We start from the raw sequence: 144,179 nt of genomic DNA on the forward strand, positions 1-144,179 counted from the left end.
TCGGGTGGGGAGAAAAAGATGATGAACCGAAGTCAAGTCTCTGTCATGGGCAGAGCGAAGATCAAGATCTTCACTTCTTCAGTCTAGTTTAATTTTGAGACTTTAGATTGTGATATTTAAGTTAAATGACATTTAGACGCCTTAAGTTTATATTTTTGGGTAATTGTTTCAAGGCTGTTGATAACAATTAGGGGCCGGTAATGTAGGTGCCTAAATGCCTAGTCTGGTAATTAAGAGTAATTTCAGTTAATAGCAGTTAATAGAAAAGCATTTTTGCCTTGTATTTCATAGGATAAATAGATGGATATTATTATTATAGAAGTTAAAATGTTTTCTTTGTTGTTAGTTTGTTTCTTACAGGATATTTGGCTGATAGGCCGAGGGACTTTTAGTTTGACAGGATAACGGTGATGTCATTGATTACTGTCAGCTGCGGCAAGGTGACAGCTTTTGGTTTAGAAAGAAAACAACGCAGATTTTACCGGTGTTCAGGCCAAGTGATGAGAGAGTGGAGCCAGACAGTTTTTAGACCTCTCTCTGGATAAACTTTGTTAATCTCGCTGCTCTATATATAATTAGGAAACAAGAACGTGTAAACCCGAGTTGGACATTAAATAGTTGATACTACTTCGTGGTCGGTGCTTTTCTTGTGCGTGGATATGGAACGGGAGGATTCAAAGACTGAGAGCGTCTGAAGCTTACGGCATCAACAAGTTTCGGATACTACAGCGCCTGTTGGACTTTATCCAGTGACTTACTTCTTCAGCGGTCATCTTCTTGAACTGGTCACATTGTGACAACCAGTGTTCCTTCTCGCAGTACGAGCACTCCATCTTCCACTTCTCTTTCGTCGAGGGGGTACTGTGGTTCTTGCTGCTCGGTACTGATTCTGATTGGTGCATGACAGTCACCGATCTTCGGCCATCGTTTACTCTCCTAGGTCCCTCTCTGGAGCTTGGCGTGCTCCGCACGAACGTATCCAGCCGTAGGCTGCTGACTTCTCTCGCCAGGAAGTCGGCTAAATCTAGGAGGGATGGCTCGGGACCGTTAGGATCACGGTGGTCTCTTTGCCGCCTGAAGCGCTCCTGTCGGGCGGGCGGCAGCTTCTCTAAAATCCTCTCGACGTTCGAGTTTGCGTATAGTTCGTGCATACCCTTTTCTCGTTGCGCCCCCAGCATCCCTACCAGGGATTGTACTTTTATAGACAAGTCGTCTAGTGAGCGATTGTCTGTTGCTGGGGGTAGGCGATCAATATGCCTTATCTCCTGTATTACGTAATCCCATATACGTCCATATCTCTGGTCCAGCGCTGCTAGAGCCGCGGTGTATGGGGTCGTAGAGGTGGCATAGGCCAGCGCTATGTTGTGCGCTCGGGGCACTTTCAGGTGCTTCAATAATATTGCATACTTGTGGCGTTCATCAGCGACATCCACCATCATTGTCTCTAAGCACATCCGGAGCTCCGTGTACTGTGCTCGATTCTCATGGGTGAAGTCTGGAAACGTCGGTGTGCCAATGTATGACGCCATGGATGGCTGGCACATCGGTGAGCGTTGGAAGAGAGGCCTCCTGGGCGAGTCTCTTCTTACGCCTCTCGGTGGGCTGGTACTGGCAGGGTACCATGGCCCGCTGGTCCAGGTGCTATTCCTCGGGACTGGTCGTGCGTCATGCTCACCCGTGAGTCGAGTCGGGGGTCTGTAGCGCAGAGCCGCGGGGGTATAGCCTGGGCTGTACTGGACCTCCTGGTCCTGTGGAGTAATGTGCTGCTGTCGGGCTTGACTCTCCTCTTCTCCCTCTTCTTCTTCTGCCAGGTCATCTAGATCTTGTAGTCGTTTATTTAGCCTCTCCGCCGTGTCCGCCGTTCCTTCCTTGTAGCTGGGTCTCACTTGGACCGGTCGGGGAAGGAGTTCGGAGGGGGGTGTAGACTCTCTCTGGTGGTCGAGTTCAAGGTCGCCTAATCGGTTAGGGGAGGGTGCCCTTGACGTGTGTCTTGACGAGGCTCTGGAACCCCTTGTGGAGGGAGGGGGTGTTGCCCTGGTGATCAGCTGCTCCATTAGCTGCGCTTGTAGTCTGTCGCGTTCGCCCTGTAGTCTGTCGCGCTCGGCTTCGCGCTGGATGAGAGCGATGTCGCGCTCTGCTTCTCTTTGGGCACCGTCAGCGGCACGCTGGGTGTCGGACCGGTCTCTTGCCATATTCTCTTCCGTCTGAAGGCGTCTCATCTCCAGGCGTATGTGCTCTTCTTCGCTCCGTTGCTGTGTTTGGAGTCGATCGCGTTCACCCTGAAGTCGATTGCGTTCACCCTGGAGTCGATCGCGTTCGGTAGAGGCTGTCAGGCTGACGAGGAACGCCTGTGACAGCATCCTCTCCGCCTCGCTGGGGGAAGACGCTTGTAGAGGTGAGCCGCTCCTGGCTGTACTCGTTGGGGAGTCCTGGAGCTCTATCTCCTTGGCGCTCTCCTCATCTTGTTCCGTGCAGAGTTCCACCTCTGGAGGGTTGTCTTCCTCCCGGAGCTCTGGGGGGACTACTTCTTCGGTATTGGCGGGGGGTAAAGTCGTGTCAGTTCCCTCCTGGTCCCCACCGTGAGCTTGGTCAGTTACATTAGAACCCACTAGGGCCTCTGTGGTCGGGGTATCCTGGTTGATAGGGTTGTTGGACATAATTTTACTTTCTACTTTTACTGCGTTTACTGTTTGTAGAAGGCTAGGTAGTTTACTGACAGCGTAATCCTCTAAGTACTGAGGTGGCTGTCGTCTACGTTGCGGGCGTTCTACTTTAGGAGGACCGTTTCGTGGAGTGTTCATCATAGGCCATTTCAATATTAATACCACTATATTAATATTACACTGATTACCCTCCGGCTCGAAGGACCAATTGTAACTGAGGGGTACAATTCCCTGACTGTATTGATAAGTATGGTATCATTAAACCACTACCGCTTTATGTACTTTAATTACTGGCCATACAGTACACTATATCTAAGTATGATGAACACTTTCCCACATATGAAATCAGGTCCACACAAAGGTAATAGTCAAATATTTAATATATAGCAAAAGGTACATATAATAATTACTTATTACATTTATGATTTGAATTGAATGCTCTTGTAAGGCAAATGAGTACTCGTATGTAAATCAACACTGAATGTCCAATCTCTGGTTACACAGGAAGCAAGTATACAACCTGGCTCTTAAGGGATTATAGCGATGGTCACTTAATGATTATAGCTGGATAATATACTGAAGGGGTCCCGCCGGTTATAAGCCAGTAGGGGGGGTAGGAGAGCCGTCGGCTGTATCCCGTCTGGTCAACGATTTCCAGGGAGAATTCAGGTACAGAAAACAGTGCCCGTGGAACCTTGATCCACAGATGAATACACTTGGGCTCTCTTGTAGACGATAGCTGTAGCTGTCGCTGTCGGTCCACAACGAAGAAGAAGCGAGGCGACCTCAGTCTGGTCTGAGCGCCGTCTCACCTTGGCTCCTCTCGGGGTAAATCCAACACTCACCGGTGTTGGCGATTATCCGCTCCACAAATCAAAGCACCAAAGCAAATAGATATTCCATGCCGTATAGGGCTCAGCAGTCGTCGGGGTAGGTAATCCAATGTGCAGGTCCACTCGTCCTCGCCCAGAACTCCTCGGATGAAAGCACCACGCGTGGTCTGCCCAGCCTGGTTAAGACTCTAGATAACGCGAGGAAACGATGGGGGTGCTACTCACTTTAGAACTCTAACCGAACGATGCACCATACATAATAGACTATTATTACTTAATAGAAATACGGTGCCAAACTCTGGCAATTCAGCTATTAATTCGCACGAGGTCTCACTGCTATTCTAAGGCCAAACAGGCCGTACTACACCGCACGCGGTATCGTGGGGTGAGGCTTCACGTCTTGTTACTTAGTTGGGTAGAAGGGTAAAGGACTAAGAGGAATTCTACATTTCTTGCGCCATATTTATATGCACAGTGGACAAGTAGTGCCGCTCTGCTTTCGGTAGCCGTATTCCTGCACGGAGCTGAGGCTAGTAAAGGCATGTCTCGTCGGTACCTTTGAACTTGAACGCCAGGGGCTTGTCCCTGGCGCCTGGTCCTTTTGTCCAATAAGAGAATGAACTATTATGGGCTGTAGTAGAATAAAGGGATATTCAGTGTATATGTACAAGGAATATACAAGGGATATCAAACGATATACAAATACTATTAAATATATATCCATAAATAAATATATATATTCGGTTTAATCTGATCCTTCACAACAGGTGAGGTGGGTTTTAGGAGTAAGGTCAAGCAGTAGTCTGACCAGTTTGTTTTGTGATGTTTGTAATCTTGTTTTTAGTGCTTTGGTACCATGAGGTGCAAGCATAGTCTAGTACCCTTGAATGAGTGCTCCTGTTAGAGTCTTCAGCTAGGGTATTCTTGTTTACCAGAGGAGATCCGGCATAAAAAGGTATGATCAGGGATCACCTATTATTAGCTATCCTGATGTCTTGCTTGATATATGGTAAAGTAAGCTATGGTTATTTCTAGGTTTGTTGTTCATGATGATTCAATTTATGTAGGCCTATAGCATGATGTATCACAGGTTAAACATGTGTGCACTGCAATATCATTCCAGCCAATATAGGGTCGATTTAGCTATCAAATATCTTGTAATAATTGAAATGGGAGTATTTAACCATAAACCATGATATTACATTTCTTTCAACTAGCCTATGACTTATCAAATCATGTAGGAAGCTAAAGGCAACGCCCATAGAGAAGTGCGTCTAGCGCGCTAGATGATAGTGCGTTCAGGCACTCCTAGTGAACTGGTAAATTAGTTTTTAATTTATGAGATTACCACCGACAATGCCTGACCAAGTGGTAAATAATATGTAATAAATGTGGGGTCGTTTGGGTTCATGAGTTGTGCCTGCGATTTCACATTTCTTTGTTTAAAAATAGCAAACAACCATATGATTTAGTGTGACATGCCATGAAACATCAACCATGTCGCCTAAAAATGGATCAAACCATATTGTGATTTTTTTTTATTGAATGTTCTACTGTTGATTTGTATTAGTCCTGGCATTCCCTAGTACTTACAGTACACAAGCTCTCTAGCAGGACTCCCCGTGTACAAAAACGGTCACATGACGACGGCTATATTTTCCAGTTCATGACGGGTCAATGAACGCATCTTGAATGGATGCACATTGCACACCTCTTCCCCGCTGACTACGCTGATTCGCCATTGTAACGAATCGCAATGTATCGATTGGCTGCTGTCTGTTCAATGTGGGGAAACGGGAAGCTTGGATTTACGACTATGCGTGCGCGATATCTCGAAACAAACAAGAGAGATGAAGATCATGTGATTTAATTGGCAAGTTGTTCCACTCTTAAGATTTGTGTTCGTCCAAGCTCCAATTTAAGAGTAAAGTGTTCCAACTAATAGGGAGAAAATGGGCTGCTTCTTCTCAAAGAAATCCAGAAGAAAATCACCTGAAAAAGAGGAGCCTACTCCGACAACAACGACTGTTGAAACGACTACGACGAGCAACACTGTCCCCCTTGGCAACAACAGCGACGAGGCACCCAAGCTATACAGTTGGGATAAGCGTGAAAAGGTACCGATTCATTAATAACAGCAGATACAATAATCAAATGGTCAAAGTGATCACAAGTGGAAGCTGGAGTCAGCTCGCCGGTTAGCGTGCCAACGTTGCACTGTTGCTATTATTGGCCTGCTAACGTTAGCCAATTTAGCTGGTAACGTTAGGTGTTAAACACCGCTAATAGGTGCGAGTGATGTTCACCTGCTTTTCTTTGCAACGTTACTCAAGTTTCAAGTTGTTTTATTTGTCACATATAAGGTAAGGTAACTTAGGTAAATGTACATTACAGTTAAATGCTTGGTTCTGTATGAGCCCCTGATAATGTGATTCATACAGCAAAGAGAATAAAGTCCAAACACTATACAAAATATACAAACTTTAACTACAAAATGCAAACAATGAGGTACAAAAGACAAACTTTTTAAAATGCAAAAATAAGGTGATACGGTTTCTAAAGTGAATGTTAAATGTGTGTGCGTTAACTAATGACCGTAACTAGTGTAATGTTCCATAACAGTAAGATAACCTTGCTAATTGACGTTGACGGTAACGTTAAACTATAGCATCATCAGCCGCGTCAACCACTTGAGCTATAAAGGGTCCGACCCTTTATCAGGTACTGGTTGACTGCGACTGATGATTCTATAGTTTACACTACAGTGCCGCTCTTTTGTGGATAACATTGTTTGTCAAACTGGGATGTACGTTAAAAAAAATCAAGAATTTTAGGGGGCAGTCTCACTCAGATTAGCAATGTTAACCACGCTCACACATTATTACATTCACTTGATTCGCATTTAACCACAGCGACTCCTGCCCTGTCGCTCAAGATAGTCATGGTGAATGAATGAAAACTTTATTTAACAGGTGGGTATACAGTACGGCTCAATACACACTTGTTAAGGGGATGCAGACCAGATAAAGACGTTTGTCTTGTTTACATCAGGGTCCCCCATTTTCAATTCATATTGACATTTATGACATACTCAACATGCATGCCATTTATGTTATGGCATAGGGACATACAGGTATTTAGTACTGTTACATTTGTGACATATACGATATTCAAATATACAGTACTGTTACCCATAGATCCTGACAGAGTATATACATATGATGGGGAGGGGACTGTACATTAGGAGGGGGTGGGTGGGTTGGAGAGAAATATACATACGGTGGGGAGGAGACTGTACATTTGGAGGGGGTGGGAGAGAAATATACATGCGGTGGGGAGGAGACTGTCTATTAGGAGGGGGTGGGGGTCATGGATATAGCTCACATTATCGGCTTAAGTCGCCACATAACAACACGTAGTGTTAACTAACCACTTGTTAGACTAAGCCTAGCTGGGGCATGTTTTAAACTGGTACATTTCTCAATTTGCCATAAGGAAGTTGAACCAACATACTCTGGTTGAATCCAAAAAGCCTAGTTCCCAAGTGGTGAACAAGCACACCTTGACCTGCAAACCTGTAAACAATGGTATTATTCTATACAACTTACTAGGCCAACCGCAAATCAGAATGCTCCTACCACAATTTCAAGATATGGTTGTTTCCATCAGATAATTCTTCATTTCACATCCAAAGGAATACATAGAGAGCCAAAAATAGAAAATAATGTACATAGAATGTTGGTGGTCATAGTTTTTTTTATTATTATTATTATTATTTTGTCCACAGGTTGATCCAAAGGATTACATGCTGTCGGGTCTCAAAGATGCTACAGTGGGCCGTTTGCCTGACAAACTGAATGGGCAGCAGTTTATCATCCAAGACTGTGAGAACTGCAACATTTACGTGTTTGACCATTCCGCCACCATAACCATTGATGACTGTGTCAATTGCCGCATTTTTTTGGGGCCCGTGAAGGGCAGTGTGTTCTTCCGAGACTGTAAGGACATCAAGTGTGTGGTGGCCTGCCAGCAGTTCCGCACACGGGACTGCAAGAAGATGGAGGTGTTCCTATGCTGTGCCACTCAGCCCATCATCGAGTCATCTACAGGCATGAAGTTTGGCTGCTTTCAGTACTTCTACCCGGAGCTGGCCTTCCACTTCAAGGACGCCGGGCTCAGCATATTCAACAACAACTGGAGCAACATCCACGACTTCACACCGGTCTCCGGGGAGACCAACTGGGGCTTGTTGCCGGAGGCAGCAGCGGTACTGGACCACGTTCCTGCCCCGGACCCCGAGTCCGACTTCAAGTCAGTGCGGGTATCCGCCGACGCCACGCGTAGCATCGTGCCTCTGACAAAAGGAGGGAGGCGTAAGGACAGCGAGGAGTCGTGTCTCTTTGTTTTCTTCGCCGGAGACTACACAACCGCAAACGCCCGCAAGCTGATTGACGAGGTGAGGAAAGGGAGGAAGAGGGATGACTACTGATTCAGATTTATATACTTTTACATCTTTCATACAGATGTTCACTCGTTGCAAATATTACAATTTCCAGCCCTTGGCTGGACTTCCAGAGAAGAGCTGACTGTGGTGAATAATATTTTCTTATTCCTACCAGAAACTTCATATTGATACTAGGGATATAAAATGTATTGCAGCGGCCAGTATTTGGAAAGAGAAATGTGTATCGGTGCTTTAAACTGTAGGCCTACTTTCAGAATTTTGGGGCCCTAGTCCTATTTTCTACTTACCAATGATTGTGTCGATCAGTAGAGTCCTTTCTCAGCACAATCCATGCTGTTGTTCATACTGGACACCCGCAGCTTTGGCTAGTTAGCCACAAAACTCATGTAAAATAATGGGGCCACTCTTCAGTCTGTACAAGCCCTGAAATAAAACGCTGAAACCTACTTTGGAAAAGTGCTTAAAGGGGACATGTCTTGCTATTCCTTTCACTATTTGGGCAACTTTACACAATTCCTGTGAGTCTATGGAACACATCTGTAAAGTTTTTTTTCAAAAAAATTCATTGTTTTGTATTTCTAATCAAGTACTCTAAAGCAGCATTTTTCCACTTCAAGATTTCAAGCTGTTTTGAGCTGGGCTCCGCCCATAAGCGATTTGAATGACCGTCACCCACAGTCTGCACTGGTAGACAGAGAGAGATATAGAGAGATTGAGGGGGATACTAATTAATTTAGCCGCGGGGGGGGGGGGGGGGGGGCATAATCCCACAGGGCAATGCATTGGTAACTTGTTCCAAATGACAATATATACCCCTGTGAATATTATTGCACGGATTGGAATACGGGCGCGCGCGTAATGATATTTTGACAGTCCTATGCGAGTGGAGAAGCTTCAGCTCCACGCGCGGTCGGGGAGGTTGTGTGTAAATGCGTGTGTTTCCCCGAGAGAAGCTCCTGTCCCTCTCTCTCGCTCATTCTCTGTTGTTGAGCGAATGGTTGCGCTACAACCATAGAGCGGACATTACTGCAGATCAGCTCCTTGCTAGCTAGCGAGTCAAATCAGAATAGCTTAGTTCACTGGGGGAGGATATTGTCTCAACTGAATTGGAGCACACAGACCCCATTGATACAAACCCCCATTGCTAGGAAACAATGCTAAACACAGGAAAAGGCCATTTATAAGACACAGGACCTTTAAAGGAACACGCCAACAATGCACTTACCATGTTCTCCAGAATCAAACAAGAAGATTGATACCAATTTCCTCTCTGTGTTCAGTAGAAAACAATTCAGCTGCCACAAACGATTGGAAATGGATACGGACCGCTAGCCTAGCTGTTGGCCAAAAACACCTTTCCCGGAGTTTTAAGCTAGGCTAGAGGTCCGTATCCGCTTATCAACCAAATAGTAAGATATGGGGGGGGGCTCCGGGGTTGTCACCAGCTTGGCTGGCCGTTCACACTAATACAATTGGCAGTATTAGAGGGTGGGAGAAGCTGGCGGGGTGGGTCCAGGTCGTTGTAAACAGCGACTCCTACAGTTTGGGGGGGGGGGGGGGGGGTATTTTGGACACAACTAGGAATACTTCATGAAGTGTATTTGTGTGCTGTATTATAACCGGCTGAGACAAACACCTAGTCAGTGGAACTCCAGAAACTCTACTTGACTTTTCTCTTTGTCTTATCTGAAAGGTATGCATGCAGTGTCAGTTGAGCCGGTTTTGTTTTCATTCCACAGTGTATCTGTCTCCTCCTCCTCTGTGGACTAGCTGTGTATTAAGTATTAGCTCACTCTTATTTTTCTTTTCTCTCTCTCTTCCCAGACAAAAAGAGATCTTTCAACAGGAGTTTAGAGTAGCCTGTGTGTAATGTATACAGCGACTTCAGCTCTCATTGAGTCTCAGAGATAACAATCTGGTTTGTCGAGGGGCTTGCCGCCTCTTTGAACAGATTCATCCATGGACCGCGGAACGCATTTTGAATGAGTAGGGCCAATTATGTGACGTTACTCCCTCCGCCCAAACCAAGCCACATGCTCATAACGCATTTGTTTATTGATTATAGCCTACATTTAGTTACAATCAAATAGTATCATAATATGTATTACTTAACAAGTATGATTAGAAAGCGTAAATAATGTGACACGGCGGTCAACCAATTGCATAATCAAATAGTATCATATTAATATGCAATGGATTACTTAACCAGCCAGTATGATTAGAAAGCGTAAGTAATGTGACACGGTGGTCGACCAGCCAGTTGCATAGGATTAAAATATGTCAACACTCACCCTGTCTTAATTCCCAAAGAAGTGCCTCCGTCTCTCGTTGTGCTGGATGAAGTCACTGGCAACGGCGAGAACATGTACCTTCTCCCTGTATCCGTTTTGTACCTGCGAGAACAGCGGGTCGTCTGGTTGGTTCGACTTTGATAGATCCCTGCAGCACTCACTGGAACAGTGGACGTCTGCGAGGCTCGCAACGGTAGCAGCAGCCGCGGCAGGTGCATTGACTTGGGGATGCTCTTTGTGGCTGGTCCCGCTGGGGTGAGGGCGAGGCTAACGTTGGCGGGAGCAGCACAGGGGCTAGCTTGAATTGGACATTCTGGAATTGGAAATTCTTCTACTGCTGGTGCTGGTTCCTCAGACTCAGAGAGCTCATAGTTGGTTGCCGCTGGAGTGACGGTGGTGGTTAACTTTGAGTTTGACCCGAAGAAATCTGATTTTTCGATGCTTCATCGTTCAATCAATGTTATCTCTCGTATACTATAGATAGAGGCTAGACTACTACTAGAGCGCTATTTGTAATGGATGCACCGCACGTTAGTATGAGTGAATACCTCTGTGTGCAGCGTGCTCACATGACACAATAGCCAATCAATCATTAGGAAACAGAATTTGTCGCTTGTGATAGGCTAGTTCAAGTTTTTTTTTACGTAGGCTTACAGATAGTGGAAATTAACCCGGGAAGCGTGCAGAAGTGCAATACATTAAGAACGTAAATGTATTTGCTGATATACATTTGACTGTTAATGTTATTAATGTTTGATACACCCCAAAGTTGGTAGGGCCATAGCCCTACTGGCCCTACCGGTTCCGCGGTCCATGGATTCATCCATATTGAACATATTCATATACAATATGTACAATAGGTACGGTAACAAAGAAAGTTGTTTCAGGACGATGCATATCTGTTTGGTGTTTTTTGGCCTGAAAGTTGGTACTATTATATAGTTATAGTCATTTTAGGAACTTGAGGAGAAAATCAGTATAGATTATTATCTGTAAAATGGCCACTAATGCAGAGTGCTGTAAAGAGTTAGTCGATAACGGTGCTAATGGCAATGCCCAATTGTCCATGTAACTCGTAATGTATGTTTTTCCAGAGGTACGACAAACTTGTAAATGTGTGAGTATCGATTTTAAGGTGTTGTTGTGGCACCAGTGAAGTTACCATGCGACGCAGCTGGATTGGCGAGATCACGCGTTCTGTGTAACAAACAATCTGGCCTGTTGGGTTACTAGCACGGTCCCCCTTTTCACTTGTCCAGTATAAATATTACAAATTCTTGCACAAGTCATAATACACAAGATGCTGAACCTCACTTGGTCATTTTTCAGGATTGCTGTAGCAACTCACAATTCATAAGCATACAATTACCTGGTCTTTCATAATTTACGCAAAATCATAGGCTAATTCCTCAAATTTAAGATGACATTTAGGATGATGGATTAGTTTACACTTGGCAAATATACAGCAAAATAAGCATTTTATTGCACAACAAACAGAATGATCTGATATTGGTTGTCTATAAATCAAAAGAGATGCATCACAAATGATTGAAGGTCAAATAAAATTTATTTGTAAGGCCCGACAACACACGTTAATGTCCCCATGGGCCGGACACATCTTCTTTAAACAAGTCAAGAAGAAACATCACAATAAATCAAGAACAAAACAAACACCATGGTCACTTGAAGTGAAGTAGACTTGTGTTACCGCACCCAAAAAGACTCATTCTGAAATGCAGAACTTACATTACACACTCCTACTCATAGCTGCCTCTATGCCTGTGTGTCACAGCCTGCTAGACATTTACATTTGGTAATTTAGCTGACGCTTTTATCCAAAGCGACTTACAAGTTCTGTACGACAAGTCAGTAGGAAGGGTACAACTCTGCCAAAGAGAGCCATAATCTGTACCAAATCCGGATATCTGTGACCAAATTAGTTTGAGAAAAGAAAATGCCACAATAACTTTTAATTGGGTGTATACAGAGTATCACAAATAAATAACCAAAAATGAAGCATGTTATGCAGTGATGTAGTTATCAGAAAAGTAAACAGACTATCTTTTCAGTGTAAGGAAGTTGTTTAGTTTCCATGGACACAGTGAATGAACAAGCCTGCACAGTGCACACAAATTAAAACTATTTAACTTTTTATTCTGTTCTTATTTTTAAAAGAGACAAAAAAAATAGGGGTACAACAATAATAAATAATTTTTTCAATATATTCAGGGAAAGTAATATACGTAGGTTTACTCCCTCTTTGGGCAGAGGTGTTTGACAGTGGAACGTCGTCCAACTCTCTGCGTAGGAGTGTGCTTAGATTAGTCTATTTCTGGTTCATCTGTGTAGCAACCCCCCCCCCCCCTTTTTTTTTTTGGCAAACACGTAGGATGCTGCATCCGTTGCTAAGCAGGCTGCTTGCACCATTGAAACATCCCAGTCATGTTTGGTTGCTGTAAAACTATGCATTTATCTCTTATCACATAAGAATTAAAACCAGGTAGTGGTGACTGACTACAGCAAGTCCTGTAATTCTTTCTATTTTGGACAAATGGCTATATCCCTGTTGTGCTTTTAAATTGAGATTTTTGATTTATGATATGTATTATGGCTAGACGGATATATCGATCAGCTGATATTAGCCTTTTACCGATATGTTGTTCTCTGCAAAAATGCTTTTGTTCTGATGGAACATGCCTTGATATGTTGATATCTGACATTGTTCTCATTTTAAGCACAAGGTTATTTATTTGTGTAAGACACAATTATTGTCTTATTTGTTGTTAAAGCAGTAAGTAGTAATAGTAGTAGTAAATTAATAAATTGGGAATATTTGTCAAGAAATGTCTATTTTCATACAAAGTTTTTAAAAGGTATCTCGGCAGATATCGGTTATCAAAAATCTTAAACTCTCAAATATCAGAATTGGTATCTGAGCCACATTTTTTATATCTGTGTAGCCTTAATCTGTATCCTTATCCTTAACCAATGTAGATTACTGCGAAAGGTTTCGTGTTGGTCCAGACCAAAGAAGTCTCCATGAAACCTGAAGATGTGAAGAGAGTGTTCCAGAACAACGCAGAAGAACTCGTAGAGTGGATTACCAAAGGTATAGACATTTTCAGTGGCTACTGATATACAAACTCTGCAACAGGAAATAAACTTGGGTCCATTTAGAATGTTTATGTTGTCAAGTTTTGTCTGTGTGTACTGTATGTGTCTGTGTCTAAATGTGGAAATTATGGAAATTAATGATTAAAGCATTGATATGCCTTAATCTGTTTGATTCTGACATGAATGTTGTGTTATTTACCAAAGGCCCAGTCATTGCCCTTGAGTTGAATGGGGATGGAGTGGTGGAAGCCTCTAAGAACATGGCCAGTGAGGTGTTCAGTGGGACCAAGGTAATTGTGACATCAATCTTTACTGTAACAAGATGGTTACATATTCCTACAAAGCTTAGCATGTTTTCTCTGTTTGTTTGTTTGTTTGTTGCAGGTTTTCGTCTCTGATAACAAAAATACATCTACTCGAGATGTGGACAACTTCTTCAACTTTGCTGACATGCAGATGGGCTTGTGAATCACTGAGTGTCGAAAACAAAAGGCTCATCAGATCTCGGATCAGATGTTATGAAGCACAACCTGCCGATTTGGGTTGAATCTGTATTTGACTCCTTGCGCTCCCTCCCCCCCCCCCCCCCCCCCTCCTCTGTTTAAAAATGTGTTGAAAGGGAAAATAATTCACCACCTAAGTGACTACATTACCGGTACTTTGGGTGTGATACTGAACATTGAACATTGGTATACAAAAAAACTATTCTCTTTTCTGAAAATGAATAGCATTAGCGGTTATCGATGATTGCGTTCTTTACCATTTGGAGAGATTTTGAGCTATTTGAGCATTTGGTTTATTTTAGTCATTTCTGTAAATCTAATAACTAAAATGTGAATGCCAAAAGAGCATTAGTGACTTTACATCGGTCACTAACATTAACTGCTGCCAACAGGAAATTAGGTCAAATCCAGTCATAAATGAAAGATTACTCTAGAGAAAATATGCCAAAGTTTGTCAAGGCTGATCCTCCACAAATCTCGGAGGGGGTGAAAGTTTGAAATCCCATTCTTATCCCGTTGATAATTCACATAGATGAGGCGATTTGGAGCTGGCACAAATGGACCTGTTCGCCGTATACGTCAGACTCGGTGTGCGCGTGCATCACCGGGGCAGAAAGGAACGTAATCCTAGTCAGAATAACGGGGCAGACTACAATATATTTGCATTGGTTAGCCATGCTAGCTAACAATCAATTCATGCCGAAGCTAGATATGTAAAAGGTGAAAGGCTCACACTCGCAGCCATGCTGATTTGGCTAAATGACATCCAGCCGTTTTCGTTTGAAACTACTTTTAGTCGGGGGAGTGCCATGGTTTCTCCATATAGCTCCGTCGTATTCTTTTAGCGCAGCAGCTCGCGCAGGTCCGGGGGAACTTAGTCACATGACTCAGTTGGTATTGCTGATTGGCTCGAACATGGTATGTTTGTAAACAGCGAACAGGTCTATAGGTCAGTTTAACACATTGAGTGCCAACAATGAGAAATCTCGTTATTTAATCATTATTGCTTTTATTAGCGATATCCATTCATTTTTCATCAATCCAGCCTCACGTTATCATTGGGATAGCTATGAGCTCGAAAAGGGCAAATACCGCCCCCTATCGTCTCCCGGATGGTATTGCACCCACTGGATTGGACTCAATGGAAATGCATGGGGGGGGGGGGGGGGGGGGGGAACCCGGATTCCACATTTTACTTCTCAGGCAATGTAACCCGAGACTACTGCATTCATTGGGGACCCTCAGAGCAGCGTGGAATATGTGTTTCGAGTACATAACGTTGGATCAATAAACTCGATCGATATTTGGAATGGCGATCAGGAATTGGAATAATATTTTTGCAGAACATCTGATCTGAGGTAAGGAATCTATTTTACCAGTCTTCGGGTAATCGGATGTTTTTTTTCACATATTTCACAAGGTGTCCCCTATATGTGTGTATATCACGTTAGCGCTGACCAGGTCATAGATAATTGATTTTTCAGCCCGCTTCTCTAGCGTGCATAAGTACACATATACTATCGATAATCTAGCGTTTATTTGAAAACGATTAATAAATCAGCCGGAAAATGACAACGTGTTGTGTGTATTCCACTAAAGGGCGATTCCTGCGGAATCTTTTTTTTTTCCTCTAGAGATTTCCAAAAACGTCAGTTTTTCAAAACGGTATAAAACGGAAATGTACAGATGAAAAAACAATCCGTTTAATACATGTTGACTGCAAGCAAGTCATTGATAAGTGACGGGCGTATTAGACACATAGCCATAATATAGAAATAGCTCCACGAAAATCATGAAATATTGGAAAATCGGTCCCAAAAGGCTGGCATTCAAGCGATAAATAGTGCGCCCCCTGCTGACACTCAATGTGTTGAAGGGCAATTGTGATGTAGTCATTTAGGTGGTCTGTCCGCCTTGTTCACCTCACCGCCATCTCTTTTTTTTGGTAGATCGCTATGATATGTACCATGTATATCAAACACAAACTATGGTGATGGAAAACCATCGAGTCAGGTAATCGTCAGCTTGTAATTCCAATAGTGTTATTCAGCCTGTTGTTTTAACTCATTTGGTTCTTGGAAGTGTGGTTTTTTTATAGCTAAGTTTTAATATGGAAGTGAACAGGCACTTCTGCACCTGTACCTCACATTGCATCAATCGTGACCAATATGGCGGCAAAGTGAATAAGGCGAATGGGGAGCTTCAAGCATTTCTTTTGATATGGGTGTTCTCATAAGGCATTGCTGAGTTAACCATTAGTTTAGTGGTTAGATCATGATGTATCTATTTTCTAAAGGCAAGGAAGAAGATACATTTTGCCGTAAACGCTGTAAAGAAATTTTTTATCATTAGTGCTGTGAATATTTATTTATATTTTCAATGAATGTATTCGATAATTCCACTGCTTATATCTATTTTGTTAATGTGACTTGCTGTAAATGTAGTTTTATTTGAGTGACAACGAGCACAACAAATGCTTTAGGGAAAGTATCACTATAATATATAAATCATGTCTTTATTTCTTCCAAGGATGTATTTGTGTTCTTGGTCGTAGATAACTGGATTTCCTTTTGTGTACTTAGTAAGTTGTATGTTTTCCAACCATGCTGTCTAGGTGATAGTTAAATATTTTGTCAATAGCTGGCTGGGATTTTAATTTAGGAAATTCAGATTTATTTTGTTTTATACTATAAAATGAAAGTTGTAGGACACGTGTCACAGTGCTTGCAAATAATGTTAAGCAAAAGTCTCTGTTGATGACTTGAGTTTTCAGGCTTGTCCCGCTGTTCCCTGGGCCCAGGAGTTCAAAACTTATAATCCCTATCTGATTGGATCAGATTTGTATTAATTAATTTCAACTCATTATTGGGACCCTGATGTAAACAAGACAAAAGTCTTTCTCTGGTCTGCATCCCCTTAACAATTGTGTGTATTGAGCTGTACTATACCCATTCTGCAATCTGTTAATAAAAATCAATCAATAGGGATTCAATGTTTTGAATTCCTGGGCCCTGAGTACCGCTTGTTGAATTTCAATCAGTCCATTTTTCTTAAAGCTTGGCTAGGTACACTTTACAGCCACTGTTTAAAGACCTGTTTAGCCAACAAGTTGGAACAACCGGTTTGTAGAATTGGACTTAACGGTTTGGGCATGTAAATACTCCAGATTGTCTGGTGCATAGACATGGTCTATTTGGCTCAGCGACCCGGACTTGGCAGCTCTGCCCTGAAGCGGAATTAGCCCAGACTTTGCAGGGTCGATAATGGGCCGTAATGTTTTTTCACATTGCAATACGGCCCCAGGGCTAACTAATGTCTTACAGCTAAAAGTGGGCTAACCCTGATTTTGGCCTCTGTGGCTATCTAGCCCTGCTTTAGGACAGGGTTAGCCTTGACGCAGCAGGGTTAACCATACAACTCCAGAGCTGCAGTATGAAGAAGCTCATCATAGCCTAGTGCAGCAGACTCTCAACCTTGACCTCCAGGTGAGTCCTCCTTGGTGAGATGGGGTCCAGAAAAAATCCTGAAATGACGGAAATAATGTTTCATATTTATTTTGAAAGGGAAAGAAACTTCAACCCAACACTCTTTGAAGGTACTGTCAAGTCGTTGACTATTAAGTTGTTTCTTTACCCCTGGGGAATAATAATGATGATGATCATTGTTATTATTATTCTCACTCTTGTTCAATAAACAAGATGTGACTAAGCAAAACATTTTTAGTTTTTTTTAAATGCTGATGATGACTTCAATAATATTATGTTGTCACACAAAAAAATGTAAAGATCCTGGGCAGAAACGTGCAGTGAAAAGTAGGAACAAAATGATAATAATGCGTTTCTCTAAAGAATGTATTGTAGTGGGAACTTTCCACTAGTTGTGACTACAATCTCCGCCTTCTAAGAAAATCTACACCTTACTATATAGATTGATTGTAATGTACTTTTGCATTTGTAAATGTTTTCTAATTGTACAGTAATTTTTTTTGTAGAATCAAATGTAAATGCCATCACCCAAATTTGTGAAAATTGTCATCGAGTAAAGCAGTGATTCGTAATTTTGTCTGTCTATTTTCTTCCCTTTTTTATTTGATTCCTGTCGCCCACTAGCTATCAGTTCAAGCTAACACCAGTATACAAATCGAACAACCCCAAAGTGTCCGAACAGGGTGGAGTTTAGGACCGTGAGGAACGAGCGGCACAATAGAGCTGTTGTGCCGTGGTAGTGGAGAGATTGCTTCCCTAGGAAATTCCTAGTGTGTGGTAGGAAAAAAACAATACTTCTGATTAACAGGGACACCTAGGGCCTTTATTTTATATTTATGTGTCGGAGATCGAGTTACGACGACATTTGGGTGGCTGCAAGCGGCACAATACTACGTGATTCCAAGGTAAGATCCTATGAATTCGAACAATATGCTCGTGTGTTCAGGGGGGCTGTCTGGTGCCAAGATTGGCCCTGGGTGGCTTATCCAGGCCATCGGGCCTACTTCCCCTAATGCTCTTTCCCGTGTGTTTGTCCATTTGTCCCATACAACGATAGCGGTCGCCAATGCATGTGATACACGGGTACGAATACGAATACAGCCAACCGCTTTACATCCATGGATCGAACCCTCGAACGTTAGCTAAACGCTTGAGGAAGTGACATCTTTGTATGGCGGCGGTGGCGCCCATGTTTGATTTCATCACAGCGTTTTCGTGTCCAGCTGCAGCCCGCCGCTAAAGGCCTGCGTTTGGCGCCAAGGCAGCAGAAGGAAGGCAGTCGGCATGTTAATTTACACCACAAAAGGTGTGTTGCTGTTAACGTTACTGACGATAATGAAAATACGCCAGATGGAATATGCGATCGGACTGTCTCTATACTGCGACTGCATTTCTACATGCACCTCTTCGCACACAACATGGCACTCACAATGTATTATCCTCCATCTAGAGATCTGAAGATGAGATGTAGAAGAGAGGAACACCACCAAAATTAAGAATTTAAATATGTCATGGGATAGGAAAAGTTGCTATGCTAAGCCATAAACCACAGCAGTTCCAATGGGGGACCCTGATGGAAACAAGACAAACGTCTTTCTCAGGTCTGCATCCCCTTAACAATTGTATGTATTGAGCCGTACTGTATTGTACCCATTCTGCAATCTGTTAAATAAAGTTTTCATTCATTCATTCATTCAATCAACCATGTATGTCATGTATAAACGCCTGGAGCTGCCTCATCATTGACCATGAATTTGAGTGGACCCACAGAATATGTTTGAGCTTTTATACCCAAAGAGCTTCGGTGTTCTCAGCCCTGAAACAATTTGTACCCGTATCACCATTTTCATTGAGAAAAAGGTGTTGCTGATCATGTGGTTTTGGCAGGGGTCTCTGTACCAAACAAAGTTTTCTTCAGTGTGTAGAATTCTATTTGTAGGCTAGGGCATCTCTGCAGCACCACCATGCTTAGGTTGGAAGGATCTCCATAAAAGTTTTGATTGAGCGTTGACTCCGTTGAGCCTCAAATCCAAAAACTAGAGAACTAAAAGTCAAACCATACATCATCAGGTATGACGTCTGGAGCTGCTCCATAGGTAGAAAGATGGTAAATATGACCCCAAGAGCACCCAGGGGGTTCCCCTGATGTCACAAGTTTGAGCTCCCTAGTATTTTGGATTCAAGGGAGTTGCTCATGTTCATTAACTCATTCAGGCCAACAGCGCCCTCTGCTGATGCCCTTCTGGGCCAACGCTGTATCCAATGGAGAATAGGACTTATTTGCGAGTACTTAAAACATATAAAATATAATAGCAATAGATCTAAATAACACAGTGGTCGTCAATAAGTTGCATCCAGTCAACATGCACGAAACGGATAATTTTTTCATACACACATTTCCATTTTATACCGTGATGAATATCAATATATTTCTAGAGCGTTCTGTCTTATCTCAATAAACCACAGCAAATCGAGCTTAAATGTATTTCCTTAGAAATCGTGCCATTTGTCTCTTGATTTATGAATCGTTTTCAAATAAACACTAGATTATCGCTATTATATGTGTACTTAATTATGCACGAAGAGCAGCAGGGTCTGAAAAATCGGTTGTCCGTACTTTGGTCGGCGCGACCTTACACACACACACACTCCGATGGCGGTGATAGGAACATCTGATTACCCCAAGACTCGTAACATAAAGGCCTTACCTCACATCTGATGTCATGCGAAAAGATTAATCCAATTCCTGATCACCATTCCAAATATTGATCGCGTTTATTGATCCAACGTTATATCCAAAAACACATAGATCCATTCGATGCAATAGTATCCAGCTGCATCCCCGAGAAGTAAAACCTGGACCGGACTAATTTTTTTGCTGCACAGTCCCAGCCAATCCAATCCAATGATGTGCAATACCATCCGGGAGATGATAGGCGGCAGTATTTGCCCTTTGCGAGCTCAGACCCATTCCCAATGATAACGTCAGGCTGGATGGATGAAAAATGAATGGATATTGCTAATAAAATAAATATGGATTAAAACCCGGGATTTCTCGGGTTTGGCGCCCAGAGAATGGCGAGTTTACCCGGACTATCTCGGGTTTGGCCTCCAGTGAGTTAATACATGTAGCCTATATATTTGTTTTCTGAACAGTTTTAGACCACGGCGTGCATGTTGGCATGTAAGAATTCTTTAATAGGTTCTTCTAGGTCTAACAAGTAACAACCATATTTATACTTCTGTCAGTTCCTTTGATACAAATGTACTGTTGGAACAGTTGTATGCCATTATGTGTTGCATTCGGGCTTGTAGCTACTAGCATATAACCTAAACCTACCCTGCATCAGATATATATGTCTGAGTGTAGTGGTTGTCTGCACTGTCGATAACAGCTGCATCCTGTTTTGAGTCGACAACAAAGTCAACCCTGTCACGCATTTTCTGGAGTGATGATATGCAGTGTACTATAGATTATTCCCAAAATACGCAGTGTTCCCAAAATTATGTAAATGGACTGCATTTATATAACGCTTTTATCCAAAGTGCTTTACATCTTATGCCTCACATTCACCCATTCACTCGCACATCCAACAGTGGAGGCGACCATACGAGGCGCCGCCAACCTTCTCATCGGAAGCAGTTAGGGGGTTAAGTGTCTTGCTCGAGAACACTTCGACATGCTCTTCCCTGGAGAAGCTGGAATCCAACCAGGAACCATTTACGATTACCAGAAGACCGCTCTACCTCCTGAACCACAACAGTACTGTGCACATGTCATTTAATTTTGAAGGAAACTCTTAATCTGCGGTCAAGACTAGATTTAGACTAGATTTGATCAAAATGGTGGATGTCTAATTAGGTTTTCAGAGAGGGAGCCTAATTCTTGAGGTGACACATTCACGCACTGCAGGGTGTTTTTATAGTTGGATTACATTTTTTAGACAATATGATTCCTTTAATAATGGAGACATTGCCTCTGGGCCTGTTGTACTATGAAACGTGTAATTGAGGATTGAAATGTATTCCCTCAGAGACCAGAACCACAAGTGTCGTTTTCATTTTGTAGGCAAGCCAAGTTAGATGGGGGTAGTAGTAGTAGTACTAGTAGGCGTTGGGCGATATTGAAATTCCCCTACTGACTAGGACTATATTGCTTTAAGAAACACAACAATAAATTATATTGTAAGAAAATATGCATATTTTGCAGCTTTTATTTTGAAAATGTTTGACCGGAAGTCTTATTGTTGTTGTCACTAGCTTGACGCAGGTCTTTGCTGCAAAGTTAACATTACAATCTCAAGGGAAGATTCAAGATTAAAGTGTGTTATGATGGACATATACAGCCCTGTAAATCAACATTTGACCACATGTCTGGTCAGCGCATGGAACTATCCTACATGTCTGTGGTCGGTGCACAGAACTATCCTACATGTCTGTTGTAAGCACAGAACTATCCTACATGTCTGTTGTAAGCACAGAACTATCCTACATGTGACATGTCTGTTGTAAGCACATGGAACTATCCTACATGTGACATGTCTGTTGTAAGCACATGGAACTATCCTACATGTCTGTGGTCAGCGCATAGAACTATCCCACATGTCTGGTAAGCACATAGAACTATCCTACATGTCTGTGGTCAGTGCATATAACTATCCTACATGTCTGGTCACAGTGGTCACTGGTCAGTAGGGCTGACCTTCGAATTTTTTTTGGAATTCGAAGCTTCGGGCCGAGATTCGATTTTAATTCGAAGCTTCGTCAGTGCTGTAAAGTTGAAACGAAACACTTTGCTTTCATGAAATATTGTAAGCCGTCATTTGAGGCTTTATAAAAGCAGCACAATGAACACATCTGTCAGTGCCGAGTCCGACCTCATCTTAAATAACAAACAGCATTGCTTGTTGTAGTTAACAAAGAGAGGCAGAGTTGATTTTGCAAAAAAAAAATCATATTTTTATTTCTTTAATAATCGAATTTTATTTTCATATTCGAATCCCATGCCCATCGAACGAAGCTTCGAAGTATTTAAGACAGCCCTACTGGTCAGTGCATAGAACTATCCTACATGTCTGTGGTCAGTGTATAGAACTATCCTACATGTCTGGTCAGCGCATAGAACTATCCTACATGTCTGTGGTCAGCGCATAGAACTATCCTACATGTCTGTGGTCAGCGCATAGAACTATCCTACATGTCTGTGGTCAGCGCATAGTACTATCCTACATGTCTGTGGTCAGCGCATAGAACTATCCTACATGTCTGTGGTCAGCGCATAGAACTATCCTACATGTCTGTGGTCAGTGTATAGAACTATCCTACATGTCTGTGGTCAGTGTATAGAACTATCCTACATGTCTGTGGTGGTCGGTGCATAGAACTATCTATCCTACATATCTGTGGTGGTCAGTGCATAGAACTATCCCCGACTTTTCACATAAGAAATGACATAACTGCGGACATATTGCGAATTCAATGTGTCGTGTTTGCTTAAAGTTAACTTTGACTAAACCTTCTCATTTTGTGATTGTTCTGAAGAATATAGACTCAGTTGTTTGTGCCTAATGGATTCCCGTATTTTACACAGAGTAGTTTGGAGAACTAGGGAGGCTAATTGAAGCGAGAGAGACTGACTATAACGCACGATTCACGACAGGCGCTGCATGGTTAAATATCGTCCTGTAATCGGGGATATCATCCTATCGCCCAGGTACTACAGCATTCCCAGCGTATTTGGTTTGTAGTGGATAGTCTTCAACTAACACACTGCAGTGCAGAGAGAGACTCTATGTTAAGAGTACTGTTACTGAGAACACACTCGGTACTATAGTCTATTTACTGTACTTACTATACTTACTCGCTTGGTGTGGTTTACCTGTGGTCATGATTTGTCCTTGGGCTTAATGTAGACAATGTACAGTCTAATAATTGTTCAGACTGCCTGGCCAAATAGTTTTATTTTTTCTGCATATCCAGATTGTATCCAGGTTGATTTTTAGAAAGTCTGGACGGCAACCAAAAAAAACATGAAATGCAATCTTTCTTTCTTTTTTTTTCTTGGATCCCAAACCACATTTGGAGGTGGTTTGAAATGCCATTCCAAATCAGATTTATACAGACGTATCTTTTGCATCATTCGCAACACGACACACAGCAGCGGTGTCAAATCCAGAGTGAGGGAAGCGCTTCAGAGCGGCTGGATAGCAGAGAGGTATGGACATGAGGGGACAATACACCGGTCTGTGTGGAGGGGTCTCCATTTCTCATGCTTCCACGTTTGGAAAAGCCACTGTCACCAGCGTACAGTAACCTAACCTACCATAACTAACCTACCATACGTAGTTAGTGTTACTGACGCCTAGGGATGGGTACCGAATTCGGTACTTTTGAGGTACCGAACCGAAACACGTCGGTACTAGGGCTGGGCGATAAAACGATAACGATAACTATCGCGATAAATTATTTCCTCGAAATAAACATGAAACGTGGTCGCAAAGTTTCGATATATCGATTTTCCAAGCTTGGATATGAGCACGCACTAACAACCAATCGGTGAAGGAGATGGCCGAGAGCGAAGGAGACCCGCGCTGCACCTCTGGGTAGAGAGGTAGGACTCACTCAACAACAAGGCTTGCTAGTAGGGGTGGGAATCACCAGTTTCATCATGATACGATACGATATCGATTCTTTGGACAACGATACGATATTTGCCGATATCACAAAGTCTCTCACGATACAATACGATACGATTAGATTCAGGTGCCTGCGATCGATATGAGATGATATCATATGCCCATTTAACACAATCAGTAACATTTAGATCAACAAAAAAAAGGTAATGAAAATATCATTTGACATTTGTATTTTTGAGCTCTTCCAGACATTTAAAGGAAAATCAATCTATTGTTTTTAATACAAATAGACCTCCTGTTCACTGTAAAGTGCCACGTTTTTATATATTGAGCTTTAAACTTTAAGCTAAATTTTTTGGAACTCAAAACTCACAACCTCCCTCTCCCAAACCGTTCCTACAACAATTTGTTGATGTTGCATGATCATGTATATCTACATTTATTATGTATTATATTGTTTATGTTTAAATAACATTTAAACATCAAACTCCTCTGACCTCATCTGGTCTTTCCAAAGACGCGCGCACACACACACACACACAGAAAGGGATAATGCTATGCTGTAACATCTACACACACGGAGCTACTGCTGTTGTTCTTGGGCGGATATGAGACTCGCCACAGGATTTTCAAAATAAGAGTATCGATATGAATCGATCTTATTACATCGATCCGATTCGATTGTTGATAATTACATCGATGTATCGATCTGGATCGATGTATCGTCCCACCCCTACTTGCTAGGCTAATTAGCTTGCACGGCAATGTTTTATATATTTACGTGCCGAGTATGTGTGTGGCGTGAATTCTGAGGCCACGTTTATAGTAGTGTGGGTATACAGTGGACGTCGTTTCAATATATTGTGGCGGAAGAGAGTATTTTAGTGTCATATTTAGCACATTGGTCATGGAATACACCGCTTAGAAGCAACAGGCTGGCTAGGTTAACTAGCTTGCACGGCGATGTTTTATATATTTACGTGCCGAGTATGTGTGTGGCGTGAATTCTGAGGCCACGTTTATAGTAGTGTGGGTATACAGTGGACGTCGTTGCAATGTATTGTGGCGGAAGAGAGTATTTTAGTGTCATATTTATTACATTGTCATGAGATATTCCGCTTGTCGGCTAACTGCTAACGTGCGCGGACTGATGACGACATCAACTCGACTCGAGACATTCGCAGCAGCATAAGAAGTTAATTAAACTTGACAGACATTATATCGACGATAATTATCGATATCGAATTATATGAAAATAATTTTATAATTTTATCGCGATAACGTTTTTAGTCATATCGCCCAGCCCTAGTCGGTACTACAGAGTATCGAATCAAGTGAGAAACCGATTTTTTTTTATTTTTTTTTTAAACTTTTTTCTTTTCATGTCAACGTTCACACGCACAATATATGCTTACCTAGGATTTGACTTGATTCAACAACAAAGCAGTCGGAGCAATGACAAGCCGAAAACTGTCGAAATTGTAGTTATTTGAAGTTTGGATATTTTCTTTTACGACTGAGGTAGGTAAATTAAATTTCTTGAGACTAAAGTACCGAAAAAAGGTACCGTTGGGTACCGGTATCGATTCACAGGTACCGGTATCTGTTCAAATGTGAAAGGTACCCTGTTAGTTACCACAGTCAGCAACCCATGCAGATAGGTTGTGGCGATGTCTGGGACACACAAATACGGTCTGATCACTAGCAAATAACAGTGTGGACACTGGACAGAGAAACAAATTAGATTTGAGAAACAAATTAGTCTGAACAAAGCCTTGGATAAATGCCTTCGCAACCTTTCCTGCTATGTGAATTTGTGTTTTTCATGAGCCAGCATACTAAGCATAGTATGAAATGTGTGTCAATGCCATGCTGCTTTTTTTTCTCCCTCCCTCCTCCCCTCATGGGGAATGTAAGGCACGTCCTGTCTGTTGAAACAGAGTAATGTATCTGGGTGTCTGGAGATTATGAAAGAGTGTTAATGGGGGCCTTACATTTTGCCCCTCCCCCCCACACTGTTTATGGTAGTCTGATCAATATATCCAATTCATATTGACATCACACAATGTCAATATGTCACCAACCATGTTTGCAATGTAGTCTAGACTTGTTTAATTATTATTATTAATGCATCCAAATGAATGCAAAAGATAGAGAATATCTAAGTACATTAGTCATCAGTGGGATGTTGAGCCTGGGAACAAGGAGTGCGTCTGAACATGCACAGTAAAAGGATGCTTTGACCTAATTGGTAAAATGACACAGAAATTCATCATATTATTGAAATATCTGGCATAAAAACCACAATATGATCAGTCACATATTTTGTCCATACTGTGCAGCTCTGCCACAAGTTCACCTGAAACCTTATTAAACCTCGGCAGCGACATGTCATTCTTACAACTATTAGCCGTCTCATATCGTTGGTGTTCTCATGAATTATAATGGTTTCCCGTGTAAAGGCCCGGACTTAACCTAGTGTGTTATCAAAGGGAGACCTGGCCGGCCACAGAGGCATAATAAATCATTGTGACACGTTTTCAAGCAGTGTTCTGCGGCCATAATGCTGTGATATCCAGCAGATGCCTGGTTTGAGAGCGTTAACGCATCCTGGACCACACAGTGAAGGCTGACTCCCTTCCATTTTCTATCACCCTGTATTTACAGGTACGAGAGGAGGTTGTCGGGGGTGGTGTTGATCAGAAGAATCCACTAGCATGCTCTTCGAGTTGAAATTTATGGTGAGTGCGGCTAATCTTCTGACCAGACAAAGGCCGGTCTGTTTCGTTTGACTGTGGTGGTCCTTGACTCAACCAAAATGGCCTCTTTCTCTCTCTCTCTCTCTGTCCAACAGGTCTTTTTGAAATAATTATTTGTATGGGGTTGGAAAACACTTGACATTCCTCCCTTTACTATTTTGCATCCTCATAATTGTTTTGTATGGTTGTTCCTCGACTGAAGACCTTCTTACTTAAATAATAGTTATAGGACTTATAACAAAAATAAATTGTCATTTTTCTCCCATCACTCATGTCGTCATGCCAGTTCTATCCCTGGTCATTGCGCTGCCCATCAGTAAACCGTTCGGACTAATTGATAATCCTAGTTGATTTTATCGTAACATTTGAAGTGTTTCCCCTCATGCAGAAATAATTATCTCTTTTTAATCTATTGCTTGTTAGAGAAACATTTTCAGGAAATTCAACATGGGGAAAAGGGGGGGGGGGGGGGGTGACCTATAGAGGTGCTAGTCGCACCTTAGAGGAAAGAACCTGATGAATTTACTTACAACGGCTTGGTGAATGGAGACCAAACCACTGGACTGAGAGAGTGCAGCCCTGTTTACCTGCTTGATTGGACTATTTACCTGCTTGATTGGACTGTTTACCTGCTTGATTGGACTGTTTACCTGCTTGATTGGACTGTTTACCTGCTTGATTGGTTGTCCCTGACTCTGCTTGTTGTCCCTCGCAGGATGCTACAGGATGAAACGTCTTCGGTCCTCAAGCAGCAGTGACAGTTCTGACAATGAGAGTGAGTGGCTTCTTCTCCCCAAGACTCCAAAGCTGCACAGATATCCAATTTTAACTTGTCACATTCGTTACTTTAACACCCTTTGTTGATATCTAGGTCCCTCTACCTCCTTCTGCTCATCTAACAAGTATGGAAGTAAGCCTGGAACCCCTGGAACCCCCGCCTCCGTGCCCAAGAAACCGGCAGAGGTACGTCTGGCTTACTGGGCCCCCGCTGCTAAAAAGCTGTCCTGCATTTTGTTTTTATTTTTTTAACCCTTTCACTGCCACACTACCAAATGGTTAACCCTTTCACTGCAACAATACAGAAGGTTAACCCTTCCACTGCCACACGACAAAGTGCTAACCCTTTCACTACCACACTACAGAAGGTTAACCTTTCACTACCACACTACAGAAGGTTAACCTTTCACTACCATACTACAGACGGTTGTGGTAGTGAAAGGTTAACCTTCTGTAGTGAAAGGGCTAATGGGGAATTGCACCGAAATGTACTTATTAATTAGCTAAACAAGTAATTTTCATGAAGGAGTTTCCTTATATTAAACATCTAAAGCTATGAAAACTAATTCTGGGATGTTTAAAAATATGGTATAGGAACATGGCTTTGTTTGTTATCATAGGATTGCATTTTCCTTATCTTAATTATATTGTTTACAATTATTTATTCATTTTATTTTGTTCTCATTCTTTATATTCAGATAAAATTGTATTGCTTATATTTACGTCTTTCTGCTATTACCCAACCAATACCGGTACCCCTCCCCATGCTGCTATGATGCCCAAATTTCCCCAAGGGGATCAATAAAGGAATATCTTATCTTATCTTGAAGGGGGTCATAAACCAAAGCCCACAGAACAACAAAAGAGTCCTATTTATTTGCAAGACCTTCTTCAAAGAATGACCAGGTAACAAGTGAAGGCAGCTGTGTATTTCTCCTTGTTGACCTAACGTATCTCAAACCCCGCCTCAATCTCAACTGATTGGAGGATCAAGAAAAGAGGGCTGAGATTGAGGCCATGGTTAGACTAGTGTATTTGTGGCGTTTTTTTATACGTTTTTGAATACGTTTCATGTCCCTATTACACAGAAATGCTTTTTTTTGGCGTTTTTTTGTGGATACGGCTGAAACGCAAAATTGTGTTTGCGTTTTGGAGAAACGCTAAAAAACGCGCAGACAACAGCGTGTAGTCTGCATGAGCCGTTGTTGCGAAAACGCCCATGCGCAGTAGATACCATCTGCGTGCCCTTCCGGTGACAGAGAGCTGTCCCAAACCAAATAGCTGCAGCTACTATGTGTTGTCAAGTTATTGTTATAAGGACCCCAGTCCAAGCTACAACAGTCTGCATTCCCTTAACAATTGTTTGTATTGAGCCGTATTGTATTGTACCCATATGCAATATGTTAAAGAAAGTTTACATCCATTCATTCTGCTAGCATTACCGATTGGCACTGCCACTGGATAACATGAGCTAGTGTTAGCTATCAAACCCTGTTAGCTCAAAGCTCCTCTTTCAACTTAACAAGCATTAAACAAAATGGCCCAGTCATCTATTCACCTTTGTTTAATACACACAGCGTTGTCTCTAATGTTATCTAACCACCGATAGCTCCCGATATCATCAGTTTGGTGCTGGCTAAGTAGCGTGAGCTAACGTTAGCTTCTAGCCACAATGCTATACTGTTATAATAGCAAATTCCATTGACGTTAGCATGCAGCTAACAATGCTACCGATCGTTTTTTAGACTAAACTATCCGCTCTTGGTGGTCACTTGTGTTAATGTTAGTTTTGTTTCATCAACAAATGACAGGCAGAACACACAGTGAATGTATTCGTTTTGTTTATTGCACTTTTATTAGGCTTTGCTGAAAAAGAATTGCTGCATTGAGTAAATAGGCAAGATGGTGGCGCGGCATAGGCGCCTGCCTTATTGACATTTTCTTTGCACATTCAAGTTCTGATTGGTTGAAATTGCCTTCATGTTTGCCACCTACTGCCACCTACTGCTTTGGCAGTGTACTACATCAGTGTGCTCGGGTGACAAAAACGAAAAAAAACGAAAGTGTGACTCGAGGCGCACGACGTCGCGGCGAAACGCATATGACAATGATACGAAAATGAAACGAAAGGTGTAACCGCACCCTGAGTCAATTGCAGAACCGACAACCAAAGAGTGCATTTCGGTGGAATTACCCCCTTATTTTATAAAAAAGAAAAAATCAAACGTTACATTTCAAGAGCCGCTTTTTGTTACTCAAATCAATTGAGCGTTATTTATATAACACATTTCATAGTACTATATAGCACTGCTTTATGAACATCAACAAGAAAGTATTTAATAGATAATGACTAGATCAGTGATGATGATACAGAACATAAAATGATATACAAGATATAAAATATACAAGATCAAAAAGAGTGATTAAGTTAAGCTGTTAAATTGTACCTTTATTAATCCCCTTGGGGAAATTCGTCCTTTGCATTTGACCCGTCCTAACTATTGAGGAGCAGTGGACAGCCACACACACAGGGAGAACATGCAAACTCCACACAGAAAGGTTAGACCCCAGGAACTTCTTGCTGTGAGGCAACAGTTACTGACCACCGTGCCCATCGCTAGACACCGTTTTACATTGTGTGTTGATGACCTCTCTCCCCTCAGGTGTTCAGAAAAGACCTGATCAGTGCTATGAAGGTACCGGACTCTCACCACGTCTCCCCAGAGGACTACTACCTGCTGGCCGACCCCTGGAAGCAGGAGTGGGAGAAGGGGGTTCAGGTGCCTGCAAGCCCAGACACCATCCCAGAGCCCTCCGTCAGGTAAAGCTGCTTAGGACACTTATGCTTTTTTCCCCCTTTCCATCAACACTGTTGTGCTATTTTGTTTCTATACTTACACAAATCATATTTATTTGTAAAGCCTGCAAACGCACGTTAATGTCCCCATGGGCTGGACAAGTCTTCTTTAACTCTTAAGCCTATGGGCCCCTCCTGTCACTCTTTAAGTATTTGCACTATCAAGAAAAGCTCAGCGCCGTCTGAAAGCCAAGGAGCTGAGCTTTCTTCACATATATGGCTTATTATGGTAATCCAAAAACTGCGGGTGTTATTGACTGGAAGTAAACGCAGGTAGAATTCTACCTGCTTCAAGATCAACCACCAAGGTAAAATTCCGCCTAGACAAAAGTGAGTAAAAAGGAGCCTAAGAAGAATAAATCTAAAAGGCCAGGGTTCACAAACTGTATTGCAGTTGCATAATAGTTCCAAGTTCAAAATGTACATGTGCGAAGTTCAAAATCCAATTTTTTGTTTTTCTTGTGTAAAACAGTTTGATACACACTCAAAACATCCAGTAAAGTTAAAACAATAACGGATATTTAAAGCTGAAGTAGTTCTGAAAAAAGGGTGAAAAGCACTTACTCACAGCACATTCTCTGACAATTACACAGCAATAACAACTACATATACCCAGGCGGACTGTTTCAGGCTTAGGTTTAAAAGACAGGTCAAGAAGAAACATCATAATAAATCAAAAACAAAAAAAAACATCATGAAATCCACAACAACACTCCCAGACATACCCCAGCGAAGGTAAGAAAAAAACTCACTAAAACCCTAGTAATAGGAAAAAGCACCACAGGCAATGTGGAGGAGAGAAACCTCAGAAGGTTCCTCACACAGCTGCAACTAATCTTCTTTTAGTTTTCTTTCTGTGATTCTGCATTCCTCCAGTGATAATTACAACCTCATTCGACAAGCCAAGGAGCTCCGTCCAGATGACTGTTTCTGACCGTCTTGTCGGTGTGTTTTCTTCTTCAGGATCATTGCCGAGCGGTCGAAGGAGGTGCTGTTCTCCAGGCAGAGGAAGTACATCCAGTGCTGGGGCCAGGACGCCACGGAGATGGGCTATGTCAACATCAAAGAGCTGGCAGAGGCCATGTGTCGCTACGACCTGGACGACATGGACATCTTCTGGCTGCACACGCTCAACACAGAGCTGGGACACATGGGTAAAGCATGAGGGTTTCTCTTAATTGTTGGGAATTAAAGTGAAGCTTTTTAATAATATATTTTATTTGTATGGCGCTTTATAGTTGTGGAGCAAATAATCAAAGCGCTACATTTTAAAATAACTAAATTTATTTTTTATAAAATAAGCAAGACTAAAACTAGTAAGGAGTAAAAAGAACACTAAAACTAGTAAAAGAGTAAAAAACATAAAATAAGAAGGGCTAAAACTGGTAAAAGAACATAAAATGTGTGGAGCTAAAACTAGATAAAAATCAACAAAAGGCTCTATTAAAAGATGAGTTTGAGGCCCTTTTTTAAAAGCATCCCCACAGTCTGGTGCTCTCAGGTGGTCAGGGAGAGCATTCCACAGACTGGGAGTGGATGAGCAGAAAGCCCGATCTCCCATGGTGCAGAGTTTGGTCCTTGGGCGCTGGAGGAGGTTTGCCTTTTGCTCACTGCTTTTGCCTTTTGTGAAAGAAATTTATCAAACAAAAAGGCACTCCACATTCCTGGATCCTTTTCAGGTGCCGGTTTTTCAGTTCTCAAAATTCAAATGCCAGATGTGAGATCATCGCACACCTTTGTAAATAATAATAATAATAATTCATTTATTTTATATAGCACTTCTCAATGACCCGAAGTCGCTGACAATAGGCAAAAGAAAAACAAAGAAACATAGAACCACAGGGAACAATATGAATACACAAGAACAGAGAGCCATGAGTATCGGACAACAAATACACCAGTCAGGAGGGCAGGCAGTCGGGAAGTAAGTAAGGGAAACCGAGGGGCAGGAGAGGAGAGAAGGGAGGGGCAGGAGAGGAGAGGGGAGGGGCAGGAGAGGAGAGAAGGGAGGGGAGGGGCAAGAGAGGGGAGGGGCAGGAGAGGAGAGAAGGGAGGGGAGGGGCAGGAGAGGAGAGAGGGGAGGGGCAGGAGAGGGCAGGGGCAGGAGAGAGGGGAGGGGAAAAGGGGGCGACAGGTTGGAGGAGGGTGGTTATGGGTAGGGAAGGTTAAATGCTAGGGAGAACAGGTAGGTTTTGAGACAGGATTTGAAAGTGGAGAGTGAGGGAGAGTCTCTGATGATCTGAGGGAGGGTGTTCCAGAGTCGGGGTGCAGCAAGTAAACGTTGCAGGCGAAGATGCTAAACGGGGTCTAGTCTCTGGAGTTGTTCTCATGGTGGGTTTGTTTTTGTCTCTTGTCCCGTCCTGAAGGGGAGGGGCCTCTGGATGAGCTAACGATGGAGCGAGTCATGGAGGCCCTCGAGAGGCAGTGCCACGACAACATGAACCACGCCATCGAGACGGTGGAAGGGCTGGGCATCGAGTACGACGAGGACGTCATCTGTGATGTCTGCCGCTCCCCCGACAGCGAGGAGGGGAACGACATGGTGTTCTGTGACAAATGCAACATCTGTGTGCACCAGGTAGGAGGAAGAGGCTCTGTTTTGCAAGATTGTGATGTTGTGAATTATAATACTAAAACGAAGAGTTTTCACTCTGCAATTATTTTGGTAGGGACAATTTGTGTTTCCGTGGCTTTGGTAGGGATATGTCCAGGGCTTGACATTAACACCCGCCCACCCGCGGGTAGAATTCGGCAGTGGTGTGTAACTCCGTCACTCTTACCAGCCACTTTGGCAGGTAGACCGTGCAGCGTCACCGTTTTAGAGTCGTAGTGAGAAGAGTCTTTCTCTCTCTCTCGGAACGCAGTGCATGCTTACTTGCGTCGCCCGTAATGAGAGTCTATCTCTCTCTGTCTCAAGTAGCCAAACTTTACACTATAAAAACAAACTGGATATTTTGTGTGTGTGTGTGTGTGTGTGTGTGTGTGTGTGTGTGTGTGTGTGTGTGTGTGTGTGTGTGTGTGTGTGTGTGTGTGTGTGTGTGTGTGTGTGTGTGTGTGTGTGTGTGTGTGTGTGTGTGTGTGTGTGTGTGTGTGTGTGTGTGTGTGTGTGTGTGTGTGTGTGTGTGTGTGTGTGTGTGTGTGTGTGTGTGTGTGTGTGAGTGTGAGATTTTTGGCTGGTGAAAATGCTGAGTGGCTAGTGACTTTGGAAAACCACTAGCCACAGTGGCTGGTGAGCCAAAAAGTGAATGTCAAGCCCTGGATATGTCCCTATATGAAACTACACCTATGTGTGCATCATTTACCAAATTCAAAGAAAACATTCATCACTGCTGGATGTGTACCTCACTATCAGCTTCAGGCATCGTCATGTGTTGGTAAAAACAAAACATCTGTTCATCTGGCCTCCGTGGCTGAAACGTGTTTCCTCTGATCCTTGTTTTTCACAAACAATGAGATATAGAAATTAGGATTTAGAATTTTTTTGCAACAGTAGAATGCTACATTTGCAGGAGGTATAGCAGTTGTCTGGTAATCCAGAGGTTCCCTGGTTCGATTCCCGGGCAGCATGTCGAAGTGTCCTTGAGCAAGACACTTAACCCCTAATTCAGCGGTTCTCAAACTACAGGTCGCGACCCAAAGTGGGGTCGCGGGTAGGTGACAGTGCGCATTGGCCAAAAAAAATTAAAAATATCAAGCGAAAATCCGACGAGCCCAACTCGGATAGAGTTTTCCACCTGGCAGCTGTGTGTATTTGCCATGTCTTGCCCCTTCATCAACGGAGGCCACACAGTATTCCAATACACATCTCACTACATCCTGCGCAGGTCTAATCGCGGAGCGGAAAGTGCAGCGACGTGTGTGAGGGCTGCCGAACGTTTAGGATTGCACATCTCACTACATCCTACGCAGGTATATAGTCGCAGAGGCCACAACAATACGTTGAATCTGGAACTACAAGGTTGGGACACAGACCTGTTTGGACTCAGCTAAAATGGAGAGTTGGATTAAAAAAACTCCGTTAGTGGCACTCCAGGCTCATCAGCAGATATTTTGGGGCGTTTACTCAGCTTGATGGCTTTTTGGAGGAACATAATGTAGCACAAAATGATTTGAAGCCCATTATCTGTAGCCACATAGAAGGGCTCATTGAACAATTTCTGAACTATTTCCCGAAAGAGCATGAGCAATTTGGACAAATGGATCCAAGATCCGTTCATTACGCATGACGCAATGGCTGAGCAGGAGGCGCAAATTGATCTTTCTTGTGACGAGCTACTGAAAGTCAAGTTCACTGGACAGGCCCTTGCAAAGTTCTGGATATCAGAATCCGGATTTCAGAGTAGATCTCCATCTCTTTCTCAGCACAACGCAGCCACATATCATGGAACTGTTCAAATGTACAAGCACACCCTTCCCATTAAGTCTCGTTTTAGTTTATTATTGAAAAGCGCATGTGTTAACTTCTGGAAACATATTTTGGCTAAATATGCCTCGTTTTATAAATGTGTATACAGAAACAAATTGTAAATCCTTTTGATAAAACTGTTATATAAATGCACCATTTACCATTCATGTCTAGAGTTGATGGTAACCGTGGTCTAACCCTGCCACTCGCTCCCCTCTCAGGCCTGCTACGGCATCGTCAAAGTGCCTGTTGGGAACTGGCTGTGCAGGACCTGTGTGCTCGGCATCGACCCGCAGTGCCTTCTGTGCCCGAAGAAGGGCGGCGCCATGAAAGCCACGCGGGCCGGGACCAAGTGGGCTCACGTGAGCTGCGCCCTGTGGATACCAGAAGTAAACAACCACCTCCAGAAACCTTCACTTGAATCTTTTTCACCTGCTGTGACCGATTTCTACCGTAAAGGACGTGTGGTGATTAAATGTTTGGCTCTTCCGTGTAGGTGAGCATCGCTTGTCCCGAGAGGATGGAGCCCATCACCAAAGTGTCCCACATCCCGCCCAGCCGCTGGTCTCTCATCTGCAGCCTCTGCAAACTGAAGACGGGTGCCTGCATCCAGGTGAGCGTCCGGCTGGAGCTACGGAGTGGTCGTATATCTGTCCGGCGATGCGGCTGCGTTAGAGCAGCTGCCAACTATTGATTTTTCTCCTCTCTCTCTTCCCACAGTGTTCTGTGAAGAACTGCACCATCCCATTCCACGTGACCTGTGCCTTCGAGCACAGCTTGGAGATGAAGACCATCCTGGACGAAGGCGACGAAGTCAAGTTCAAGTCCTACTGCCTGAAGCACAGCAAGTCCAAGGCCGGGGAGACCGGCCTGAGCCCGGCACGCGCCAAGCCCCCCTCCGAGACGGAGAAGGTGGGCCAGCGGGCCCAGAGACTCAAGGAGCTGGAAGAGGAGTTCTACACCTTGATCCAGCCTGGGGACCTGGCGCTGAACCTTGACCTCAGTCAGCAGCTGCTAGACTTCATCTTCCAGTATTGGAAGCTTAAGAGGAAAAGCAACTTCAACAGGCCTCTGCTGCCCCCTAAGGAGGAGGAGGAGAACCTGCTCCTGCAGCCCCGGGAGGACAGTATACACACGCGCATGCGCATGTTCATGCACCTGCGACAGGATCTGGAGAGGGTGGGTGCTTTAGTTGTCATAGAAAACGCAGTTCTCCCTTTTCTGTGCGTAGGTACCTATAGGGCTGGGCCGCGTGGAAAAGAAATATCACGATATTCAAGAAGCCCTCGATATCGATGTATCTGCTCTGCTCGGGTTTGGGAAATCACATAAGCCAATCAATTGAAACCGTCATTTTTTCACATGACATTTTAAAACATTTCAGAAATTATTTTGTGAGAAATGTTACTTATCATTTGCTTTTTAAGAATTGATTTAAACGGCAAAATTGTGTATCACAATTCTCAAGAATTTGATTTACATCTCGGGTACCAAAAAGTGTCTCTTTAACTGACCGCGTTTTAACTGTATTTGGTTGTCTTTATTTACAATGCAGGTAAGGAACTTGTGTTACATGGTGAGTCGGCGTGAGAAGCTGAAGCTGTCGCAGAGTAAAGCCCAGGAGCAGATGTTCAATCTACACGTGAAGCTGATCAACCACGAAATCTCAGCCGGTAAGCCGTCCAATTAACATTCAGCTTGCTGATCTTTTCCTCCCGTCACAGGATGCTACGGAGTGAGGAACGTTCCCGCATTGTGTTTGTCTTTCCCAACTTTGTGTCGGTTGCATTGTAGTCGAATCCTGAACGGTGCCGTCTTCTCCCTGCAGGTCTCCCCGTGTCGGTCCCCGTGGAGAACACGCTGTTCCGTCCTCCTCCGAGGATCACCCTCAAGCTGAAGATGCCCAAGGTCTCCCTGGGGAACGGCAAGACCGGTTCCAAGTCGGGGAACGGGCCCCTGTGTCCCGACAACAGCGGGAACGTTCACGAACACAGTAGGGGCGGGTTGGGTCAGGGCAAGCCTCAGCTCCACGGCCACGGCATGAGAGAGGCGCGCTCCAACGGCCTGCTGTCCTCCCCTGCCCTGCTGCCCTCTTCCGCCCTGCTATCCTCCTCCGCCCTGCTGTCTTCCTCGACCCATTCTCGCAGAGAGGGCGGTACAACCAACAGCCCCACGCTGCCCCTCAAGCCAACTGGCAAACCCTTAGCTCTACACGCTGCCCTCCACGGCCATTCATCCAACACTAATGGCAAACTGGACCAAGACAGGGCATGTGTTGCCAAACCCAATGGCCTCGTGGACAAGTTTGTGGCTCAAAAGGACAGCTCCTGCCAAACTCCCATTGAACAGGACCCCTCGAACGAGGGCTTGGGGAAAGGCAGCCGGTCAAGCAACTTCCGCAAGTCCACCATGGAGCACTTCAGCAGGTCGTTCAAAGAGGCCACCGTCAGCCTGGTACGGACCACGGAGGGCTTGCGGGTCTCCGACAAACTGTCCATCCGCAAGGGCTCGGGCAAGGACCGGCCGTGGGCAAAGCCGGCGTCCGAACAACCGGGCGGCACCCGGCCTTACCAGGAGAGCGACGGCTACTGCCCCGACCTGGAGCTCAGTGACTCCGAGCCGGAGGCTAAAGGGAAGCACCAGAGGCAGCTCAGGGTGCCGCAGCCGGGAGGCGACTACCGCAGGGGGGCCAGTCGAGGGAAGCAGTCCCAGGGTTCTAGAAACTCCGTACAGAGGTGACAGCCATCTCTGCGGCTCGCCCCACTGCCCCACGCAGCACCCCACGTCCCTCTCCGGCCGTCGTCATAAGTGCCAGGAGATCTCTCTGAACTCGTCTCATTTGTTTGTCCTACTCGCCGGGGCACACTTTAAGAGACCAGAGCCAAGCCAAGCCCCGCCTCCCTTCCCCCCACTGTGAGGTCTGCTGAATATGAGGGGAGGCTGAATATGCGACACGAGAAGAGAAGAACAGATGTATGACATCATCTCGAGGGGGACGTCATCTCGAGGGTGACTCGTGCAGATAATGCGTCCCCTGTGTTGTCATCTTTCTCCTGTGAGGTTTGACAGGGGGGACCCTGCGCCGTCATCTGAGATTAACATACTTGCCCGTCTTTTCTGGCTAGCATTACATATATACTCTGTCTGCACAGCTTTGAGTTTGTATTAAGCAACTCATTTCCCTCACACACACGTCAAACTTGCCTTCAACTAGTATTGTTGTACATAGTAATTATCTGGAAGGGGGGGGAATTATTGGAATGTAAATAATTGGCTTATGTGAATTCAGTGGCTAAATTCTATTGATTCTTATGAAAAGAAAACACAGGAATCAAATATAAATCAAAGCTGTGATGTGCAGGTTGTTGTGAAATCTAGCATCTTCTGTCCGCCTCCCCTCCTCTCTCTATCTCCCTCTATCTCTCTCTCTCTGTTACAATTAGCATGCTTTCCACAGAGGGGAAAAAGGTCTGACTGCTGAAGACCAGATTTCTTCTTTTTACAGGTCTAGCATTTGCCAAGTATGGGAGTCATTTTGTGTACAAAGTTAAAAAAAGAAAAAGAAAAAAAATACATAACATCTTTTTATATGTAGGAATACTAATTCACTGTATTAGTAACTTATCTGTTTTCCAGGCTATAGTCACCTGTTGCTTATCCAGAGAATAACTTTAATTGGAAAGGTCTTGTGTCACAGTGGATGAAAATGGCAAGTTTATATATGAAAGAAAAAGCATAAATACACTCCCTGATATCAGTTTTAGAGAAGTAACTACGGTAATCTGATTCTGTATGATGAAAGCGTAAAAATTTAAATACGGAATACTTACAATGTAGGATCTCTGGTCCGGTCATGTGATTATTATTAACATCATTATGACTTAAGAGAAAAGAGTCTCCATTAAGCAGATGATAGTTTGTTATTATGCACATGTAACTACTCGGGCTGTCCTCCACTGAAGACGTTGTCAGTCGACTAATCCATTAGTTGATTTGATTAGTTTCCAAACATACAATCCTGCAGAAGGGGAATCTCTAAATGTTCTGCTTACCAGAAGTGTGCTTATCGTTTTCCAGGATATAACTCATTCAAAATGGACAAAAGCATAAAACACACTACTAAATCGACTAACAAAAATCTTGGTCGACAAAGCGTTTGTATCCTGCCCGCGTCGTGGTGCCCGTTTTACCCTTCTCCGTCACCCAAGCAAGGTGGGAGGAGTTTCCACCGTTTACTTTAGGTGTAAAAGGAGAAGATTTACGAGCAAGCTGCCATGTTTTCTCCACTCCAAACACATTCTAGTGAAACCTTGAGGTGTAGTAATGGGCTAGTTAATGTTACTCTCTCTGGCAGGTGTCTGAACATGTTTTTTTTAATTACTATTTCCAATCAACGGCCTGCTGTATTGCATAGCAGCAACGGGTAGTAGTACCTCTGGTAACAGCGGTACCTAAAATCGGCACGGGTACTGCAGCCTGGCACGGTTGGTGGTGGCCCTTTTTGCGGGAGTGTGGATTCCCGCATGGGGTATCCACGTTTGCGGTAAGGTAGCGGGGGAAGCGCCAGGAGACCAAACCGACTGACTAATGGACTAAGAGGGGACAGCCCTACACCACCTGGATCTGAACCATATGTCTCCCACACGGGAAACCAAACCGCCTGAACCCCTGGCCAAGGGAGATATTGGGCTTACTAGGTCTCAGGCAGGGCTGTTACACAGAGACTGGATCTAACGGGAGATGGTTTAAATTTCAACTGTTCACATGGACACAATTGTATACGTATATTTACTGTTAGTTGCAGATACTAGTTAATAATAGAACAGCTGGGTATAAGAGTATGTATAATGAATGATGTTGATGCCTAAATATGACTCCTGTCAGGTTCGGTCAGCGTCAAGTGTCAGTCTTTTCTGGAACTTACAAGCTTTTAAAGTGGTATTTCACGTTGGTATAATATAAACCCCTTTTTTTCACCATTACTCACCTCGACATGACTCCATGAAGAGTCGGCCCCCAACATTAGCTGCTCTCTTGGGACGTTTGTTCACTTGTGGCATTGACTTGTTTATTTGACCCAATAAACTAAAATATTTAAAAAAAAAAGTTAAATAAACGACACAAAAAATTACTACCACCGCCATCACCTCAGTTTATTTGGTATGTGTGTGTGTGAGGTATTCAGACAGACAGACATCAAATTCGTTGTCCCGATAGCCAGGGCAGCCATTGATGGTGGCTGACCTCATGATGGGCATCCGACATGTGCCAAAAACGACAGATGTTACAGTTATACCAAGATGAACTGCCACTTTATTATACAAATCCAACCATTTTGCTAAACGATGGCCATTAGTGTAGTAGATCCTGAATGCTGATAAGGATTCATTGTTGTTCTTGTGACACCCCTTGTATTTCCTGCTCTCTGGCCTCAACGGAGCATTAAGTAGGGTATTTATTACACATGCAGTAGCTGTGCAACACATTCCTCTGTGCAGCATGAAGGAAATACTGTTTTGTATTCGTTTGTGTTCGATGGACCTCCAAAATTACCTTTTTTGTTTTGTTGTTGTTGTGTTGTACTGTTCTGCCAGCAACCAATGGAAAACACTGTAACGATGTAAACTGCAAAATAAGTGCATACTATTCTTTTAGACCAACCCCTTTAGGAAGCCAGGTTTTACACTAAAGTACAAAGACCTATGTATTTTCAATCTTGTCTTTTTTTTTCTTTGGAAAGTACATTTTTCAATAAACTTTGAAAATGCTGTATTTGTGTAATTCTTTTCGATGGTGAGTGACTAACTGACTGACTCCCCATTGTTGAAACACATGCGTGCCTAGTCTTGATCTAAGATATAATCGATGATATCCATAATGGGAAACACAAAATCCAACACAATGCAAACGCTTAGAAATACCATAGTAGTACTTTATATACCGGTATGCATGTTCTTTTTTTATATATACAAAATCCTGAAACTTTTTTTTTTATGGTGCCTATGTCGATATCACCAATCAACCACTAGATGGCAGCATTGCATAAACCATCACTTGAGTGACAAAGCCACAGCAGCCGCATAGTATTGTTGCACTTTAAATAGAAATTGGCCACACATACCTGTGCTGTATATTAGAACCGTTTGGGCCACATCTATTCTGTATATTAGAACCGTTTGGGCCACATACATTATTCAAGTTCAAGTTTGCTTATTTATCACAACAGAATACTTTATGATGAAATGCTTGTTTCTGTATGAGCCCCTGAGAGTACATACAGTATAAAAAAAAAAGTAATTAAGAAGTAAGTAAAGGCATGTTCAGTCAATATACATATATACAATAGAGTCAAATGAGTAACAGTGGGGTATAATGCAGAAATGAGATGAGGTACAAAACTTAGGGTAGGGTGCAAATTAGGTATGAATGTAGTGCAAATCTCTTTAATAATAGATCAATATAAAGTGAGTAGTAAGGTGAGTGTTTGTTTAAAGTGGGTGTGTACATGCTGATGTATGTGCAGTGAGTGTAGATGATGGGTTGTTACAGAGTCATTGAGCATCCTGATGGCCTTGGGATAGAAGCTCCTTCAGTCTCTGTGCTGGCCATGAGACTCCGGTAGCACTTGCCTGACCGCAGCAATTCAAAGAGGCAGTTGTATTGGGTGACTAGAGTCTTTGATTATTCTCTTAGCCTTGGCCCTGCAACACTTGTTATAAATGTCCTGGAGAGTGGGAAGCCCACCTCCAATTGTGTGTTCGGCTGAACAGGCCACTCTGAAGTCTGCTGCGGTCTTGTGCAGTGCTATTCCCAAACCAAGATAACTGTTTAGATTAGAACTGTTTGGGCCACATACCTATTCTTTTAGTTGACTTTTAATTAATGTTACTTATTCTGTCTTCCTACAGGATAGGACTCTGCGTTGTGTTGTTGGATGTCGAAGTAAAGTCACTAATGAAATCTCCCCTTGAGATAATATACGACACACAGGCTCCCGATATTCTCTTTATAACAGGTCTATTGGCAAAAACAGCTAAATTGTTACAATTAAGTTGCTGTCAGGTCCTCTCTGTGTGAGCTGAATACCGAAGAAGGTGAAGATCCTCTCTCCCTGGCATAATATGTCCCTTTGTTCTGCTTAAGGTCCAAGTGAACTTATAGAATTGTTTTAATGGTTTTATCTTCTAAGAAAACGCTACCCAAATCTTTCAATACTGTATATTAGAACTGTTAGGGCCACATACATTCTGTATATTAGAAATTGTTGGGCCTTACATACTGTATATTAGAACCTTAGATGTACTGTAAATGGATAGTTGCTTGTCTGGTTGGTTTCGACTAGAGTGACTAACGCTGTGTCAGGTTTTATTGACCTGCCTGGAGAAGGCTGAGCAAAGCCTCACTGATTCACTGTCCTACTAAAAGCAAGCTCAGTCTTCTCTCATGAAGGGAGATTCTTATACAAGCTAAAAAAAACTCCCAGGTAATACTTTAACACACATGACTTATAGACAGTGCTGGAAGAAGGTCACCATATCAAATACCCAGATAAAATAGTACTTTGGTAAAAGTAAAAGTCCTCTATTCAAAATTGTGAAAGTTGAGACGTATTTGATATTAAATGTACTTACGTATCAAAAGTATAAGCACGCATTCTACATGATGTTTGTGTATTCTAGTGCTTGCGTGTTAAACCCTCGAGCCATTGACCTTTAAAGGTTATGTTAAAGGTTATGTTAAAGTGGTACGTGGTCCAGTTATGCTGCTCTGATCCTTGAAGTTGTCAGGCTTCAAATTTGAAAGACCATTATCTTCATAAGTTCTTTGCAATTTTTTTTCTTCAAAGTAACTAGTAATTGATGGGCTCAGATAGATGTAGTGGATTAAAAGTAAATTCCCTAAAATGAAAATATTCAAGTACCTAAAAACTGTACTTACGTACAGTGCTTGGGTACAAATACTTTGTTACTTTCCACCGCTGCTTATAGACCATTCACAAAATTCATAGGTTGAATATCCATGTCAAATCTTTTTTTATTTTTTATTTTTTTTTATTTTTTAGCTGTGGGTACTGTAGCCTAGTCTCCCAGTAATAACTATGGCAACTGTCTGTAACCTATACAAATGGACGCATTTCTTGTCATTAAAATAAAATAAAATAAATAATTGTCTATATTTGTTTACACGGAAGGTCTGGTTGACATGGTAGGTGTAAAATATGAAACCAGGAAATATCATGACTGGGTCTTTAAGAGCTATATGCTTTATTTGCATCTGCTGATCAGTGCCAGCAGCACGCCATCCTACCGTAGTCCATGGGGGGAAGGCGTTCGTCCGCCCACCAATCCGTTACCGTCTCCGCCCTCACTGTCACCACTGAACAGGCACGCATCCCGGACTGCACTGTTCTACTAGAAGCACAAACCATTCAATTGCCTGGGACGTGTTGTACCACTAGAATGGATTGAACGAATATATCGCGCACAGATACGACTTGTTTCCCCTCTTCTTGGTATAGAGTGGAGTTTTTTTGTGCTAGTTTAATGGAAGATTGTGATAAACCCACGTTCAAGGGTGCAAGTGTAGGGATGCGCCGCTAAACGCCGCTTTTGGACGGGATCTGGAGGATAGGGCCGCCGGCAAGTGAAAGCCACTTGAAACACGGGCAGACTTTACCGCATAATTAAATAGTCACAGACTACATTTCTTCTTTTTCATTTTTTTTTTACACCAGCCATGGTATTGCGTGGAGTTTGGGGATGGACGACTTATCCTGGCACACCCTCATAGTTTCACTCATCCGGTTTCCCACTGAACCAGAGTGGCGACAAGAGGAGACAGACACTGCGTTATTATCTATCATGTAAGTGTAGGCTGGAACCTAATGTGACAAACTGGAGTACATTTCACATTTCACCTCGCCAATAACGGAGGGATCAGAACCCAATGTACATTCGGTTATACAAAAGCACGACAGGCTAAAGCTTTTCTTGCTAATACAGCAATGAATGTACCAAAACATTACTCATCCCAGTAGCCATGGCCAATGCCAGTAAAAGTATCATTCATTTGTCAACTGTAGACACTGGCCCCCACGATGTCATCAGTCGTGGTGTCTGACGATAATGGGGTGACCCTGAGAGGCTTGCCAATGGACGGCTGGATGTCTCACCTGCCATGTTCCCTATGGGACATACCTCTGTGCACCCTGGCCATCCCAGGTAGGCAACACTATACCTGCCGTAGATTACTGTGTTTAGTGTTTAGAATAGATTACTCTTGAATACTGGATAAATTACTCCGTTTAACATCTAGCTTGCCCTTGAATACATATATGAATCTACGTTTAGGCTAGAGTCAGTCTACTTTTGTGAAGATAAGATATTGAATAACTGCCAGACATTTTTATGAATCACATAGCCAGCTTCATCTGGACACAGAGCCCACTCAATACAATTTGAAATTGATAGCCTAAACTAAAGATGTGGCTTGTAGCTGCAAATATTCTACAACTAGGCTACTATTGCATACATCTCCTCCTTGGTTGTATCAACAACTACATGTCTTTTTAATACACTGCATATGTTTCCCTATTTAGGAAGCCACAACGCAATAACCTACTGTCTGGACATGAATGACAGGTCCCCTGTTGACCTGACTCAGCCAGACATGCTTCAAAAGTTGGACAAATACATGAAGCCCCTTATTCGTCCATTTGTTTACAAGTGGGCAATAACACAGGTAAAGACTGAGTGGGGAACTAATATTCAGCTAATAGTTATTTTTTTGTATTTTTTTTTTGTATTATTTTTTAAACATAACATAAAATTAGACACACAAGCACTAACAGTAAATATCCAAAGTAAATCACAGGACTACCGTATACATTCCATTTGAATCAATATAAATGTAGTTTACGAGATATCTACCTAATACTTGCTATCCAATACAATACATACATATGCTCTTGCTCGCTCTCCCCCCCAGGACCCCCACTTGGATAATCCATCCATTTTCATTAGTTTCTAACCAGGAACTACAGTTCATATGCTAGCCTTTATTCTCTCCACCACTTCTAACCAGATTGCAATGTTGGTTTCACTGACACCTAAAATTCTTGCTGTAGATATCTCTAGATAAATCACATCGAGATAGGTAAGAACCCATACCTTCCGGCACATTTTATCCGGTTGAATCCATCATTGATAATAAGTTGTGTATGTGGTCCTGTATAGCTCACAGTGGGTGACCGTGGCTCGGGAGGTAGAGCAGTCGTCTGGTAATCCGGAGGTTCCCGGTTTGATTCCCGCTCCTCCCGGACAGTGTGTCGAAGTGTCCTTGAGCAAGACACTTAACCCCAACCTAACTGCTCCCGATGAGCAGGTTGGCACCTTGCATGGTTGCCTCCGCCGTCAGTGTGTGAATGGGTAAAATGTGTGGAACAAATTGTAAAGTGCTTTGGATAAAAGCACTATATAAAATGCACCATTTACCATCAATGGGAGGTAGATCTTGGCATTAACACTTTCGCGGCCACTGGGATGAGTCTAATTAATCTCAAGAGGACCGAGAAATGTAAACAGACGTGGGGCTGTTTGTAGAGCTAAATCTATACTTTATAGTATTGCTATCTGTCCATTCTCATTGTGAATTGAGACCATAAACCGTCCCTTCAAAATGGCTTAAATAAAAAAAGAATTCATCAATTCGTTCTCATTTTATAGCACCGTGAATATAAGCGTTATACCGGATTTGGTCTAGTATATTTCCTGGAAGCCGAGATAATGGGCTAATAGCTAATAACGTTAAATCCAATGGCATTTCGGTTATAGATACGCTCCAGTTAAAACTCAAACTGCATATGATCGACACAATCCTCATGCATGTATGCATGAAAGGGGGGGGGGGGGGGGGGGCGTCGTTTCTGAGTATTGATTACCAATAACCGTGTTAGCCTCATAGGCCGAACGCCTGGATGGCTATCAAAACAAGGCCCGATCGGGATGTACTTTACGTGAAAAAGATCTTACCGTGGTCCGGTGGGATCCCCCTGAGCATTTCCCCGTTATCGATCACCATCTGGTAGATCGATATGTCCATTGGCTGATGATAAATCCCCTTATTGCATGGTGAAATCTGCTACAGGCTGCAGATCCAGAATCGAGCTAACATAAAACTCCATTGAAAGTAAAAAAAAAATAGTCCACCGTTCGGCCACAGGGAACACTGCATTATCGCGATAGCGCCCCTAAGAGGATCTGGCCGGTATTGCACTTTGTCGAATTCAAAGAGTACGGTAAATCTGCAGTGCCGGTCGGCGACCTTGAATAGGTTATTAAAATTGGAATAAAAGCAATAACAACTTGCCACGGATTTATCCATGCTTCTGTCCACAACGGGTGGAATCGAAACACGGAGATCTCCGTTGTTCGTCCCCATTGTGTTAACACTCCTCATGTTGGAGGTTTGATTCCTACTGGGGCCCACCCGTACTAAACATGTATGCACCCAAGGCCATTTGGGGGGGGTGGTGTGTACAGAGTTATAGCATTTAAGTATAGCTCTCTACAAAAGTTTGAGTGTCTCTTCATGTAATAAAAGGTAGCTGATTAATCTGGAATTTTGAGATAATTGCCATCGGCCGATTCCTGAGTTCAAAAGGCTGATAAACTAAATTAATGTCTGCAGATACATCTTGCTTGCTTTTCTCTCTCCCTGTGTGTGTGTGTGTGTGTGTGTGTGTGTGTGTGTGTGTGTGTGTGTGTGTGTGTGTGTGTGTGTGTGTGTGTGTGTGTGTGTGTGTGTGTGTGTGTGTGTGTGTGTGTGTGTGTGTGTGTGTGTGAGATTGTCTTTGCTTCAATACACCAAGCTAAATTGGCACAGTGACTGAGAGATAGTAGTGGATTCATGGGACAGAATCACATTGTTGTCACCTTTGATGTTAGTTAGCAGGCTGTGCGAGTGAACAATTTAAAATAAGTGCACCACGGTGACAGAGTGCAGATCTACATAAGCAAACGGAGACAATGCAGACAGACAATAACATTAGTGTTAAATAAATTAAGATCAGCAATTGTGTGCCTCATTTGTTATAATTATTAAATTGTTGTATTTTATCAGATGCAAAAAAAAACATATTGGCTATCGGCCGCCATCTCTAAATATCGACATCTGCGTCAGTCATAAAAAAATTAAAAAAAACATTGGACAACCACTGATAAGCTTCCCCATGTGAAACAGGAGTCTCCTGTGAAGCAGCAGCTAGACTGCGGGGTCAGGTACTGTGACCTGAGGATCGCACACAGACCCAACGATAGCTCTACGGACCTCTACTTCTACCACGGTGTCTACACCACCGTCACCGTGGAGGTACAGTACATCAAACGTTGAGGCCAGGGCTGCTCAAAGCATGGACCTATCTCAAACCCCGCCCTCTTCTCTTGATCCTCCAATCACAACTGTTGCTTCCCTCGGTCAAATGGAGGATCAAGTAGGCGGGGTTTGAGACGGGTCAATTTGGAAGTGAACCAAGTGGTTCCAGAGAGTGATGCGATAATGTAATTGATCTATTTTGATGCAGCTTAATTGTATTTTGATTTAGAAGGAACCAACACATTCAGATAATACCTAAGACACGGTTATTTACATGTTTTCTTTCTAATTTATCAATGTCTTTTGACGCTTTTCACATTCTTTGGCCCACGGCCAACCTCCCATCTCATGTTTTGTCCCTTTGGCCCTCCATGTCAAAAAGGTTTAGGCACGCGCCTGATTTAGCCACAAAGACGTTACATTGAGATTGTGAGATCTTTACATTATTGCAGATTGGTATTCGTCGGTCACTGTTCAACAATAGGATGAAAATAAATAATACAATTATTACAATTATTATTGTAATAATTATTAACATTTATTACAAAATAAATGTTGTAAAAGCACAGTGTGATGAATTGTGACCTCAAATGTGTCTTTCCAACAGACTGTTCTTAAGGAGATCAGAGAGTGGCTGGATGCTCATCCCAGAGAGGTGGTCATCCTCTCCTTCAGCCACTTCCTGGGCCTGAACCAAGAGCTACACATGCTGCTCATCACCACCATAAGGAATGTGTTCGCCTCTAAGCTGTGTCCCAAGATGGTAAGAGTCTTGGTTCTGTTTGAATGTCTTTGAAAAGTAGAGTTTTTTTTAGATAATAAAAAGAAAAGCTGCCAGAGCGCACACCCAGTGATGTGAAGGATACGTATATACGATAGTTTCTCAAGTATACACACACTATACGGAAACTGCTTTTTTTCTTCTTTTTTCTCAAAGATATAATTCATTTTGATTTAGTGAAAGTGCTTTATCGTCACTGTGTAAATGAATCACTTTGTGAGCTGAAAATATAGCTACGGTTATTGTCTTGGCAGCGTTGATAGTTGTGGCGGGAACACATTCAATTCATTCAATCACTTATTCATACCTATTTTAATAATTTTACAGCCTATTTATACTTATCTACGTAGTTATTGTTAGAAGCGGGGCTTTATTAATGTTCTTCACCATTGTTCTGTTGATTCAGGAAGCAATAACACTGAGGACCCTGTGGACTCTAGGTTACCAGGTGATAGTGACCTATGAACACCATATGACCAACTTTCATGGTGACCTGTGGCCACATATTCCCTACTGGTGGGCCAACAAATGCAAAGCAGAGGCTCTTATTGAGGAGTTTGAACACAGGAAACAACAGGGGCGACCAGGTAACTTACTGTTGACTTAAGTAGCTTACTTTGTCCTTTTTGTAGAATACTGTGATGTAGAAGAATGAGAATGTCCATGGCACTGACAGTTAAAAAGCTTATATTTTCCCATGGCTGGCAAAGATAAAGCAACTGTTTAGTAAGTAAGATGTTTAGTTCAAGGATGCATTGGTCTGCACAGTGTTTTTATCTTTGCCAATAAAGGCTTTTTTAATGTAAACACTTAGCTTTTTAACTAACAGTTGGTATTCTAGCCACTACCATTGATCATCCTCCATTCCAAAGAGCACCTGATTCTTGTTTGCAGGATGGACTTGATGAATTATTATGCTGTTGATACTTAAGTATTCTATGGACTACGGAGACCCCCTGGGGTCAGCTGAGAAATCTGTGAGCACGGTTTATATAAACTGCGCCCTGGGATTTGTAAGAGCACCTGATTCTTGTTTGCAGGATGGACTTGATGAATTATTATGCTGTTGATACTTAAGTATTCTACGGACTACGGAGACCCCCTGGGGTCAGCAGAGAAATCTGTGAGCACGGTTTATAAACTGCGCCCTGGGATTTGTAAACCATGCCCTTGGATTATGAATCCATGCCCACAGATTTGTAAACCGTGCGCCCTCGTCGGATCACAAATCCATGCCATTTGTAAACTGTGCCCTTGGATTTGCGCGGATGGATTCATAATCTCAAGGGCACGGTTTATAAACCGAGGGTACAGATTTGCACATGGATCTTTAGTAAGAGCTGTAGTAATCACTTGTAATTGCTTGAATGGGCCTATAAGAATACTTTTGGTGATATGCATGTTTATGTGTATATGCCGTTTGACAGGAGGTTTCTTTGTTACGGGCATCAATCTCACAGAGGACCTGAAATACATCTGCTCTCACCCAACGGAGTCCCTGAAGGACTTGGTCATGTCCACGTACCCGAAGCTGCTCGGCTGGGTCAGGGAACAGTCTCCTGGCTCCCACGTCGGCTCGCTCAACATCATAGCCGGGGACTTCATCAACGAGAGCCACTTTGTTCCAACCGTCATTGCACTGAATGAGAAATTACTCGACTGTTCATGATTGTTTGCAATAGAAACTTCTAAAAGGCATCACTCTGAAGAAATATGTGAATTACAGCATGAAATACATGTGTGCTTGTTTTATTGAGAGAAAGAGAGAGCGAGAGAGAGAAATATTCTAGTCAATTAATAATTTAAGCTATATATTTGCACTTATTCAGGACAGTGTAATGTTTATTTCTGTCTTAGAGCTGCTTGAAAACAAATCTTGATATCTTGAACTGCACTGATTCTTTTATATGTGTTTACCTTGACCTTTTGTTACATTCATTTGACTCTTTATGCAATGTACTGTATGTGTTTTCAAGACTTTGAAACGGTGGCCATAGTTTTGAAATGTTACTGTGACCTAAGCAATAATGACGCAGCTAATCTCGACTAAAACTTTGAAAGGCATGATGTTCAAGCACAAGAAACGTTACACGGTTCAAAGGAGCACACACAACAGCGCGGAACAAACTTTTATAAATGTTACGTATAGTTCAAAAGAGGAGAAATGCACGTAAACTGCATTTCCTGAATATATCCTGTTGGCACTTACGATGTTTGTCATGTTTTAGAACGTTATACTAACATAGGACGATACAAGACAAACGTTAAAAAAAAATGCATGGAAAAGCTCTCAGCATGAGCACAGCCTTGAGTTCTCCATATCTGAAATTTGATTTGCTAGAGCCAAGTTTGGGCATGCCTTCATTTCAAATAAACTTGCACCTCTGTGCCTGTGATGTTCAGCTTTTCCAATAAATATGAGCATTTTTAAACGATTTATATTCTTCTCGCATTCATTGAGCACTCTGTAGAACCGGTTAGAACCAGTGTTAACAATAGCACAACGATATCCATTGCCTTTTCTTAACCCTTTCACTACCAAATGGTTAACCCTTTCACTACCACACTACAGAAGGTTAACCCTTTCACTACCACACTACAGACGGTTAACACCCTGTAGTGGTAGTGAAAGGTTAACCTTCTGTAGTGTGGTAGTGAAAGGGTTAAAGGTAGGACCATATTCAAAGCATTCTCAGTTACTGACTTCGAGAAGCGATCCTGTTGCTACCTTCGATTGAAAAGTCAAGTCTTTCTGATGAATTATGTTATTCCTTTAGATATTTACAGCTGGTGTCTCATCTAAAGGAGGTTAGCTTCCTGGCCTGTTTTGACGGTTCTGAGTAAGTGACTTAAAGAAAAGGTGTATTCTTCATTAAAAGGGTAAGTTCAGATGGTCAGAGTCTTTTCTCAGTGTATTCTGGTTATAATCTAGCATAATAACAACATTGCACTGCTACATCAGCACAATCCATGGTGTTCTTCATACTGGATACTTGCAGCTCCGGTGAGTTAGCCATAAAACAAATGCAAAGTCAATGGGACCATACTCCAGTCTACAAGCCCTGAAATAAACACTGAAAGCTATTTTGCTTGCACTGTGGAGTAGGTTCTCCAGCATGAAGACAGCACAGTGACTGCTGAGAAAGAACTGCAGGATCGACAACATCATCGGTCAATAGGAAATAGGGCTAGGGGTCCAAAACGTACCCTTTAATGGAACTATTTGGTTTAAAACGTTTTCAGAAGTAGTTTTTTTGTTGTTGCCTTGGATCACCAATATAGTCGATTGCCATTATTACATACTGTATGCGACTATGCATGCATTTGTCCATAGCACTGAATGTAGGCAAACCGATTTTTGAGACGTTAAATAGTGTTTGGATCTCATACTTTCTGATTCTAGACTTCTGCATTCTACTCACCACAACTTTAAAAGGGGAAATCCACTACACACTTGAACGTGCTGTATCCAACCAACTTACTGCTTATCTCTTACAGAATGACCTCCTAGACCCTAATCAGTCAGGCTTCAGGACTGGTCACTCCACAGAGACAGCCCTCATTGCGGTCACAGAGGCACTTCACTTAGCAAAAGCGAAAGCCCTCTCCTCTGTCCTGATTCTCCTAGATCTATCTGCAGCCTTCGACACAGTCAACCACCAGATCCTCCTCGCGGCCCTCGCAGGAATGGGAGTGGCTGGCTCTGCGCTGACATGGTTGTCATCATACCTCAATGACCGCTCCTACCAAGTGTCATGGAGAGGGACCCTGTCGGCCACCCGCCCCCTGCGGACGGGTGTCCCCCAGGGCTCGGTTTTAGGACCCCTTCTCTTCTCCCTCTACACTAAATCACTGGGTAACATTATCACGTCTCATGGCTTCTCCTACCACTGTTATGCCGACGATACTCAAGAATACTCGAGAATGCAGCTGTGACCGCGTCCCCGACCGCCAAGAACCTTGGTGTTGTCCTCGACGACCAGTTGAACTTCTCTGCTCACATCGCAGCGACAACCAGAACCTGCCGATTCCTCCTGAGCAACGTCAGAAGGATACGCCCCTTCCTGACAAAAGAAGCCACCCAACTCCTCGTCCAATCAACAGTCATCTCCCGCCTCGACTACTGCAACGCACTGCTCGCTGGCCTCCCGGCCACTGCCACTAACCCTCTTCAACTCATTCAGAACGCAGCGGCCCGCCTGATCTCAAACCTACCGAAGTCGGCCCATGTCACCCCACTTCTTAGGGACCTGCACTGGCTCCCCATTGCTGCACGAATCCGCTTCAAGGCCCTTGACCTAGCATACCGTGCGGCAAAGGGAACTGCTCCCGCCTACCTCCGGTCAATGGTCTCTAACTACACACCCTCAAGACCCCTACGCTCTGCATCTTCTGGCCGCCTCAGACCTACTCCTATCCAAGCTCCGGGAGGGTCATCAAAGAGAAGTCGCCTATTCTCAGTCCTTGCCCCACAATGGTGGAATGAACTACCCACCCCAGTTAGGACAGCCGAAACACGTCCAATCTTTCGCCGTCGACTAAAGACTCACTTCTTCAACCATTATCTGAATTAAAAAAAAGAAAAAAAAAAAAAATCTAACCCTAACTAACCATACTGTCATGCACTTGTCCTAATAAACTAACCTACACTGTAGCACTCAACACTTTGATGAACATTGTTACTCAGCTGATAGAGTTGTGCTCTTCCTGATGGCTTGTCGTACAGAACTTGTAAGTCGCTTTGGATAAAAGCGTCAGCTAAATGACTAAATGTAAATGTAAATGTACTGCTAATGATCTTGGACAAGTCAGTCAATATCTATAAACATAGACATTTACAATACCGACACCCTGGAAATGAGAGTGTCAAGACTTGAATTTGTGATGTCATCTAGTGACACTTTTTGTGGTTGATCCATTGACGGTGAATTTTGCAACCGATTTTGTGGGCTCGTCAAATTTTAGTTTGAGCCATTATATTCAAATTTGTTTTATTTAGATGTAGGGCTTACAGCTCAGAATTAGAAAATGGACCCATATCACAATCAAATAGCCATAGTATCCTATAGAAGCAGCTCCAGGATTTCTCTTGATCATCACTAGTCTTGTCTCCCTGTTGTTCATATTCACAAATTGAAACTGGGCTGTATATTTCAGAAATAACATGTGAATTATATTTTATTGTGGATTTTTCCCTTTAAAGAATGTATTCATCTCATCTTTGGGAGCTATGTCTCCCAAATGGCACCATTCATACTCCAGTAAAAAGAATACTAAAGCTCAATCGTTAAGAATTGTATTCATGGCCGGTACCATGGTGAAACTGACATGATACTTTTTCGTAAGGGTGAGGCCATATGGTCAATTTATATCCAGCTGTCTGTCTTGACATTCTTTACAGTTACAGAAAGGGGATAACTGTTTGTGATATTAGGCAAAAATAAGCGAGGGAATGGGGTCTTTCCTAGAGATATAATCCTCTGCTACAAACGCAATATATTACAAACTGCCTCTGCATTTGTTAACCCTTGTTATGACCCCAAGGTCGTATGAACCATGTTTGTGTTGGGTGTGTGTGTTCTTTAATCCTCCTTATGCCGTTGTTTGTGGATGTCTCTCTCTCTCTACACACAGGTGAGCTTCACGTGGCTCCTGTGGGCTCTCCTCCTCACTTCCAACTAGCCTTCCAGCCAGCATGTTCAATTGTTTTGTGCAAAACCTTTTTGCTATATTGGCAGCCCAGGTTTGGTAAAGGTGGGTGGCATTATTCGCATTAGTTAAGCGTTAGGTTAAGCGTTAGGCTGCAACAAAATCAAGGTTATGTACATGCATGAATTCCACGACCACAACACCTAGAGAGGGAGTTCCACAAATCATGTTCAACCCAGATTTGGCTCAAATAAGAGACTAAACACGTGTCGCAATTATGCCACAACATTGTGGAACACCCTACCCACAGCCGTAAAATAATGTGAATCCCTACCCTCCTCCAAAACCGCTCTCAAAGAGCACCTACGGGTGGCTGCAATTAGAAACCCCCCCCCCCCCACCCAACCCCCTCCAATGTATAGTTTCTTCCCCTTCGAATGTATATATATATAATATATATATATATCTTTTTTTTATGATCTCTTTCTCTTAAACAGTACTGTATATTTGTCTAATGTGTCATAAATGTCTTGATGTAACAGTACTGTATATCTGTATGTCATAAATGTCTTGATGAATTGAAAATGGGGGACCCTGATGTAAACAAGACGAAAGTATTTTTCTGGTCTGCATCCTCTTAACAATTGTTGTATTGAGCCGTACTGTATTGTACCAATTCTGCAATCTGTTTAATAAAGTTTTCAATCAATCAATCAATACAAGTAAATAAAATAAAAGATTACAGTAGCAATAGTATACAAGGAAAATTACAATAAATAAGGGAGAGAGGGGGGAACAGAGAAAGGGAGAGTGAGAACCAGAGGGAGAGAGAGAGAAGAAAGGGGGAGACGGAGGGAGGTAGGTGAAGGGGCTTAGGGGGAGGAGAGAAGAGTCTGAGCGCTATGCGTGCGATTGTGAGGCAGTCAGCAGGTGCAACAGTCGGTTATGATCTGTTGCAGATTTAGTTTAAAAGCAGTGAGCGATGTGAGTTTAAGGGGGTTTTGTAAGGTGTTCCAGTCAGATGCAGCAGCAAATCGGCAGGCGTTGCGGCCAGAAACCGTGCAGGCTTTGGGGATGGTGAGTTTGATGAAGTTGCGGAGATGCGGGCGATCTGTGCTCTCAGATAGTTGGCTTAATTTCCAGGGAAAGGAGGATAGCTGACAATGGGGGCATCCAGTCTCCCGGTGAAGAATCTGGCGAGCCACGTTGATCTGTGCAGGTGTGACGGAGGGCAGTTTGACCCAGGGAAGGCCAGGCTCTTTGCACACATAGTAAACACACTTATTTACACCTGTGCCATTGGGCTCCTTTAGCACCACAGGTGGTGGCTTGTAGGTTGGTTGTGGGAGAGAAGGTTCTTTATTGAGACAGTAGGAGGGCTGAGAGGGGCGCGTGTGCGAGAGAGATGGATGGATAGAGAGACGGGGAGAATATTTCTTACAGTTTTAGATGTGTTTGGTGTGTGAGTTTTTTTGGTGTTTATGTAAATTAAAAATCTCAAGACTATTTGAATCATTATTTATTTTTTGTTATTACACTGTTTCTATGATAATATGATATGATAATAACACTGACAATAACTGACGGATATTGAAAGTTGAAGTGATCCTGGAAGGAGGTAAGAGCACTCACTCCTATAGGACATTATTTTGGGGATGGTGAGTTTGATGAAGTTGCTGGACCTTAGGTTGTACTCAGAAGTGGAGATGTGCAGAAGGGAGGAGAGGTAGAGAGGTGTTTTACTAAGTATGGTTTTATAGATGATTGAAGCCAGTGAAGAAGCCTTCTGGTGTGAAGAGATGTCCAGTCCACCAGGTTATAAAGGTCACAGTGGTGAGTGGTGAAGGGTGCACTAGTGGCAAAACGGATGGCGGAATGATGGAGTATGTCAAGTTTTCTGAGGGCACACTGGGATACCAAGATCATAGTCAAATATAGGGAGGATGGTCATCTTGACAAGAGTGTGTTTGGCCGAGAGGGTGAAAGAAGCTTTATTACGGTACTCGGATGAGCTTTGACTTTGGCCTGCAGGTGTTTTATGTGAGTAGAGAAGGAGAGGGATGGGTCTAGCCAGAGGCCAAGGTACATTTTATAATAAGTAACAAACTCCAGTTAAAAAAATCACATTGATAAATATATTTCAAGTATTTAAATTATTTAAATAAAAATTTAGCCTCCGATATCGTTTTATGGATATACAGTCATTAAGTAAAATATGATCTACTGGTGATTCTATGCATCGCTGGTAGATGCCTTAATGATTGATTGGTTGATTGAAAATTAACAGATTGCAGAATGGGTACAATACAGTACGGCTCAATACAAAACAACTGCTAAGAGGATGCAGACCAGAAAAATACTTTTCGTCTTGATCTGTTACTCAGTGAGGCACATTGAGGCATATACAGTCTGATGGCTGTTGGTATGAAGAAAGCATGTTACAACATTATACATGTAAGCAAAAGCTACTTCCAATAGAGTGGATCACGTTAAGAGATGGAGAAATTAATAATCTTTGTTTTGTGGTGTGTAAATTAAAAGCTGACCACGATCTTTACAGGAATTTAGTTATCGTTTGTACTCATAGAATAAGACATTTTATGAGTACAATACTCAGAAAAGATGTATGGAGGGAAACTAAAGGTATATTTCAGACTATTAAAAATAAATGTATGTGAAAAATTACCTAAGCAGAGCATGAACCAGCAGTCAGCTGGCCACAGTGGATTAAGAATTTCATCTGCCGGGCGGCTAAGTGGCGCAGTGGGCAAGGCGCTCGCCACTAACGCATGAGATGCTGGGTTCGAGCCCAGCTCTCTGCGTTGCTTCCAGCTTGGCTGGTCGTTCATACTAATACAATTGGCAGTATTAGGGGGTGGGAAAGCCGGTGGGTGGGGCTCGGACGTTGTGGACAGCGACTCCTACAGGTCGGTTTGTGCGCCTGTACAGCAGAATCAGGAAGTATCAGGGGCAGCGTGAGCCTCCCACACGTTACTCCTCGCCACAGAGATCGCGCTGTACAGGTGAAAAGATGCGACGGCTGCCTCCTCGTGTACCGGAGGGGACACGTGATGCAAGGCTTCGTCCACATTGCAGCCGACCAGTGGGAGGCATGGTCTAGCAACGTTCGAGACAGGGGAAGGAAGAATTGGATAATACGAAATTGGGATGGAAGAAAAATAGAAAAAATGGGGAGAAAAAGTAGATAAAAAAAATTATAATAATAATTTCATCTGCCAATTCAAAGAAGCCAAAGCAGGCTAGTTTTCACAACTGGTTCGTTTTTTAACACAGGCTGACTACTTGAAGCGGTATATTTAATTGATAGCCACAGATAAAAGTTCTGAGCATTTCAATTTGTTGGCGGAAAGTATTCATTTATAATCGATTAATTAAAACCCTGAAAAAGACTTTTGACATTTTTAGATGTTTTACGCAAATGTATTACTTACCCCAAAAATGTTAAGGACATTATATTATTTAACTTCCAGAAAAACACATTTTCCCACCTTGGGCATCACATCTCTATTATCATTGGTCATTCGTTTATGATATGATTATAAAATGTACTTGTAATGAAATCAACATGTTCCTATTAATCAGATGTCCCTCACACTAATTCAATAATTGCAAATGTAAAAATTACATAAAATCCCACTTTTGCTATATACTAAAGCCTGAAATTAGCAGCTTTTTGTGACCGCATTTTTTTTAATTTAACAGGGTTTAACTTCAGAATTTTTACTAAAATCTATATTCTTATGATTTATCTAAACATTTCAGACAGCGTTCAACAAACATTAAATTACTTTTACATAAACATAAAAAGATAATTAATAAAAATGTAGTTGTGACAGGGTTGAGACTAGGGTAACAAGGTTGAAGATGGTAACAGGGCTGAAGAGACAAATACAGTTTAACATATAAATAGTTGTTTTTTTACTCTCAAATTCACTAAGATTTTCTAGAAATATTGTATTTCATTATGTAACTATTCAGAAGGACAATAGATATACATTGCAGTTGAGTTTTATTAACCCAACTACAGGAAAAACAATGAGAACAGCAACAACAAATATTGTAAACTGACTGAATAGTTAATCAAAATAATAACGCATGCTTTTGGGATGTGTGCATGTGTGTGTGGCCTCTGGCCAAACTGTGACAGGAGCGGGGGCCGGAGAACTTTGTGTAGTGGTCATGGCTGTCATTTTAGAACTCTTGTGACAATTGTGAGGGAATTGAACCCCCATCAATGAGTGTAGAGACAGTCAGGTAGACTCAGTTGATAAGGTGTATTAGCTTACATGGAACCCAGGAGAATTGGCGTGGAGAGACCCGGCGAAACCCCTGGCCGGGGGGGTCCCAAAAACGGGTTCCCTGAGACAGGGGAAACAATGGTCATAGAGACGGGTGTGTCCAGGTGGGAGAGAGAATTGGATTGGATGGGGGGGGGGGGGGGGGGTTGAGTTAGGACTGGAGATGGAGAGGGGGGGGTTCTAGTTAGGAGAAGGAGAGGGGTCATCAAAGAGAAGTCGCCTATTCTCAGTCCTTGCCCCACAATGGTGGAATGAACTACCCACCCCAGTTAGGACAGCCGAAACCCGTCCAATCTTTCGCCGTCGACTAAAGACGCACTTCTTCAACCATTATCTGAATAAAAAAAATTAAAGATCTAACCCTAACTAACCTTACTGTCATGCACTTGTCCTAATAAACTAACCTACACTGTATGTGACGGATCATACTGGTCTGCGTTGTTTGATGTTAAATGTTAATGTCCCGAGGGGGAGTCGAACAGGGGGCTCCCGCGTCCGACGACACAGGCCGCTGCACTAAGAAATGAATTCACTCCTAACTACCGTACCTATGCGTCTGTTAACCCTGTTATGGGGAAGTGAGTTTAATTTACCAGCCCGCACTGCCAGTCACTCGTCAACACACCTGTTTCCGTGACTGTGGACATACCCACAGGCTTCCCCGTTACACTCACCTCCCTAAACTCACGCCCCTCAGGACATCCGGGTCACTGGGCACCACTGTGACGGATCATACTGGTCTGCGTTGTGTTTGATGTTAAATGTTAATGTCCCGATGGGGAGTCGAACAGGGGGCTCCCGCGTCCGCCGACACAGGCCGCTGCACTAAGAATTCACTCCTAACTACCGTACCTATGCGTCTGTTAACCCTGTTATGGGGAAGTGAGTTTAATTTACCAGCCCGCACTGCCAGTCACTCGTCAACACACCTGTTTCCGTGACTGTGGACATACCCACGGGCTTCCCCGTTACATGTAGCACTCAACACTTTGATGAACATTGTTACTCAGCTGAGTTGTGCCCTTCCTGATGACTTGTCGTACAGAACTTGTAAGTCGCTTTGGATAAAAGCGTCAGCTAAATGACTAAATGTAAATGTCTCGGTGAGGGGGGTTGACAAAAGGTGTGTGAATGGGGGGGGGGGGGGGGGCTAGACAGGACTAGCTGTCTGTGGGGGAGGGGGAATTACAATTGGGATGGTGGGAGAGATACTGTTAGTTATTCCACCACATTCCACACACTCAACAGTCATTATAGAACTCTTGTGTTGTGACACTCAACCTATAGTCATTTTCTAACTCTTGTAACACAAAATCTGGTAATTTTATAACTATTGTGACACTCAACATAGTAATTTTCTAACTCTTGTGACACTCAACATAGTAATTTTCGAACTCTTGTGACACTCAAACTAGTCATTTTTATAACTTGTAACACTCTTAACTGCTCATTGTGATAATGTCACATAAGGATCAGGCTCAGCTCATTATTTTTATGGGGGAGAATGATTTGTAACAGAGTTAAGGATTACTGAGGTACGGAACTAAATAATGTGATTTTATTGAAAAATCATGCATTTATTTACCAGCAAAAAAGCACAGAAGATAGATGTTTATGTGAATGGCAAAATGTATGGACTTTTTTCAAATTGTATATATCCCAAGTACACGAAGGCCATGAGGGACATGACAAAATAGGTGGTGTCAACTGAGAAAACAAGATAATTTCCCATATAAAATGTATGTAATGTTTTTAACATTTATTAAAGGGGACATTTGAAGTGATATTTAAAAAGCTTTTTTTTAAATAGATTTTGGTGACCCAATAGATAAAATACACTTTAAAATGTCAGAGGGACTCAAATCGTACCGGTTTCGTGGAATGTGGATGTGTGACAAATAAAACAAAACTTGAATGTGAAACTAGGGACAACGTAGTTTGAGTTCCTACCTGGCATTGTTTACGAAGGGACACCCCTTTAGCCTATTGCCTATGTGAAGAATACGTAACACACAAGACTTTCGAGGCCGTGAACTAGTCAACTGTTCCGGAGTCAGTTGATGGATGTATACGTTCTCGTGGAATCAGGAAATCAAGTCTACTTTTGCTGATGATGGCTTAGCCCTGCAATTTGGAATCGATCGATAACACGTGCTGTATTCGACGGAGCATAAATATATACCGGTACTGTAGTTATATATAACTTATATAACTGGCATTCATGGTAACTAACTTAAAAATAGTGAGTTAGCTATAGTTGTTCTTTCGTGCGCCTCCGCATTCCAGGCCGTTTGAAGAACGATTACCCAAATGGATGTTAATAACCAACATTTAGACGAATGGATGTCACGTTTACCCGAGGAGCTGTGGGACATTCCCATATCAAGTCTCGCTATACCCGGTAATGACTCGTTTTGTAATACCAGATCACCATAGCTAATACTACGTCTGGCTGTCTACATCTTTCCAGTGAAACGTTTAATTTGACCGAAACATAAACATGATTAATTCATTTCACGACATTGCTTTTTATTTGTATTAGGGAGCCACGATGCCATGAGCTACTGTCTGGATATAAACTCGCCCTTGCTCAGGTCTGAGTCGGACACTTTCAGACTCTTGGATGGATTATTCTACTGCTTCACGAGACCTGCGATTTTTAGATGGGCCACTACACAGGTGAGGGAGCGTGGGCAAAGTAGATTGATTGATTGAAAACTTTATTAACAGATTGCAGAATGGGTACAGTTAGTCTTGTTTACATCAGGGTCCCCCATTTTCAATTCATCAGGACATACAGATAGACAGTACTGTCTGCTACATCTATACATTTATGACATACCAGATTTGCAAAGTACTGTTTGTGATACAAAAATAGTCCAGAAAATATACATTTGACGTAAAAACTGTACATTTGGAGGAGGTTGGGTAGGTGGGGGGGCTGTACATTGGAGGTGGTTGGGTGGGTGTTGGGTAGGAGGGGTGGGTGGGGAACACTGTACAACTGTACAAGCAAGAAAGGTGAAAGGTGCATGAGTTTCAAGTTTAGTTTTATTTGTCACATACAGTATATGTACATTACAATGCTTGGTTCTGTATGAGCCCCCTGAGAATGTGCTTCACAGTAAAAAAGTAAAAAGAATAAAGTCCAAACACTATACAAAAATATACAATATAACAAACTAAAGTACAACCTAAAGTACAAAATGCAAACTTTTTAAATGCAAGAGTAGCCTGGCCACTTCTGTCAAGCTACTTTAGACAGTCTGGTGCAGTAACTTAGGTTTTTAGGGGTGTCCCTATACCACTTTCTTTCCCCAGCACTTACTTTTGAGTACTTGCTGATACAGAGTACCGATATGTGTAGGCTATAATAATACCATTAGTTTATCAGATGTTCCTTACTTTCTGAATAACAAATTAAATATACAACATGACGCTGTTGTGTCATGAAAAGTGTTTAAAAACATTTTAAAATAAACATTAAAAAATTCTATTTTGTGTTTCCCTGAACAAACATGGCACTGACTAGTAGTATCAGAGTCGTTTTACGGGTAGAGTACACAAGCACAGTATCGTACCCAATAGCGATATTGGGACATCCCTACCTGTTTTCATACTTGTGATGATCATGTGAGCCAGATATTTTTGGAACAAACATGGCGTATGAGAGTTAGTTATATAATATAATAACAATTGTTTCTCTCAATTCAGGATAAAAGCATTGTGGAGCAGCTTTCAATGGGAATTCGTTTCTTTGATCTCCGCATTGCACACAAACCTCACGACCCGTCCAACTACCTGTATTTTACTCATGTCATATACACACATTTGACAGTTGTGGTGAGTAGTCTATCTTGCTTTATTTTAATAATATGCTTAAATTTGGGGGTTGTTATTTACATAAATAAATCTAATGTCAGTCTTCATGACTATATTCTTTACAGGAGACATTGCTGTCTATTGCCAGATGGTTGGAAGATCACCCAAAGGAGTTTGTTATTCTTGCCTGCAGCCATTTTGAGGGACTGAGTGACAAACTGCATGAAACATTCATTCTCTCACTGATGAAACTATTTGGCTCCAAACTCTGTCCTCACAAGGTTAGCTTGATCCTGCGTGTCATCAGCCAAGTCTGTCTCACTTTTCAGGTTTAGCTACACAACCCAGGGATATGAAATGCCTTACGGAGTCTGCCTGTGTCCCCATATAGGAGTCAGTCCTGACCCTACGGAGACTGTGGGCATCTGGTCACCAGGTACTACTGTCCTATGATAGCCAGTGTGCTGCAAGACATAAGGAGCTCTGGCCAGCCATCCCTTATTTGTGGGCCAACCAGCGCACAGCGCAAGGAGTGAGCAATTACCTGGACTGGCAGAAAGAACTCGGGCGTCCAGGTGAGTTTCAGTTACAACAGTGGTTCCCAACATGTGGTCCAAGGGACACCCTGTTTCAAGTTCAAGTTTCAAGTTTTGTTTTATTGTGAAATGTTTGGTTCTGTATGAGCCCCCTGAGGTTGTGCTTCATACAGTAAAAAGTAAAAAGAATAAAGACCAAACACTATACAAAATATCCAATATACAAAATAAAGGACAAAATGCAACCAAAATGCAAAACCTAGGGAAATGCACTTTTGGTCTTCTCCAGAGTAAGACAAGATATATGCTAATTTCCTCTCTGTGCGTTCAGTAGAAAAGCTATCCGGCTGCAACCTAGCCTAGCACAAATTAATGGAAGTGGAATATGGATCAGCTAGCCTAGCTTAAAACTCCGGAAGAGGTGTTCTTGGCCAACAGCTAGGCTAGCTGATCCGTATCCGCTTCCATTTGTTTGTGCTAAACTAGGCCAGCTTGCAGCTGGATAGCTTTCTACTGAACGCACAGAGAGGACATTGGTTTCTATCTTCTTGTCTGACTCTGGAGAAGACGGCAAGCGCATTTCCTATAATGACGGTGTGTTCCTTTAAGGAGTCTATGGGGTCTCCAGCAAAATGAGAAATAGTATAATTTCTCTGTAGTACATATTTCCAGATCCTACAGACTGTCAATAGCTTCTGAGCCTAACCAAGCTTTGTCAGAAAGCTGTGGACTTTCAAAGTTTTGTATGGAGACTAGTCTTTACTTATACATTATCTCTCATATCCTTTATCTTTGTATTCATTATTTCATGTTTCTCTTTTATCTATGATTTCTTGCACAATCTGGGGGGAGGGGCTAGCAGAAGAAACATTTCACTGCCATTGTACTTAATGTCTAATGTGTATGTAACAAATGAAGAGTGACTCTTTGTGAGCGAGGATACCTACTGTAGGATGTTAACTTTTCCATGTTGTTTTATGTAGAGGGTTTCTTCGTCTCTGGCCTGAACCTGACAGCTGAAAAGAGTTTTGTTGCCCGCCATCCTAAGCAGTCCCTCAGGACTCTGACCATGAGCCAGTGGGAGAGTCTGAGAGAGTGGCTGGAGAAGCAGAGACCTGGGGACCACTCTGACAGCCTCAACATCATCGCCGGAGACTTTGTGGGACCATGTCCATTCTGTCCTCTGGTTATTGCCTTGAATAAAAAACTGCTACAGAAGAAGACCACTAATCAGATGCAACAAGAACGCAGTTATCTGCAGTAATGTGAATTCTATGCCTTATGGAAGCCGTTTAAAAATGGCCAGTACAAACATTTTGCACATTCTTTTACTACATTACAATGTATTTAAAGTGTATTCCATTTTCTATTGTCAATCTTATTATTATTTTTTTACTCAAAGAAATATGAAGTAATTGAAACTGGGTACTGTATTTTGTTCTTTTTTTTATCCACTCTCCCATTTTCTATATTTTCTCCCATCCCAATTTCGTATCATCCAATTCAACCCTCCCCTGTCACGAACGCTGTTTCTTGCCTCCCACAAGCCGGCTGCAATGTGGACTAAGTCATACATAGCACAAGTCCCCTCCGGTACTTGAGGTAACAGCAGTCGCATCTTTTCACCTGCGCAGCTTGATCTCTGTGGCGAGGAGTAACGCGTGGGAGGCTCACGCTGCCCCCGACACTTCCTGATTCTACTGCGCAGGCGCACCAACCGACCTGTAGGAGTCGCTGTCCACAACGCCCGATCCCCACCCATCAGTTTCCCACCCCCTAATACGGCCAATGTGTATTAGTATGAACGACCAGCTAAACTGAAAGCAATGTGGAGCGCTGGGCTCGAACAGGCAAGCCCAGCGTCTCCGTCATTCGTGGCGAGTGCCTTGCCCACTACGGCACGTAGCCGCCTGTGTATTTTGTTCTTCTTAATAATTTTTTTTTTTTTACTACTTGTGTTGTCTTGGCGAGGAGCCAAGAAACAAAAACGTCACTCCACTACATTGTAAAAGGATAGGGACGTGACATAATAAACTTGAAACAAGCCTTTATAACTTGTAGGAGCCATATAGGAGCCTTTTTTACTCCGTCTATTTTTATTACTGCCTATTTTAAAACTGAATCAAACTGTATACAGAGAGGCCTATAGACTACTGCTAATGTCAGCTGGTGTTACTCATTGTAAAAGTTATGTTGCAGCTACATGTAGGCTGTCAAAAAGAGCTGCAAGGGGCTAAACAGAGGAGTATAAACACTGACGTGCATCGTACAATATTGGGATGTTAGATCCTAATATGAAAAACTCACACAAACACACTACAGGTCACTTTAAACAAACGAAAAGGTCACATTAAAGGGGGGAAAAAACATAACTGTTCTGTATAGTATAGCTAGGATAGTTTAGTATACATAGTATGACTATTGTATAGTAGTGTACATAGGACCCATTACCTTTTAATTCGTAAGCTTAGCATTGTATTGTATTCATGTCTATTTTATTATCTATTCTATTTTATTCTATTGTATTTTGCACAATCGAAGGCGGGCATGGCCACCTTCATTTCACTATATGTCTTGTGTATGTATGTGGCGATTAAACCTCTTGAATCTTGATTTGCCTTACTTTGCTGCCATCTTTTTATGCTCGTTTTAGGGCTGTCCCCGACTAAGGATTTGGATGGTCGACTATGATTGGCCAAAATTTGCCGTTAGTCGACTATTGGTTGACTAAAATATATATATATATAATAGTTTAGTTTTTCTGCTGTAAAGCACTTTGAGCTGCAATTCTTGTATGAAAGGTGCTATACAAATAAAGTTATTATTATATATGCAAGTTTCAGTATTCTCTATGGTTTATGGTGTTGTTAGTTGTACTGTCACTAGGTGGTGGGTGTGTTCACTGGGGTTTTGGCGGCAATAGTAGTGTTCATAATGGGATTTCATTCACCTTTTCACTTGTGTTGACATTTACGGAGAGCTCAGGGATTGATTGATTGAAAATTTTATTAACAGATTGCAGAATGGGTACAATACAGTACAGCTCAATACACACAATTGTTAAGGGGATGCAGACCAGAGAAAGACTTTCGTCTTGTTTACATCAGGGTCCTTCATTCTCAATTCATCATAACATACAGATAGACAGTACTGCTCTTCTCTTAAACCCTTTTGCTCTTTGGGGAGCATAGGTCATTCATGAAATCTCTCCAGCTGGTTCGGTGTTGGGCGATTTTCTCTGCTTCCTTCCATGATGTTCTTTTTTCCTTGAGATCCGCCTCGACAGACCTTCTCCAGCTGTTTCTGGGTCTTCCTGGCTTTCTCTTCCCCTGTGGGTTCCAGGTTAAGGCCTGCCTGGTTGTGTTGGAGGATGGTTCTCTCAGGGTGTGTCCAATCCAGCCCCATTTCCTGCGTTTGATAGGGTTTCAAGTGGTTCTTGTTCGAGTGGTTTGCCAGAGCTGTTCGTTTGTGATGGTGTTTGGCCAGTAGATTCCCAGGATGTGTCGTAAACATCCGTTTATAAAGGTTTGCAGTTTGTTTGAGGTTGCTTTTGTGGTTCTCCATGTTTCTGCTCCATATAATAGAACTGATTTGACATTGGTGTTGAAGATGCGGAGTTTGGTCTTTGTGGAGATGTGGTTTGAATTCCATGTTTGCTTCAGTATTAAAAATGCTGTTCTTGCCTTCCCTATTCTTGCTTTGATGTCTTTGTCGCTGCCTCCGTCCTTCCCCACGATGCTTCCCAGGTATGTGAAGGTGTCCACCTTGTCCAGTGCTTCTCCGTCCAGTTGTACGGCCTCTTCTAAATTGTGTTTCATCTTCATCTCCTTTGTTTTTGCTTTATTGATGTGTAGTCCTGTGGTAGCTGCAATTGTGGCACGTTTTGTGAGTTTGGTCTGCATTTGCGTTTGTGTGTGTGAGAGGAGGACTATGTCGTCGGCAAAGTCCAAATTCTCTAATTGAGACCACATTGTCCACTGAATGCCCAGATTTTGTTCGGCTGTGGTTTGTTTCATGATCCAGTCGACTGCCAGAAGAAAGAGGAAAGGGGACAGTAGGCAGCCCTGTCTGACTCCTGTCTCTACTGTAAAGCTGTCTGTGAGCTGGCCGTTGTGTATTACTCTGCAGGATGATTTTAGGTACAGCTGTTGGATGATGGTTATGAACTTCGTTGGGATACCGTAATGTGCCATGAGTTTCCATATAGTGTCTCTGTCTAAACTGTCGAATGCTTTGTGGAAGTCGATGAATGTGAGGTGGAGAGATGTGTTCCATTCCAGGGTCTGTTCTATGATAATGCGGAGGGTGGCAATGTGATCTGTACATAATCTGTCCTGTCGGAAACCTGCTTGTTCTTCTCGGAATTCTTTGTCCACTTCTTTGGACAGTCTTTCCAGGATGATCCTGCTCAAAATCTTCCCTGGCACAGATGTGAACATGATGCCCCTGTAGTTGTTACAGTCCTTCAGGTTGCCTTTTTTGGGGAGCTTCACCAGGTATCCCTCTGCCCAGTCGCTTGGCACCTTTTCTTCATACCAGATCTGTCCAAAGAGTTTGTAGAGTAGTGTTGTTGCCATTTCTGGGTCTGCTTTTATGGCCTCTGGGGGTATTCCGTCAGGTCCTGGTGCTTTATTGTTTTTCAGTTTTTGAATGGCCTTTTTTTTTCTTGTTTATTGGGCTTGTTGGTATTGACCGGTAGGGAGTGTACCGCTGGATGGATGTTGGCTAGCGCTGTCGGTTTGGGTCTGTTCAGTATGTCTCTGAAATGTTCTGCCCATCTCTTCAGCTGAGCCTCTTGCTTTGTGAGTGTTTTCCCAAAGTCGGGGTCGCGACCCAAAGGTGGGCCGCGAGCAGCCACGGGAGGGCCGCGAGATGATTTCCAAAAAGACCAGTGGTTCCCAAAGTCGGGGTCGCGACCCAAAGGTGGGCCGCGAGCAGCCACGGGAGGGCCGCGAGATGATTTCCAAAAAGACCAGTGGTTCCCAAAGTCGGGGTCGCGACCCAAAGGTGGGCCGCGAGCAGCCACGGGAGGGCCGCGAGATGATTTCCAAAAAGACCAGTGGTTCCCAAAGTCGGGGTCGCGACCCAAAGGTGGGCCGCGAGCAGCCACGGGAGGGCCGCGAGATGATAAAAAATAAATAAAAATCCAAAAAAAAAAAAATTTTTTTGTCAGGCCACTGAACTTAGAAGCAGGCCAGGACAGTGTTTCTAGTTGTATTCTAAAATTCTATTCTAAAATGTGACTATATGGTTTTATATTAACTTAATAAATAAACAAAAAAGAAAAATCTACTTATTTCAACGAACATTTCAAACTAAATAACAGATTATGCACATAAAACGCTGAAAACAACCGAAGCAACAATAGTATTTTAATGAGGCTATTATTATTATCATTATTATTTTGCAACAAGTTAGCCCTCTCATAAATAGCACATATAAATGAATAACTAACTTGAACTAACTTAATAGGATTGAAGTGATATTTGGCTTAAAAAATCGGTCGCCTGGCAAAAAAAAAAAGAAAAAAAGCCTGACTATGTGCATTGGGCCGCGGCTCTCTGACGCCTTATTTTCTGGGTCCCGGCCTGAAAAGTTTGGGAACCCCTGGCTTAGACTGACCTGGGATCAGTGATATGTAGAGGCGGGGCCAGCTGGCTCCCTGAGCTGGCAAGCCGTATGCTCAACATGGAAGTGATCGCGGGACGATAATCAGCCTGGAATATATATTCACAGTAGCCAATCGATAGTAGACAGTCAGGGTATCTGCAGGTTTAGCCCAGTCAGATTTAATGCTTTTTAAGACTTTTTAATGCCACTCAGAATTAAATTTAATACCAATTTCACAATAACAAAAATCATGCAACAACGCCAATTAGTTTAAGTTTAGGGACACATTGGTCCAAAGATGTTTATTAAAACTTATTACATGGCGTTTTCACATTCGCCGAAATGCTTGCTTGTGATTGGTCAACAGCCCCCCGACTGCGGTCATTATTTTTCAATAATGACCGCAGATTTTTCAATAATGACCGCAGAGCGCAGCTGTTCGCAATCAAGCCCACTGACACACTGTTTCAGTGCAATTAGACACTGCCGTGCCGGCGATGACAGGGGGCGGAGCGACGAGCGGACCCAGAACACAGCGGAGCCAGAACACAGAGGTTCTAATAATAATCACTTTATTTGGGCTGACAGAGCCACAGAACAAGTGCGATTTGTCAAATGAATTAGGTATATTGTTAGTAAGTTAGCCATGTAATAAGCGGGATAATGTATAGCGCTGCACTGACAGCGGAGCCAGAGGCTGCCCGCGATAATAATAATCACTTTATTTGGGCTGACAGAGCCACAGAACAACTGCGATTTGTCAAATGAATTAGGTATATTGTTAGTAAGTTAGCCATGTAATAAGCGGGATAATGTATAGCCTACTCGGTCATTGTCGCAAAATAATTGACCTTCACTACGTTTAAAACACCTCGGCGCGGCGCCTCGGTATTTTAAACTCCGTGTCGGTCAATTATTTTGCGACAATGACCTCGTAGGCATACATTATCCCTTACATAACTTGGAAACTTAAAAATCTTGAACTTAAAGGAGTAATTGGATTGGATGAATTTCAACAAAGGGGTGACCAAACATAAATAGCAAATATAGCTATACAAAATATACCAGGGGCCAAGCAGCAAGTGCAACAGCCACTGTCAGAACACATAACTATTACCACTCTCCCCAGGGTATCAAAAAAGTCAACCAACAAACAAGATTCTTGTACCGGATCTCCTCTCTGGTAAACAAGAATACCCTGAAGACTCTGGCAGGAGCACTCATTCAAGGGTACTATGACTATGCTTGCACCTCATGGTACCAAAGCACCTCAAAGGCACTAAAAACAAGATTACAAACATCACAAAACAAACTGGTCAGACTACTGCTTAACCTCACTCCTAAAACCCACTTTACCCCTGCCCACAATCAAAACCGCTCTTAAAGAGCACCTACGGGAGGCTGCAATTAGAAACTGGGCACTGTAAATGTCCAACCTCTCCTAATGTACAGTCTCCTCCCCATCATATGTATATATTTTCTGTTAGGATCTCTGGGTAACAGTACTGTATATTTGCATATCGTATATGTCACAATTGTAACACTACAGTACTATATAGTATACCTGTATGTCATGTATGTCCCTATGCCATAAATGTCATGATGTCATGTATGTTGAGTAGGTCATAAATGTCATGTCACTATAATTGAAAATGGGGGACCCTGATGTAAACAAGACACACGTCTTTCTCTGGTCTGCATCCCCTTAACAATTGTGTGTATTGAGCCGTACTGTATTATTGTACCCATTCTGCAATCTGTTAAATAAAGTTTTCATTCATTCATCCAGTTGTTTTGTTTTTGTGGTTTTGGTTGAATGAATGAATACTTTGTTTAACAGATTGCAGAATGGGTACAATACAGTACGGCTCAATACACACAATTGTTAAGGGGATGCAGACCAGAGAAAGACGTTTGTCTTGTTTACATCAGGGTCCCCCATTTTCAATTCATAGTGACATTTATGACATACTCAACATACATGACATTTATGCCGGGCATAGGGACATACAGGTATATAGTACTGTACAGTTACATTTGTGACATATACGATATGCAAATATACAGTACTGTTACCCATAGATCCTAACATACATGGGAGGATACTGTACATTAGGAGGGGTGGGTGGGAGGAAGAAATACATAGTGGGTTCCCCCTTGGTTCCCCGGCCAACACATTACACAAGGAGTTGTGTTGGTTCCGCCCCATTCCGGTCTGCGTGATTCTACAACACGGTCAATGAAAAGTCAAACCTTATCTCCCGTTAACCGTTTTCCCCCAGATTTCATAATAAAACATAAGATGACATGGCATTTTATCTTTCCTTTCTATGACATTTTTAAGACCTCTGAAAATGGATTTAAGACATTTTAAGACAAACTAAGGCCTTAATTATTGATAAACAAATTTAAGACCTTTTAAGACTTTTTAAGGATCCGCGGACACCCTGACAGTAGTGATCGATTTTTGGAATGGCGATCAGGAATTGGAATGATCTTTTTGGAGAACATCTGATCTGAGGTAAGGAATCTATTTTACCAGTCTTGGGATAATCAGAGTTGTATTCGCTGAGATCTTAGCGTTTGCCCTGTGTGTGTGTGTGCGCGATCGCTTTGAGGAAAATAATCTAGCGTTTATTTAAAAACTATTCATAAATAGGCAGAAAAATGACAACGTTTTTGTGTATTCTAGAATATTCCAGTAAACGTCTTTTATCATGGAACATTTATATTTTCCTTGAAAACGATGGCTTTTCAAAATGCTATAAAACGAAAATGAACCGATAAAAAAACAATCCGCTTCGACAATGTTGACGAGTAATTGATAAGCGACGGGCAGATTAGACACATAGCCATAATTTAAAACATAGATTAGGCGTTATTAACGCTAACATTGAAGTGGATGGTGGGCATTCAACTGGGTCGCCAGATGATAAAAAAAAAAAAAAATCAATTTTTTTTTTTGCAGTCAGTCCACTGAACTTAGAAGCAGGCCAGGACAGTGTTTCTAGTTGCAGCAGCGCAATAGTTAGATAACCTAGGTGGGGAACAACCAGGAGATCACTGCAACTCACACAAGTTGGAGAACTATCTCTCTCTCTCTCTCACACACACACACAAAAGGAGCCGCATGTGATTGGTGTAGGGGGGACCCTTACAAAAAACTGTTGTTGCTAATCATTGACACATGCTAGCCTGTAATAATCCCCCCCAGAAAAATCTACTTTGCATTTGATATATTGCAAATATATGCCATCACACACACTGGCATTTAAAGGGTTAGAATTAGGGATGCCCCGATCGATCGGCCACCGATCGTTATCGGCCGATAATCAGTATAAATATGCGATCGGTGATAATGCTTTATTTTCGCCGATCGTCAAAACAGATCTCACTCGCTGAGTTCTGTCTCAGACACCGGGAGCTGCACACAGTGCTGCGCGTCTGCTCCTCCTCCAGCTCCTCCCGCACGCATGTAAACACGGGTCTAGTCTAGTCTAGTGGGACGGGACCTCCATGAGCTAACGTTAGCTACCGTTACAAAATGACCCAGTCAACTATTCACTTTTAGTTTAATACATGATGAGGCATTGTCTAACTGAACGGTATCTAGCCGGCTAGCTACTGATAGCTCCTGATATCAACAAATGCTCCAGCAATAGTCTAGTTATCTAGTACTAGTGTATGATACCTCTGTTAGCTCACGTTAGCTTAGCTCACGTTAGCTTAGCTCACTGTTCAAAGCGAAATGTCCCATTCAACTAAATAGTTCACTGAGGCGTTGTCTTAACGTTATATTTCCGGCTAGCAGTAGCTACAGACAGCTCCTGATATCAATGTCTTATAACACTCATTCGATGCATATTCGAAGCCCGGCTTGCGTCGCAGTCACTAACGGGGATAGCTGAGGGAGTAGGGTATATCTGCAGAGCCTAGGGTAAATCTGCAGAGCCGAATGTGATTTGATCAAAGCAGAGTATACACAGACAGTGGAGATAGCGAGCATTTTGACTTGTTGCGTGGTGGCGTTGTCTCGCAGATAATACAACTACAAGTACAAGTCTAATTATATAATATATATATTTTATAAAAAAAAAAAAAAAAATTATATATATATATTTTTTTTATTAATCAAAAACGATCGGTATCGGATATATGCTAGCCTGTTTTTTTAACAATAATTTGTGATGCCATCACAAACACTGGCATTTAAAGGGTACAAATAAAAAAAAAATGTCTGCACCAGAATGCAGTAAATGAAGTCTTTGTAACAAGAAATGTCCTGGTGGGGGACCCCCAGACCCCCTGCTTAAAAAGTGCCTCCAATGCTTATTAGTGTGTGTGCGTTTGAACGTGTGCATGTTTCAACCATACATTTCCATTTATATAAAAAAAAAATATATATATATATATATATATATATATATATATTTATTTACATTTTTTATTCTTTTTTATTTTTTACCTCCTATAATAGTGGGGGTCGCGGCTCTCTGACCCCGTTATTTTTGGGTCGCGGTCTGAAAAGTTTGGGAATCCCTGTTCTAGACAGGGTTGTCCTCTGAGCCCCGGACTATTCGCGCTTTACCTCGAACCATTAGCCCAATTTATTAGGCAAACAGAAGAAATATAATAATAATCAATGATACACCACACAAAATTGCTCTTTATGCGGATGATTTACACATTTTTATGAAAGACCCCTCCCATTCAGCCACAAAGTTACTGAATATAATTGATGATTTCGGTAAATTATCAGGCTTCAAAATTAACTGGCCCAAATCGGCTTGTTTACCAAAGCGGTGCAACTACCGACTGACATCCCCATAGTTGTATACTTTAAGTACTTGGGCATAGAGATTTCTCCCACACTAAATCAGACAACTAAATATAACTTCACAGGTACATATAATAAAATACACCAAGATCTGAATAGATGGTCGAGCCTTCCTAACTCATTACAGGCCCATAATCCATAATCAAAATGAACATACTACCTAGGATAAATTCTGTTAGCTCAATGCTCCCCCTGCCTCCTCCAATAGACCACTGGCGCAAGACAAACTATGATATCTAAATTAATTTGGAATAACAAATGCCCAAGAATCAAAAGAACTACCACTCAACGTAGGAAACAGGATGGGCGCTTGGCAATCCATGATTTTAAGTTGTACTTCTGGTCCTTTTCGCCGAGACCTCTGATAAGCTGGTTTGACCCTGAAATTGCTGTATCTTGGTGCTCCGTAGAAGCAGCAGCGGTCTCACCACAAAGACTACAGGATGTCGTATACTCCAATATCCCATATCAAAATGCTAATTACGATATGGACCGATCATTTCCCACGTAATTCAAACATGGTGTAACGTTCAGAGGTCTTGTGCTGTCAAATATCCATGGCACCTCGACTCTCCAATTTTTCATAACCAGCAAATACTTGTTGGGCACAAACCTGTTAATATTCCTCAATGGGAGAGGAGGGGAGTTCATACTCTGGAGGATATATAAGATAAAAATGGCCTTTGAGCGTTTCAGGACTTAAGAGACGCTCAAGGCTCATGGCGTGCACCCACACCATTTTGGGTTCGTCTCAGATTTGTATACACTCTTAATCAAATCCACATATAAATGTATCATTAGATACAATCTGGCGAGGGGACATTCCAGAATTAGACTGAGTTTGACTGGGATGATGTTTGGACAAATGTTACATTAGCCTCCCGCAACCCTAATCACCAGCAAATACATTTTAATTATATTCATAGGACGTATCTCACACCTAGGAAGCTGTTTGCGACTGGTGACCGACTCTCAGTTCACTTTGTGCTCTCTGAGGGCCACTGGCACTTATATGCACATGTTTTGGGATTGCCCACCAGTAGCAACATTTTGGAAATCCATAACGACTAAACTTTCAAACATATGTAACCTAACTAGAGTTGTTCCGATACCGATACTAGTATCGGAAATGCCGCCGATACTGCCTAAAATGCTGGTATCGGTATCGGCGAGTACACGTAAATTCTAGCCTCCGATCCCATGATGTAATTTATCTCCTGCCGAGTCCTGCGGAGAGTGAGGATTATAAAATGAACATGTTTTAAAGTGTGATGCTGTGTCATTTTAACAGCAGATACACTTTCTTAAATTCCATTGTCCCCGACAGTGCGGTGTGAAGGGGAGCTCGGACGGGATGTGTTTTGCTGGTGTTATGATAGCATTAGCTGGAAAGATAGCTAGTTGGAACAACATCCACTTTAACGTTACATCAAATCAGATGATCGCCTGTCCTTTCTCCAGGACCTAACACTGTCCGTGACCGTCTATCAACAATAATGCACCCACGGTGAATTGTATTTAAGTTAAGTAGCTACTGACTAGCGTTAGCTGACTATTACTAACGTTATCAAAATGTCAATGCGGGAAGACGAGCTAGGTCAGTTAGCTTAGCTTGATAACGTTACAGTGTCTAAAGTTGGTGCTATTTATAATCCAGCAATAATGGCTGCAGACCTGCAAGCAAAGTACAGCAAGTGCCAAAGGATAAGAGTCTGAGGCGGAGTTTCAAAAGAGAATGTTGAATATTTATTTTGCATCAAAAATCACAACATGAACGTTCTATCTGCCATTAGCTTACAGACTGAATAGGGTATATCTGCAGAGCCACGGAGTAGCGAGTGCAACACCGTTTAATGTCCGTGTGGATCATTGGAGTAGGGTATATCTGCAGTGCTGCAGCCCATACTCATTGATTAATGATACTAATACAAATCTATACAATCACCTGTTGTTGAATAAATACCATTACTTTCCAGCTATTACTAAAAACAGTATAACAGTATCTGTAAAAAAAAAAAAAAAAAGTATTTATATAATTTTTTATTTTATTTTTGTATGCACTGGTATCGGATAAATATCGGTATCGGCCGATACCCAAAGCTTAGGTATCGGAATCGGATCGGAAAGGAAAAAATGGTATCGGAACATCTCTAAACCTAACAATCCCACTTATGGCAGCAACACTACTTCTGAATGATATATCATTACTACCAGCATCCATACAACAGAAAATAATCATTCTGGCTGGCGTTACTGCAACCAAGAAGCTGATAGCCACGATGTGGAAAGAACCTGAGAAACTCACAATGATTAATTGGTCTCCGACACTACTGGATGTTATTTATATGGAAATCACTGCTTGTATAATTGGAGTGGGACAGGCGAGCATTGAGCTGTGGGTCGCAGCGGCCGAGGAGATCAAGACCACCATATAGCGGCGGTGTGGGGTTGGGGTGTTGATCCTGGGGGGTCCGGTGGTACTGGGGGGGGGGAAGGAAATGTCTAATGTCTTTTGTGGTGTTTGTTTTAAATTTTTACTCTGTATTTTATATTTATTATTATTTTTGCAGTTAATATTATTGAAGTTTTGTCCTGTGATATCTTGTGTTTTGTTGTATTATTGTATTGTGTTTTGAAAAAAAAGGAAAATAAAAAAGATTTGTAGCATAGTAAGGTACATAATAGTAAAAGATAGTCTGTTTTTTTAATACATTTTTATTTCAGATATTGCTGCACATCACATCACTACCCCAGCATCCACCTGCACCTATTTGATCATCTAGCTATGCTCTCTACATGTCAATGCCATGCTGGTTTAACGTCTCAATTTGGTAGTATTCACATCATCTGAGGATGTGGTTGTTAAAGCTCTGCTCTGGATCTCCCCATGGGAAGGATTGTAATTTGTGCTCTCAGCCAACTCTGTTGCAGGCTTGGCATGGATTTGCACTGTGTGTCTTGGGAGAAGAGTATACACTGCCAAATACAACTGTATAACCATTTGTTGCTATAAATGGTTTAATCACTATGATAAGTGTTCTTTTTTATTTTTTTGATCCACTTCTTCTCCTCATTTTCTATTTTTCTCCCATCCCAATTTCGTAATTCCAATCCTTCCCTCCCCTGTCTTGAACGTTGCTAGACTATGCCTCCCACTGGTCGGTTGTAGTGAGGACAGAAGCCTTGCATCACGTGTCCCCTCCGGTACACGAGGAGGCAGCCTGTCGCATCTTTTCACCGCAGCAGCTCGAACTCTCAGTGGCGAGGAGTAACAGGTGGGAGGCTCACGCTGCCCCCGATACTTCCTGTTTCCGCCGCACCGGCGTCACCCAACCGACATGTAGGAGTCGCTGTCAACAACGTCCAATCCCCACCCACCGGCTTTCCCACCCTCCAACACTGCCAATTGTGTTAGTATGACGGCCGAGAGCAACGCCGAGAGCTGGGCTCGATACCAGCATATCCTGCGTTAGTGGCGAGAGCCTTGCCCACTGCGCCACTCAGCCGCCCTGATAAGAGTGTTCTTGACTGAAGTGACTTGTTTCAGGATGCATAATACAATATACAGTACATATTTCCAGTGTATTTTATGCAATACAGCTACAAACGGCAATATACAAATATAATATACACAGTAAAGGTCAATGATTGGTTACAAGAGTGCTTTGAAATACACAAGTAAAGTTTTCTGTTGCAAAAGGGATATGAATTTCAGCTGAACCCCCCCCCCCCCCCCCTGTGAGTGACATACAGCAGAGATGAGACCATCTACCTAGAATGTCACCATCTACCTGATGAGTGACATACAGCAGAGATGAGACCATCTGCCTAGAATGTCACCATCTACCTGATGAGTGACATACAGCAGAGATGAGACCATCTGCCTAGAATGTCACCATCTACCTGATGGGTGACATACAGCAGAGATGAGACCATCTGCCTAGAATGTCACCATCTACCTGATGGGTGACATACAGCAGAGATGAGACCATCTACCTAGAATGTCACCATCTACCTGATGAGTGACATACAGCAGAGATGAGACCATCTGCCTAGAATGTCACCATCTACCTGATGAGTGACATACAGCAGAGATGAGACCATCTACCTAGAATGTCACCATATACCTGATGAGTGACATACAGCAGAGATGAGACCATCTGCCTAGAATGTCACCATCTACCTGGGAACAGTTTCTTGTAGCGTCCATAAGCTGCTGCACTGATGATGACCTTGACGACAGCCGAGCCTTCATCTGCAACCACATCCACGCCCTGAACTGTGGCCTCCCTGTAGAGCCAGCTGTTGATAAATGAAGCATACACACACACACACATTTAGACACACACATACACATTTAGAAATACACACAACGGCACGCATACACATTTAGACACAAACACGCATACGCATTTAGACACACACACACACGCATACACATTTAGACACAAACACGCATATACATTTAGACACACAAACACGCATACACATTTAGAGGCGCATACATACACATTTAGACACACAAACACGCATACACATTTAGACACACACAAACACATTTAGAAATGCATATACATTGACACACGCATACACAAACACGCATACACATTTGGAAACACACAGGATATGACATCATCTCTTGTGCCATAGACTAGGGTTAGTAGTACACACTGTGGGCATAGGAACCTAGTTTAGATGTGAAAGGGTATGGATGGGCTGCGCACATCATTTGAAGGGTATGCAGTGTTTCCCCTGAAAAAATATTCAGCAGCGGTGCTGTGCTTCTAGGGGGGTCCGGGGACATCAATCTGGTGCACTTTGAGAGCAAAATAAAGAGGCTAGATCTATGATGAACTTTGTGCTCAAAACACAAAATCGACTAGACTGCAGTGTTTTCTCCCTGCAGCCTTTTCCTCAGGTCAGTCTTTTACATTAAGCACCCCCCACAGCCCAAATGAAATGATATTATCCAAACTTTTTTGGCCATGCACCCCCCGTCACCTCCAGACCTAGCTGACGCACCCCCCAATGCCCAACATAAAAAAGTCAACAGTCTATTCATAGGCGCACTAAAGGCATCAGGTTTAATCCAATAAGAACACATACCAAAGTATGACAAACAAAATAAAATACTTCACCACACGAAAGAACAAAATGAGAATTACATGCATAGACTCAGAAACAGATTGGACAAAAAACAAAAAGATTGGTTGAATCCACGTCTGAGATGCATCCATAGGTGGGAAATATGTCCGTAGCTGCTCAGAGAGTTGGTTGAGGTGTTCTGTTATTAGGCTTTTTACAGGTTCACCCATGACAACTTTGTTTCCCTCCAAGAACGCATGAAGTGTAGGGAAACACATGAGCATAATACGCTGCCACAATAATAGCGCACCGGTCCCAGTCGCGCGGCTATGGCATTTTGGCAGGAAGTAAAGTGCATTTTGGATACATCTTTTTTTTTTATTATTATTAAAACGTATAACATTTGAAATAATGTATATTAGTTATATTGATTAGTAAAATAACACCATAGCACAGCCATTAGCCTTTTCATGTCACGCACCCCCAAGAGGGCTCTCGCGCACCACAAGGGGTGCGCGCACCACAGTTTGGGAACCACTGGTCTAGTTCATAGCAGCGCCGCTGCTGAATGCATATAGGGGAAACACTGGTATGTAATTGAGGTCATCAAGTGGGCACCTCTCATCACAATATTTTAAAGCAGGCCCAAGACACACATCCAGGATACTCAACAGTCGATTCTGGCATTAAAAAAATACTTTTCAACGCTTTGCGTTCTGAGCAGCATCCCGTAATGTGACACAGAATGTGATAAATAAATACTTCAAAAACCATTGCATAGGGCAAATGCATAGACTCACCTTAACTGGGAAGTGCTGAGGTCAACTTTGATGTTTAGAATTTGTTTCCCCGTCGATTTTACAATTGTCTCTTCGACAACTTTCTTCAGCTCATCCAGGCCCTGCTCTTTCAAGGCAGATATGGGCAGAATGTCGGGCTCTGAAGGCCGGTAACTAAGGACAACAGAAAATCCTTGATCATTCAGCTGTTCCACAAAAGCCACATGGCACAGACACATTTCTACGATGTTCATCTTACACTTGAGGTTAGTGAATAAAATTACATGGCTCATATCAAAAAGACTGAGACGTCAATCTAGCTGGTTACTTCTGTCACCAGCTCTGGGAAAATAAGGAGAGCAGGGAAAAAGGGAATTTTGTTATATTTTGGGTGAATAGTGATGACATATTTCACCTTTTTTGAAAATGTACAGACAACATCGTTAAGCTAGGCTAACGATTTGGCTAGTTTTGATAAACTTTATTTACCGGTACATTCATTTGCTTGATATTTAAGCAGTTGATTGCTATTGCACGTCAGTTTTGCTAATGACGTGCGTTGAGTCTTCAGGGAGGAAATCGCCTCCTATTAATCTTCTACGGCTGATTTCCCTCTTCCTATAAATTACCCTCTTTGAAAATGCCAGAAGAATATAATGTTTGTTCTTACTTGTCGTCCACTAAGTCAACCTTATTGTGGACTTCTATCATGGAGCTCATCAGCTTGTCTGGGATCTGCAGGTTCTTCAAGACCTTTATCACATTCACCTTCTGATTGACCGTCTCCGGATGACTGATGTCTCTGACGTGGACTATCAGGTCCTGGGGGGGTCAGGAAAACATTACCATCAGTACAAGATGTTCACACTGGCCACTTCGCCAATTTTCAACCTTCATCCTCCCGACATGTTCTGACTCGAGAGCTCCGTCACATCGGACTCCAGAGAAACTCCTCCAGATGACGTTATTACATGACGATAGGATTAAGGTTAAAAATTGTTACATTCTCAATAACAGAGCAAGATGCACCATGGCAACATATCCAACCTATATATCCAACCTATTCATATAACACTGTATAACAACAATGTATAATAACACTGTATACTCAAGACACGCATATATATACTGTATATCTGTATATATAGCCATACATGCTCCTTATTTAAACCACTGGCTAGAGTGGTTATTATCATAGTATATTCATACTCGCATGAATGAATGAATGAAAACTTTATTTAACAGATTGCAGAATGGGTACAATACAGTACGGCTCAATAGACAATTGTTAAGGGGATGCAGACCAGAGAAAGATGTTTGTCTTGTTTACATCAGGGTCCCCCATTTTCAATTCATAGTGACATTTATGACACACAACATACATGACATCATGACATTTATGGCATAGGGACATACATGACATACAGGTATATAGTACCGTTACATTTGTGACATATGATATGTAAATATACAGTACTGTTACCCATAGATCCTGACAGAGAGTATATACATATGATGGGGAGGAGACTGTACATTAGGAGGGGGTGGGTGGGTGGGAGAGAAATATACATACGGTGGGAAGAGAATATACATACGGTGGGGAGGAGACTGTACATTAGGAGGGGGTGGGTGGGTGGGAGAGAAATATACATACGGTGGGGAGAGAATATATACATACGGTGGGGAGGAGACTGTCTGTTAGGAGGGGGTGGGTTTGGACATTTATGCTGGCCAGTTTCGAATTGCAGCCTCCCGTAGGTGCTCTTTTAGATCGATTTTGAATGTGGGTAGGGATTCACATTCCTTTACAGCTTTGGGTAGGGCGTTCTGCGAAACGTGTTTACCGGTAGTCCCTTGTTCGAGCCGAATCTGGGTTTAACATGATTTGTTGAGCTTCCTCTAGTGTTGTGGTCATGGTATTCACTGACCTTTGGGAAGTATTTTGACATGTACATGGGTACCTTAGTCGTATAGTGTATCTTGTAGACCAGGCCCATTGCAAGTTGCTGTATTCTGTCGTCTACTCTAAGCCATCCTAGGTAGTCAAAGTGGGCAGGGGTGAGGTGGGTTCTAGGAGTAAAGTCAAGTAGTAGTCTGACCACTGCATCACTGTATATATACTGTAATACTATACATACAGTACATTAACTTAGCATATTTACTTTCTCATATATACTCAATATATTCACATGTTATACATGTAATAACAATGCACTTTACTGCTCCTGGTTAGATGCCAACGTCATTTCACTGTACTCTGTACTTGTGCAACGACAATGAATTGACTCTAAAGACGAGTGACGTGTTACACTGTAATCACACCATACCCATAACCCAGGAGGAAAGCTTTCTTTGTGAATAGCGTTTCGAAACATCCATTATATTCTAAAATTGTGACTAACAAGAAACATGTTGGTGGCAGATCAGTACATACGGAGTGGGCAACATCCTCCAGGGTGGCAGAGAAGGAGTCGATGAGCTGGTGGGGCAGCTGGGATAGGAAGCCGATGGTGTCCACGTAGAGTACAGTCATGTGACTGGGCAGCTGCCCGGCGTGGATGGTGACGTCCAGCGTGGCAAAAAGCTGGTCTCTGGGCTGGAGACTGACATCTCCTGTCAGGGCTTTAATGAGAGTGGTCTTTCCTGGAGAGATGATGGAATGGAGTGTATTTAAATCACGACTCAGTCAGGAACACTCGTCATAATTTATAGCAAGACATGAATGAATGAAAGATTTTTATATTCTAACAAGTATAAAAACTAAAATATATGTTCATTTGACATATATTATATATATATATATAGAAAAGATAATAAAAAAAAAAGACAACAAAAGATAAACAGATACAAAAAATCATAGTGAACCCTGTTGGAAAAAGAAGTATACACTTATTTGTTTCTCTTTTTAAATTTTTTATTCCTACCCCTTTTTAACTATTCATCACAAATTATATAATTGTATTCTATTCTATTGTTAATTATATGTATAAAAGCTGTATCTCTATATAATCCAATACATTTATATAAATATAGATATAAATATATATACTAAATAAATACCATATAATATACACAATTCAATTTATTTTATTTACATCTTACACATATTCCCAATCAACACACTTCTTCCTCTTCCTACCTATTTAAGGAAGATTTAAGATTTAACACATGGCGGGCGGCTAGGTGGTGTAGTGGGCAAGGCACTCGCCACCAGTGTGGAGACGCTAGGATTCGCGTGTTCGAATCCAGCTCTCCACATTGTTTTCAGTTTAGCTGGTCGTCCGCAGTAATACACATTGGCCGTATTACGGGGAGGGAAAACTGAAGGGTGGGGATCGAACGTTGTGAACAAGCGACTCCTACAAGTCGGTTGGTGCGCCTGCGCAGTAGAATCAGGAAGTGTCGGGGGCAGCGTGAGCCTCCCACGCGTTACTCCTCGACACTGAGAGATCGAGCTGCGCAGGTGAAAAGATGCGACTGCTGTTACCTCAAGTACCGGAGGGGACTTGTGCTATGTATGACTTAGTCCACATTGCAGCCGACTTGTGGGAGGCAAGAAACAGCGTTCGTGACAGGGGAGGGTTGAATTGGATGATACGAAATTGGGATGGGAGAAAAAAAATATAGAAAAATGGGAGAAAAAGTGGATCAAAAAAAAAAGATTTAACACATGGTTATAGAGTTGTATTTGGTGGCATAGGCTCTGCTCTCAAGAAGCTCTCAGTGCATCCTTAGATGATGCGATACTGGAAATTGAGACATTCAGCCAGCATAGCCAGAGACCATATCTAGATGATGAAATAGATCGATGTGGTGTCTGGTTAGTGTAGAGTTTTTTTTTGTTTTTTTTTAATATATATATATATATATATATATATATATATATATCAACTTTTTCTCCCCATTTTCTATTTTTCTCCCATCCCAATTTCGTATTATCCAATTCTACCCTCCCGTCTTGAACGTTGTTAGACCATGCCTCCCACTGGTCGGCTGCAATGTGGACGAAGCCTTGCATCACGTGTCCCCTCCGGTACACGAGGAGGCAGCCGTCGCATCTTTTCACCTGCACAGCGTGATCTCTCAGTGGCGAGGAGTAACGCGTGGGAGGCTCACGCTGCCCCCGATACTTCCTGATTCTGCTGTACAGGCGCACCAACCAACCTGTAGGAGTCGCTGTCCACAACGTCCGATCCCCACCCACCGGCTTTCCCACCCCCTAATACTGCCAATTGTATTAGTATGAACGACCAGCCAAGCCGGAAGCAACGCTGAGAGCTGGGCTCGAACCCAGCATCTCCTGTGTTAGTGGCGAGCGCCTTGCCCACTGCGCCACTTAGCCGCCCGGTAGTGTAGAGTTCTAAGCACTCGCCTACCACCGCAGAGACCTGGGTTAAATTCCCAGCAACGGTACCTCTGGCTTGGTCAGTCATCCCTACGAACTGTGTATTAAAAATGAAAATGGAATTGACCAATCTCAAAACCCGCCCTCTTTTCTTGATCCTCCAATCACAACTGTTGCAGGGTTTGAGATGGGTCAATTTGCTGCCAGTCTCTTACCACAATTGGTATAACCCATGACAGATATGACGGGGAAGTCCTTGTGTTTACGCTGGGAGCGAAGTAGGTGCCTCTTTTTCCGCAGCCGCTCGAGAGCAGAGCGAATCTTCATCTCCCTCTCCTTCAGCAGTCTCTGTTGTACCTCTGCCAGTGTCTCGCCTGAGGACGGAGGAGAGGGGTTGAGTCCATATAAGGCTTTTCCACAATGGCATTGGGGCGCAGTGCCACTATGACAACGCGCCAGTGCCACCGTGTGTTTTTTTTGCAATGAAAGCTTGGAGCCAGCTAAGAAACAGATGCACCATTGTCTAATACGCGGCTGCTCGGTCCTCTGTTACACTGTGTGTGTGTGTGTGTGTGTTTTCATGTTAAACTATTGTGCAACCTTATACACTGTACTTATTTGGAACTTTTGCTATTTTATTGAAATTGTGTTTTTAAGTTGCAGGAAATTACAGCAAATGGCTTTCTTTATTGCAAAGGATTTTGCCTCCAGGATGGAGGGCACAGCCACCCTCCAGATCACCCCCTAGTGGGGGGCACAGCCACCCTCCAGACCACCCCCTAGTGAGGGGCACAGCCACCCTCCAGACCACCCCCTAGTGGGGGGCACAGCCATCCTCCAAACCACCCCCTAGTGGGGGGCACAGCCACCCTCCAGATCACCCCCTAGTTGCGACTCAGCACCATCTTGAACATCCTGGGGAAAGCCCTGCCATATACATATCTCTCAAGCTGGAGTCGTCAGCTGGGCAGATCAACGACTATTTAATTATACAGACAATCACCTGAACCCCCGATGTATCTCGATCCTCCGCCCTGCTGGTCCAAATTTGCCATTTCATTTTTCAAACGCGATCTGCCAGGAAATATAAAATGCACTCTTGTTCAATAGAGAATTCAATGAGACACAATATCAAACTAAGTCACACACTCACTTACAGTATGGGCCGTATGAACAGCTATATATGTGAAACAGAAAAAAAAGACAATTATTCAACATTTTGAGTTACCTTAGCAAAGGGATCTCAGCCAGAGAGATCTGTAACTTGGCCTCTTTAGTTCTGGCGTTGCAGCGGAAGATGCGGAGGACCATGGAGTACCGATCAAAGACCTTAACCCCCCAGGCTTCCTCAAACTCCCTCTGGAAAAAAGGGAAACGATTGGTTATTTGTGGTGCTGGTTGATCAGAGTGCGTTAGATACACACAGATAGCAGTGGGAAAGACTGTACGCAGGGTTCCCACAGACATTGCAAAATGAAATTCAAGACTTTCAAGTACTTTCCTAAGCACTATTTTTCATTTTAAAAAGGGGATTTAACACATTGGGTGCCACGCCTTTTTTCGGGCCCCATCTATTCACTGCCACGCTTTAAAAGATAGGAGTCCGTCACCTTGTTTGTAGAGCTATAACTATATTCTATATTATAGCTATGGATACAATACTATGGTCACCTCAGTGACCTTCTTCCGGTAAAGATGCAAAAAATAGATTGTTTTTCCATGCATACATTCGCGTGTTATACCGTGGTGAATATAAGTATGTTTTTAGATCGGTCTGGGGTAATTCCTGAAATGGTATGGCAGCTATTACTGTACTCTTGTATTACTAGGACATATTTCACATAGTACAGAGGTATTTTAAGAACATTTATTGTGCAAAACTGCAATAGAAAAATACAAAACCTTTTCTCAAGTGTCTGCGGGCAGGTAACGCGTATCTTGGATCCAGTGCTTTGACCATGTCTTTAAAGCCCTTTCGATCGACAGTTTGAAAAGGAACCATGTCCAATGCATCGAACATTGTACATATGTCTATACTGAACACTGTGACCTTTATTTTTACTTCTATTTTACATGCTATACTATTTTATTTCATACTATCTTGTCTAACACAGTCTCTGGAGCGAAACAGTAAGAAGCATTTTGTATAAAAGTATTCTGTACTTCTGTATGACAACTATTAAAGAAACTTGAAACTTACACAAGTAAACAGTGACAGCGTTTGTTATGTCGGTCCACCGCTGGCTTTTTTTTTTGTCGTTAACTTAAAACGTAAATAATCAAAAATAATCACCGGGGATGCTGATTCGGTCCAAGACAAACGTCTTTCTCTGGTCTGCATCCCCTTAACAATTGTGTGTATCGAGCCGTACTGTATTGTACCCATTCTGCAATCTGTTAAATACAATATTCATTCATTCATTCTGGAATAGGTGGTCTCGGGTGCGCGCCAGTCACAGTGTCCCCGACGATGGAGCGGGGCGTGGTGTGCAAGCAAAACCTGTAATGCTTTCATGCTTGCTTGAATTTTGGGCAGATAAAAACATACAGCAACAACTGGACAATACCCACAAAAACGATATTTATGGGCAATTTGGCGAGTTCAGACCTCAACCAAGCAAGCATGTTGAGCCTCACGGCCCAGTGGATGATGAAAACTTCTAGATGAAGCCTCGTTACAAGCCCAAGACTTCCCTGGCTCGCATTTTGCCATTGCTATATACATTGGTTTCTTGTTCGAATGCATTTATTTCTATAGACTGATGTATTTTTCTGCCACGAAAAATGGAGCCTCTAATAATTGCCCAAAACATAAGCTGTAAAAGATAAGCTAAAACGCAAGCCACTTATTTTGAGATGATAATTCATGTATCTGGATAACCAATGCACAGATTTTGTCGAGGCTGGTAGCGTTATTTCTGGGAAATTGATATCTATAGTCTGGTGTAGTTTTCATCCACGAAAAATGGAGTCTGTAATAATTATTATTGCTCGAGAGTCTCTATGAATAATAATAATTAGAGCCTTTATTTTTCGTGGATGAAAACTACACCAGACTATAGATACCAATTACCCCCGAAATAAGGCTACCGGCCTCGACAAAATCCGTTCATTGGTTATCCAGATACAGATGAATTAGCATATTAGAATAACAAATAAAGCGTAAAAGACACACGCAACATCCAATTTGGTTTTTCTCCAGCGCAACCAGCACGTCTTTCGTTATTGGCATGTCTAATAATGCTGTTATTAGAAAATTTGCGTGCACGGGTACAACAGATCAGTCAACAATGTCGAGCTAAAAAGTGAAGAAGATGAGGCTTCAATATATTTTCCGTGGTTTGATGCAGTGGCCAGCATAATCGGCCAAAACCAACCAGTGATCCCTCCGTTGTCCACAGTAATGGGCCCATCCAAAGCGCCCGACGTTGTGACTAGTTGTGTTCAGTGGGACTATAGCGATCAAGTATATATGTATATTATCTTTTACGTTGTTCGTTATATATCTATGTTTTGTCTAGAGCGAGAGAGGGGGAGGGAGGGGGCTGCTAGAGTGGAGCTAACGTTAACTTGCTGAGGTTACATCAACATTTAACATTACATAAGGTTTTAGCGCGACGTGGGCATTCCATAATGGCGAGGATGCAAAGCATGTTAGACGATTGGACCCGTCGCAGAGTTTACATTACACATAGAAACTGCGCGACTCGCGAGAGAAGTTGTCACACAGCCTTCAAACGCAGGGCGGAAGAGCTAGTTTGCTTCTAGAATTGAAGGTCCGTTCTGTTCCGTGTCTATTATGAAATGACAATTGCGCGTTGACACGCCCACTGCGCGAAGCCTCTGTGCTCCTAAATAACTTTTTCCAGTTCGCACATATCTATTATCTATATCTAATTCTATCTATTTTTAGGGGCAAATGCGAGTGAAATAGTTGCACTGTCGAGCCCTGGCTGTGGTTACGTGACGTCATTGATATTTTAGAGCTGCCCTACCGGTTACAAGGTATAGTCAAAATCCATACCGTAGCGCAAATTCATACCGTATACCGTCCACCCCTATATAGCCCTTACCTTGACTAGGATGTACCCCAAAAAGAATATTCCAATTATCTGATCGCGATTCCAAGTATTGATGTCCATCGTGTCGCCAACATAATCCAACACACATCATGCATCGGGAGCATTTGATTCTTCTCAATCCGACCGTTATAACCGATCAGCTTGAGCAAAAAATAAAAATTACCCAGACCCATTATATCGACGCACAGGCCAAGATACAAGGTTTCAAAGGGTGCTCGATACCACCGTCTAGCTGGATGTGGCCGGTATTGCACTTTGGTGACCTCAGACTCATTCCCTATGGTAACAACAGGCCTTTATGGATAATGAATAAAAATATCGGTCGGGGCCCAGAAACATGTTAACACGTGATTGCCACCAAAAGTGTTAAAAGGATACAATTCACTTTTAAATGCTGTTTTTTTATCGAAATTTCCAATTTCCGACAATTAGTTACACTTAAAAACAATTGTATTTCTTGATTCAGATTTTTTTTATCATGGATGAACAAAACTCTCAATGCGAATGGTTGATTTGAAGTTCAAGGACTTTTTAAGCACCTTGTTAAAAAGCGAGAAAAGCTCACCTCAGACAGAGCGGACAGGCGCTCAACGTTGACGAACACAGCAGTGATCCCTGGTGTTTTCCTGATTCTCTCTGACAAAATACAAACAGGGTTCACTTCAGGCTATGCCACTTTACCTGCAGACTCATACAACAGCTTGATAGTCATAATTATGGAAGCACCAGCAATATCACTTTTTCACAAGACCGAGGACAAATACAACCCACTGCTTTTACTGAATGAACAAACGTATACTATTAATTTGGGATTATTGGACAAATTATTAAGATATAATAAATATTTATCCATTAGAGAAATCTAGCATGCTGCCATAAATGCAGAAAATCCCATCATTTTGCACTGATTTCTGATATGTTACACATGGCTCTCTTGTTATCAGATTTTAGTGTAGGGAAAATTCACTGTTTTTATAGTTATCGTCCCAATATCCAATACCAGTATCCCTAGTTAGTTATGATATTTAAAGGGGATGTATAGACCTGTGAGTCACTGGAAGTCCCTCTAGTTATATTTAAAGGGGGATGTATAGACCTGTGAGTCACTGGAAGTCCCTCTAGTTATATTTAAAGGGGGATGTATAGACCTGTGAGCGACTGGAAGTTCCTCTAGTTATATTTAAAGGTGGATGTATAGACCTGTGAGCGACTGGAAGTTCCTCTAGTTATATTTAAAGGTGGATGTATAGAACTGTGAGCGAAGTCAAGTCCCTCTAGTTATATTTAAAGGGGGATGTATAGACCTGTGAGTCACTGGAAGTCCCTCTAGTTATATTTAAAGGGGGATGTATAGACCTGTGAGCGACTGGAAGTTCCTCTAGTTATATTTAAAGGTGGATGTATAGACCTGTGAGAGACTGGAAGTTCCCCTTGCCAAATATCCTCTTCTTCTCTGGTGTCTTGGTGGAGAGGATGAGCGTGTCCACAACACTCCAGTTCTGCAAGGTGTTCACCAGCCCCATAGCCTCAGCCACCATCAGCTCAGCTGCAGGGAAACATTCATTCATTTGATTAAGACTATATGAGGGAATCTACAGACAGTGCGATTAAAAAAAATCGTTTGTACAATTCATATACGCATCATTGCATTTAGCTTTGATCACCTGTTGTCAGATACTGCTTCCTGCTTCCCCATTTCACATCAGGATGAACTATGAAGACCCTGTGCTCTCCATCGCCGATGCTTGAGGTAGCCTGCTGTTGGAACAACTCCTCTACCTCATTGTCACCAATAAAATCTTCTCCATCTTCCTCGCCCTCTTCTCTAAGACCACTGTGATGTCCACTGAAGTCATCTTTACTCTGCAGCTTGCATGTTGAGAGTGTGAAGGCCCTGGATTGCAAGGGGGAAATACATTGCAGTCCATGTTGTGAAATGAAACCCCTATGGTAAGATGTCTTGTACCATATGCTGGTTGTTGCTGTTGACTTCTGCAAACTCTGTGTGCAGCAGACATGCTGGTGGGGCGACATCCATAATACATTTATTCTCTTTGGCAGATAACGAGTTAACATACCGGTATTGCCTTTCATAGTTGCTATTGCCAACAGGGCAAAACGTTCGTCATGTTTAAATTAAGATAACGAAATGAACATCATAGTTGTTTCAGCTCATACTAGCGCATATAGTAAATCACACACTCAGCTAGTTCGGAATCGGACAAGGCTTGTAGATGTCAAAAGAGGCATGCCAGCCATTGGTGACTTCTTTGTGGGTCTTCCTCTCTTCCGTTGTCACGCAGGTCTCAAAATTAGAGCGCGACCCCTGGTGGACATGTACTGAACATAAGATAAGTCTGTGCAAAGCAGAGCAATAAACTGACTAGTTAGGCGAGTGTTGCATCATCATGATAAGAGAAAATTATATTGAAAACGTATCCTCGCATTTGATAAATCGGTAGTGTCAAGGAGATTGCAGCTTATGTAAATCATTTATAAACAAGGGGTGTACTAAAACATTTAATAAATATGTGTGTGTGGTTTTATTGGATCCATCCAATTCAATTAAACTATTATGATCCACACTTGCTGGTTCTCACCTATACAGCCAGGGAATAGCAAGGTCCACATAGTGGAAGTGATACTGAAACCTGCTTTGTGAAAAAGCTGCCAAACTGGTCAGACCAACTGAACATCACAGTCTAATTACTTAAAGGGGAATACCACCCAATTCATATGTTCTTCCTGTACCCCAGGACAGCTCAGTCAGTATTTTATTTGTGAACATGCACCATTCTCTTCTAAAGCTTTTTTTTTAAATTTTTTTTTTTACAGATTTTACATCCCAGTGACATCACCGATTGGAGGCTTCTCTTTCTACGATTTCTAGCTTTAGGACAGACTAGACTTGAGTGTTGCGTGGCGGTAACAAATACTGACTGAACTGTCCTGGGGTAGAGGAAGAACATATATGGATTATGGGTGATGTTCCCCTTAAAGCTACATTGTGCATGTGCTATAGCCTCAGTTCTGTAGACCGCTCTCCGTGTAATTGGTTGGACTCAGTGAGGGGCTGGGCCTGGAAGGCTGCGCCAGGAGAGATCAGGTAACTAGGGTAACAAGTCAGAACTTGACTCCCTGACAGTCAACTCCTATGGTATTTTGATGTCATCATGGGTGTGCTCATGACTAGCAGCAATGGAAATGTATTGTGATTGTGTTTGATGAAGACATGCTGTTGATAGAGAGGCAGGCTATGTTAGGCCGATCCAAGATGGGCACATAATCATGGGATTTACTTGTATTTCCAGATTAAGGACGGCTATTTCTTCAATCCTTCGTAATATCCTGTGTGGGCAAACGTGCCCACTGTGGGCTATGCCTGCCTTGTGGCGCACTGGACTCCTGCTCAGCTTCATCACCTACAGCACTTGTTTGGGTAAGATTTGTTTCCACTTATATTTTACAGTTTTTTATAGTAGAACAGATGACTGTTGAAGGATATCAGTTAGCTGTCAACCATAGCTTTACTGTAACTTCTGTTCCTGTCCGTGTGCAGAGGAGGAGAGGTGTGTCCTCGGCATAATCGGTCAACCAGTCGTCCTGCCCTGTCTTTATCATGGCCTTCAACTGGAGCCCGGGAACCTTTCCATTGAATGGAGGCACGACAACAAAGTGGTGCTCAGGTCAGTGTGGGGAGAAACTGGACACACGGACCTATGGACTCTGTCCGACACAAACAGTACCAGAGTCTCCACGGATGCTCCACAGACGGGGGACTTCTCTCTGGAGCTGACCACGGTTGACCCCAAAGAGACCCAAACCAATTACAGTCTATTTCTCACTGTTCCGGGGGAGGGGGAAAGCTCTCCACTATGCACGGTGTGCCTCAAGATAGCAGGTCAGTGACACACGCATAGGAACTAATCTGGGTGATTGTAACTGACATTAGGCCATTATTATTATTATTGACATTAGGCCATTATTATTATTATTATTAAGATTATTGTGATGATCTATTATGGTTATGATCGTTATTGTGTTGTTGTTATCAGTAGTAGTAGTAGTAGTAGCAGTAATAGTTGTAGAAGTAGTAACAATAGTATTAGTAATAGTGGTAGTAGTAATAGTGTAGTAGTAGTAGGCTAATAGTAGTCGTCGTCGTAGTAGTAGTAATAGTAGTAGTATGATTATGATAATCATTTTGTTGTCAGCTGGTTTCAGCTATCCACTCCTCCAGAGAGAGGAGCCAGTGGAGGGCAAGGAAACTTTCTTCATGTGTCAGTCTAGCGGAGGCTTCCCAGAGCCTGTTGTTCACTGGCTCATCAACGAAACCGACGAGCCCCCGGCAGGCTCGGTCAGAACCCTCAAGGTCCCACTCCCAGACTCTCCGCTGTACAATGTCACAAGCCGTCTGGCTGTCAACATCTCAAAGGACACCAGCGTGTCGTGCGTCATAGTAAACCAGCCAATGAATGAGACTTTAACATCGACCAACTGTGAGTACAAACCGTTCTTGGGTATGGCCTTAACCCTGTCAGGTGTAGGTATTTTGGGAATGTTCTCTTGGAATTCCATCTTGGAGATTATAATCTCCATAGCTTTCAATGACAATGATGACCCATTGTTACATCATCATTACACTGTTCCACAAATTCCAGCTCACGTATGAGATTGTACACCTCAAAGGGTCAAATATGGCCTCAGTTATAACAATCAAATCCACAGAGTACAGTGCCATAACATTAGGTATCTTCACTAATTGATCTATCTCAAACCCCACCTCTTTTCTTGATCCTCCTATCACAACTGTTGCTTGAGGGAAGCAACAGCTTAAGAAAATGACCAAGAAAAGAGGGCAGGGTTTGCGATATGTCAATTAAATAGTCGTACTATTATTCCTTCTTTTATTGTTTTCTGTGAAGCACCTTGTAAACTCTGCTTTATTTATCTTAATTTTTTTTTAAGGAAAGCGCTATGTTATTAATACTAATATCTAATCTTGTTGGCGTTTAGTCGGGGTGCAGCAGGTCGGCCCAGTGGTGCATCGAGCATCAGAGGCAATGTGGATCTTCAGCACAGTGCTCAGTGTGCTGGTGGGACTCATGGTATTGGCTGCCCTGTTCTACCAGATCCATCTGGACAGGATCCACAAGAAGCGTGCCAAGCGAATGAAAGGTACCACATCTATTATTGAATGATCAATCAGGTCAGCCTACATCAAGTGCAGACTTCCGAATCAAGACAGACACAACTTACTATATCTCCTCATATATCTTAAAGGTGCATTTTGTAAGAGTCAGAGAAGTCAATAATTTCTAGGCCTGTCCCCGACTAAGGATTTGTATAGTCGACTTTGATTGGCCAACATTTTTCAATAGTCGACTGAATGCAAAATAATATATATATATACATATTTTTTTGCATTACATTTGGGCTGTGGGAGGTGCTTAATGTCTGAAGGAGTCGACTGAAGGCTTCTTGTCCTCTGCGAAAGCATGCAATTGGTCCACTGATGGATACATCTTGATATTTGTCTAGTGTGTTAGACAGGTGAAATCCTCTTTCAGTGCCTCTGTGCCCGTTTTCTTAGGCAGTTAGCCTCGCTGGTATGCACACCATTAGCGTTAGCCACGATTCTAGACCTCTTTGCTTTTGGAAAGAATGATCAAATTAGTCATTCGACTAAGAGGTTGGCAGTCGACTACGGCTCCTTTCGATTGATTAGGTGACTATTCGACTAGTCGAGGTCAGCCCTAATAATTTCTAAGGTATATTTTCACAACTGAATAAACAAACTGTCCTCAGAGGACATTTGGATCCCTGGAACACTGTTTGAAGCTACCTGAAAAGTTACTATTTCAGGCAGGGCCCGTAATTTTGTTAAACATATTCTAGGCTTGCGCTTGGTTCACAGTGCCTCAGAATAATTTTGTTTTCATTGTATACCTGTATGCCGTGACAATTAAAACTCTTGACTTGACTTAAGATAGAATAATTCTAAGAATTACAGTAAATGTATTTTTCAGGCTCTGCAAACAAATCCACCTCCTCCAAAATAGTGTAGTGCACCTTTAAAAGGGAATCACCTCTGAACTAGTATTCAGAAGACAAGTTATTTTGTATTCATCCCCTAAGACAAGTTAGTTTGTATTCATGCCCTAAGACAAGTTTGTTTGTATTCATCCCCTAAAACAAGTTAGTTTGTATTTGTGAACATTCTGTACCATATGGCTGTAAAATTACAGGTCCCACTGTTAGAATTGTGATGTCATTGATAGAAAGTGTAAAAATACAAAAAACTAAAAGGTTTTCTTAGTAATACGAGTAACATTTCTGTTACAGAAAGGTTAGCATTTGATTAGTCCACAAGTATTCCATTGTAAATGAAGCAGTTTCCAGTCTGTACATCCCAGATTGGTCTTTCTTGGGTTCTTTTTTGGAGTTTTATAGGTTTAGGATAAAGTTGTTTGATTTAACTATCCTAGACCATGGAAAAACATATATGAACTATTAAGTTGACTGGTGTTCTCTTTTAAATGTTTGACTGGACCAGCAGTGATGTAGTAGCCTAGAGCAGGGGTCGCCAATTAGATTTGCAAACGGGCCAAATTTTCCCCAAGCCATTGTGTGGCGGGCCAATGATAAGTGAACATTTTTTAACTGTAAAAAAAAAAACGACATATACATGTTTGCACTGTCTTTTTTCTATTATAAAGTGCCTCTCAGACAGTGCATTACACATGAACAGATCAGTAATTTGATTTTAATGCAGGTGCTCGCATTATAAATCGAGATCAGTAGGGTGCATTTGATTTTAAGCACCACAGCGGGTGTATTATACATCGAATGTATTATTATTATTATTAAAACACAACACTCACCGGCATAATGCAGGCAGCCCTGCCCTGGACTTGATATTGTTTCTGCTTCGGTCCTCCAAAATCCATGTTAATAACATGTTAAATGTCCACTCGCGTTGAATGCCCACCCAACTTGAACACAGTTGCTTGCTCGTGTTGCCATGTCAACAAGCGAGAGTCACCGGTTGCTTATTGCAAGAGTTACCTGTTGCGATAAACCCGTATTTTAAGAATGACACCTGTTTATTAAAATAAGCTTTATAGGTCGTAAGCTCCTCTTCTGGCTCATCATATTTCCCCGTTGCATTGCAAAGAAGTTATTCAAAGACGTTTGTTTTGTTTTTGCAAACGTTCGCTCGCCGGCATCCCAAACGCGGAAGTGAAAGTGAAATTCCATTGGTTCTCCCAGTCCATGTGACCATTTCTAGCATTTCAATTGGCTATAGTGACAGCCATAGATATGATGAATAGATAGATACAGCTTCAAAAGACACTCTGGCGTCACAACGAGTGAATATTTCCTGTGCGTAAAATAAACATCATATTCTCAAAATAACCTGACGGGCCAGAAATTATTGCTGGCGGGCCCATTTCGGCCCGCGGGCCGCCTATTGCCGATCCCTGGCCTAGAGGAAACCGAAACTGCGGCACCAATGAGACATAAATAAAATCGAATACAGAAGTAGGTCAGGAGTTGAAAGACGTATCATGTTGCTCGATAGAAATTCAAAATGAGTGCAATATTATGTGGTCTAATTTCTCTGGCGCTTGGGGAGTCTTTTTGTTTTTGGGACCATCAAGCAATAATATTATGACCGTCAGGGCCCACTCCTGTTACAACTAGTCAGGAACATCCCAGCGACTGGCACCTGGGAGTTTGAGAAACACTGGTCTGTGTGGATAACATGAGTCTCGTCACTTTTTTTTGTCCATTTAGGCTACAAGCACGCCTCCGAGGACGCAGAGGAGACGGCGGTGATGGACTTGGAGCTAGTGAACTCTCTGACTGAGACGGATGTGTGAACGGTGTGATAAATACTCAGTGACCTGGTCTGGTTTAAGATTGAGATAATGGAGCCATGCTTTTGTAAATATTATGTGCGCGCTGCTACAAAGATGTCACTTTAATGTTCAGCCATCGCACTCGTTTCTAAAACATGTTCTAATGAATGTGAAAGGGAGCGGGGAGTAGATTTATTGTAAATACAGTTCATTAGTCCAGAGCATCACAAGTAATTGTTTTACATTTTAATTATCAACATGTCTCTTCACGAAATGCAAAGTACTCAAAATGCAAAGTACATTCCCTGCATGTTTACATGCATGTCACTCCCGTCGATTCTGCACTGTTTCCAAAGGAAGGGTGGCTTATTGAGCTTCATGCACAAATAAAGACGTTGAAACCGGTTCTACGACCTGGTCGCTTTCTTCGTTTCGTGTAAGAGATCTGTGTGACAAAGCTGTGACACATTTGTCCCCGAAGCCACTATCGCTACCATTTCTTTTTACCCTGCTCATTTGATAAACTAATACACAGCCAGAATAGATCATTCTAATAAAGGAATATGTTATCTTATCTAAATGGCAAAATGGGAAATAATTAGTTTCTCTTGTGTGAATGTAATTCCAAAAATAGATTTGAATTGTCATTGAGTAAAAGTTAAGGTATTAGAAAATAATCATAATAATTCAGTTGGATCGGTTAATGTCAAGAGAGTCCGACTTCACACTCGTGAATTCATTATTGATCAGAGCCTTTCATAGTATATACCGAATATGTATACTAGTTTGCGCTGATTAGCTGAGCATTGACTACTATTTCATCATAAAAAAGAGACCAATTTCACAATTCTGTAATCATGTAGGCACCACCTGTCAATTAATGACAATCAAATATGAATTTGCTCATCTTGGTGCAGCCAAGACGTGATCTATAACACCTCGTACTGGGGTCTGTGAATGTGGACCTTTCAGTGTCTCTGGAGGCTACAAGGTGAAGGTTCAGCAGCCCTCCTGCACAGCGTTCACGGAGTAGAGGTCACTACGCCGCTGGGCCGTGATGGGAATCTGCTGGCGGACGTCGGCTAAATACTGCAGATCTGGAGAAAACAAGCGACACACAGATACAGAAGTTATTATGAGCCTGAGAAAACGTCAGTGGAGAGTTTGAGATTTGAGATCAATTGCAATCCATCTCTTTTCATGCCATCGATCTCCATCTATCCTGAATACTTCAATTCATGCAATTCACTGTTAGCAAAAATTGAGGGGCTTTATTTATTAGTCGATTTTCATTGCTTTTCAAAGCTTCCACAGAAATCAGTCTACAATATAACAACCCTGAGTGATCAATAACCTCGTCAGGAATGAGCACTCACCAATATCAGCATAAACAACAGCCTCCTCAGACCCAGCCTTGGAGATCACCTCACCCCTGTAATGACAAATCACCACCCATTTCAACAGCCACCAACAACCATAAAATACCAGGGATATGGTAACAAGGGAGTATAGACTAGCATATTATAGCCTAGCATAGTATAGCCTAGCATATTATTATAGAAATCCTTTATTTATCCCGAGGGAAACTCAGTACTACAGGGCCCTGTTCCCCGTACCTGGCTAACTGAGTTAGCCGGATAATTTTCAGCATAGCTTGACTTAAGCCAGACCTTTCCGTTCCCCGAAGTCGGATTTTCTAAATCACCATGGTAACAGATCAGAAAGTTTGAACCTGGTCGAGGGCAGGGTTTAGTTCAGTTAGCTGGATAACCTGCATGGCCACGCCCTCGCAAAGAAATGCAGCTCGCTTCCTGAAATATTTCTCACAGTCTAGATCCCATTATACCATTCTGAATTATGTTTTTGTGCTTCGTTTTCCTAGAGGGGGCTTTTGAAATGTATAATAATAGAACTAAATGCTGATAATAAATCATATTCAGCCTATAGATTTACTTTGTCCTAAATAAAATAATGCACGTCATATACGGCGCTCGGAGTCGCGATACACGCTGCATGTGGTTATTTTAATAACGGCGCATTGCAAATGTGAATCCCGCTGGGATATTTTTAATGAATGAAACCTATCGGCTGTTTGGCTCTGATTAGTTTCATATATTCTCCGCTGTAGATTTGCTTAACGGAGCGCCCGGATTGTGTTTCATTCAAGCATAAAGTGTCTATGCGTGGATTGTGGTCTTTGTGGATTATGAATTACGAGGAATCTGAGGATTGTTGAATTGTATCATCACTCACACGTTATTGTGATATTGTAACTGGGATTAAAATGTCTGATGAGATGCGCTGTTTGACGGATTTGAGCAATTGAATGAGCCGTTGACGTCACATTAATGCATTTGAGAAAAAGAGATAAAACTTCATTCAAAAAAAAAATATTAGAAACACAGGTTTCTTGTCCATTGATGGATATATAATGGATATATTTTGTCTGGCACAGTGGTGTAATGGTTAGTGCTCATTCCTGTCAAGCGGACGACCCGAGTTCGAAACCCCGCGTTTCTAATATAATTTTTTTTTGGAATATACGGTAATATTAATGACTATACGCAAAAGTAGCCTAGTTTTATGTTTAAATATTATAAATCTACATGCATTGAGGATGTCATTCTTTATATAGCTCTCACAGTGCACCAAATTGAAGCATTTACATCGCAAAAAGAAAAAAATATTTAGAAAAAGGGGGGATTCGAACACGGGTCGTCCGCCTCCGCGTGAGAGGTATAAGTACTAACCATTACACCACGGTGCCAGATAAATAAAATATCCATTATATATCCATTAATGGACAAGAGAGCCGTACGTCGGCCGTCTAATGAAGTTAGATTCACTGTTATCTGATGATGAACATGCGTCACTGGTATAAACCAAAGGTTAATCAATTCAATGCATATGGATTATGTCCGAAACAGATTAAAACCTGATTAATAGTGAAACTGTATAGCCGGCTCCAAGCCTCTCTGTTATTTCGGGGGTCGCGCCTTGAAAATTGTATTTATATATAAAGTACATGTTACCTAAGCCGAGCGCATACAGTGCAGATATCCTCATAAGAATCTATTAATTCTTATCAATTAGATACTCTTTGGGCTTGTTTTTATCCTTATTCTGAAAGAGTTGAACTAATTATTTTCGCTAGCAAGATCTCATTTGATTATTCATTCCATAAGCCTACTGCCAGCAGGCACGTTTAAAGAAATATAATCTGATTGATTGGGGTAATGAGGGACTTAAAATTAGCCTATAGATTATGCATTTAACTTGTCTGCGAGGCTATTGAGCCGTACTGCATTGTACCCATTCTGCAATCTGTTAATAAAGTTTTAAATCAATCAATCAATCAATGCCGTTAGAAAATCAGGATTTCTGCGATCGACACCTGCTGTCTTTTCAGCTGAGGCGGCCGCGCGCAATTATCCTGAGTCTCAAGTCTGGTTCAAATGAACGAGACTGAATCAGCGTTCGAGGAACAGGAAAATCCCGGATTCAAACATCGGGTTAATTGAATCTGGATAATGGGACTCTTGATCGACTTAGTTGAACCAGGTACGGGGAATAGGGCCCAGGTCGCTCACAGTAAGTGACTAGAATCCACACTGGATGACACGTCCGTAGTTTCAATGTTGTTTTAGGTAATAGTCAATATTTACCAATGGGAGACTGTATTAAAGCGGAACTACGCCTAATTTCAGAATTCATACATGTTATTCCTCTGGTCTAAGACAGTACAACAAAATATTAGTGAAAATAAGAATCCTCTCCCAAATCCCCAAACTGGAATCCTAAAACTCAAACTTGTGATCATCAAGTCTAAAGTCTGAAGCTGCTCCATAGACAATGAATTGGGGAAGATTTTATAGATGACAGCGAGAGCACTCAGGGAAATGTTCTGAGTTCATCGTTTTCTGAGACCACTACTATAGAATAAAGCTGATTTGGATATAAAAACAAACAAACAAACAAACGTTCCGTGGGTCCGAAAAAAATTTCTCCCATTCATCGTCAATGGAGCAGCTCCAGACTTTATATTAGATGACATCACAAGTTTGATTCTTACTTCTCTGGTTTCTGGCTTTGGGAGAGAGTAGAAATAATTCCCATTGAATGAGCAACTCTTACCATGGGTTTACTACAGTGCTATGACCCCAGGCTACATAGGAAGATGTTTCATCTCTTGCAGGTGATGCTGTGGCCACATATACCTGGTTATCAAGAGCTCTACAAAGGACAAAGAGACAGACAAAGGAACAGACACAGTTTTACTGTAAATGGAGCCTGCTGTAAAAGAAAAGCAAATCTAAAGATGTCTAACATATAAAATATAATTTACAAGACAATTTAGCCCAAAGGAAACAATGGGATGATAATATTTTTTTATAGAAATTTGTTACACCTTGATATATACATATTTTATAAGAAAATACATATGACATAATTAAGTACTGTAAAACCAAAATCCCACATAAATGTTTATATTCAGATACAATTTTATTGCCTATATTTATGTTTTACTACTTACCCTGCCCATATCTGTACCCCCCCTCCCCCATTCTGCTATGACGCCCAAATTTCCCCCAAGGGAATCAATAAAGGAATATCTTATCTTATCTTAAATCCACTGTCAAGTAATTTCAGAGCACAACAAACTATGTCAAAATTCCAAAACGACTATGAGCTTCCAGTGAATTAAACTTTTCATTCAGAATGAGAGTCTGACCTTCCTCTTTGCAGCAGCTCCCAGTGGGCAGGACCGGTGGTCATGTTGAAAGCCCCAGGATACACCAACAACTGACAGCCTGGTTTAAGGAGAAGACAGAGAGACCACTGTACATTTACACCGCTGCGCTGTAGTAACATCACAGTTACCATCATGTCACACTTTCAATCCTACTTACCTTTTTTGCTGTAGAGTTGTGCAAGCTCTGAAAACCTCATGTCATAGCAGATCCCAACGCCCACTTTACAGAACGCTGAAAGAGAATTTTTCTTTTTTTCAAGAAACACTAAAGTTGGTCAACTTCTCAAGACAGACTACAGTGGCTGGGAAGTCTCCAAATTCACCTTCAGTTTTGTCCTTTTACCAGCCAACTAGATTTTAGAATAGAATAGGATGTTCAAACAACCTATGGGTAACAACAGCATAATAGACAAACATACTAAAATATTAGGCTACCACCAGGGTAGGTTGTAAGTCAAACAGATACCTACGCGTGTCAAACGTTGACAAGGTGCTCCCCGGACTCAACGTCTCCGACTCCTGGAAGCGGATTTTCCCTGGAATATCGATGTCAAAGAGGTGAATCTTGATCAGTGAAAGGGACGAGAAAAAGATGGAAAAAGATGTCAAGCCCCGCCCTCTTTTCTTGATCCTCCAACAGTTGTGATTGGAGTTGTGATTGGAGAATCAAGAAAAGAGGATGGAGCTTGAGATTGGTCAACTGGATGCACTGCTACAATTAGTTTGAGTAGTGTCCTCATCATTGGTAGCTTTAGCTATGTTTCACCCGTTTCAATTGAAACAGGCCTCGCCCGCTAGCAGGGCTCTGGACTGACAAAGCAAATGCACCCTGGGTGGATTGACAAAACATGTGCGCTTTGTGCCAATATGGATAGCTGGTGCACGAAGGAAACGCTTGGAAAGACATATCACCAACACAGAAAGATGTTCACTGGCAAAGTAATTTCATCTGTCACCTTATAGATGAAACCTTGCTCCTGACATGAACCAAGTAATGGATATCATATCACCAGGGTCTAGTTGAGCTGTGTCGTGGCGAGTTTGGCACAGTGGCTAGCTTCTCGCCTGATTCTTTGCCTAAAACATTATATTTTATTGTGAATTGGACGAGGTTAATATAATGCATTATATCCATCTGAAATGGGCCCCTGAACCTATTGAGATATTTTCAACAATATCTTTCACCAGCAGGGATAGATCTCGTCTTGTGATGCAGGTCATTCATGTGTACCTTTCTGTGTTTAAGCAGCAGGCCTCCATCAGGACCAAACACTGAGCAGGTGTTATACAGCTTCCCACCATCCTCCTCAGGGATGGAGCCTGAGAAACACAAGGCACATCTTTAACCATTACCGTCTATGCATCCTAGTGCTCTGAACATCTCCTCAGTTTCTTTTGACTTTCATGCAATCACACAGGTCAATTAAGAAAATAATATATAGTAGTCACAGTAATCTGTGAATCCTGAATCCTGGAAGGAAGGAGGGGGAAGGAATTGAATCAAATTAAGTCATAAATACAAAACAACAACAAGGCTATGACAAGTGACAGAAACAGCAGGACAACAGGTGCAACAGAAAAAATTAAGTTATACAGTAAATTACACCACAAAAGGAAGGAAATGGATGCAGAGATGACTGTGGTGGTGTGACCAAGCTGTTAGGACGCTCAACCTGGATCTGCAGTGAGGACAATGAGAGGACTCATTGTCATTAACTCATTCTGCGCCAATCACGGAAAAAGTCGGGTTAACTCGTCAAACCGTTCAGCGCCAATCACGAGAAAACTCTGGTTTTAACTCATTGGACGCCAGTCACGATGATAGTCGGGTTGACTCGCCATCGCTTGAGCGCCAATCATGAGTATAGTCGGGTTTTAATCGTTATTTATTTTATTAGCGATATCCATTCATTTTCATCCATCCAGCCTGATCCATCGTTGGGAATGGGTCTGAGCTCGCAAAAAGGCCGCGCTACGAGGGCCATTTCATGTATGCACGAGGAAGGATAATAATGATGATCTAGCGTTGATTTCAGGAAGATTCGATAATCAGCCGAAAAATTACAAGGTGTTTTGTGTATTCCACTAAAGGGCTATTATCGCGTCTTTCTCTGGAATTACTAGAAATCACCAAAACTATACTCGTATTCAAAACGGTATAAAACGGAAATGTACCGATGAATAATTAATTGCCTGGATAAATAAAGGTTAAATAAAATAAAAATAAATAATCGACAGGTGTATTAGACCCATAGCCATACAGCAGGACGAGCATTTACAATGATACATCTGCGAGGCTGCCCCCCCCCCCCCCCTTCATATGCAATGCCGGACAACGTGGGACGGACCTCCACGAGCAGTATTTGGAATGGCGATCAGATAATTGGATTATTTTCTTTGCATTACATCAGAGACAAGGTAAGAAGTAAGAACACTATATGTCAAATCTTGCGTTGATCTGATATTTCTTTCTCCCGCGATCGAAGCTGTGTGTGGACTGTGTGTGTGCAGTTTACCGTTGGCTGCGGTGGGGGGGGGGCGAGCACCCCGTTTCATTCTTGCATGAGGAAGGATAATAACGATAATCTAGCGTTGATTTCAGGAAGATTCAATAATCAGGCGAAAAATTACAACGTGATAAATGCATTCCACTAAAACGCTATTATCGCGTCTTTTCCTGGGATTACTAAGAATCACCAAAACTATACTCATATTCAAAACGGTATAAAACGGAAATGTACGGATGAAAAAACAATCAGTTTTTTGCATGTTGACCAGAAGCAACTCACTGACAATCGATGGTGTTATTAGACCCATAGTTATAATATAAGATATATTTTAAGCACTCGCAAATTTCGCAGTCTCCGCATTGATTAAAGCGATGGCGTTCTAGCCAGAAGGTAGACCGCGACCCCTGGCGCTTGAGTTAATGACATTTACATGTACATTTAGTCATTTAGCTGACGCTTTTATCCAAAGCGACTTACAAGTTCTGTACGACACTTCAGCAGGAAGGGTAGAACTCTTTCAGCTGAGTAACAATGTTCATGAAAGTGACAATGAGTCTCTAGAGGATCTGCAGTGAGGAAAATGAGACAGTCTAGAGCAGGGGTCGGCAACCTGCGGCTCCGGAGCCAATCAGCTGCGGCTCCGGAGCCAATCAGCTGCGGCTCCCAATCAATCTTAACTATATTCACAGGACATACTTGACTCCTATAAGACTGAAAAAAATTGGTCTTATACAAGACTCCAAATGCTCCTTATGTACAAATGGGGACGAGGGGACATTTATGCACATGTACTGGGACTGCCCACCAGTTAAGATATTCTGGAAAGAGGTGACCCAGCAATTATCAAATCTCTTAACTTGGAATATACCTGTACACCCCTCTGTATTACTGCTGAATGATGTTTTTGAGTGTGCAGTACATCCACAGCTAAAGAGATTGGTTTTATCGGGTATCACAGTGGCTAAAAAGCTGATAGCATCACAATGGTTCCAACCGGAAAAAAATTGCCGAAAGGTCTGGATTATTACATATCTCGATGTGATCCATCAAGAAATATCTACAGCAAGAATTTTGGGTCTCAATGAATCCAAAATGACATTGTGGTTAGAAGTGGTGGAGAAAATAAAAGCTAGCATATAATGGTAGTGTCTGGTTAGGAGCAAGGGATAATGGATGGATTATCCAATGGGGGGTCCGGGAGGGGGGGGGTACGAGCTAGAGCATATGTGTGTAGGTTTTTAGATAACAGGTATTAAGGGTATATCCTGTATAAGACAATTAACTAAATGGTGATTTCATTGGATGTGCACTGTCAACTAATGCTTGTATATCTTATCGTGTGTTGTCATGTTTGTTTATGCGTTTGTTTAAAAAATAAAATACAAAAAAGAAAAGGATCACCAAGTTACTCTGGATAAAAAAAAACTTTACAGACAACATTGAGACAAAGCTTCCCGACACATCTCCATCCAAACTCTTGGAAGAACTCATTGAAATCTCATCTGATACCACCTGGAGAGCTAGTTTCAGAGTGTGGTGCTGAGTACCAAGTATCTCATGATGCAGCAGTTAAGGTGTTGATACCATTCAGCACCACATATCTGTGTGAAGCTGGCTTTTCATCCATGACAGCTCTGAAAACAAAATATAGGGCCAAGTTGAGCCTTAATAATAATAATAATAATAACTTCGTTTTATATAGCGCCTTTCAGAGGACCCAAGGTCGCTTTACATAGGGGGGGGGGATGACAAATTAACAAACATAGTGGACAGACACAACATATACATATAAAGTGAGAAAGTTAGGGGTTAAAGGCCAAGTTGAAGAGGTGGGGTTTGAGCATTTTTTTTTTTTAAATGAGTCCAGAGTTGGGGCGGTGCGGAGTTATGCGGGGAGGGAGTTCCAGAGGGTGGGAGCTGCCACACTGAAAGCTCTGTCCCCGAACGTCCGTAGTCTGGTTCGGGGGATGGAGAGCTGACCAGTGTCCGTGGATCACAGGGACCGTGACTGAGTGTAGGGGTGGAGGAGGTCAGTGAGGTACTGAGGTGCCAGGGCGTGAAGGGATTTGTAGGTGAGCAGGAGGGTTTTGTAGGTGATGCGGGATTTGATGGGGAGCTAGTGGAGGTGGATGAGGGTGGGGGTGATGTGCTGCCAGGGTTTGGTGCGGGTTAGAACCCTGGCAGTTGAATTTTGAACATACTGGAGCCTGTCCAGGGTTTTGCTTGGGACCCCGGACAGGACCCTGTTGCAGTAGTCCAGGCGGGAGGTGACGAAGGTGTGGATGAGGGTCTCAGCTGTGGTGTCGGAAAGTGATGGTCGGAGTCTAGAAATGTTTCTGAGGTGAAAGAAGGCGGATTTGGTGAGGGAATTGACATGGGATTGATAGGAAAGGGTAGAGTCCAGGATAACGCCCAGGTTGCGGACCTTAGGGGATGGGGAGATGGAGCAGCCTTCAATGTTGAGGGTGAGATCCCCAACCTTCCGGAGCCTTGAGGATGACATGCGTGTTGCCTTGTCAAAGATCTCCCCACGTATTGACCATATTATAAGCCAGCAGCAGCAGACCTCGCATTGAGCTAGAAATGTCCACCGAGTGAACGAGTGCTTATTTTCTGTATTTATTTATATTTTTTGAGAAATGGTAACTTGGTGATCCTTTTCTGTATTTAAAAAAAAATACATGATTTTCTGTTTTTGAGAAATGGTCAAACTTATCCAAATATGCTATTTTTATGGAAAAGTGTGCACTTTAGTGATCATTTTCTGTAATTTTATTTAAAGAAATATGCTATTTGATTTACTACTACAAGCAGTGTAATGTCAACAGTACTAAGCCATTTAGACCTGAAACACCTGTTAATAATGCATTATATAGGCATATATACACACAAATGTGTTTCCCGGTTTCTTAAATAAACATTATTTTGAAAGCAAGCACTTTTGTCATCATTGTAGCAAAAAGACAGGACCGGAAAAGTCTTTATCGTATGTAGGGGTGCCCTGGAATATTTTATTGAACACAGGGGTGCCTTGGCAGCAGAAAGGTTGAGAACCCCTGGCTAGAGGATCTGCAGTGCAGTGAGGACAATGAGACAGTCTAGACCAGTGGTCACCAACCCGTCGATCTTGATCGACTGGTCAATCTTTGAGACTGTCCCTGTAGATCTTTCCATGAAAATTAAAAATTAATAAAAAAAAAAAAAAAAATTAGATCTTACCCTGAGTCCACATTACAGTTCTACTTGTTTTGATGTGAAAAGTGATGCTGCACTTAGCACTGACTGCACTTAGCACTGACTGAGAAAGTACACATTACAGTTCTACTTTATAAAATGCTAATTGTAAATATGTTTGTCAATGTTAATAATATGAGAAAGTCCACATTACAGTTCTACTTTTGTTTTGATGTGAAAAGTGATGCTGCATAAGATGACTGCACTTAGCACTGACTGAGAAAGTACACATTACAGTTCTACTTTATAAAATGCTAATTGTAAATATGTTTGTCAATGTTAATAATATGAGAAAGTCCACATTACAGTTCTACTTTTGTTTTGATGTGAAAAGTGATGCTGCATAAGATGACTGCACTTAGCACTGACTGAGAAAGTACACATTACAGTTCTACTTTTGTTTTGATGTGAAAAGTGATGCTGCACTTAGCACTGACTGAGAAAGTACATAATAGTTCTACTTTGACGTTTTAATGTTGGACCAAAGCATTGCATGTAATTAGAATACAGGCAAATAAAAGTCATTTAGTTTAAAGTACAATCTTGGCTGTCTTTTTCTCTCAACGCTTCAATCGGTAGATCTTGCCTTCACCAAAAAAAAGAAAAAAAAGTGATCTTGGGCTTAAAAAGGTTGGTGACCACTGGTCTAGACGATCTGCAGTGAGGACAATGAGACAGTCTAGACCAGGGGTCTAGCGGCTCTTTGCCCATCAATGTGCGGCTCTTCCATCCATAAAAAAAAATAAAGAATACATTTTTTTTTTAATTCTTTTTACCTTTTTTTTTTTTATGTCACTCATTCCATAAGGACGTAGAATAAACATTTACAATTTTTTTTAAATGGTCCATTTGCATGTTCTTGGTATCTGAATCTAGGGACATATATGGATCAGTGTCAGAAATAGTGTGTCTGTTACTAGGCTTGAGTAAATTGTAATGAACCAAAGGAGAATATCAATTCTATTTAAAAAAAAATTATCTTTGACTGTGAATAACACCATGCTAAAATTTACCAGACCTGAAAAATCTAAGCAAATGAATAAAGGGAAGATGATTAAACAGAAGGTTTTGTAGATACAGTACTGAATTCTGCCATCTTTTTTATAACGTAAATTTCTCCACCATTTTTCATCATATTGCAACACCGTTTTTTGCAAGACGTTCACAGAAATGTAGAGAAACTAACTGCGTTCCGTTTTATGGCAATAACGTTCAGGTTTGTGAGAGATAATCCCAAAAAATAAGAGAAATTAAAAAGTAAATTCAGAAGTCAGATGATTGACAGGGGCTGGTGTGAGCTGGGTAGGGTAGTTTTTCTAAATTTGAAAGCCCCGAGTCTCTTCCTTCAAAAGACTACACTCACTTTTGGATGTGCCACTTCCTCCTGTCAATATGCGCCGGTTTCCGACTCAATGCCCTGAGATTTCTATAATCTTATATTTCACTAATAACAGTTAAAATAATTGGTAAACAAACGTAATGCTGAAAATATACACTTTTACTGTATATCTCGGGCTTAAGAGGTTAACCCTGTGAGGCCCAAATTAAAAAGACATTAGCAACTTCAGAGGCCAGAGGGTGGGACATATAAACACATTTACTATCAAATAGCATTGTGAGGCTGAACAACAGGACCAATTGACTATACATGTGCTCAGGGAGCGAAATTAAAGCCCGCCAAGCGCCATTGGCGGGCAGATTTTACGTTTGGCGGGTGGGACTGAGAGGTCTGTCCGCCATGTGGCGGGCAACGAAACAGTCATGTGAAAACCGATTGAATAACATGATCCAATTCTTAGCGGAGTTCTCACTCGCTGTCAAGCACACAGACATGCAACGCGCTGCTCCTCCCTCCTCCAGCCCCTCCCAACCCCATGTAAACAGAGAGGCTAGAGTCTAACGTTAGCTACCGTTACAAAATGACCCAGTCAACTATTCACTTTTAGTTTAATACTGAGGCATTGTCCGTTATCTAGCCGGCTAGGTACTGATAGCTCCCGATATCAACAAATGCTCCAGCAAGTCTAGTAGTGCATAATACCTCCGTTGGATAGGTAGCTACCTAGTAGGGGTGGACGGTATAAACGGTATACGGTATAAACGGTATGAATTTGCTCTACGGTATGGATTTTGACTATACCGTCTAACCGGTAGAGCAGCTCTAAAATAGCAATGATGTCATGTAACCACAGCGTGACTATTTCAATCGCATTTGCCCCTAAAAATAGATCGAATTAGTCATAGTTATTACATGGCGTTTTCACATTCGCCGAAATGCTTGCTTGTGATTGGTCAACAGCCCCCCGACTGCGGTCATTATTTTTCAATAATGACCGCAGATTTTTCAATAATGACCGCAGAGCGCAGCTGTTCGCAATCAAGCCCACTGACACACTGTTTCAGTGCAATTAGACACTGCCGTGCCGGCGATGACAGGGGGCGGAGCGACGAGCGGAGCCAGAACACAGCGGAGGCTGCCCGCGATAATAATAATCACTTTATTTGGGCTGACAGAGCCACAGAACAACTGCGATTTGTCAAATGAATTAGGTATATTGTTAGTAAGTTAGCCATGTAATAAGCGGGATAATGTATAGCCTACTCGGTCATTGTCGCAAAATAATTGACCTTCACTACGTTTAAAACACCTCGGCGCGGCGCCTCGGTATTTTAAACTCTGTGTCGGTCAATTATTTTGCGACAATGACCTCGTAGCTATACATTATCCCTTACATAATAGATATGTGCAAACTGGAAAAAGTTATTTAGGAGGCTTCGCGCAGTGGGCGCACTGGGCGTGTCAACACGCAATTGTCATTTCATAATAAACACATATCACCGCGGCGCACAGCAAGTTTCAATTTCAGTTCCTGGCATTTTTAACCAGTGGAGAAAGGTAAGAGATCTTACCTATCGTTTTTCTTATATGAATTATTCTACGTTAATAAAAACATACCTGGTGATCAACTACAGTTTGCTGTAAACATTATGATATGTGTGTAGTGTTATGATAACGACGGGAGGACGGCTGCAGCAGTGGATTTGCGAAATAGCATGCAGCTGCAGAGCCGCAGAGCCAGTGCTCTTTCAGGTCTGGTCACAGGCCCGCTCAACAGCGCCCCCCCACCAAACGGCTGAACGACCTGAAAGGGCCACTGGCTCTGCGGCTCTGCAGCTACATATGCTTCTAGCAAAATCCAGCCCCGCTGTTTGCAATGGGAGCAGCACGGAGTCTCGACTCGGGACTTATTTTATTTGGAATATAATGACTTTATACGCAAAAGTAGCCTAGTTTTAAGTTAAAATATTATAAATCTACATGCCTTGAGGATGTCATTCTTTATATAGCCTGCCTATCAGGCAAAAAAAATTATTCTAACGGAAACACTGATACCGTGATATATACCGTTACCGTCTATGCTTCAAATTATACCGTGATATAAATTTTAGACCATACCGTCCACCCCTAGTACACGTTAGCTCCAGTAGGGTCCAGCTGCAGCGCTGGAGAATCCTTGCTGGAGCTGGAGGCTACAGTATAGGTCCAGCTGCAGCGCTGGAGAATCCTTGCTGGAGCTGGAGGCTACTCGAGTATACACAGACAGTGGAGCTGTTTGCAGATAGCGAGCATTTTGACTTGTTGCGTGGTGGCGATGTCTCGCAGATAATACAACTACAAGTATGATTATATAATATATATATTTTATAAAAAAAAGAAAAATTAAAAAAATTGGCTGGTAAGAAATATGCTTGGCGGATAGATTTTTCTCATCTACCAGCCACTGGCCGGTGAGTGAAAAAGTTAATTTCGCTCCCTGCATGTGCTTAAAGGGGAACTATCTTATAAATGGCCTTTTTCAGTGTTTACCATTGTTTCTTAGCTATGTGGACTTATATTAATAGGATCTATGTCTCTAATTCTCATATTGGCGCATTCTTCCAATTCTCCTCTCACAATATTCACCCTCACTGAACTGAGTCATCTGAAAATGTGCATATCTGTGATGTCAGAGATTTCTCAGCTGCATAATAATGTGGCAGTTGATGTGGCAGTTGGCACCAGGCCACACAGTGGTTGGAGCCCAGCCTCAAAACGGCTTAAGATCTTGAGTTAGAAAAATGCGGTTTTTAGTACTTGATTAGAAATACAAAACAATGCATTTTTTTGAAAAAAACCTAGGTGTTCCATAGACTCACAGGAATTGTGTAAAAGTGCCCAAATAGTGAAAGAAATAGTAAAACAGTTCCCCTTTAACATTTTTTAAATAAACATTATTTTTTTTAAATGGCTAAGTGATTTTGTAATTTTGCAACCGTGGGTCTCACAGGGTACTTTTAACCCTGTGAGGCCCAAATAAAAAAGACATTAGCAACTTCAGAGGCCAGAGGGTGAGACCTATAAACACATGAAGGGTGCCGTGACTGAAAAAAAAGGTTGAGAAACGCTGGTATATGGTGTGGCTCTTTGTGGTACCACAGTAATTTTTGTGGCCACCCCTGGTCTAGACGATCTGGAGTGAGGACAATGAGACAGTCTAGACGATCTGCAGTGAGGACAATGAGAGACAGCCTAGAGTTGTTAGACCTTTCCTTACCTCCCACAAGGTACACCTCGTTTTCCTTTGCCGTCTCCGACAGCATCTGAGTGGACTCTCCCCCTGGGATCCTCTCTGCATACTCAGGGAAGAAGCTGGTTCCATATGGAGAATTGAAGCACTCCTGGAGGTGGTGAGGTTGACTGACAGGTCAGTTACTGTCATATATTAGCCTACTGTGTTGTTAATGATCAATTTAAAGTATAGTAACTTAAGTGGACTAACTCACAGGTAGAACCACCACTTTGGTCCCCTGGCCTGCAGCTTCCTTTACTAGCGTCCTTGCCCTGGCCAGGTTGTCTGCCTTGACACTTGTTACATGTAGCTGGACCACTGCCAGACGAAATTCTAGGCAAAGAAGAATGGCAAACCATTTATCAAGAGTTGCAACTTGTAATTTGCTGCTCGTCAGTGGCCAGTAGGCTACTATATTATCTGTATTGGTAACTTATAAGCGGAATCACAATGACCCAGGTAAACGGCAATTCGTTTTCGGTAAAACAAAATGAAAAAAAGCAATGCATAACAAAATCAATGCATAGTGACATAATCATCGTTAGTAAGGACATATTTGCATAGATCTGTTAAACGACACGACGACAGCCACAACTAGTATATTCACTTACTTGACATGGCCTTTGTCAAAGTAGACATACGTGTCGCAGAAGGTGTTTATATATAAAGTGTGGAGGAAAAGGGACTGTATTTATCCAGCGTGAAGCAGCAGCTGCAACTGTAGCAGCCTATGTTGATCAAGAGCCGCAGAATGGTTTGGACTTCCTGTCAGACATTTTCAGAATAAAGGTAATTCAAATCAAAATAAGATGCATTTTCAGGAACACAGACTATAAAAGTGAAAATAAATATAGAGACTATAGTAAAGAGTAAATATTTGTATAAAGACCTGGAAGAAATCCAGGAGTAAGTAATCCATGCTGTTTGCTTTCAAATGACTATTACTGTGGAGTTGTATTAGACTTCAGGCTACTCAGTACTGAGGAGGCCAATAAAGGTGGTCATTTTCTAAGAGCTTTTGTTGTGTTGTATGTTTGCATCTGTTTCAAAGGTCTCAGTAGTCAAGGACTCAACTCGAAGTGCCTCTGACTGAATATGCATCATTGCATAACTAGTAAAAAAAGAAAAAAAGAAAAAAACGCTTTTACTTTGAAGGCAAAATCGGTAAACCGAAATTGGTCCTGCTGCGAAATGCTGCGGTTCCTCTACTGCTGCCCCTGATTTCAGTTCCGGCTAACATTTGACTTTTGAAAATGAAGGCATCTTGCGCTAGCAGGGCTGGACTGGGACCAAAAATCGGCCCTGGCATTTCTGGCCCAGACCGGCCCACCATAATCGGTCGGACACCACCCACCAGTACACCAACCTAACAAGGCCACTGGCCATGACAACATCCCCTCCAAATTCCTCAGAGACTCAGCAGCCGCCATCACCCCAGTCATCACACACATAATAAACCTCTCCATAAAACAGGGACACGTCCCCAAGGACTTCAAAATAGCGAGAGTAACACCCCTGCACAAAAAAGGCAGTAAATTAGACTCAGGCAACTACCGCCCTGTTTATATCCTTACCTCCATCTCGAAAGTCATGGACATTTTTTTATACGAACAGGTCGAAAAATATCTTGAGGAAAAAAATCGAATCTACGAATTCCAATCTGGCTTCAGAACATCCCACTCCACTGACACATGCCTTCTCTATTTAAACGACCACATCAAACAAGAGGTGGACGCGGGCAAATACTGCGGCATGGTCATGCTGGACCTACAAAAGGCCTTCGACACTGTCAATCACACCATTCTGATTGACAAGCTAAAAGCAATTGGTTTTGATAGTCTATCAGTGAGCTGGATGCAATCCTACCTGGAGGGGAGAGAGCAGATGGTGGAGGTAAACGGTACCCTATCCCCCCCCCCCCTCACAGTAAGCTGTGGTGTTCCACAAGGAAGCATACTAGGTCCGCTACTGTTCCTAATTTATGCAAATGACATGTCGTCAGCTTGTGACTGCAACTTGTTCCTGTTTGCGGACGACTCAGCCCTGCTGGTCTTTGACAATAACAAGTTACAGGTTGAAAAAAACCCTCAGCTCGGAACTAGGCAAAATCTGCATATGGCTCGCTGATAACAAACTATCATTACACATGGGCAAAACAGAGTCCATTCTCTTCGGTTCAAATAACAAACTCAGCAAGACCGACGGCTTCTCAGTTACAGTGGGTGACAATATTGTCACAAGGAAAGAAGATATACCTACCTGGGTTCAATCCTAGAGGCAAATCTTTCCTGTGACAAAATGGCATCCAATGTAATAAAAAAGGTCAACCAACGAACTCGATTCTTGTACCGGATCTCCTCACTGGTAAACAAGAATACCCTGAAGACTCTGGCAGGAGCACTCATTCAAGGGTACTACGACTATGCTTGCACCTCATGGTACCAAAGCACCTCAAAGGCGCTAAAAACAAAATTACTGCTTGACCTTACTCCTAGAACCCACCTCACCCCTGCCCACTTTGACAACCTAGGATGGCTTAGAGTAGACGACAGAGTACAGCAACTTGCAATGGGCCTGGTCTACAAGATACACTACACGACCAAGGTACCCATGTACATGTCAAAATACTTCCCAAAGGTCAGTGAATACCACGATCACAACACCAGAGGGAGTGTCGTATATTTCTAAATGAAAACATGAATAAAGCAAACTATAAATGTACCAAAATGTTGAGTTACAAGAAGGAGCCGGAAAAACACCATGTTGGTTGAAAGAGGGTAGACAGTTTGACTCCCCAGACCAGATGGCTGACCTTTAAGATAATCAATGACCCCTCAAGACTATATTGAGGTAATCAAGAAAGGAGTTGGTATTTTAGTGTACTGGCCACTGTGAGAAACCCTCCCCCTGTCAAATAGCTACCTACCGCAAGGCCACAGAGGTCACTAAACCAAATAGCCTTGTATACGTCAAACAGGAGACCATTTGGCATTCTATAGAGATTGAGTAAAACCCCCGTTCCAAACAGCACATTCTAAAGGGAAATGGTCACCTCAAACAGACAAGGAAGGATATAATTATCTTTGAAACAGGAACCAAACTCAAAATAACAGTTGGGATCAAAGATCATTTTTACATTAAGCCAAAGCAATTTAAGTTACAACGGCAGCAGCTGCTGACTAGGGTACAGAGGTCAAGAAAGGTGACACCAAAACGGTTGGAATCTTCCTTTCACATCACAGAAACTGCCACCAGTTAAAAACAGTGCAAATCAATAATATACTAATAGGTTTAGCAATTTCATAAGTTACATGTAGGCATAACTCTTAGAAAACTATTAGGAAAACAGTAGTCACAATAAAGAATAACTATTGAATAATAAGGATAAAAGAAACCATGACACAGGATTCCTTATTGGATAATCAAGAGACAAAGTATTCTATTTTCTATTGATGGACGTATGCTATTATCTGTGAATCAAGAGCTTACAAGTTACACTGTGTAAACATTTTGTCACAAGCATAAGGATGTGTTACTCAGTGAAAAACTAATCCTCTCATCAAGTAATGATTAAACAGCCCGACAGATTCTATGGTGAACGGTTGTGTCAGCAGAATAAGTGTAACATGTTGACGCAAGACCCAGCAGACAAGTTCCTGCTACAAGGAATGTGGCCAAATAGGGAAAGCCAGATAGTGGAAGTGACGTCACTAGACAAGCAGGCGAGAGGTCTTGTTCTTCCCTGTTTAAATAGGGCTGACGAGATGGAGACTACACACACACCCGGGGACAGACCCGGAGAGGATCCTGGGAGGCGAGCCACACAGAACTCGAGAGCCGAGCCTGAGACACAGCGAGAAGGAACTTGGGGACTGAGAGACAGACCTGGAATGCTGAAACCTCCACCGACAGAGGGGGACTGGAGACTCAGAGCCATTGACACCAGATGACAGAGCCGAGGCTCATAGCAGATTCCGCCGAGACGAAAATCAAGCGCTCCCTGCCTGACCGCCGAGGAACGACCAGCAAACCACTAAGAGAAGACGCGTGTTGGCATGGGAACCGAGAGACAACAACCCCAGCACCGGAGAAGAAAGCTCTGATCAGCCCTAGCTGATCGGAGCATGGACCAAACAGCCACATGAAAGAGACAATTAGATATACCAAAGAGACGATGTACTTGTTTTGATTCCTAAGCTGTGGTTTATTAATAAACACCGCAGATTGTTGATTTGACCACCTCGTCCGCCTCCCTTTAATTGAACCGAACATCTGAAATACCAAACCATGCAGGAGAAGGGTAATATAAAAGACTATACGATCACTGAACTTAGATATAGGTAAATGAAGCTCAAGATACTTCAGGAGCTCCACAAATCATGTTAAACCCAGATTCGGCTCAAACAAGGGACTAAACACGTTTCGCAATTATGCCACACCAATGTGGAACGCACTACCCAAAGCTGTAAAGGAATGTGAATCACTACCCACTTTCAAAAACACTCTCAAAAAACACCTACGGGAGACTGCAATTCGAAACTGGCCCCTGTAAACGTCCTAACACAACCCCCTCCAATGTACAGTAAAAATGACCAAGTATGGTCTTGTCAATATTCCAATGTACAGTGTTGCTTGTACAGTTGTACAGTGTCCCCCACCCACCCCTCCTACCCAACCTCCCCCCACTCCTACCCACCCTCCTCCAATGTACAGTACCCCCCCCCCCCACCTACCCAACCTCCTCCAATGTACAGTTTCTACGTCAAATGTATATACTTCTTTTCTGGACTCTTTTCGTATCACAAACAGTACTGTATTTGCAAATCTGGTATGTCATAAATGTATAGATGTAGCAGTACTGTCTATCTGTATGTCATATATGTTACGATGAATTGAAAATGGGGGACCCTGATGTAAACAAGACGAAAGTCTTTCTCTGGTCTGCATCCCCTTAACAATTGTATGTATTGAGCTGTACTGTACTGTACCCATTCTGCAATCTGTTAATAAAGTTTTCAATCAATCAATCAATCAATCAACCATCCTTGCGGTCCCCTTAAAGATGCGTACCTACTGTACTATTCCCCCAAACCACTACAAAGCTGGGTAGTAAGTGCCATGGACAAGTGTACCAGTGCAAGTGGACCAGTGTACTCACTCACTCTTGGCTGAATATTGTTTTGGGTGGTGATGTAAAACATCTGCATCATAGCAGGCTCAGGACGGGCAAAGTAGTCTATAGCCTGTTCATCCCTGTCTCTCTCCTCCACAACCTGGCAAGACCAGACTGTACTATTCCCCCAACCCACTACAAAGCTGGGTAGTAAGTGCCATGGACAAGTGGACCAGTGTACTCCCTCGCTCTTGGCTGAATCTTGTTTTGGGTGGTGATGTAAAAACACCTGCATCATAGCAGGCTCAGGACGGGCAAAGTAGTCTATAGCCTGTTCATCCCTGTCTCTCCACAACCTGGCTTGACTAGACATAAGGAGAGAGAGATGATTACAATTAACTGGTACATTCAGGTCCAGAATGGTTGGAATTCCCTGACAAAGATGTGCAAAAAACTGTACAATTTAAACAATACCATACTGGTAATGAGCAAATAGTTGTTTATTCAATGAATGCATGGATCTGTTCCATCTTATTTCATTTGATACTAACTACTCAGTTCATACAGATTTCAAGTATTCAAATATCAATGATGAATATTGCATAAGGTTTACACAGTTAATAGATCACCTTCTTGTTTTATATTCATGTTCAGAGAGGAGTAATAGTTAGATCTTTGTATGTGATTTATATGGCAATTAAATCAATGGTGTGCTTGTTTGTTTGTTGAGTTTGACCTACAGTTAATGTGCCTACCATGTGAAGGTGCATGATCAATGGACAGCACAAAAACAATTTGTGTAGGTGGAGACTAGAGCTACGTACTAGTAATAAGTTATAAGAGTAAGTAATCCATACCATATATCCTAATAGTTACAAAACTTACAATATTACCATACTTGGCTGAAAATAAATTTTTCTGCCTGTTATGAATGTGTTTTCCCCTGTAGGCTCATAAGTAGGCATACATTTTTGCAGTTGAGCAAAAATTAGCAGTTGAGTAGGCTATGTGCTGTGTTTTTATGTCTTCCATCGAGGACCACCTTGGAAATAAGTGTTTCAATTAATGCTTTTAGGTGATATCCTCAGGAATACAAATTGGTCAAGATAATTCGTTTTTATGTTTTTAATTTCCAAATACAAATCTAATCAAATCAAAAAAGCTGTTTTTGCAGTTGAGCTACAGGTGTTGTATATTATACAGCCTTTTCATGCATCTTTATCAAGGGAACCCTTATCCTAATTGTTGTGAAGGGCCAGATTAAACCGAATATATATATTTATTATATATATATATTTAATTGTATTTGTATATTCTCTAATATTCCTTGATATCCCTTGTATATTCCTTGTACAATATGCATTGAATATCCATTCTAGCCTACTGAACATCCCATAATAGTCTCCATTCTACTATTGGTCGAGACCTTGGTGCCAGGCTGCCATACCCCCCAGACCCAGTTCAAACGTACCGCTCAACATGTACGAACAAGTCCTAGTTCCGCGTAGGAATCTGGCTACCGCACCACTAACGGTACTATTTGTTCATAGTGCGTATATATACTGCGCTACTAAAGTAGGACTTTCTTTTTAGTCCAGTTTCTTACCCTCCAATAGAGTGACAGACGTAAAGCCTCCCCGCGACGCCACGTGTGGGAGTAAGGCCAAGTTCGGCCTACCATCGGTATTGAGACATCGTGTATATTAATATTTGAATAGTCATATTTGGCACTATATCGTCGAGTTGGACGTAGTCTATTAAGCTAATAATAGTCTATTCATATGTAGTGCTTCGTGCGGTGAGAATACTATCGTAGTCAGTACCCCATCGTTTCGGGCAGAGAACTGGCTGCTTATCCAGGGTGGCCGACCCCATGTGAGGCTGCACCCGAGGAGCCCCAGAGCCGACGAGCGAGTGGACCTGCATACCGGATTATTCTACCGACGACAGCCCGCCTTCCCAGGCACGGATTATGCTTTGTATACAGTGATTATTCTATGGATAAAGACCAACACTGCCGTGTGTTGGAAACCCCCCCCCCGGAGAGGACGACAGGTGAGGAGACGCTCTACACGACGAGGTCGCTTCACGTCTCTCCATCGTGGACCGAAGGAAGCCGGCCCACAGAGAGTCCAACTGCTTTCATCTGTGGATCGAGGATCGCTGAGGCACCGAGCCGCACAACCGTGGGTTCTCCCAGGATACCCTCGGCCAGACGGATACAGCCAGACTCTACCCCCCCCCCCCCTTCTCCAGTTGTCTTACAAGCGACCGGAATTCCCCCCTAGTGTATCCAGTTCTATAATCATTAAAGTATCATTGCTATTATTCCTTAACTATTCCAGGTCGTATATGTACCACCTGCGCCTTCAGAGATTGGACATTCTCTATTGATATACCGACGAATACTCTTGCCATAAAAGTGCATACTAATTCCCATTCATAAATGTGATTGATTTGATTAAGTGCTTGCTCTACACACCATCGCTGTGTAGAAATAAAGACCCATTTCTAATTCGTACATTTGTGTTGGATCCGTTTCATCTACGTGACAGTGTTCATCATAATATATTTATGCCGAGTACTGGGTGGCCGAATATTAAGTACAAAGGTAGTGGTAGTAAGTATCATATCTAGTAATACAGTCAGGGAATTGTACCCCTCAGTTACAATTGGTCCTTCGAGCCGGATGGTAATTAGTGTAATATTAATATAGTGTTATTAATATTGAAATGGCCTATGATGAACACTCCACGAAACGATCCTCCTAACCAACGCCCGCAGCGCGAACGACGGCTCCCTCAGTACTTAGAGGCTTACGCTGTCAGTCAACAACCTAGTCTTCTACTAACAGTAAACGCGGTAAAACTAGAAAGTGAAAGTATGTCTAACCCCAACGCCCAGACTACCCCGACCATAGAGGCCCCTACGGGTTCTAATGTAACTGACCAAGTTCACGGTGGGGACCAGTGGGAACCAGACATGACTTCACACCCCGCCAGTACTGAAGAAGTAGTCCCCGATGAGTCCCGGGAGGAATACAACGCTACCGAGAGAGAACTCGGCACGGAAGAAGACGGGGAGAGCACCGTGGAGATAGAGCTCCAAGGCTCCGCAAGGAGTACCCCGAGGGAAGGCTCCCCTATACAACCGCCTTCTCCCAGCGAGGCAGAGAGGACCCTACAGCAGGCCTTCCTCATCAGCCTGAACGCCGCTGCTGAACGCGACCGACTGCAGATCCAGCAGCGGAGCGAAGAAGAGCATATACGTCTAGAAATAAGACGCATTCAGAGGGAAGAGAATGTGGCCCGAGACCGAGCAGACAGCCAGCGAGCAGCTGCTGGTGCTCTACGGGACGCAGAGCGCGACAGACAGCAAGCGCAACTAATAGAACAGCTGATCAGACGGACAACACCCTCTCCCTCCGCCAGAGGCTCCAGGAACTCGTCTAGACACACCTCCAGGGCGGCATCCCCTAGCCGAGTAAACAACCCTGAACTTGACCAACAGACGAGGTCTATACCCCCCACAGACCACCTCCCCCCACCGGTCCAAGCGAAACCTAGCAACCGGGAAGGAGCAGCATATCCTGTGGAGAGGCTAAACCAGAGACTACAAGCACTGGATGACCTAACTGAAGACGAAGAGGAAGAGGAGGAGAACCACGCCCGACGACAGCACAGTACTCTACCGGACCAGGAGGTCCGGTACAGCCCAGGCTATACTCCCGCGGAGCTGCGCTACAGACCCCCGACTCTATACACGGGTGAGCACGACGCACGACCCGCACCGAGGAACAGCACCTGGACAAGCGGGCCATGGTACACTGCCGGTACCAGCCCATACCAAGGAGCGGGAGGAGACTCGCCTAGGAGGCCTCTCCCCCAACGCTCGCCGATGTATCCACAGTCAGCGTCATACATTGGCACGCCTATGGTACCCGACTTCACCCAAGAGAACCGGGCCCAGTATACAGAACTCCGCATGTGTCTGGAGACCATGTTGGTGGATGTATTGGATGAACGCCATAAATACGCCATCCTACTGAAGCACTTAAAGGTACCCCGCGCACATAATATAGCGCTCGCCTACGCGACTTCCACCACCCCATACACAGCAGCGCTGGTAGCATTGGACCAGAGGTATGGGCGCATATGGGATTACGTGATCCAGGAGATCCGACACATCGACCGCTTACCCCCAGCAATAGACAATCGAGCACTGGACGACCTGTCCATCAGAGTGCAGTCCCTGGTAGGGATGTTGGGAGCGCAGAGAGAGAAGGGGAGGCATGAACTTTACGCCAACTCAAATGTGGAAAGGATCTTGGAGAAGCTGCCGCCCGCTCGACAGGAGCGTTTTAGGCGGCAGAGAGACCACCGAGACCCGAATGGCCCCGAACCGAACCTCCTCGATCTAGCAGACTTCCTGGCGAGAGAAGTCAGCAGCCTACGGCTAGATACATTCGGACGGAGCACCCCTGGCTCCAGAGAAGGAACCAGACGACTAAATGATGGAAGAAGATCGGTGACTGTGATGCACCAATCGGAGTCAGTACCGAGCAGCAGGAGCCACAGTACCCCCTCCAGAGCGGAGAAGTGGAAGATAGTGTGCCCCTACTGTGAGAAAGAACACTGGCTAGCGCAATGTGACTCCTTCCCCAAGCTGAACGCGGAGGAAGCAAGTCAATGGATAAAGTCCAACAAGCGCTGTTTTCGCTGTGCGCGCTCACACATGGCAGCCGAATGCTGCTTAAAGAAAAGGTGCACCAAGTGCGATGGAGCCCATCTGGACATACTTCACGACAGTAACAGACGGCGCCCTTCACCCGCACCATCCAGCAGCAAAGCGAGCGTCATGTACATCGATCCCGCCAGCAGCAGTGGAGCCCGAGTACTCCTAAAAGTAGTGCGTGTGACACTAAGCTACCAGAAAAAAGTCCTGGACACTTACGCCGTCCTCGATGACGGGTCAGAGAAGACCCTTCTGCTCGCCTCCGCTGCGGCCCAGCTAGGGCTGCGGGGAAGCGAAACCCAAATGACAATTCGGACAATAAGACGAGATTTGAAGACGATAAAGGGCGAGAATGTCTCATTCTCTATCGCAGCAAGCGGCCAGCCTGAGCGACGGTACCAGATTACAGACGCTTTCACCAGCCAAGAAATAGGACTGTCGCGGTACACATACCCCGTCGCCAAGCTGATGGAGAAATATGCACATCTGCGCAAGTTACCGATCCCGCTCATAGACAATGCTATGCCGACCCTGTTGATAGGCTCCGACCATGCAGACCTCATTGTCCCGATAGACCGGGTTCATACCGGACCCCGAGGCTGCCCTGCAGCAGTCGAGACCCGTTTGGGATGGACTCTCCAAGGCCCGCTCGCCAAATCTCTCAACCGAAGTACAGCCACTAGATGTCTCCACTCCCGAGTCACAGAGGGAGAAACCGCACTCCTGCAACACGTAGAGCGGCTATGGACCTTGGAACAAATGCCCTTTAAGAACGGAAAGAAAGACATTCGCTCTAAAGATGACATTTACGCCATTCACCTCCTCGAGACAGGGACCAAGAGAGTCCCGGTCAACGGCGTGTTGAGATACGCCACGCCACTCCTGCGGCGAGAAGGAATGCCTACTTTCCACGCCAAGACAGACGCCACAGAACGGTACCTGCTGAACACGGAGCGGCGCTTAGCCAAGAACCCCGCCCAAGAGAGTGTATACCGCGCTGAGATTGAGAAGCTCATCACAGCGGGACACGTCACAAAGATGGACATTAAAGAGGCTGACCAGACCACTGAATCGTGGTACGTGCCTCACCACAAGGTCCATCACAACGGTAAAGACCGCATAGTATTTAACTGCAGCTACCAGATCGGATCCCAAAATCTGAATAAAGAGTTACTGCCCGGTCCCACACTCGCCCCTCCCTACTCGGCGTTCTACTCCGCTTCCGCCAGGAAAAGGTGGCCATCAGCGGGGACATTAAAAGAATGTTCCTGCAGGTGAGATTAGTAGAGGAGGACAAGCCCCTGTTACGGTTCCTATGGAGAGAGAAGCCAGGAGATGAGCACCCAGCCATCTACCAATGGGAAGTCCTCCCCTTCGGAACGACGTGCAGCCCCTGCTGTGCTACATTTGCACTACAGAAACATGTAGCAGAGGACCCAGCAGCGGACGAAGAGGTCCGACACAGCGTAAAGAACAGCTTCTACGTAGACAACTGTCTACAAAGCCTTTCAACCCAGGAAGAAGCCGAGGCTCTCCTGATTAAACTCCGCGCCTCATTGATCAAAGGCGGCTTTGATCTCAGGCAGTGGGCCAGCAGCGATCCGCAAGTACTGCGCAGCCTCTCCTCCGAGGACAAGGCAGCCAGCAGCGAGACCTGGATGGCTACAATCCCGGGAGAAGCCCAGGAGATGACCCTGGGATTGGTGTGGCGATTCAAAACAGATTCGCTTCACTACAGACACAAGCCCCTGACTACGGAGCAGGGAAGGCCGGCGGCGGCGCCGACCACCAGACGGAGTGTGTACACAACACTCGCCCGACAATATGACCCGCTAGGATGTATTCTACCGTACACCACCAGGGCAAAAATGATTGTACGAGCATTGTGGGACAAGGACCAGGGCTGGGACGACCCCATTCCCGCACACCTTGCATCCACCTGGAGAGAGTGGGAGATGGAGCTCCACTCACTCCCAGGCGTTAATATGCGCCGAAGCTACTTCCCACCCACGGTGAGGCCAGAGACATGTAAAATGGACTTACACGTCTTCAGTGACGCCTCAGAGGTCGCATACGGATCAGTAGCCTACTTGCGGGCCCAAGAAGAGGGGGGAGAGATCTACACAGCATTTGTCCTCGCCCGCTCGAGAATAGCCCCACGCAAGCAACAATCTATCCCACGCCTAGAGCTCTGCGCAGCCCTAGCCGGAGCGCACCTAGCCACGCTCATCCAACGTGAGCTCACCATACCGGTGTCTAGAACAATCCTGTGGTCAGATTCCACGACAGTACTCGCCTGGATCAAATCGGACTCATGCAAGTACAAAGTCTTCGTGGGAGTCAGAGTCACCGAGATTCAAGACTTAACCGAAGAGTTAACCGGAGAAACAGAGTGGCGCTACGTTGATACAAAACAGAACCCAGCTGACGTCATCACCCGGGGAATGCCCCTAGATGACCTCACCCGTCGCAATGTCTACAGTGACGGCCCAGCATTCCTAAAGCTCCCGGAAGGAGAGTGGCCCACGCCTACCCCGAGGGAAGCCAGTCAGGAGGAGGCTGAGAATAAGAAGCCTGTGTTCTGTGGATTGAGCACTGTTATCTCCGCAGACCCCAACATAGATGATTGCACTACCATAGAGAGTGCACAACAAAGGACATTCCTACTGCACTACCTACCGTCTCTACAGACCCGCCAGAAGTGGGTAAAGGAGAGAGACAATTTGACAGAAGGAACAGTCGTCATGATTATTGATCAATCACTGCCCAGAGCTATGTGGCCGGCCGGCCGCGTAAGCAAAGTGATCACCGGTGCCGACGGCAAGGTCCGAGCAGCTGAAGTGCTTGTCCAGGGTCGCACTTACACCCGTCCCGTGGCGAGGCTCATAGAACTGCCCCGACTCCCAGACACAATCGATGATGACCATGACCCTATAACCCTATGACTTTGTGAAGTTGACTGACCCCTACAGCAAACCCTTATGTGTAAATAGACAACGCGATTAATCTGTCTCTGCTTAACTGATTAGGTCTGGGACCAATCAGGGGGTGGCTGTTGTGAAGGGCCAGATTAAACCGAATATATATATTTATTATATATATATATTTAATTGTATTTGTATATTCTCTAATATTCCTTGATATCCCTTGTATATTCCTTGTACAATATGCATTGAATATCCATTCTAGCCTACTGAACATCCCATAATAGTCTCCATTCTACTATTGGTCGAGACCTTGGTGCCAGGCTGCCATACCCCCCAGACCCAGTTCAAACGTACCGCTCAACATGTACGAACAAGTCCTAGTTCCGCGTAGGAATCTGGCTACCGCACCACTAACGGTACTATTTGTTCATAGTGCGTATATATACTGCGCTACTAAAGTAGGACTTTCTTTTTAGTCCAGTTTCTTACCCTCCAATAGAGTGACAGACGTAAAGCCTCCCCGCGACGCCACGTGTGGGAGTAAGGCCAAGTTCGGCCTACCATCGGTATTGAGACATCGTGTATATTAATATTTGAATAGTCATATTTGGCACTATATCGTCGAGTTGGACGTAGTCTATTAAGCTAATAATAGTCTATTCATATGTAGTGCTTCGTGCGGTGAGAATACTATCGTAGTCAGTACCCCATCGTTTCGGGCAGAGAACTGGCTGCTTATCCAGGGTGGCCGACCCCATGTGAGGCTGCACCCGAGGAGCCCCAGAGCCGACGAGCGAGTGGACCTGCATACCGGATTATTCTACCGACGACAGCCCGCCTTCCCAGGCACGGATTATGCTTTGTATACAGTGATTATTCTATGGATAAAGACCAACACTGCCGTGTGTTGGAAACCCCCCCCCGGAGAGGACGACAGGTGAGGAGACGCTCTACACGACGAGGTCGCTTCACGTCTCTCCATCGTGGACCGAAGGAAGCCGGCCCACAGAGAGTCCAACTGCTTTCATCTGTGGATCGAGGATCGCTGAGGCACCGAGCCGCACAACCGTGGGTTCTCCCAGGATACCCTCGGCCAGACGGATACAGCCAGACTCTACCCCCCCCCCCCTTCTCCAGTTGTCTTACAAGCGACCGGAATTCCCCCCTAGTGTATCCAGTTCTATAATCATTAAAGTATCATTGCTATTATTCCTTAACTATTCCAGGTCGTATATGTACCACCTGCGCCTTCAGAGATTGGACATTCTCTATTGATATACCGACGAATACTCTTGCCATAAAAGTGCATACTAATTCCCATTCATAAATGTGATTGATTTGATTAAGTGCTTGCTCTACACACCATCGCTGTGTAGAAATAAAGACCTATTTCTAATTCGTACATTTGTGTTGGATCCGTTTCATCTACGTGACAGTGTTCATCATAATATATTTATGCCGAGTACTGGGTGGCCGAATATTAAGTACAAAGGTAGTGGTAGTAAGTATCATATCTAGTAATACAGTCAGGGAATTGTACCCCTCAGTTACACTAATGATTTTTTAAATAATATTATGATGATACGATATGGACCTAGTAGTTGGGTCATCTGTGGCACTTCGTTTCTCAATGGATTTGTCATCTAGGAGGGTTAATAAACAAATTTAGCCGGGGCGTATTTTTTAAAAAAGGCAGGTGAAATTTGTGAGAGACCAAAATCCAAAATGGCTGCTGTGGAAATTTACTTTTTAATGGTTTGACCTACAATGATGCACAATACATGGTACCAGCCCCCTCTCAGTCATGTACCAGCCCCCTCTCAGTCATGTACCACAGCCCCCTCTCAGTCATGTACCACAGCCCCCTCTCAGTCATGTATCACAGCCCCATCTCAGTCATGTACCAGCCCCCCTCTCAGTGATGTACCACAGCCCCCTCTCAGTCATGTACCACAGCCCCCTCTCAGTCATGTACCAGCCCCCTCTCAGTCATGTACCACAGCCCCATCTCAGTCATGTACCACAGCCCCCTCTCAGTCATGTACCACAGCCCCCTCTCAGTCATGTACCACAGCCCCATCTCAGTCATGTACCACAGCCCCCTCTCAGTCATGTACCAGCCCCCTCTCAGTCATGTACCTGTTATGTTGGAAGAATCAGACAACACGTAGTTTCAGCATGTCAGTGTTTACTGAACTGAAGACACATGTATTGTAACGTACGTAAGTCAGAACATCAACGTCTACGTCACGTTCGGCCATATGCCGTAACGTGAAACTCAACAGAATAACACGACACTGTCGCAATAGTTAGAACACTAGTTAAAGTGCTGGCACTCGCTACAGTACCAGACGTAACATTTCCCCCCCTTCACTCAACCTAGGAGTGATACTCAGTCTCAAAGTCACTCAAGCCGCGCTCGGAGTGGGCGGGGCCAGGGCACTGCAACAGCCAACGGCAGAGGTCCCGCAGCCTCAGCCTGGGCCGCAGGTGCTGGGGCTGCAACATACATGAATCGTCTGTCCTGCAGAGCTATAGCCACGGGCACACCCTGTCCCGGGGCAGTGGGAGCCGGCACCCTGCGCAGTCGGCCAGCATGCCAACGCGTACCATCAGCCAGCCTGAATGAGGCCAGGCCAAGCTGCTGTCTGACCTGGACCGGGTCTGACCAGAATGACCGGAGCTTGTTGTCCCGGTGGGGTCGCCGAATCCTGACCCAGTCTGAGACGGCGATGGTAGGTGGTCTTGCATGTCGGGTCCTGTCGAAACGGTCCTTCATCCGGCGCTGGCGTGTGTTGACTGTGGCTTGAAGCGGGTGGGCTGGAGCCTGAGCCGGAGTAGGGCGCAGCCTGTCCAGGGGCAGCTGAAACTCGCACCCTAGCATGAGGGAGGCTGGGGAGACGCCTGTGGTGGAGTGTTGAGTAGCCCTGTAGTGCAGGAGCGTCTGTTGGAGACCGTTGATGAATGTGCACCCTTGTGCCAGGTGGGCCCTGATGCCATTCTTCAGGGATTGGTTCAGCCGTTCCACCCCCCCGTTCGCAGCCCGGTTGTAGAACGACGTGCGGATATGACGTATCCCCTTACCCCCCAGGTAGGAGGCCAGTTCGTGGGAGATCATTTGGGGGCCATTGTCTGTCGTGATCCTCTTGGGCAGGCCCCAGCGTGTGAACAGGGACTCGAGAATCTCAATCAGCACCCCGGCTGTGACCGAGCCCACGGGCGCCACCTCAGGCCACTTGGAGTGGTGGTCGTAGACCACAACGAGGAAACGCTGGTGATGCGGTACCCCGTGCAGTTCACCACAGACGTCGAGCTGCAGGTGCTCCCAGGGTTGGGACGGCCAGTCCAATGGCTGCATGGGTGGGGGCGGGGCTGGGGCCCTGGTCTTACCGCTCAGAAGACAGGCAGTACAGTCCTTGACCAGGGTCTCGATTTCCCTGTCGATGCCTGGCCACCACACCAAGTCACGACACCGCTGTTTGAGCCTGACTATGCCCAAGTGGCCCTCGTGCGCCATAGCAAGGACACGCGCCCGAAGGACACTCGGGACCACAGTACAGAGCCCACGAGCGACGCAGGAGTCGTTCCAGCATGACAACTCGTCCCGGAGTCTGCTATAGGGAAGCAGCTCGTCAGGTGTCCTCGCCGGCCAACCCTGCCTAATGTAGGTTGAGAGCGCAGAGAGGACAGGGTCGGGGCGCCCTCGTGGCACATACCATAGTGCCTCGCACACCTACGCGGCCGACCCGGGTTCGATCCCAGGATTCCCAGCTCCCGTCGTTATTTGTCGCATGTCCTCCCCATCGCTCCTCCCGTTCGCCCTCTCCTCTGTCGGTCCTGCGTGACCAATAAAGCTGTAAAAATGCTAAAAAATTATAATAATACAAAAAGAGAGGACAGGGTCAGCAGACGAGGCGTCCTGGAGCTCCTTCTTCAGAATGGCTTGCATGAAGCATGAAGGGTAAGTGACCCTAGTATATACAAGTCAAACAGGAAGTGACAACATAGGAAGTGACAACACATTCCCACAAGAGATCTGCAAAAAAGTTAAAAAGTACAAAATACCACAACCTTTTCAGAATTATGTAAATCAAAAAGAAGCGTGTAAATAAAAAAGAAACAGTAAATCACAAAGAGATATATCTATATATAGTTATATATATTTTATACAGAGTAGGCCTACATCTTAAACTCTAAACAAAAACAAAAACACTCATGACCCATATAAGCCATCTTTCAATTATAAATATAAAGAATGATAAATGAAAATAGTAAACAATCGAATGAAATGAAATAATCAAATGAAACAGGTCAAAACATTTTCCTCATTGAGACCTCTAGGCTCTAGACCAGGGGTCTCAAACTCAATTTACCTGTGGGCCGCTGGAGGTAGAGTCTGGGTGAGGCTGGGCCGCATCAAATATTCCACAAAAAAAGGGTTTCAAGTATTAAAAAAAAAAGTACAACTGATCCAATCTTCTCAATCTTTAGCAATAACATTTCAGAACATGAACGGTTCTTCAGGCTTCTCAGTGGTGTCAGTGTCACAAAGCTGTTTAATCAAATCACCAGCCAGTATTTCAGTTATTCTGGTTGCGCATGCGATCTGAGGGGGATTTGCTTTTGTTTGCCTTCAAACATGGTCTCCATCACTTCAGTCATACATTATTTTCAAATAGCTACCGTTTCTTGGCATATAGTCACATAATTGGTTTGGTGCTGGGACCAGGGGAGTAGCTGGGGGGGGGGGAGGTTAGGATGATTCCAAGGGCCCAGCACTGGGGGGGGGGGGCCAGAGAACACTATTATTATCTTTTTATTAATATGGTTTTATTATTATCCTAAAGTAAGTTAATGTAGATGACTCAAAAGTATAATTGCCTGTATTATAAAAAAAATAGGTAAAAACCATATTATGCGTTTTCATCAATAAATAAATGCCCCGGGCGATCAGGTGGCGTAACGGAGATTGCGTTCGTCACCAACCCCGGAGCGGCTGGATTCGCCTGTTCGAATCCAGCTCACAGCTCCGGGGTTGTCACCAGCTTGGCTGGCCGTTCACACTAATACAATTGGCAGTATTAGAGGGTGGGAAAAGCTGGCGGGGTGGGTCCGGGTCGTTGTAAACAGCGACTCCTACAGTTCGGTCGGGGCGCCTGCTAAGCGCGGATAGGATCTAAGTGGGATAGTGTGATCCTTCCACACGCTACGCTCTCTCAGTGAGAATCCGTGCTGCCAGGTGAAAAGAAGCGGTTGATTGGCTGGACGTGTGTCGGAGGAAGCACGTGGTAGCCTCCACTCTCCCAGACCGACTGTGGGGGGTAAGTGCGCAGCGACCAGGGCCCCGTTCCCCGTACCTGGTTCAACTAAGTCGATCAAGATGTCATTATCCAGATTCAGTTAACCCGATGTTTGAAGCTGGGATTTTCCTGTTCCTCGAAGGTGGATTCAGTCTTGTTAACTCAAGCCAGACTTGAGACCCAGGATAAGTGCGCGTGCCCGCCTCAGCCGAGAAGGCAGCAAGTGTCGAGAGCAGAGATCCTGATTCTCTAGCGGCATTGATTGATTAATTGATTTAAAACTTTAGTAACATATTGCAGTACGGCTCAATCGCCTCGCCGACAAGTTAAATGCGTTATCTATAGGCTAATTTTAAGTCCCTCATTACCTCAATCAATCAGATTATATTTCTTTAAACTTGCCTGCTGGATTGAATAATCAAATGAGATCTTGCTAGCGAAAATAATTAGTTAAACTGTTATACAAAATAACGATACGGCTCTCTTCCCATTGATTGATGTATAGTCGATCTTTTACTTATCTCCACTGTGGTGTAACGGGTTCTTCTTTTGACTTTCACACAGACGACCGGGGTTCGAAACCTAGTCTTCCCCTTCTTTTTGCGATGTAGGAATAATTCAATTTGGTGCACGTTGAGAGCTATATAAAGAATGACATCCTCAATGCATGTAGATTTATAATATTTTAACTTGAAACTAGGCTACTTTGGCGTATAATCATTAATATTATATTCCAAAAAATTATATTGGAAACACAGGGTTTCGAACACCGGTCGCTGGGTTGCCAGGATTGAGCACTACCGCTGAGCCACTGTGCCAGATGGGATAAATTCATTGTTTATACATTAATGAACGAGACAAGATCCACAATCCACGCATAGACACTTCAATTTTATGCTTGAATGAAACACAATCCAGGCGCTCCATTAAACATCCACAGCGGAGAATATGAAAGGAATCAGAGCCAAACGAGCGATAGGTTTCAATCATTAAAAATATCCCTGCGGGATTCACATTTGCAATGCTGCGCGTTGTTAGAATAACCACATAATGTGTACATCGCACCGAGCGAGCGCCACGGTATATATAACGTGCATTATTTAGGACAAAGTGAATTTAGTATCAGCATTTTGGGTCTATTTTACATTTCAAAAGCCCCCTCTGGAAGAATGGAGCACAAAAACGTAATTCAGAATGGTATAAAGCAGATCCTAGACTGTGGGAATAATTTCAGGAAACGCGCTGTCACTTTCTTTGCGGGGGCGTGGCTGTGCTTCATCCGGCTAACTTGAACTTAAACCCTGCTTTCGACCAGGCTCAAACTTTTGGATCTGTTGTCATGGTGATTTGGACAATCCAGGTACGGGGAGCCGGAAAGTCCGGCTTAAGTCAGACTTAACCGAAAGTTATCCGGCTAACTCAGTTATCCAGGTACGGGGAACGGGGCCCAGGAAGGGGATTGGGAATTGGCATAACGACTAACATTGGGATGGGGGAAAAAGATCAATAAAAATAAATAAATGCCCCAAATTCTTTTATAGATTGGGGGCCCCACATTTTTAATAGATTGGGGGCCCACAAATAGATTTTTTCATGGGGCCCAGAATCTCCAGCTACGCCCTTGGCTGGGACTCAGGATGAACGCATATTTTTCCGTCCATTCACCTTTGAATTGCAGTCAACTTTTCTTTTACTGACCATCTTTGAAAATGCCATATTTTTCTGCTGGCTGCCTGCTGGCGAAAATAGGCTAATAGCTACATTTATCTCACAGAGATAAAACTGGGAGCGAGTTTACTGTAGATGCGCTGTCAACTCTGCTCCGACTTGAACTGAAAGAGAGAGACGACATGCAGTCCGTGAAGACCTGCCCTACTCCCCTACTCTGCCTCTGATTCGCAGACTGTGGGTGAGGGGGAAAAACGCTGACGGGACGCGTATGTGATTGGACCAGACCCGTACACAGACAGACAGTGGTAGTGCAGCCGGACATGCAGAGCACTGCTCGCAGAGGAGAGAGATAGCGAGGATGCATTTGCTTCCACTTTACTTGATATCACTCCGGAATCACGTTTCAACCAAGTCACTAACATAACGTTGCTGTCATGAGCCTGCGCTATGGTAGTCTACAAGTGATCAAATAAATAAAACCTCCAACTCTCGCGCAACGACTCGGCAAACAGTTGCGCGCGGGCCGCATTAACACTAAACTTTGATGTCCTGTAGGGGGCCGCAAAATATCATCCGGCCCGCGAGTTTGAGACCCCTGCTCTAGACAATCCAGAAAATGAATATAAAAGCATTCCCTTTGTAGCAAGAGCCTGTCTCTGTCGCCGCCTCTTGGTGGTCTCAAGACCTGCTCTATACCCATGTATTTTAAGCCAGAAATATCATGTCCTAACTTATTAAAGTGCCTTGCAACTGAAGACTTCTCGTCATTTCTTCTTATAGAACATTTGTGCTCTGAAATTCGATTTTTAAAACGTCTTCTTGTTTTTCCAACATAGTAAAGGTTGCAAGGACATTTAAGCACATTTCTGGCTTAAAATACATGGGTATAGAGCAGGTCTTGAGACCACCAAGAGGCGGCGACAGAGACAGGCTCTTGCTACAAAGGGAATGCTTTTATATTCATTTTCTGGATTGTCTAGAGCCTAGAGGCCTCAATGAGGAAAATGTTTTGACCTGTTTCATTTGATTATTTCATTTCATTCGATTGTTTACTATTTTCATTTATCATTCTGTAGCATCCTGAATATTCTGCTAAGTATTCAGAAGTGCTGACTAACTTGTTACTTCCCCTGTGTGTATAAAGTGTGATAAACAGTGTTCCTTTTGATATCTCGCCCGGACTACTAATGATGCGAGGTGCTCTTCTTTCTCCGGCTTCGATATGGACCATTAACATGACATTGAAGCATGTTTCTCCCTGCCTGGAGTTGTCCTATAGTGGGATCAGTTGCGGTTGCCAGCAGGGGGCAGTGGTGGCAGGTGGAGTGGAGGAGAGAGGAGCAGCGAGTAAGAGATGATTACCTGGAGGGCGGAACAGAAGGAAGTCCTCTTTGACAGTGAACTCGGACGTGAGCGGTCGCAACGGGCGTGTGCTCTGGACGAGCCCCGTTTGAAGAGTCCCGTTGAAGAGCCCCGTTGGAGAGCAACGGGTGATAGAGAGTACTTGCTATAACACGGGTTATCCTAGAAGTACAAGCGATAGTGAAGTGTGTGAGTAAGCGATACAGAAAGAAGAACCAACGTCCATAGATAACGTGTTATCCCAGAAGTGTGAGCGGTGTATTAGCTAAAGCTAACGGCTATAGTGACTCAAGTATATCACCAGGCGAGCGTCGCTGAAGACCGGTGATGCATACAGCCACGTTGCGTTAGTAGTACAGACGATAGCAGGAGGGTGCACTAAGACCCACAGTTTAGCTGTGTTTAAGGTAGCCAAACAGTCCAGTCAGCAGCCCCGCAGTGGACGTCTCATCGACGCCGCAGAGGACACCTCTCCCACCAGCAGAGGTCACCACAACACAGCACGCTCCTCCAGTTCCACCACTGCCCATGCTGTCTACCCCAGCCCGCTCGCTGTGCTCGCGGGATCGCCCGACGCCATCTTGTCACCCGGACGAGGGGTGGTGAGAGTGGATCCGCCATCTTGGCTAAGTACAGCGGTACCTCGTGTGCCCAAAACAGTATCCATTCGAGCGAACGCTAACGACCAGTGTCTAGGGGTACCCCAACCATTATAAGCCGGCTTTAGTGTAGGTTTTTATTTGGTAACGTGGGCCCACATGTAAATTATTTCTTTTGTATTGTGATAACTGTGACGTTCTTGAATTCCCATTGAACTCCTTACCATGTGCCTGGGTCTTCCCCTAATCCAAGCGGGGTTTTGTAATAATGTATTGAGCACTAGGTGCCTATGTTGGGAATAGCGTTCCCCTATAATACAAGTGAGAGCACCCAGTGCCTAATGTGAATACATGCCATATGAGCCACATAAAGTATAAATTGTAACTTGCTAATTGACCAGGCTTACATAAAGGAGAAGTAAATGGGAGCACGGTGTGAGTGTCTATTTCTGATCATATGAGTGTCTATTTCTTGACCGGGTAAATACATATGACTGTGGTATATTTATTTAGCCCTTCCACCCCATTCACAGCATATTATTAAGGGTCTCTACAGGTGGTCAAGGAAGGGTACTGCTTAAAGGGAAGCCCAATATCTTTATTGAACTTACAGCCACCGGGTGTGGGAGGGCTAACGGAGGTACTGGGGGAAGTGAGAGTGTGTGGGGAGCTACTGCTGACCGCACTGGAAGGCGAGGAAGACCAGAGTACCACCCCCCAGGTTAGTAAATCCTGGGCCCCATCCGCTCCTGCTGCCCGCCCTCCAGAACGACGTTCCGGGCCCAAAGATGGGGGTGCAGATAGATTGAACTCTACTGTATCCTGCTACCAGGTGGCTGTGTATAACTACTCCCATAAACAGGGATAATCCAGATAATCTCAGATATCCACGTCTCTGAGCGGATCTCGGCCTGTCTGTCCGACATCTCCGCCTGGATGACGACCAACCACCTCAAACTGAACCTAAGCAAAACAGAATTGCTCCACCTGCCGGCCAAATCCTCCCCCCTGACCGACCTCTCCATCACAGTCGAGAATGCAGCTGTGACCGCGTCACCGACCGCCAAGAACCTTGGTGTTGTCCTCGACGACCAGTTGAACTTCTCTGCTCACATCGCAGCGACAACCAGAACCTGCAGATTCCTCCTGAGCAACGTCAGAAGGATACGCCCCTTCCTGACAAAAGAAGCCACCCAACTCCTCGTCCAATCAACAGTCATCTCCCGCCACGACTACTGCAACGCACTGCTAGCTGGCCTCCCGGCCACTGCCACCAAGCCTCTTCAACTCATTCAAAACGCAGCGGCCCGCCAGATCTCAAACCTACCGAAGTCGGCCCATGTCACCCCACTTCTTAGGGACCTGCACTGGCTCCCCATTGCTGCACGTATCCGCTTCAAGGCCCTCGACCTAGCATACCGTGCGGCAAAGGGAACCGCTCCCGCCTACCTCCGGTCAATGGTCTCTAACTACACACCCTCAAGACCCCTACGCTCTGCATCTTCTGGCCGCCTCAGATCTACTCCTATCCAAGCTCCCGGAGGGTCATCAAAGAGAAGCCGCCTATTCTCAGTCCTTGCCCCACAATGGTGGAATGAATTACCCATCCCAGTTAGGACAGCCGAATCCCGTCCAATCTTTCGCCGTCGACTAAAGACTCACTTCTTCAACCATTATCTGAAATGATAAAAAATAATAAAAAATCTAACCCCGACTAACCTTACTGTCATGCACTTGTCCTAATAAACTAACCTACACTGTAACACGCAACACTTTGATGAACATTGTTACTCAGCTGATAGAGTTATACCCTTCTTGCTGTCTTGTCGCACAGAACTTGTAAGTCGCTTTGGATAAAAGCGTCAGCTAAATGACTAAATGTAAATGTAAATGTAATCCACCCTTCTACAATTCTTTATATTTATAATTGAAAGATGGCTTATATGGGTCATGAGTGTTTTTGTTTTTGTTTAGAGTTTAAGGCCATGGTTAGACTAGTGTATTTGTGGCGTTTTTTTATACGTTTTTGAATACGTTTCATGTCCCTATTACACAGAAATGCGTTTTTTGGCGTTTTTTTGTGGATACGGCTGAAACGCTAAATTGTGTTTGCGTTTTGGAGAAACGCTAAAATACGCGCCGACAACAGCCGTGTAGTCAGCACGGAGCCGTTGTTGCGAAAACGCCCATGCGCAGTAGATACCATCTGCGTGCCCTTCCGGTGACACTGTCCCAAACCAAATAGCTGCAGCTACTATGTGTTGTCAAGTTATTGTTATAAGGACCCCAGTCCAAGCTACAACAGTCTGCATTCCCTTAACAATTGTTTGTATTGAGCCGTATTGTATTGTACCCATATGCAATATGTTAAATAAAGTTTACATCCATTCATTCTGCTAGCATTACCGATTGGCACTGCCACTGGATAACATGAGCTAGTGTTAGCCATCAAACCCTGTTAGCTCAAAGCTCCTTTTTCAACTTTGATTGATTGATTGAAAAGTTTATTAACAGATTGCAGAATGGGTACAGTACAGTACAGCTCAATACATACAATTGTTAAGGGGATGCAGACCAGAGAAAGACTTTCGTCTTGTTTACATCAGGGTTCCCCATTTTCAATTCATCATAATAACTTAACTAGCATTACCGATTGCATGAGCAGCTGGCTAACGTGAGCTATCAGGATTCAGACCCTGTTAGCTCAGAGCTCCTCTTTCAACTTAACAAGCATTAAACAAAATGGCCCAGTCATCTATTCACCTTTGTTTAATACACACAGCGTTGTCTCTAATGTTATCTAACTACTGATAGCTCGCGATATCATCAGTTTGGTGCTGGCTAAGTAGCGTGAGCTAACGTTAGCTTCTAGCCACAATGCTATATTGTTATAATGGCATACTCCATTGACGTTAGCATGCCGCTAACAATGCTACCGATCTTTATTTAGACTAAACTATCCGCTCTTGGTGGTCACTTGTGTTGATGTTAGTTTTGTTTCATCAACAAATGACAGGCAGAACACACAGTGAATGTATCCGTTTTGTTTATTGCACTTTTATTAGGCTTTTCTGAAAAAGAATTGCTGCATTGGGTAACTAGGCAAAAGATGGTGGCCGCCTTGTTGACATTTGCTTTGCAGGCACATTCAAGTTCTGATTGGTTGAAATTGCCTTCATGTTTGCCACCAACTGCCACCTACTGCTTTGGCAGTGTACTACATCAGTGTGCTCGGGTGACAAAAACGGAAAAAAAACGAAAGTGTGACTCGAGGCGCACGACGTCGCGGCGAAACGCATATGACAACAATACGAAGATGAAACGAAAGGTGTAACCGCACCCTAAGATGTAGGCCTACTCTGTATAAAATATATATAACTATATATAGATATATCTCTTTGTGATTTACTGTTTCTTTTTGATTTACACGCTTCTTTTTGATTTGCATAATTCTGAAAAGGTTGTGCTTGTAAGTGGTATTTTGTACTTTTTTACTTTTTTGCAGATCTCTTGTGGGAATGTGTTGTCACTTCCTATGTTGTCACTTCCTGTTTGACTTGTATATACTAGGGTCACTTACCCTTCATGCTTCATGCAAGCCATTCTGAAGAAGGTGTGTTCACACCGAAACGTCATGATTACAGGCTGCCAATACATTTGGAAAAACCTGGAGTGCATGCCTGGACATTGTTTCCCTATTTTTATATATGATATCAGAGGTTACAGCACCCAGTGTCAAGTCTAGTGAGGTGAGCGCGTTCTACTACTTTTTTCACTCGTCCTGGAGCTCCTGCAGCGACACTGTCTCTTGGAGGGGAGTGTGGAGGAGCTGGACCAGGTCATGCTCAGCCTGATCCCGATCGGGAGTCGAGGGCGGGGCCGTGGGGGGACTGGGGATGGCTCGTGACAGTAGGTCAGCTACTAGGCCCGGCGTGAACTGCAATCCGAAGTTGTACTGCTGCAGGCGGTCAGCCCAGCGGTGGAGGCGGAGCGGTTTGTGGCCAGTGCCTGGCGTGGCAAGGAGGGTAGTGAGAGCCTGGTGGTCCGTCCTAAGCGTGAATAAGCGGCCCTAGAGGTACATATGCCAGCGCTCACATGCCCAGATGCAGGCCAGGGCCTCTCGCTCCCCCACTGAGTACCTCTGTTCTGTGGGGCTAAGGGCCCGTGAAGCGAAAGCGACCGGCCTCTCCACACCCCCGTGCAGCTGTGACAGTACCGCGCCAACGGCTGCGGCGGAGGCATCACACGTGATGAGGGTGGTGTCAAGACGGAGGCCATGATCTTTTGGAAGCAGCTGGGGGCGGAGCTTAAGCCAAAAGCCATGCGTTTGTAACGGAAGACCCCCCTGTGGGTGATGAATGCAGTGAGGTTGCAGCTCTCTGGGTGTAGTGGCACCTGGAGGTACCCCTGATGAAGGTCCAGCTTAGAGAACACCTTGGACCCGTGGAACTGGGCGGTGAGCTCCTCTGTGGTTGGCAGGGGGTATTTATCAGGGACGATGGCCTTGTTTACCGCTCTCATGTCCACGCAGAGTCGCAGTGGGGCTAAGGACCCGTGAAGCGAAAGTGACCGGCCTCTCCACACCCCCGTGCAGCTGTGACAGTACCGCGCCAACGGCTCCGGCATCACACGTGACGAGGGTGGTGCTGTCTAGGTCGAAAAACGGCAGGACTGGTGATGAGGTGAGCTGGGACTTGAGGAGGCGCACAGCATTCGAGCAGGCAGGCGTCCAGAGCCAGGGCTCGTCCTGCTTCAACAGCTCCCGCAGCAGTGCAGTTGAGTAGAGGTAGATGGCCACCCCGGGGATCCCGGCGAAGACTGTGGCCATGATCTTTTGGAAGCAGCTGGGGGCGGAGCTTAAGCCAAAAGCCATGCGTTTGTAACGGAAGACCCCCCTGTGGGTGATGAACGCGGTGAGGTTGCGGCTCTCTGGGTGTAGTGGCACCTGGAGGTACCCCTGACGAAGGTCCAGCTTAGAGAACACCTTGGACCCGTGGAACTGGGCGGTGAGCTCCTCTGTGGTTGGCAGGGGGTATTTATCAGGGACGATGGCCTTGTTTACCTCTCTCATGTCCATGCAGAGTCGCAGCCCCCCTAACTTCTTCTTTGCTACCACCAAGTTGGAGATCCAGGGTGACGCGTTCACCTGTTTGATGATGTCGTCGTCCAGCATCTTCTGTAACTCGGTGGCGATGCTCTCACGGAGAGCCAGGGGGGAGCGGCGAAGGGACTGGATGACCGGAGTAACCTTTTGGTCTAGCAGGGGCTGGTGAGCGAAGACCTGGAGGCAGCCCACGCCGTTGAACAGTGCAGGCCACTGTTGCTGCCAGGAGACAGCGGCAACGGTGTGGATCTCTGAGCCTGTGGTGTCCAGCAGAGAGAAACCGAGGCCACTGAAGAGATCGAGGCAGAGGAGGTTGGTCCCTCGGCGTGCAATGTTGAAATTGAAGGCAGGCAGTGTCTTTTCTCCGCTGGAGGGAGCCAACGATGTCAATCTTGGAGTCGGCGTAGCCTCGCAGGGTGGTGGTGGGCGGGCCCAGTGGTTTGTGGGAGAAGAATTGAGAGTAGGTCGCCCAATTCAATATAGACACTGTGGCTCCAGTGTCGAGGAGGAGGGGCAGTGTGATGTCACCAACCACCAATGAGCATGTTTTGAATGGCACTCGTCCTGAGCTGACATTATGGATGATAGTGGTCGGTGGCAGCGCTAGCTGGGGCTGACCTGCAGACCTTGTGGAAGTGGTTTAGCCTCCCGCAGTTGGAGCAGGCTTTGCCACGGGCAGGGCAGGTCTGGGCTCTGGAGTTGTGTGAAAGGGAGCCACAATTCCCGCACGGCTGGCGTGAGCGGTCACGTGACTGGGAGGCTAACAGTATATTGTCCCCGCTATCGTCTGCACTCACGTTGAGGAGGGACACCCTTGAGCTGAGCGTGCTCGCAGCTTCTACTGGCACGTGTGTGTTGGGGCTGGGGGAGGTAGACAAACTAGCTGCACAGTTCATAGCAGATTCCACCTGCACTGCTAGTCTAATAGCTACTGCTAATGTCAGCTCGTCATTTTCCAACAGTAGTCTTTCCCTGATTTTATCACTGTCAGTGTTCAATATGAGTTGGTCTCTCACCATTTCATCCTGTAAAGCCCCGAATTTGCATGAGCTAGCCAAGCCCCGTAGGTCCGCGACGTACTGCGTTATTGACTCGCCAGTACGTTGATGCCTCCGTCGGAACACAACTCGACGGAGGAGTGCAGTCTGTGGAGTGGCAAAATGTCCCTTTAGGAGCGCCACCACCGACGTATATGTGTCACTGTCTAATGTGCCGAGTGTTTCACACACACGCTGTCCCTCCACGCCTAAACAGTGCAGTAGTAATGCACGTTTTCTCACCGCGGAAAATTCCAAACCGGTAGTCAGGATATACGTCTCGAACGAGGAAATCCAACGCGCCCACGGGACGGGCGGCTCACCGGGCAGAGGTAGGAAGGGTGGAGGGGGTGGGATAGAAAATTCAGCCATCTCTCGTCGCCAATGTTATGTTGGAAGAATCAGACAACACGTAGTTTCAGCATGTCAGTGTTTACTGAACTGAAGACACATGCATTGTAACGTAAGTCAGAACATCAACATCTACGTCACGTTCGGCCATATGCCGTAACGTGAAACTCAACAGAATAACATGACACTGTCGCAATAGTTAGAACACTAGTTAAAGTGCTGGCACTCGCTAGAGTACCAGACGTAACAGTACCACAGCCCCATCTCAGTCATGTACCACAGCCCCCTCTTAGTCATGTACCACAGCCCCATCGCAGTCATGTACCAGCCCCCTCTCAGTCATGTACCACAGCCCCCTTTCAGTAATGTACCAGCTCCCTCTCAGTCATGTACCACAGCCCCATCTCAGTCATGTACCAGCCCCCTCTCAGTCATGTACCACAGCCCCATCTCAGTCATGTACCACAGCCCCCTCTCAGTCATGTACCACAGCCCCATCTCAGTCATGTACCACAGCCCCCTCTCAGTCATGTACCAGCCCCCTCTCAGTCATGTACCACAGCCCCATCTCAGTCATGTACCACAGCCCCCTCTCAGTCATGTACCACAGCCCCATCTCAGTCATGTACCAGCCCCCCTCTCAGTCATGTACCACAGCCCCATCTCAGTCATGTACCAGCCCCCTCTCAGTCATGTACCACAGCCCCCTCTCAGTAATGTACCAGCCCCCTCTCAGTCATGTACCACAGCCCCATCTCAGTCATGTACCAGCCCCCTCTCAGTCATGTACCACAGCCCCAATCTCAGTCATGTACCAGCCCCCTCTCAGTCATGTACCACAGCCCCATCTCAGTCATGTACCACAGCCCCCTCTCAGTCATGTACCACAGCCCCATCTCAGTCATGTACCACAGCCCCCTCTCAGTCATGTACCAGCCCCCTCTCAGTCATGTACCACAGCCCCATCTCAGTCATGTACCACAGCCCCCTCTCAGTCATCATGTACCACAGCCCCATCTCAGTCATGTACCAGCCCCCCTCTCAGTCATGTACCACAGCCCCATCTCAGTCATGTACCAGCCCCCTCTCAGACATGTACCACAGCCCCATCTCAGTCATGTACCACAGCCCCCTCTCAGTCATGTACCAGCCCCCTCTCAGTCATGTACCACAGCCCCCTCAGTCATGTACCAGCCCCCTCTCAGTCATGTACCACAGCCCCATTTCAGTCATGTACCACAGCCCCATCTCAGTCATGTACCAGCCCCCCTCTCAGTCATGTACCTGCACGACTGGCGGGGGGGGGGGGGGGGGGTGCTTACTAAGATATGTGATTGGGCCAGCCCAGTGTCAGTCAGTACCAATGGGCCGCTGTCCCAGCCTAGTAATGGGCCGGTCGTTGACCAAATGTAAAAAATTTAAGGGAAAAAAATAAATTATTATTATAATTTTTTTATCACATCATAATGGCCCAAATATGCGTCGGCCCACCGGGTATGCCAGGTATGCCAGATGGCCAGTCCCGGCCTGTGCGCTAGTATTGTTTTTCTATGGACATGGTTTTGATAGCAAACATGTTATCTATATACCAACTTACATTTCTGCAGTAATAGTATCAAGGTTAAAGACATGTCATGTTAAAGTGTTACCACGCAACATAATCAGGGGCGGATTTTCGGCTACCAATCAAATATCTGTGCGAGATGCCAAGTATTCTGTCACTGGTTAACCTCGTTCCCAGTTGTATCCAATAGTATGCAGCTGCAGAGCCGCAGAGCCAGCGGCGGTCTCAGGGCCGCACTCTGACGGCCGCGCTGTGAGGGCCGCTCAGCAGCGCCACCCACCCAATGGCTGAATTGGAGTATTGCCGCGCTGTTAGCTGTATGAGTAAATTAACTATACTTTTGCTCACACAATATCTTGAACAGGGGCGTCGTTTTGGTATGGCCATACCTTGGCAAATTAAAATGTAAATTATTATTATTTATAATTACAATTTGTTTTATGTTGATTTAGAATTCGAATGGCAACATTATGAACGAAGCTTCGAACTATTCGGTACAGCCTTAGCATGTTTTGATATAGTCAATTATCTCACTTTTACTAGGTGACTTTTACTGTGACTAACTGAAATATGCCCAAAAAAAGGAAAATGGACATACAGACGTTTTTTAATCAAAGGGCAGCAGAGACAAGTGATACAGGGACACAGGTAAGGTCTTACAATGGCTTAGTGATTATTACACTGCAGTTCAGCATTCAGTAACCCATACTTTTTGTGAATGTGTTTTTGATACTACATTCTGTTGAACACACACCTCATAATAATAATAATAATAATAATATAATAATGCAGGACCTGTTCAGAGGTCTTTAATTGGCATGCAATTATCCTCAATGTTAGCAGTTAGCACACACGGTTAGCACACACACACACCGGAACACACACACATGCATTGTTTTTTGTAGGATCGCCGATGCGATTTGTCTCTGCGCTTAACCCATCCCATGGTCCTTCCCCCCAAGGGCAGCCGGGAGCAGACAGGCGTCGGCGAGGGCCGCGCCCGGGGACCAATCAAAGTGTGAGGTTTTGCCCGCTGCTCACTACCTTTTCTCTGTCTTCTTTAAGCCTACTGTTAGGAATTCCCTATTCTCTGTCTTCTTTAAGCCTACTGTTAGGAATTCCCTACTCACTCTCTCTAGCCCCCACCCTCTCGTTCCTTACCCTTAGTGGCCACACCTGTTTGATATTCTATTATCTCTCGCACCTGTGGTGGCAGGCTAATTAGTCCCCCTGTGGGCTTTAAATACCAGGGCGCTTCCCCTCGTTTTGGCGTGGGGTCGTGTTGTATACTTGCCGAGTCATATTCTCTAAACATCTAGACTCTTTCGGGAGATCCTCTGTCTGCCTATGCTGTTCCATTCTCCGGCGTCGAGATGTTTGCTCCAGCCTTCGCCTGCTGTCGCCGTTGCCTGAGAGTGGGACTGGTCTGCGCTCCCTAGACTTCCACGGGAGGCATCCCAGTCATCCACTTCAGACCCCCCGCGCAGCTGTCGTCCTGACGCACATCCAGACCAGCGCAGACGCTCTCCAGTCCACAGCGCGCAACGCGCATCTTCCAAGGACGCTCGAGCTTGGCACGCTCTCCAGACCAGCGCGCAACGCGCATCTTCCAGACCTTCGAGCTTGGCACGCTCCTCCGTACCAGCGCACTGACGCGCATCTTCCAGACCTTCGAGCTTGGCACGCTCCTCCGTACCAGCGCTCTGACGCGCATCTTCCAGACCTTCGAGCTTGGCACGCTCTCCAGACCTCAGCGCGCCGACGCGCATCTTCCAGACCTTCGTGCTTGGCACACTCCTCCTGGCAGACGCACCCCGATGCGTCTCTCTGTTCCGACGCGCACACCAAGGTGTGGCGCGCCACTCTGTTCCTCGGCTCCGACAGTGGCTACCCGGTGGACGACATCCTCGCCACCGCCACTGTTCCAGCTCCCTGTTCCGACGCGCACACCAAGGTGTGGCGCGCACTCTGTTCCTCGGCTCCGACAGTGGCTACCCGGTGGACGACATCCTCGCCACCGCCACTGTTCCAGCTCCCTGTTCCGACGCGCACACCAAGGTGTGGCGCGCACTCTGTTCCTCGGCTCCGACAGTGGCTACCCGGTGGACGACATCCTCGCCACCGCCACTGTTCCAGCTCCCTGTTCCGACGCGCACACCAAGGTGTGGCGCGCACTCTGTTCCTCGGCTCCGACAGCGGCTACCCGGTGGACGATGCCCTCGTCACCGCCACTGTTCCAGCACTCTGTTCCTCGGCTCCGACAGCGGCTACCCGGTGGACGATGCCCTCGTCACCGCCACTGTTCCAGCACTCTCTCCCTCGGCTCGGACAGCCAGCCGCCCCGGTGGCGATGCCTTCGTTCCCGTTGCTGTCCCTGTACCATTACGCATGCGCCTGGGTGAGTTTTGATTGTGATGTCACTCACCCAGCGTAGTGCCCTTGCCCCCGTTCCCGCTGCTGTCCCTGTTACCTTTACGCATACGCCTGGGTGAGTTTTGATTGTGCTGTCACTCACTCAGCGTAGTGCCCTTGCCCCCTTTCCCGTTGCTGTCCCCTTACCATTACGCATACGCCGGGGTGAGTTTTGATTGTGATGTCACTCACCCAGCGTAGTGCCCTTGCCCCCGTTCCCGCTGCTGCCCCTGTACCTTTACGCATACGCCTGGGTGAGTTTTGATTGTGATGTCACTCACTCAGCGTAATGCCCCTTGCCCTCGTCCCGCTGCTGTTCCCCAGCGTATTGCCTCTGTTTTTGGTTCTCACTTTGAATAGTATTTTTGGACTTTACATCTCCCCCTGTGTGTTTGTCACACGAAGATATTATTACTTTGTTCACTTTGTTATTTGGACTGTTCTGCACCTGCTCTGCTTTTTCCCTTTTGTGCATTAACTATCTCCTCTGTCCTGCAGAGCGGCCCAGATGATTTCCACCAGTCCTCCCAGTTCCTCCCTGTTTCCCAGCCCGCCTCCGCGGGCCTCAGTCCCCTCTGTTCCCAAGTTCTCCCCTTCTAGTTCCACCTAGTTCCTGTTCCCTAGTTCTCCCCTTTTCTAGTTCCACCTAGTTCCTGTTCCCTAGTTCTCCCCTTCTAGTTCCACCTAGTTCCTGGTCCCAAGTTCTCCCCTTCTAGTTCCACCTAGTTCCTGTTCCCTAGTTCTCCCCTTCTAGTTCCACCTAGTTCCTGGTCCCAAGTTCTCCCCTTCTAGTTCCACCTAGTTCCTGTTCCCTAGTTCTCCCCTTTTCTAGTTCCACCTAGTTCCTAGTCCCTAGTCCTCTATCCCTAGCTCTCCTAGTCCCTAGTCCTCTCTCCCTAGTTCTCCTTGTCCCTGGTTTACCTAGTCTCTAGTTCCTCTGTCCCAAGGCGTTCCCTTAACCTTCCCTTAGGCGTTCCCTTACTTTCCCTTAGTGTTCCCTTTTCCTGCCCGCCTCTTAAAGGCACCTTTCCTTCCCCTCATATTATATTCCTGTATTTGTGATTCTCCCTTAAAGGGACAGTGCCCTTTTCCCTGTATTTCCCTGTTGTTCAATAAATATCTGTTTCTTGGCAAACCATCATACCTGTCTTGTGTTGTGCGATTGGGGTCGGTTACAAACCACAACAGTACGACCCCACCAAATCGACGACCCCAGCCAGCACAGACGGTGTATGTTGAGTTTGCCTTTTTTTTTTCTTGTTCCCTCTAGCTCCCCTGTTAGCCCTGTTAGCTCCCCTGTTAGCTTGTTAGTCTCCCCTCTAGCTCCCCTGTTAGCCCCGTTTAGCTTCCCTGTTAGTCCTGTTTAGCTCCCTTGTTGGCCTGTTACTCCCCTGTTTAGCTTGTTAGTCTCCCCGGTTAGCTCCCCTGTTTGCTTCCCGTTTTGCCCTGTTTGATCCCCCTGTAGCTAGCCATGCCCTGGCGGCTAACCCAGTCCCTCAGCAGAGCCCCGGTCTGCTAGCTTGGCCCCGGCTGTTAGCACAGCCTCTATGTTAATGCAGCCTTGCGGCTGGCATAGGCCCTGTAGCTAGCCAGGCCCAAGCAGCTAACCCGGTCCCTCTGCATGGCCTCCACCTTTTTGTGTAGTTTATCCCACTGCTAGGACTGCCCTTTCAGCTAGCAAGGTCAGTTTTTCTCACACAGCTAGGACTGTCCTTCCAGCTAGCTTGTGCTCTCATGCTGGTCCAGCCCTGTCTGCCAGCCTAGCTCCGGCAGCTAGCGCAGCCTCTATGTTGATGTAGCAGTACAGCTAGCATAGGCCCTGTAGCTATCAGTGCCCTGGCAGCTACCCTTTCCCTCTGCTAGCCTGGCTCCGGCAGCTTGCGCAGCCTCTATGTTGATGTAGCAGTACAGCTAGCATAGGCCCTGTAGCTATCAGTGCCCTGGCAGCTAACCTTCCCTCTGCTACCCCTTTCCCGGTGCTTCCATGGTTAACCCTTTGCTACCCTGCTTGCCCCTCAGTTCTCTAGAC

At 44.0% G+C, this 144,179-nt stretch overlaps 7 protein-coding genes across 13 annotated transcripts; 5 read left to right on the forward strand and 2 right to left on the reverse strand.

Annotated features, from left to right (window-relative positions):
- The first annotated feature begins 5,189 nt into the window (after positions 1–5,189).
- rp2 (RP2 activator of ARL3 GTPase) lies at positions 5,190–15,037 on the forward strand. Its single transcript, XM_084307550.1, has 5 exons — positions 5,190–5,613; positions 7,284–7,952; positions 13,247–13,361; positions 13,571–13,656; positions 13,751–15,037. The coding sequence occupies exons 1-5, from the start codon at positions 5,449–5,451 to the stop codon at positions 13,832–13,834; spliced, it is 1,119 nt and encodes a 372-aa protein (XP_084163676.1). The 5' UTR covers positions 5,190–5,448; the 3' UTR covers positions 13,835–15,037.
- A 3,084-nt stretch (positions 15,038–18,121) lies between these two features.
- On the forward strand, positions 18,122–40,557 carry jade3 (jade family PHD finger 3). Its single transcript, XM_084309094.1, has 12 exons — positions 18,122–18,259; positions 26,657–26,730; positions 27,464–27,523; positions 27,620–27,711; positions 30,189–30,346; positions 31,346–31,536; positions 32,749–32,960; positions 35,009–35,176; positions 35,284–35,400; positions 35,508–35,966; positions 36,343–36,460; positions 36,616–40,557. Exons 3-12 carry the CDS (start codon positions 27,475–27,477, stop codon positions 37,524–37,526), a joined length of 2,475 nt encoding a protein of 824 aa, XP_084165220.1. The 5' UTR covers positions 18,122–18,259; positions 26,657–26,730; positions 27,464–27,474; the 3' UTR covers positions 37,527–40,557.
- Positions 40,558–43,193: 2,636 nt separating this feature from the next.
- plcxd1.1 (phosphatidylinositol-specific phospholipase C, X domain containing 1, tandem duplicate 1) lies at positions 43,194–50,356 on the forward strand. Of its 3 annotated transcripts, XM_084309125.1 has the most exons (7): positions 43,194–43,650; positions 43,870–44,008; positions 44,386–44,528; positions 47,028–47,156; positions 47,767–47,922; positions 48,347–48,527; positions 49,368–50,356. In XM_084309125.1, the coding sequence occupies exons 2-7, from the start codon at positions 43,885–43,887 to the stop codon at positions 49,607–49,609; spliced, it is 975 nt and encodes a 324-aa protein (XP_084165251.1). In that variant the 5' UTR covers positions 43,194–43,650; positions 43,870–43,884; the 3' UTR covers positions 49,610–50,356. The 3 variants fall into 3 exon arrangements, with proteins under 3 accessions (XP_084165251.1, XP_084165250.1, XP_084165252.1); XM_084309124.1 differs by having other exon boundaries at positions 43,194–44,008; XM_084309126.1 differs by having other exon boundaries at positions 43,194–44,008; positions 49,401–50,356.
- A 9,617-nt stretch (positions 50,357–59,973) lies between these two features.
- On the forward strand, positions 59,974–64,975 carry plcxd1.2 (phospholipase C, X domain containing 1, tandem duplicate 2). The gene is made up of 6 exons (XM_084307307.1): positions 59,974–60,309; positions 60,451–60,587; positions 61,623–61,751; positions 61,856–62,011; positions 62,122–62,305; positions 63,250–64,975. The coding sequence occupies exons 1-6, from the start codon at positions 60,219–60,221 to the stop codon at positions 63,528–63,530; spliced, it is 978 nt and encodes a 325-aa protein (XP_084163433.1). The 5' UTR covers positions 59,974–60,218; the 3' UTR covers positions 63,531–64,975.
- Positions 64,976–74,599: 9,624 nt separating this feature from the next.
- On the reverse strand, positions 74,600–89,271 carry gtpbp6 (GTP binding protein 6 (putative)). Of its 2 annotated transcripts, XM_084338045.1 has the most exons (11): positions 89,207–89,271; positions 88,669–88,898; positions 88,413–88,550; positions 87,570–87,640; positions 84,151–84,281; positions 83,926–83,996; positions 83,138–83,296; positions 81,012–81,220; positions 79,248–79,399; positions 78,599–78,751; positions 74,600–77,015 (listed from the first exon to the last, which is right to left on the reverse strand). In XM_084338045.1, the coding sequence occupies exons 3-11, from the start codon at positions 88,540–88,542 to the stop codon at positions 76,886–76,888; spliced, it is 1,206 nt and encodes a 401-aa protein (XP_084194171.1). In that variant the 5' UTR covers positions 88,543–88,550; positions 88,669–88,898; positions 89,207–89,271; the 3' UTR covers positions 74,600–76,885. The 2 variants fall into 2 exon arrangements, with proteins under 2 accessions (XP_084194171.1, XP_084194170.1); XM_084338044.1 differs by having other exon boundaries at positions 88,669–89,270.
- Positions 89,272–89,973: 702 nt separating this feature from the next.
- On the forward strand, positions 89,974–95,964 carry LOC311224127 (ICOS ligand-like). Of its 4 annotated transcripts, XM_084308977.1 has the most exons (7): positions 89,974–90,110; positions 90,316–90,443; positions 90,564–90,905; positions 91,219–91,503; positions 92,021–92,182; positions 94,805–94,893; positions 95,842–95,964. In XM_084308977.1, exons 1-6 carry the CDS (start codon positions 89,983–89,985, stop codon positions 94,888–94,890), a joined length of 1,131 nt encoding a protein of 376 aa, XP_084165103.1. In that variant the 5' UTR covers positions 89,974–89,982; the 3' UTR covers positions 94,891–94,893; positions 95,842–95,964. The 4 variants fall into 4 exon arrangements, with proteins under 4 accessions (XP_084165103.1, XP_084165102.1, XP_084165105.1 ...); XM_084308976.1 differs by lacking the exon at positions 95,842–95,964 and having other exon boundaries at positions 94,805–95,838; XM_084308979.1 differs by lacking the exons at positions 89,974–90,110; positions 95,842–95,964 and adding an exon at positions 90,131–90,161 and having other exon boundaries at positions 94,805–95,838.
- nit2 (nitrilase family, member 2) lies at positions 95,827–110,723 on the reverse strand. Its single transcript, XM_084308980.1, has 10 exons — positions 110,588–110,723; positions 110,191–110,309; positions 109,962–110,085; positions 100,854–100,942; positions 100,093–100,186; positions 99,780–99,854; positions 99,602–99,680; positions 99,004–99,102; positions 96,246–96,301; positions 95,827–95,966 (listed from the first exon to the last, which is right to left on the reverse strand). The coding sequence occupies exons 1-10, from the start codon at positions 110,613–110,615 to the stop codon at positions 95,869–95,871; spliced, it is 861 nt and encodes a 286-aa protein (XP_084165106.1). The 5' UTR covers positions 110,616–110,723; the 3' UTR covers positions 95,827–95,868.
- Positions 110,724–144,179: the final 33,456 nt, after the last annotated feature.

Source organism: Notolepis coatsorum, assembly GCF_963971535.1.
Source record: "Notolepis coatsorum genome assembly, chromosome: 2".
Taxonomy (NCBI): Eukaryota; Metazoa; Chordata; class Actinopteri; order Aulopiformes; family Paralepididae; genus Notolepis; species Notolepis coatsorum.

Excerpts from the sequence above, each read along its gene's own strand:
- LOC311224127 (XM_084308977.1), top strand. The coding sequence starts at position 89,983 with ATGGGTGATGTTCCCCTTAAAGCTACATTGTGCATGTGCTATAGCCTC. Across the intron at positions 90,111-90,315 it reads GCTGCGCCAGGAGAGATCAG|ATTAAGGACGGCTATTTCTT; the intron begins GTAACTAGGGTA and ends TTGTATTTCCAG. Across the intron at positions 91,504-92,020 it reads GACTTTAACATCGACCAACT|TCGGGGTGCAGCAGGTCGGC; the intron begins GTGAGTACAAAC and ends GTTGGCGTTTAG.
- gtpbp6 (XM_084338044.1), bottom strand. The coding sequence starts at position 89,098 with ATGAAAGGCAATACCGGTATGTTAACTCGTTATCTGCCAAAGAGAATA. Across the intron at positions 83,297-83,925 it reads GAGATACATCGGGGGTTCAG|GCGAGACACTGGCAGAGGTA; the intron begins GTGATTGTCTGT and ends CTCCGTCCTCAG. Across the intron at positions 77,016-78,598 it reads CTCAGCACTTCCCAGTTAAG|CTGGCTCTACAGGGAGGCCA; the intron begins GTGAGTCTATGC and ends ATTTATCAACAG.
- plcxd1.1 (XM_084309124.1), top strand. The coding sequence starts at position 43,885 with ATGTCATCAGTCGTGGTGTCTGACGATAATGGGGTGACCCTGAGAGGC. Across the intron at positions 44,009-44,385 it reads GTGCACCCTGGCCATCCCAG|GAAGCCACAACGCAATAACC; the intron begins GTAGGCAACACT and ends TTCCCTATTTAG. Across the intron at positions 44,529-47,027 it reads ACAAGTGGGCAATAACACAG|GAGTCTCCTGTGAAGCAGCA; the intron begins GTAAAGACTGAG and ends CATGTGAAACAG.
- rp2 (XM_084307550.1), top strand. The coding sequence starts at position 5,449 with ATGGGCTGCTTCTTCTCAAAGAAATCCAGAAGAAAATCACCTGAAAAA. Across the intron at positions 13,362-13,570 it reads CGTAGAGTGGATTACCAAAG|GCCCAGTCATTGCCCTTGAG; the intron begins GTATAGACATTT and ends TATTTACCAAAG. Across the intron at positions 13,657-13,750 it reads AGGTGTTCAGTGGGACCAAG|GTTTTCGTCTCTGATAACAA; the intron begins GTAATTGTGACA and ends TGTTTGTTGCAG.
- plcxd1.2 (XM_084307307.1), top strand. The coding sequence starts at position 60,219 with ATGGATGTTAATAACCAACATTTAGACGAATGGATGTCACGTTTACCC. Across the intron at positions 60,310-60,450 it reads ATCAAGTCTCGCTATACCCG|GGAGCCACGATGCCATGAGC; the intron begins GTAATGACTCGT and ends TATTTGTATTAG. Across the intron at positions 61,752-61,855 it reads ACACACATTTGACAGTTGTG|GAGACATTGCTGTCTATTGC; the intron begins GTGAGTAGTCTA and ends TATTCTTTACAG.
- jade3 (XM_084309094.1), top strand. The coding sequence starts at position 27,475 with ATGAAACGTCTTCGGTCCTCAAGCAGCAGTGACAGTTCTGACAATGAG. Across the intron at positions 30,347-31,345 it reads ATCCCAGAGCCCTCCGTCAG|GATCATTGCCGAGCGGTCGA; the intron begins GTAAAGCTGCTT and ends TTTCTTCTTCAG. Across the intron at positions 32,961-35,008 it reads GCAACATCTGTGTGCACCAG|GCCTGCTACGGCATCGTCAA; the intron begins GTAGGAGGAAGA and ends CTCCCCTCTCAG.
- nit2 (XM_084308980.1), bottom strand. The coding sequence starts at position 110,615 with ATGTCTACTTTGACAAAGGCCATGTCAA. Across the intron at positions 100,187-100,853 it reads TGCTGCTTAAACACAGAAAG|ATTCACCTCTTTGACATCGA; the intron begins GTACACATGAAT and ends TCACTGATCAAG. Across the intron at positions 99,855-100,092 it reads CTTGTCAACGTTTGACACGC|CGTTCTGTAAAGTGGGCGTT; the intron begins GTAGGTATCTGT and ends ATTCTCTTTCAG.